This window comes from Neovison vison, chromosome 5, assembly GCF_020171115.1.
Source record: "Neovison vison isolate M4711 chromosome 5, ASM_NN_V1, whole genome shotgun sequence".
Taxonomy (NCBI): domain Eukaryota; kingdom Metazoa; phylum Chordata; class Mammalia; order Carnivora; family Mustelidae; genus Neogale; species Neogale vison.
The window spans coordinates 16,351,057-16,474,572 of record NC_058095.1 but is presented as its reverse complement, the minus strand read 5'-3'; the positions used below and the strand labels follow the sequence as shown (position 1 = coordinate 16,474,572).

General features: G+C 36.9%; 1 protein-coding gene across 2 annotated transcripts; it reads left to right on the top strand.

Moving 5' to 3' along the window:
• Window positions 1–11,875: 11,875 nt before the first annotated feature.
• On the top strand, window positions 11,876–120,310 carry EFCAB13 (EF-hand calcium binding domain 13). 2 transcript variants are annotated; one of them, XM_044250373.1, is made up of 22 exons: window positions 11,876–11,921; window positions 15,954–16,114; window positions 24,335–24,449; window positions 27,699–27,829; window positions 28,622–28,704; window positions 30,549–30,692; window positions 42,103–42,246; window positions 52,952–53,023; window positions 66,464–66,958; window positions 69,294–69,431; window positions 70,901–70,972; window positions 76,755–76,898; window positions 81,201–81,275; window positions 86,328–86,471; window positions 89,094–89,165; window positions 92,754–92,897; window positions 93,420–93,491; window positions 104,908–104,958; window positions 109,036–109,179; window positions 113,605–113,676; window positions 116,477–116,620; window positions 120,138–120,310. In XM_044250373.1, exons 1-22 carry the CDS (start codon window positions 11,892–11,894, stop codon window positions 120,308–120,310), a joined length of 2,820 nt encoding a protein of 939 aa, XP_044106308.1. In that variant the 5' UTR covers window positions 11,876–11,891. The 2 variants fall into 2 exon arrangements, with proteins under 2 accessions (XP_044106308.1, XP_044106309.1); XM_044250374.1 differs by lacking the exons at window positions 30,549–30,692; window positions 42,103–42,246; window positions 120,138–120,310 and having other exon boundaries at window positions 116,477–116,625.
• The last annotated feature ends 3,206 nt before the right edge of the window (window positions 120,311–123,516 follow it).

Genomic DNA, 123,516 nt, shown 5'->3' with positions numbered 1-123,516 from the left:
TAATTGACAGATAATGTATTATCGTTTTCAGAAGTACAGGTCTGTGATTTATCAGTCTTATATAATACCCAGTGCTCATTATATCACATGCCCTCCTTAATGCCCATCATCCAGTTAACCCATCCCCCCATGCCCCTTCCCTCCAACAACCCTCAGTTTATTTCCAATGATTAAGAATGTCTTTTGGTTTGTCTCCCTCTCTGGTTTCATCTTGTTTATTTTTTCCCCTCTCTTCCTCTGTGAGCCTCTGGGGGTTAACTATATTGTTAAATAAAGTCCACTTAATGTGGCTACCCAAGAATGGTTAGTATTTGGAAAAAAAAAAAACTGTCAGGAACATGATTGTGTTCCTTGCAGCTGCTATCATAGTGAGGTCTCCCCAACTACTTGCATAGAGGAAACAATTTCCATCAACTGTGTATTTTCTGACAATGCATCAAAACATGCTCACAGAATGTAAGTATCTAGAAAGCAACATTTAGGAAATTTAAGAGCCTTTAGGCAAAATCTCCACAGTAAAGTATTCCTTATTGGTGTCCCTGAAAAGAACTTTGTAAGAAAGAAAATTTCATCATTCATTGTGGTTTATGTAATATATTAGTTGGGTTTTCCTGTGACTCATACACAATTGGCATGATTCTTTGGAGAGAGCAGAGTGCGGGGTGTGTAAATAGCATTTGGTGACCAATGAAAATACTTTGTTAAGAAAAAGGACATATGCTAAACTTTGCTTTTCCCGACCCTTATAATCACCCATTGTGACAGAGGTTGCTAATTGTGCCCCCCATCAGTTTTCCCCTTCTCAAATAATATTAGAACTCCTAGGGGCAGCTGGGCGGCTCAGTCGTTAAGTGTCTGCCTTCAACTCAGGTCATGATCCCAGGGTCCTGGGGTGGAGCCCCACATCAGCCTCCCTTCTTGGCAGAAAGCCTGCTTCCCTCTCTCCCACTCCCCCTGCTTGTGTTCCCTCTCTCACTGTATCTCTCTCTGTCAAATAAATAAATAAAAATCCTTAAAAAATAATTTAAAAAAAATCCCAATTTTCAGTCAGACACATGGCTGCCAGAATAAATCCTGTTTCTTAGCTTCCCTTGCAGCTAGGTGTGCCACGTCCATCTCAAAGAAGTGAGATGTAAATGAAAGAGGCGCATACAACTTCCAGTAAATGCCACTTAAAGGAGGGAGCATGCTTTTTCTTCTCCCCTTCCTTCTTCAGGGAGGCTGGAATGTAGATAATGGCTAGAATTTAAGCCGACATCATGGATCAGGATGTGACTTAAGGGATTGTAGTAGTTATCCAGTGTCACGTAACAAATTACCCTATAATCTAGCATCTTTGTGGCATGTCATTGGCTTCTCCCTATGTGAGTAATCCAAGAGAGAGCAAAGAGGAAGCTGCAATATTTTTTATGGCTTAGTTTTTTATTTTTATTTTTTAAGATTTATTTATTTGGCAGTGGGGAGAGGGGCAGGGGGAGACGGAGAGGGAAAGAGAGACTTAAGCAGACTTTGTGTGGACCACAGAGCCTGACATGGGGCTTGATCTCATGACACTGATCACAACCTGAGCTGAAACTAAGAGTCAGATATCTAACCAACTCTACCACCCAGACACCCCTTTGACTTAGTTTTTTGTTTTTGAAGATTTATTTATTTATTTGAGGAAAAGAGAGAGAGTGAGCATGAGCAGGGGAGGGGCAGAGGGAGAGAATCTCAAACAAACTCCCCACTGAGCATGGAGCCAGATGAAGGGCTTTGTCTCAAGACCCTGAGATCATGACCTGAGCTGAAATCAAGAGTCAGACACCCAACCAACTGAGCCACCCAGGCAACCCTGTGACTTAGTTTTGTGTCATATTTTCACTTCTGCCTTACTTTATTCATTCTAAGTAATCCACACATCCAGCCCACATTCAAGAAGAGTGGACTAGTGCCATCTTTTGAAGAGAGGAGCATTGTAGCAGATAGAATCATTGTACCTGCCCACCGCCCACCCCCACAAGATATTCATGTTGTAATCTCTAGAACCAGCAAATATTTACCTTGCATGGAATAAAGGATTTTGTTAGTGTAATTAGGGACAGAAATGGAAATCTCATGGATTATCTGGGTACTCTTAATATCACAAAGGTTTTTATAAGAGGAAGGTAGAGAGTCAGAGTGAGAGTAGGAAATGTAATGATGCTAACAGGTCAGAGTGAGATGGTCATGAGCCAAGGAATGTGTATAGCCTCTAGAAGCTGAAAAAGCTAAGGAAGAGATTTTCCTCTAGAGCCTTCAGGAATGCAGCCTTTGATTTGGGCCCTGTAAGACCAATTTTGAACGTCAGACCTCCAAAAATGTAACATAATAAATTGTTGTTTTAAGCCACTAAGCTTGTGGTAATTTGTTACAGTAACAAGAAGAAACTAATATACCAAAGAATTTGTGGATGTGTTTTAAATTGCCACAGTTCACCCTCTGGTCATAAATTATTTATAGTCCTCCCGTATGCAAAATGCACTCACCTATCCCAGGACCCCAGTCTTACCTCATTATAGCATTCATTCGAAGTTCAGAGTCTTGTCCTCTAAACAGGTCATGGGGCCGACAAAGTTTCTTGGATATAGTTCCTTATATTCAGTCACTTGAGTACAGGACCTCTCATTTGAAGTCCTATGGAAAAAAGCTATATGCTTCCTTCCTAAAACAACGAATGTGAAAGATAGGGTAACTGCTATAGTCAATCCTGTTCCAACAGGCAGAAAACAGGAGGTTCACAGAAGTCCCTGATCCATAGCAATTTGGAAATTCACAGGTTTATAGCTCCACATTCAAGACCTGGGAAGAATTCTCCATGGATTTTGGTTCCACCCTCTAGGCTCTTGGATTTATCCCCTAAGTCATCTTTTTTTCCATTAAAGTTAGCATGCATTTACATCTAAGTAGTCTTCTCTGCCTGCTTTCTGCTAATAGAACTAGAGGGCCCAAAGTCCTCTTTTCTTTTTGCACCTGGACTCTTTCAGCCCAAGCTGGCAGTGTGTCTGACAACAGTCTAAAAAACTGTGAATCTCCTATGAATCTTTTTGGGTTTTGGTATGTGAGACAAGAGCCCAATCCATAAATATCTTTGAGCTGCATCTTTTTGTATGTTGGGCTTCTGCAGAAGGACAAAAGCCTTACGCTTCTTGGAAGCCATATTATTTGAATGAGAGGCTCTAAGAAGCACAAACTTAAAACCTTTACAAGGCTTTTGCCTGATTAAAGGGTACTCTGCTGTACCTCCCTGAAGCTGCTACTGGAATGAAAACCAGCGGAGCAATAAAATACAAGATGGCTGTGCCTGCAACTGTGGTAAAGAATTATCTGCCTCCCAAACGATTATCTCTGAATCTCCTGAATGTGAGAAATAAAATTCTATCTTAGGCCACTATTATTTAGGGATTTTCTGTTACTGGGAAAAGAATCTAATACTGACTCATATATTCTTGATGCTATTGCCGGGGTGGGGGTGGCTGGTGGTGGTGGGGAGGGTGTCTATGTAACTGACAAATATAGAAACTAACTGGTCCATAGATTCAGTACTAAAAACTGTAAGTTTTTAGTTGAACACTTGGTAAGTGTTCAACATTTGTGAAGCATCCACAATCTGTTGACCAACATACGACCGAAGCCATTATAATCCTTACACATTAGAAGTTGATACTTTATGAATATGTCAGAAATGGGCTGAGTCCATTAATAGAGGTGACTGTAAACAGTGTGGGAGGGTGGGGAAGTAGGGAATGGAGGGTGGGGTGTTTTTTTTTTTTTTCAAAGATTTTATTTATTTATTTGACAGACAGAGATCACAATTAGGCAGGCAGATAGAGATAGAGGAGGAAGCAGGCTCCCCGCTGAGCAGAGAGCCGGATGTGAAGCTCAATCCCAGGACCCTGGGATCATGACCAGAGCGGAAGGCAGAGGCTTTAACCCACTGAGCCACCCAGGCACCCCGAGGGTGGGGTGTTTAAAAAAAAAAAGGACATGGTCTCAGAACTCAGATTATTTATAGACTATTTAGGGAGATAAACCACATACATGCTAAAAGCACTAAAGAATGCCTACAGATCAGGTTATAGGGTACAAACAGGCACATCGGTTATCTTTGAAGGAATTGTTTTAGCATTTATTGAGCACCACATACACATTTTTGAATTACCACAATCCTGAAAGAATGAGAAAATTGAGGCTTAGAGAGACTGAGAAGTTTGCAAACCTGCATACCACAAATAATTAGGATAACTGGCCGAATAATTAGGATAATTGGCTGAATAATTGAATGTGAATAGATCCACCAACAATGGATCAATTAATGTGAATGAATTTACCTACAGGTAAAGAAAATATGCCTCAAATCGTGGGCTTTTTGGAGAAAATATTTGGAAAACATTTTTTGCTTGACAGAACACTTAAAATCTTAGTATAACAGACCTTAGAAAGATTAATTTCACCGAATTGGATTCCTAAGTTTTAGTGACATAATTATCGGGGAAAGCCATTCAAAATTGCTTTGTGTCTTTTACCAATATCATTTGGTCTGCAGGAGGAACACACACAAAAAGTTGATTTTCGAAAGAAAAACAAAGGAAGTGTTAGTCCTCTGAAAGGCAGCTTCGAACACATTTCAGCAAGATAGTGGAACAAGGGGTCTTTGCGCTGAAGTCCGTTAGAGAGTTGTGGAAACCAAGAAGGATGGAGTATTTCACAAGGGAGGGCGGGAAGTATTCAAATGATGGATAGAAGAGAACACTGAAAAGTGATCTTTTCAGTGGTCAGACTAGGCAGGGACAGCGCACCGGAGAATGGAAAGAGCAGCAGGAAGGTAGGGAGTGCAGGATGGAGGGCGAAATCAAGGTGCCCAGAGGAGAGCCCGCGGGGAGCAGCCCACCACTCGGGTCCACGCCGCCGAGCCCGGCCTGGTGAGGTCACAGGCCCTTGTGAGGTGGGGTAGGGCGTTGGGGCCGCAGTGCTGCCCAGTCGGCGCGGAGGCGGCGGCGAGCTCAGCTGCTCCCCGCGGCCTCCGGAGCCCCTGGGCCGTGGCGGTGGCGGTGGTAGCGGCAGCAGCGGATACCTGGGTCCCGCACTCCACCGGTGCCCCGGGCCTGGTGGGCGGAGCGTCGGCCTCAGTCAGGTGACCTGGGGGCGGGGCTTCGCCGCGTGGGAGCCCGGGAAGGTGGTGGAGCGGGAGCGCGCGCGGCAGCGCGAGGCATTGTGGGGCTTGTGGCGAGGACCTCATGATCCCGGAGGACTGGGGGCCTCACGCTGTGGGGAGGGAAGAGGGAGCCACACCTGGGGCCCCAGGGGGTCCACGGTGGGGCCCTCAGGGAACAGAGGTGGGAGGCAAGACTTACTGAGAGAGAGAAGAGCGTCTGAGGTTAAGGGAAGAGCGTGCAGCACGGCGCGAGGGACACAGTAGAACAGTTACAGAGATGGAGGAAGATTCCAGAAGGGGAAGCGAGGTGACTGGGCCAGACAGTAAAGGGGCAGAGGCAGAGGGATGACGGGGTTGGGTCTGACGGTGCCTCAGAAATGTCGGTGGTTCTAGAAGGAGGTCATCGTAGTGGGAAGATGCCCGGCTCCTTCAGCACACACTTGAACTTGTGTTAGAGCACCTTTTTTGATCTGGTGGGTAGTTTAACTTGTTTACATGTCTGCTTACTTTCTTCCCTGGAAGTCTAAACAAGCAGGGCCTATTGGAATGTTCCATGGTGCAGGTTCTTGCATGAAGTGGAAGTTCACTCAGTATTTGTTAAAGATGGTGATTGGGGTGATGCATGTCGTGTTTGAACTTTAAGGGCTGCAGGTGCGGTGAAGAGATGGATGCAGTTGCTCTAATGGACATTTGCAGTCAGCATAGCAAGGGAGGAGTGAGTGAGTGAGGGGGTGGCTTGTGAGGGAAGCCAGTGGAAGGCAAGAGCAGGAAGCGTTCATTCTAACAAGAAACAATCCCCCTTCACTTTATTTTAAAATATGTTTATTTATGTATTTAAATTCCAATATAGTGAACGTATAATGTTAGTTTCAGGTGTACATTATAATGACTCAACAATTCTGTACGTTACTCCATACTCATTATACTCTTAATCCCCTATGTCACTCATTGCCCCAGCCACCTCTCCTCTGGTAACCATTCGTTCTCTACAGTTAAGAGTCTGTTTTTTGGTTTGTCTTTTTTTTTTTTTTTTTCATTTCCTTTCTTTCTTAAATTCCACAGATGCGTGAAGTCATGTGGTATTTGTCTTTCTCTGACTTACTTCACTTGGCATTATATTCTCCTACTCTGTCCATGTTGTGGCAAGTGGCAAGATGTCATTCTTTTCTTGTGCCTGAGTAATTCTCCTGTGTGTGTGTGGATATATATATATCTATATAGATATAGATATCTTAAGATATATAGATAGATATATGATCTATAGATATATAGATATCTATATCTATATATATCTTCTTTATCCATTTATCTATTGATAGACATTTGGGTCACTTCTGTAATTTGGCTATTGTAAATAATGCTGCAGTAAACCTAAGGCTGCATATATCTTTTTGAAAGTATTTTTGTATTCTTTCGGTAAATATCTAGTAGTGTGATACTGGACCATATGGTACTTCTATTTTTAACTTTTTAACAAACCTCCATCCTGTTTTCCCCAGTGGCTGCACCAGTTTGCATTCCCACCAACAGTGCACAAGGATTCCTTTTTCTCCATTTCCTTGGCAACACTTGTTTCTTGTGTTTTTTAATTTAGGCATTCTGACAGGTGTGAGGTGATAAATTATTGTGGGTTTGATTTTCATTTCTCTTAAGATTAGTGATGTTTAGCATCTTTTCATGTGTCCTTTGGCTATCTGTATGTCTTACTCCTCTAACTGTAACATATATCTATTATAACTTTGCCAAGAATTGGAAAACCCTTTAGTAATAATATGATAGCTTGATCTACATAGGGACTGAATCAATATGATACTTTAAAAAATACTTGTGATGTGTCAGAGGGGTTTGGATTTCCTCACTTCTTTTTGATAGTTTTTGATGAATCAGGTGACAGCCAAGATGTAAGGGAAAATGAAGAAGAGAAGTGTTTAGTTGGGAATGTGGTGGGCAGAACACAGGCATGGCTGGTAGTGGCTGTTTTCTCTCTCACTCTCCTCTAGGACAAGAGGGGAAATAGATGACCACCCCTTCTTGATTCTAATAGGTGCTTCCAGACATTTTTTCATCCCATTCTCGAAATGCTCAGTTTAGCATCTCACATTATCAGATTATACCACCCACTAGCATTTCCTTTTTCTTCAAATTTCAGCTCCTGGCTTTCTCCTGCTCTAACTGTACTCCTGTCATAATTCTTGTGACTTTAGCAATAATACAGATGATCCTTCTAGTATTCTGATCTCTCAGTTCCTGTCCTCCTGCAGTAATTTAATCTTTCCTCAGTCACTTGCTCCCTTTTTCATATTCTCAATCTTGTATTACCAATAATTGCAACTCTGTTCTCTTAATACAGTAGTCCCCCCACCTTATTCTCATTAGTACCTCCTTATTTCAGTTTCCATGGTTTCAGTTACCCGTGGTCAACTGTGGTTTAGCAGATTTTCCTGACCTACCATCAGAAGGTCAGTAGTAGCGTAACGCTATGTCACAATGCCTACATCATTCACTTCACTTCATCTAATCACTTTTTATCTCACATCATCATCAGAAGAAGTGTGAGTACAGTACAAGAAGATATTTTGAGAGCGACAATAGTCACATAACTTTTATTATATTGTTATAATCTATTTTATTATTATGTATTATTCATCTCTTACTGTGCCTTATTTATAAATTAAACTTTATCATAGGGATATGTGTATGGGTAAAACAATATATACTGGGTTTGGTACTCTGTAGTTTCAGACTTCCACTGGGGGTCTTAGATTGGATCCCTCCTGGATAAGAGTGGGAAGAGTACTGTATGTCCCACTCTCCAACTATCACATTCTTATCTTTCAGGCTCACTCTGACTCTAATAATCCTTGGATCCCACCAGGATCTTCAGTCCACTTTTTTTTTTAAATGTCACTCACCCTCTTTTTTTACTTATTTCCCACCTACTTATTCAGTTTGTTTCATGGTCAATAATTAAAACCATTCCCTTGCATTCCCCCCACCCCCACCCCCAGTTCCTTTATTGCATTTTCAGTTCATTTTACTTTTTTGGCTAAATTGTAATCCTAGATTAAATCTAGATCTCTGCCTCACTGCAAGCACTTCTGCATTGAACATAATTAGAGAAAAAACACAGTCATGCTTACTGGTTTCCGTTTAAATTCATGATCACTTCCTCAAGGGGCCCTGATGCTGTCCAGCAACCATATCAAGTATCCCTGGGCTATTAATTCTTCCATTCTCCTAGAGGGCTGTTTTATAACAATACCTCTGTCCTCAAACATCTAGCATCTCTTTTCATGTCCTTATTCTCAGTTGATTATGTTGCTTCCTGTTTCACTAAGAAAACTAAAGCAATCAGGGGCACAGCTTGTTTCAGTTGGTAGAGCATGTGACTCTTGATCTCAGGGTCATGGGTTCAAGCCCCATGTTGGGTATAGAGCCTACTTAAGATTTAAAAAAAAAAAAATATATATATATATATATTCTATTATATATATATAACAGAATATATATATATATATATATATATATAAAAGAAGAAAACTAAAGCAATAAGGTGATTTTCACAAACTTCCACAACTACATCTACTCTTCATGTAATTAAACCAATCACTCTGCCACATCTATTCCTATGAGTATATTTTTAGCTAAGAACAAACCCTGCCCTTGTGCCCTAAATCTCATCTCCTTTATCCTACTTGAGAATATTGTTTCAGTAATTCTGCCCTTCCATGTGATGAATTTTTGCTCCTCTAGTAGATTATTCTTACCCACACATGAACATGCCTTTATTTTCCCCTATTCTAAACCCTCATAACTCTTTTACCCCTCAGCTACTACCTTGTTTCTCTTCCCGTTTATAGCCTAACTCCTTGAGATAATCATCTCTTCTGTTTGCCTATTTATCTCCCTCACTATCTCTTGAACTCACTCCAAGAACATTATCTCCTTACCATGCTACCCAAATAGCTTCTACTGTTGGTGTCCTCCATGTTGGAAAACCTACTCTGTCATTCAGTACTCGTTTACTTGACCTAACGGCAGCATTTGTCACAGTTCATTAGTCATTCTTCTTTTGAATAATTTTTTTTCACTTGGCTTTTAGGAATCTAGACTCACTTGATTTTCCTCCTTGTAGCAACCAGAGTGATTTTTTTCAGAAAGGGCTTTAGATCATGTCCTAGCTCTGCTCAAAACACTCCAGTGATTTCCCACCTCAGAGCACAAGCCAAAGTTCTTAAAATGATCTAGGGGCCCTCTATATCTGCCTCCTTCTCTTGATCCCCCCCTGATCTCTCTCCTCCTTTCACTTTGCTTTCTCTGCTTCAGCTTTGTGTGCCTACCCACTGTTGCTTGAACAGTGAAGCTCCTTCTTACTGTTGAGTCTTTGTACTTGGTTTCATCTGGCTGAAATGCTTTCCCCTAATATATTCATTGGCTTCCTACTTTAATTCTTTCAGGTCTATAATTAAAGTCTCCCTCTCAGTAAAGTCTCCCTTGGCTACCCTGTCTGTTCCTGCATCTTTTTCCAAACACCATATTTCATATTCTTCTCCCCTACTTTACATTTTTTCTTTTAATACTTATAACAGAAGACATACTACATATTTTATTTATTTGTCGATTTTATTGTCTCTCTTTGACAAGAATGTAAGCTCCATGAGGGCAGGATTGATTTCTTCCCATTTTTACTGCTATATCCCCAGATCCAGGAGGACAGCTCTTCCTAGTACATAGTAGGCATACAATATATAAATGTTGAATTCATATGGATTAAATTTATATGAATTTCATGGATGGAGGGGTGAATGGATAGATGATTGGAAAAGGGGGGGTACAGCTCTTCATTTCTCTTGGTTTGTCCTTGCAAGTTCAGATATGTGTCATAGATTGAGAGTTGAGAAACAATTCTCTTGTCAAATTTATGGAGAAGAGACTTCCTGTACTATTTTTTCTCTTAGATTGGAGAAGATTGTGGTATATGGTGTGTGGTATCTGATTCATCCAGCAGATTAAAACATATTAACTTTTTGATAGGTCTATAAATTATGAAACAATTCTTCCTTTCAAGGTAATTTAAATAAAGCTTACTCTGCTGATTTAAGTACTTTGAGGGGTGCCTAGTTGGCTCTGTTGGGTAAGCATCTGCCTTTGACTTAAGGTCATGATCCTGTGGCTGTGGGATTGAGTCCTCCATCAGTCTCCCTGCTTGGGTAGGGAGTTGGCTTCTCCCTCTGCCCCTCACTCTGGCTTGTGTGCTCTCTCTTTCACCCTCTCTCTCAAAAATAAGTAAATAAAATCTTAAAAAATTAAGTACTTTGATACCTTAAGAAGCTCTGTGTAACTTAATACAGAGGAAATGTCTTCCTTCTTTTACTTCTCCCTCTCTTCCTCACTTCTTTCTTTCCTTCATTTATTATATACAGATAGCATTGTGTTTGGTATTGTGAAAATAATCCAAAGAATGAGAAGATATCCATCCATTTCTTTCAGTCCACTCATTAAATTTAGATTATAGTTGATATAAAAGATATATGTGATAAAAGTACAAGGCAAATGGTTAATGTCAGTTGAATAGTGAAGACAGTAACAATGGTGAAGTCGGTGTTATACGAAGTAGTCTAGAGGTAAAGATTGAACTGGCTAGAAAAGATCTAGAAGAGGTTGATTCAATGGATCGCTGGGGAAATCTGCATAGCCATCTAATGTCTTCTGAAATGGATATTTGTCACATGGTTTCATTTTATTTTAATGTGTTTTGAATTCCGGGAATTTTGGACATATCACATTCAATAGTAATTAGGACAACTTTTCAGAAATAAGTGATTTTAAAGTGCTGTCTCTATTAGAATATTAATACTTGCCATTAAATGTCACAGAATGAAAATGACAGGTCATTGCAACTAACAGTGTAACATAACTAGCAATGTAATAAATAGCACATCCAATGTGACTCAGATGGGGGGTATAAAAATGTGAAAATGTAGGGAATTTCTAGATGCTTGTTATGTGATGTGGAAGTCTCTGGTTGAAAACAAGCAAGCTAAGGCATCTTTTGTTTGCAATACCATTTTTTTGATCAGCAATATTACAGGGTGTTAAAGACCATGGGGCTTGAGTTAGGCTGCCTAACATCAAATTCTGACTCCACTATTTGTTGGCTGTAATCTTGTGCGACTTGATTTAAGTCTTTATTTTCCTCATTGTAAAATAAGGGTAATAGTAATTCTTTAAGAGATATTTATGAGGAATAAATGAAATAATTTATGTCAAAGTATTTATCACAGTGTCTAGTATACAGTAAGCATTTAGTAACATTGGTGATTGCTGTCATGTTAGTAGTTCTGCTTCTCTGGGTTTATCTGAATAAATAAATATAACTGGATTTTTCTGCTTTTTATGTCATTCAAATTTGGATTTCTCTATTTCTTCTTATACCACAAAAGGTAAAGTTAAGGGACTGGATGATCTCCTGTGAATTACATTATACTAACTTTTTTCTAGCTTTTGCACACATACCTATTCCATATTATGCTGTGAGTGTTACAATACAAGGATAGCTTCAGGTAGATAAATATAATTAAGTCTCTTAAACGGGCATATGATTTTTTCTTTCTTTCTTTTTTTTTGGACAGGAAATCCTTTTGTGCTATTGGTCATTCATACTTGTTCATCAAGGCCATTGACTCCTCAAGGGCAGAATTTACTGCTAAACCGAAAAATGGAAAGTAAAGTACCTTTATTCTGCCAGGTATTTTTTCGAAATAGTTTCTAAAGACTCCTTCCTCTTCTTTTTTTTTTAATTAGTTTACATTAAAAAATTATTTTACATCATCTCACATCCTTAACCAGTAAGCAGATTCATAGAGCAATATAGTTAGAAGATCTTGCTTAACAACTAAGGTAACTTCTCAGGTCTTTTCATGGGCATATGCTGAAACTTCTCATCCCAGCCATCTATGTAGTGTCAAGAGATCTGAGGTTATGCTGAGTGAAATAAGTCAAGCAGAGAGAGTCAATTATCATATGGTTTCACTTATTTGTGGAGCATAACAAATAGCATGGAGGACAAGGGGCATTAGAGAGGAGTAGGGAATTTGGGTAAATTGGAAGGGGAGGTGAACCATGAGAGACTATGGACTCTGAAAAACAATCTGAGGGGTTTGAAGTGGCGGGGGGGGGGTGGGAGGTTGGGGGTACCAGGTGGTGGGTATTATAGAGGGCACGGATTGCATGGAGCACTGGGTGTGGTGAAAAAATAATGAATAATGTTTTTCTGAAAATAAATAAATTGGAAAAAAAAGAGATCTGAGGTGTATGATGAGAGTATTTTGGGGGTAGGAACTGGGATAATTTTTTCAGGAGAATAAAGGATTTGAATCTACATGAGAGGTTGTAGATGGCATAATTAATGATGTGGGAATCTAGATGGTAATATAAAAGATACCAAGTTTCTCTAGCCTTCTTATCTGTGATTCATGGGGTACTCTTATCCATTTGCCAGTATTGTATCAAACAAAATACAAACCTGAACTTAGTAAGGAGAGACTTTATTCGAAAGGATTATTGTGAGAGGGAAAAGGGACTATTTATTGAAATAGCAGGAGGGGGTACTATTACAGCAGGGATAAGGCTGTGACCAGAAGATCTGCAAACATCTCAAGGGCTAGGCAAAAAGAGCTTTTTTTTTTTTCCTTAATAGACAGGAGTCAACAAGGCTAGGAAGAACTGGGTGTGGGGAAATGGAATGAAAGAATGGCATGATTGGATAAATAGATCAGAGAGTATTTTAGGGGCCAGGAAGAAGAAGAGAAGCTTAACCAATTTTGGCTCATAAGCATTTTGTTCTGATTAGTCAGTGGGATTAAACATTTTGACTCATCATGCATGAAGGAAAGAAAGGGAATTTTGGCTTTGTCATAGGTAAACAAGGTGGTCATCTGTGAGTTTTATCTAAAGTATATGAGGAAGGGTTCTTTGCAGTAAGCCATTTTCCAGAAGACAAAAGTGTGAGGGGATTCCTTTAATTTTCACTTTTCTGGAAGCATAGGACTCAGGTGGAACTCAGTGTTGTCCAGTGAGAGTCTTACCCTTTTAAATTTATGCTTTTAATGGATTTGGTGCCACCAGGTAAGACATGTACCTGTACTATAATCCAAAACAGAACAAAACAAAAAAAAACCAAGGCTTCTTGCTAAGTACCAAGGTTTGTGATATACATATTAACCTGTTCCACCTTTTTATACCTAATTCTTTGTTGATTGGGCCCTCATAACCTGATTTTGAAGATAAATTCTTAAAATTAAAATTATTAACAATATTAACATACCATACCTGTTTGTCTTCCATAGGCTATATAGTTTATACTTCTTACATCTTTAATTAACCATAGAGTTTCAGAAGTTGTTTCATTTTCTCTGTCATCAGAGTTTCTGTTCACTATTTGACCACTTTTGTTCATCTGGTCTTTGATGACAGGTTTTTTGCCTCTCTTTTTAGATCTTCCTCTTTTTAGTTTCCTGGTTTTTGTTTTGAGTTATTTTTCTGAATGCCTCTAGGAAACTTTTTATCATTCCTAATAAACACCTTGTTAAGGCAGCAAATCAGATTGCCTTTTTATGAAGCAAGTTGTTAAAGGTGTGCCTCTGTTGTAAGACAAATATATGCAGACCCTATAAGTCACTGAAGTAGTTCCCTTCATTTCCATTTTATGCAGAAATAGAAGTTCTCTAAACTCCTTTGGTGATCTGCTTTATAAATTGCCTGTGTTAATTTTTCAGGGGTTAAAAACGAATAGACCTTTGATCAACTAGTTGCATTCCAGTTGTTTTAAGCAAACAGCCAGATTTCAAAAGAGTTTATTTCTAACTTCATTCCTCTTTTTCTAAACATGTTAATTGTTTCTAGGCTCTAGTTTCTTTTTTGTTGGGGGGGGCCTATCTATTTAGAAGTAATATAGCTGCTTTTTTTTTTTTTTCTCAATAGACGTTATTTTTTCGAGCTGTTTTAGATTCACAGCAAAATTGAGTGGAGAGCCCCCATATGCCCCCTGCCCCTATGCTTTTCCAGCCTCCTCCAGTATCAATATTCTACACCACAGTGGTACTTTTGTTACGGTGAACCTACCCTGGTATATCATTTTCACCCAAAGTCCATAGTTTACCTTGGGATTGACTCAGTGTTGTGCATTCTATGAATTTGGAAAGATATATAATGACATGTTGCCATTATTATAATATATAGAATAGTTTCACTGCCCTATGTATCTTCTTGTGCTCTGCTTATTCAACTTTCCCCACCCCTCCTCACCACAGGCGACCACTGGTCTTTTTAGTCCACGTAGTTTTGCCTTTTCAGAATGTCATATAGTTTGAATCATACAGCCACGCCACCTTGACAGTTGGGCTTCTTTCACTTAGTGGTATGCATTTAAGGTTCCTCCACATCTTTTCGTGGTTTGACAGCTCATTTCTTTTCAGTGCCAAATAGTGTTCCATTTCCTAGATGTACCACAGTTCATTATTTCCAAGTTTTGGCAATTAGGAATAAGGCTGCTATAAACATCTGTGTGCAGGTTTTTGTGTGCATATAGGTTTTCAACTCCTTTGGGTAAATACCAGTAAGTGCAATTGTTGCAACATATGGTAAGAGTATGTTTAGTTTTGTAAGAGACTGTTTTTCTAAGTGCTTGTACCATTTTGCATTCCCACCAGCAATGGATGAGAGCTCCTCTTGCTGTGGATTTGGGCCATTCTAATAGATATAGTGGTATCTTGATGTTTTAATTTGCAATTCCCTAATGACATGATGCCAAGCATCTCTTCATGTATTTATTTGCTATCTGTACATCTCTTTTGGTAAGGAGTCTGTTAAGATCTTTTGCCCTTTTTTTTATTTTATTATTTATTATTTTTTTTTTTGAGAGAGAGCATGTGCCATTGGGAGCAGGGGCAGAAGGAGATGAAGAGAGAGAATTCCAAGCAGGCTCCATGCCCAGGATGGAGCCTATTGTGGGGTTCAGTCTCATGACCCAAAGATCATGACCTGAGCTGAAACCAAGAGTTGGGTGCATAACCAACTGAACCACCCAGGCGCCTCAATCATTTGCTTATTTTTAATTTGGGTTGTGCTTTTTCTTATTATCGAGTTAAGAGTTCTTTGCAGGGGCACCTGAGTGGCTCAGTGGGTTAAGCCGCTGCCTTCGGCTCGGGTCATGGTCTCAGGGTCCTGGGATCGAGTCCCGCATCGGGCTCTCTGCTCAGCAGGGAGCCTGCTTCCCTTCCTCTCTCTCTGCCTGCCTCTCTGCCTACTTGTGATCTCTCTCTGTCAAATAAATAAATAAAATCTTTAAAAAAAAGAGTTCTTTGCATATTTTTGAATATATAAAAAAATACAGTCCATTATCAGATATATCTTTTGTAAATATTTACTCTCTGTCTGTGCCTTGTCCTGTCATCCTCTTGAGAGTCTTTCATGGAGCAGAAATTTTAATTTAATGAAGTAAGCTTAAAGATGCCTTAAGAACTAGATTCAACAACTGTTAAATACATTCATGAATGCTGGACGTTTTACAGCTGCATAACGCACTGAAGATAGTTGGTGGCATTTAGAATATGTACCTAATCTGGCCTAATTCACTAATAATTAAATCCTTTTTAATAAAATTCTATTTGGTAGCATCATTTTAGAGAAAATGTTGATCTACAATGAACGTCAGAATGTCATATTTAATTTATATGTGGAAAGAGAACATAGTTGACTATGAATCTTGGTTGCTCCCCAGGGAGAAGAAAATATCAGTTTATCAGATCATGGCCGTAATTCATTTGTAACCAACCTGTCATCAAGACGTACTGATAACAAGAAAGACGTCAAATTTTCTAAAGCAACGCAGAAGAGAATTTCACATGAAATTAGGGATTTGAGACTAGAACACAAAAAAATGTAAGTTAAACTTCGAAGTTAGTTGAATTATACTTCTGTCAGCTTGAGAGAATAGGAAATGTAGCTCATAAGTTCTCCTAATGTATTAAAATGTAGAGGATCATGTATATTTGTGGCCATTCTTTCAGAAGTATAGTTTTAATTCCTACACAGCCATTCTCTTGATTTTTTCTCACTTCTCTCACAACTTTGTGGAAACCTATAAGCCATCATAGATTTCCAGTTATAGGAGAGCAATTATCCATATGTCTGTTAATTTGTCTTTAAGTAATATATTTAAATGTACTGTGTGGTAACATATGTTTACATTGGGAAATGATTGACACTTTTTACTCATTTCACATATTTACCTTATTTAGTTATTTATTTTTGGTGAGAACATTTAAGTGCTACTCTCTTAGCAAATTTCAATTATGTAGTATAGTATCATCAACTACAGTCATCATGTTATACATTAGACCCACAGACCTTATTTTTTAGCTGAAGTTTTATAACCTTTTACCAGCCTCTCCCTATTTTTATTTATCATACCCCCAACCCCTGGAAATCACCATTCTACTCTCTGTTTCTGTGAATTCGGCTTTTTAAAAAAAACGATTTGAGAGAGAGAGCATGAGCAAGAGAGCATGAGCAAAGGGGAGGGGCAGCAGGAGAGGGAGAAAGAGGCTCCCTGCTGAGCATCTGGTAGCCCATTGCTGGACTCAATACCAGGACTCCATCCCAGGACCCTGGGATCATGACCTGAGCTGAAGGCAGGGGCTTAGCTGACTGAGCCACCCAGGTGCCCCTGAATTTGGCTTTTAATAGATTCCACATGTAAATGAGATCATCCAGTATTTGCCTTTCTCTGTCTGACTTATTTTACTTTACATAATGCCCTCAGGTCCATCCATGTTGTCACAAATGGCAGGATTTCCTTCTTTCTCATGGCTGGGTAGATTCCAGTTTTTGTGTGTTTGTGTGTGTGTGAGTGAGAGTGATACCACATCTTTAACCATTTATTTGATGATGGACATTTAGATTGTTTCCGTATTTTGGCTATTATGAATAATGCTGCAGTGAACATGGGAGTGTAGTATCTTTTTGAGATCCTGTTTTCATTGCTTTTGGACATATACCCAGAAGTGGAGCTGCTGGATCATATCGTAGTTACATTTTAAATTTTTGAGGAAACTCAACAGTTTTTCATAGTTGCTGCACCAATTTACATTCCTCTCAGCAAATAGGTACTTCCCTTTTTCCACATGCTTGCCAATACTTGTTTTTTCTTGAAAACAGCCATCCTAACAGGTGTGAGGTGAAATCTCATTGTGGTTTTGATTTGCATTTTCTTGATGAGTGATGTTGAGCACCTTTTCATGTACCTGCTGGCCATTTGTGTATCTTTTTTGGAAAAGTGTCTATTCAGGTCCTTTTTAAAGTGGATTATTTGTTTATTTGCTATTGAGTTGCATGAATTCCTTGTGTATTTTGAATATTAATCAATCAGATATGTGGTTTTGCAAATATTTTCATTCATTCCATGGGTTGCCTTTTCATTTTGTCAATGGTTTCCTTTGCTGGGCAGAAACTTTTTAGTTTGATATTGTCCCATTTATTTTTGCTATTGTTGCCTTTGCTTTTAGTATCAAATCCAAAAAATTATTGCCAAGACCAATATCATAGAGCTTACTACCTATGTTCTAGAAGGGTTGCTCTTTCTCAAGATTGCTTTGGTTCTTTGAGGTCTTCTGTGGTTCTATACAAATTTTAGGAATATTTGTTCTATTTCTGTGAAAATTGCCACTGGAATTTGGATAGGAATTGCATTGATTCTATAGATTACTTTGGGTAGTATGGACATTTTAGTAATATTAATTCTTCCAATCCACAAACACAGAATATATTGCCACATAATTTGTGTCTTCTTCATTTTTTTAATTTATATTTTATAGTTTCCAGTGTCCAGATCTTTCACCTTCTTGGTTAAATCTATTTCTAAGTATTTTAGTTTCTGATGATATTGTAAATGGGATTGTTATCTTAATTTCTATTTCTGATGATTTGTTGTTAGTTTATAGAAATTTCTGCAACTGATTTTTATATATTGATTTTGTATCCTTCAACTTTACTGAATTTATTTATTAGCTTTAACAGGTTTTTTTTTTTTAAAGATTTTGTTTATTTATTTGACAGAAAGAGAGACAGTGAGAGAGGGAACACAGGCAGGGGGAGTAAGAGAGGGAGAAGCAGACTTCCTGCTGAGCAAGGGAGCCTGATGCAGGGCTCTATCCCAGGACTACAGGATCGTGACCCATGCCAAAGGCAGATGCTTAACAACTGAGCCACCCAGGAGCCCCATTTCTAACAGTTTTTTGATAGAGTCTTTAAGGTTTTCTGTATAAAAGATCAGATCATTTGGAAATAGAGACAATTTAACGTCTTCCTTTCCATTTGAATGCCTTTATTTCTTTTACTTGCCTAATTGCTCTGGCTAGGATTTCAATACCATGTTGAAGAAAAGTGGTAAGCGTGGGCACCCTTCTTTTGTTCCTGATCTTACAGGGAAAGCTTTAAGTTTTTGACTGTTTAGTATCATATTAGCTCTGGCTTGTCATATATATCCTTTATTGTGTTGAAGTATATTCCTTCTATACCTACTTTGCTGGGATCTCTTATCATGAAAGAAAATTGAACTTTACCAGTGTTTTTTCTGTATCTTTTGAGATGATCATATGATTTTTATCCTTCATTTTGTTAATGTGGTTATTTGGAAAAAGCCTCAGTTCTCCTATGTTTCTCCTTTACTATCATACTACTATCATATTCATAACACTTCTGACACCCAGATGTGTGGCATCCTACACCAGGCTATTCTGTGACACCAGTTGGATGTCCTGCAATTTAACTCAATTCTAACACTATCTACCTAGAGATAGCATCATATCTCACAGGTTAGTTGGCTCAGTCACATGAGACTGCCTACCCCACATGCACTTTATATGCCAATCTCAAGTAGTAAGTTCCCAATTTCCCCACAACTTTTGTTGGATTTAGATACAAATCAGAGGTTCCCATGACCCTTCTTTGAGTTTAATTAATTGCTAGAACATCTCACAGAACTCAGGGAAACACTCATGTTTACCAGTTTAGTAAAGGATAAGACAGAGTATACAGGTGAATAGCCAGATGAAGATATTCACAAAGTGAGATTTGGGAGCGTCCCAAGCACAGGAGCTTCTGTCCTCATGGAGTTGGGGTGTGTCACCCTCCCAGTTTGTGGATGTGTTCACCAACCCAGAATCTCTCCAGAGAGGGGAGAAGAGCTAGAAATGGAATTAATAATTGATCGTGCCTACATGAGGAAGCCTCCGTAAAAATCTCAGCAGTATGGGGTTCAGAGATCTTCCTGGTTGGTGTAAACATCCACATACCAGGAGGGCGATGTACTCTAAGTCCAGAAGAATAGAAGCTCCTATGCTAAGATCCTTCCAGATTTTGTCATATGTGTCTCTTCATCTGACTTTATCTGGATCTTCTATCATATATGAAAAATAAACTCGTTAACATAAGTAACTATTTTTCTGAGTTCTGCGAGCTCTTCTGGAAAAGTAATCAAATCCAAGGAGGGCCTTGTAGTAGGAATCTCTTATTTATAACTTATCAGTCAGAGTTGTGACTCCACAAGTAGGTTGGGGGCAGTCTTGTGGGACTGAGCCCTTAACCTGTGGAATCTGACAGTATATTCAGGTAGACAGTGTCAGAATGGAGTTAATTTGTAGGACACCCAGCTGGTGTGGCAGAGAATTGCTTCACGGGATGGGGGGTACCTCACACATCTAGTGTCAGAAGTGTTGTGAGTATGGTAGTAATGTGAGAGTAAAGGAGAAACAGAGGAATGGGTTTTCCCTATACTGTGCTGTATCACATTTACTAATTAGCCTATGTTGAACCATACTTGAATCCCAGAAATAAATCCCACTAGATCGTTAATGTACTGTTAATTTGGTTTGGCAGTATTTTGTTGAGAATTTTTTTTTAATTTTTAATTTTTTTCAATTTATTTATTTTCAGAAAAACATTATTCATTATTTTTTCACCACACCCAGTGCTCCATGCAAGCCATGCCCTCTATAATACCCACCACCTGGTACTCCAACCTCCCCCCCCCCCTGGCCACTTCAAACCCCTCAGATTGTTTCTCAGAGTCCATAGTCTCTCATGGTTCACCTCCCCTTCCAATTTACCCAAATTCCCTACTCCTCTCTAACGCCCCTTGTCCTCCATGCTATTTGTTATGCTCCACAAATAAGTGAAACCATATGATAATTTTTGCATCTATGTTTATCAGGGATATTGGGCTGTAGTTTTCTTTTCTTGTAGTGTCCTTTTCTGGCTTTGCTATGCTGAGGCTTATGCTGGCTTCATAAAGTTAGTTTGGAAGTGGGGCGCCTGGGTGGCTCAGTGGGTTAAGCCGCTGCCTTCGGCTCAGGTCATGATCTCAGGATCCTGGGATCGAGTCCCGCATCGGGCTCTCTGCTCAGCGGGGAGCCTGCTTCCTCCTCTCTCTCTCTGCCTGCCTCTCTGCCTACTTGTGATCTGTCAAATAAATAGATAAAATCTAAAAAAAAAAATTAGTTTGGAAGTGTTCTTTTCTCTTCAATTTTTGGGAAGAGTTTGAGAAGATTTGGCATTAATTCTTTAAATATTTAGTAGAATTCACCAGTGAAGCCATCTGGACTTTTCTTTGTTAGGAGGTTTTTGATTACTGATTCTATCTCCTTACTAATAATTAGTCTTTTCAGATTTTCTGTTTCTTCATGATTCATTCTTACATGGTTTTAGAAACTTAGAAATTTATATATTTCTTCTGGGTTACCTAATTTGTTGGCATATAATTATTCATAGTAGTTTCTTATGATGTTTAGTATTTCTGTTATCAGTTGAATGTCTCCTCTTTTTTCTGATTTTATTTTGAGTCTTCTCTTTTTTTCTTAGTCTAGTAAGATTTGTTAATTTTGGTTATCTTTTAAAAAAATATGCTCTTAGCTTCTTTGATCTTTTCTACTGTCTTTTTAGTTTCACTTGTTTTGGCTCTAATCTTTGTTATTTCCTTTCTTTTCTTAACTCTGGGCTTAATTTTTTTCTTTCTTCCAGTTCATTGAGGTATAAAATTAGGCTGTTTATTTGAGATCTTTCTTTTTTCCTTATATAGGCATTTATCTCTATAAATGTTTCTCTTAGAACAGCTTTTGCTGCATCCAGTAAGTTTTGGTATGTCATGTTTTCATTTACTTTGTCTCCAGATGTTTTTTATTTCTCTTTTGATTTTCTCTTTGACTCATTGGTTGTTCAGAAACATGTTTAATCTCTACATATGTGTTTTTTCCCAGTCTTTTTCTTATAATTAACTTATTGTTTTATACCTTTGTGGTCAGAAAAGATGCTTGATATGATTTCAGCTTCTTAAGGTTTTAAAGACTTGTTTTGGGGTGCCTGGGTGGCTCAGTGGGTGATCTTGGGGTCCTGGGATTGAGCCCCCCATCAGGCTCTCTGCTCAGTGGGGAGCCTGCTTCCTCCTTCTCTCTCTGCCTGCCTTTCTGCCTATTTATGATCTCTGTATGTCAAATAAATAAAATCTTAAAAAAAATGACTTGTGGCCTAACGAATGATCTAATCCAGAGAATGTTATATATATGCTTGAGAAGAATGTGTATTCTGCTGCTGTTGGATAGAGTGTTCTCTATGTTTGTCCCTATAGGTCCATCTGGTTGATGATGTAGTTGGAATCCAATGTTTCCCTTTGTCTTTCTGTCTTGTTGATCTATCCATTGTTGAAAGTGGGGTATTGAAGTATCTCTAAGTATTGCTGCATTGCTGTCTATTTCTCTCTTCAGATATATTAATCCTAGTTTTATATCTTTCAGTGCTATTATGTTGGATGTATAAATATTACAATTGCTTTATCCTTTTGATTAATTCATCCCTTTATCATAATATAATGACTTTTTTTTGTTACAGTTTTTGACTTAAAAACATATATTGAAATTTATTTTGTCTAAAGTAAATATAGCTACCCCTGCCCTCTTTTGGTTTCCATTTGCATGGAATATATTTTTCTATCTCTTCTCTTTCAGTTTATACTTGTCCTTAAAGCTGAAGTGATCGTCTGGAGGACAGCATATATTTGGGTCTTTTTTTTTCTTTTTCTTTTAATCTATTCAGTCACTCTATGTCTTTTGATTGGAGAATTCAGTCCATTTATATTTAAGGTAACTATTGATAGGTGTGGACTTACTATTGTCATTTTGATTGTTTTCTGGCTGTTTTATAATCTCTTTGTTCCTTTCTCTTGCTCTCTTCCTTTGTGATTTGGTAATTTTTCTCTAGTAATATACTTTAAAAAATTTATTTTTTTAAATTTTAATTGAATTTACAACCCCGAGATCAAAAATCACATGCTTTCTTATAAAGCCAATCTAGTGTAATGAATTCCTTTCACTTTTTTTTGGTCTGTAAAACTCTTTGTCTGTCTTTCCATTCTGAAGGACAACTTGGTGAGGTGGTCTATTCTTGGTTGGCAGGGTTTTTTCCCCCTAGCACTTTGAATATATCATACCACTCTTTTCTGGCCTGCAGGTTTCTGCTGACAAATCTGCTGATAGTCTCATGGGGATTCTCACTATTCCTTTGTGTTAGATGACAAAAGGCAAGGAAGGAATGGGAGGTGGTAGAGTGTTCCTTTACTTTATTTTATTAACTGTGTAAAATAGGTTAACACCTGGAGACACACAGTGCCCTAGAGGAAGTGCATGTCTGGGAAAGGAAATGTACAGATGAGCCTGGAGCATCTGGTGCTAGAGAAATAAGGAAACTAACAAAGACTCCTATCAGAGATGCATCAAAATGTCTCAAGAGCCTACTTGAAAAGATTCCCACCATACATGTGACAATTAGGGTGTCAATAAGGGTAATAATTACAAGGAAGTAAGATAAATTTAATGTATGTAAATCCAAGGGTACAAAATAGTATAAAAATTATTTTGTCACTATTGGAGGATACAAGTGACCCAAGTCATTGTTATGAAAAGTGGTAAATAAAAGAAAAGAATAAAGTAATTATCCCACCTTTCTATATGAACCAAACCACTGAGTAACCAAATAATACCCAAGAGGAAGTTTTTCTTCATAGAAATATCTAATGAGTGAAGAAGGAATGATAGATTTAGGTATAAATATTTTATAGTCCCTGATGATTTGCTGAGTCTAGTTATTATGTATAAGCACAGAAGCTAATACCACAATTAGAGAACCACTTGTACATTATATACCTCCCAGTGGAAAACACCAGCATCTGTATGGTGGTTTTACTGAAAAAAAAAAAACAAAAACAAAAACAAATAAAAACTGTGAATCCTATTAAATCTTTAAAATCCTACCACTGGGGATGCCTGGGTGGCTTCATCAGTTAAAAGTCTGTCTTTGGCTCTGGTCATGATCCCACACGGGGCTCCTTCCTTCATGGGGAGCCTGCTTCTCCCTCCGTCTGCCACTCATCCTATCTGTGCGCTTTCTCTCTTTCTCTCTCTCTCTGTGACAAATAAATAAATAAAATCTTTAAAAAAAATTCCTACAACCATGGTAATACAATCAGCAAAATCCAGACTGGGAAATCTAGAAGACAAATTGCCTGGGAATGATGATCATGATGATGATAAAAGACATGGTAGGAGACCCTATAGATAAATGGAGGTTTAAAAGACACATCAACAAACTGTAATGGGGACCTTATTGAATCCTGATGCAAAGTGTTAAAAATTTTTGATATTTATGAAACAGTTAGAAATTTGAACACTGACTGTGTTCAATATTACCACACCGACTGTGGCAATATTAAGAAATTATTGTTAATTTTTTGGGCATCGTCATTGTGTTCCAAATATATTTAAAAAAACACCTTTTAGAAATTCATACTAAAATTTTTTCACATGAAGTAATATAATGTTGGAGTTTGCTTCAAAATAATAAGAAATAGGAGTAGAAAAGTGGATCTGGATGAAATAGGATTACCCATTATTGAAGCTGGGTGCTGGGTACATGGGAAAATCATCACATTACCCTACTTTTGTATATGTTCGGAAAGTTCTGCAAATAAAAGATGAAAAACAAAAAGTAATAAAAAAAGTAATTCAGGAATTTTTTTATGTGCATTTTTTATGTCCATTTTTATGTGCATTTTAGGAATGCAACATCAGTATTCCTGTGTGGAGAAGAAAAATTCTCTGATTTTTCAGGAGAAGAAAATGTCAAGAGAGAGAAAACTTTACAAGGACAATTGCATACTAAAAGGACTGAGGTAAATTAATGGCCTGGAAATATTTATTTTACTTTTGAGTGTTGCTTTTGGCTTTCAGACATTCCATATCATTTTAGTTCACGTATTGAAATGTCACAATCTGAAATACTTCCACTTCCTCCTCTTCCCCCTTTCAATCCTCCACCTTTTCCTCCTTTTCTTCTTCCTTTTTTTAAAAAGTATAACAAAGAGCCCTTTTCCCTCTTTTCCTCCATTAGACTTTCATTTTTATGAAATAAAGGTGCTCTCTGTTAATATTTCCGCAGTTATAACAATGACCCTAGGCAGTCCTTCACTGTGGCAGCATAAATTCAGTCCTGACCTCCAACTTGCTCTGTGTTTGGTCTTCTCACCTGTGTTTGTATCCTAGGTCTTGTTCTACTTTTATAAACACATCATTGTAGATCTCATTTTGAGATCCTTGACTTTGTTCCATCTACAAAGACCTTTTACCAAATAAAGTCACATATACGTTCCAAGGATTAGGATACGGGCATATCTTTTTGTGGGGCTGCCATTCAATCTACTACATTCACTATATGATGTACTTAGATACACTCTCTTTTGTCTGGATAATTTCTCCCATCTGTTTTCTAGTTTTTCTTTCTCTAGCTGAATCTAATCTGCAGTTTAACCTGTCTATTGAGGTATTAATTTCAGTGCTTATATTTTTTTACTTCTAGAAATTTTATTTATTATTTTTAAAAATCTGCCTTCTGTCATTTTCTTTGTTCATGTTCCATAGTTGTTTCAAGATTGATATCTGATAAACCTAATATAAAGTCCTTGGGGATCTAAATCTGCTGTTTATTGCTTTGTCTAATATCACTCATTAACTTATACCCTTATATCTAAATCTATGGGAATCTCATGATGACTCTGGATTTAGAGTGCTCTCCTCCAGGAGAATTTGAATTCACTCCTGCCCTGCACTTTAGAGGTGTTAAAAACATGGAACCACTTTAAATGAATTTTTTGCTTTCTATTTTCCTAGCCCATGTATTTAGTGTAGATTTGCGTTCTGTACTCATGTGTGGGTAGACTGTAGCTATAACTAATCAAGAAGAGTACTCTCTCTTCTCTCTCTCTCTCTTATTCCAGCCAAGAGCTGAGACAAAGACAGATTTTATTCTGCATACTTCTGTTTGGGATAAATTGTTTGTTTTTGTTTTTGTTTTGCTATTCCCCGCCCCCGCCCCCCAGCCTATTCTTGCTGGTAACATTGCCTTTTGAAAATTTTGGCTCTATGTGGAATCGCATTACCAATTCTTACCAATCTTTTATGTTTTCAGAGTCTTATTTCTACATCCTGCATGGTCTTAGAAAGACAAGGCTCTAGATTCCATGTAAAATTGAAGACACCTACTATTATAGTCCTCATTTTCTAAAATGACGCTTTTCTATCTAGCTAGCTACTTTCCACTTTTGAATCATGTTTATACATACATGTTAAGTGGGTCATTTTCTCAATCATAAGGATAATTTAAAGCATAACTACCAGGTGCCTGGCTGGCTCAGTGGGTTAAACCTCTGCCTTTGGCTCAGGTCATGATCTCAGGGTCCTGGGATTGAGCCCTGCACTGGGGTGAGAGGTGGGGGGGGGTCTCTGCTCAGTGGGGAGCCTGCTTTCCTCCTCTTTCTCTGCCTGCCTCTCTGCCTATTTGTGATGTCTATCTGTCAAATAAATAAAAGTCTTCAGGGACGCCTGGGTGGCTCAGTGGGTTAAGCCGCTGTTTTCGGCTCGGGTCATGATCTTAGGGTCCTGGGATCGAGTCCCGCGTCGGGCTCTCTGCTTGGCGGGGAGCCTGCTTCCTCCTCTCTCTCTCTCTCTGCCTGCCTCTCTGCCTACTTGTGATCTCTCTCTGTCAAATAGATAGATAAAATCTTTAAAGGGGCGCCTGGGTGGCTCAGTGGGTTAAAGCCTCTGCCTTCGGCTCAGGTCATGATCCCAGGGTTCTGGGATCGAGCCCCGCATCGGGCTCTCTGCTCAGCGGGGAGCCTGCTTCCTCCTCTCTCTCTCTGCCTGCCTCTCTGCCTACTTGTGATTTCTGTCAAATAAATGAATAAAGTCTAAAAAAAAAATCTTAAAAAAAAAAAGAAGTAATTATATAAAAAAAAGAAAAGTCTTTAAAAAAAGCATAACCCCAAAGATACAGATGTAGGGAAAAGAAGGGCCATCTGTACCCCAATGTTTATAGCAGCAATGGCCACGGTCGCCAAACTGTGGAAAGAACCAAGATGCCCTTCAGTGGACGAATGGATAAGGAAGATGTGGTCCATATACACTATTGAGTATTATGCCTCCATCAGAAAGGACGAATACCCAACTTTTGTAGCAACAGGGAGGGGACTGGAAGAGATTATGCTGAGTGAAATAAGTCAAGCAGAGAGAATCAATTATCATATGGTTTCACTTATTTGTGGAGCATAACAAATAGCATGGAGGACATGGGGAATTAGAGAGGAGAAGGGAGTTGGGGTAAATTGGAAGGGGAGGTGAACCAGGAGAGACTATGGACTCTGAAAAGCAATCTGAGGGTTTTGAAGGGGCGGGGGGTGGGGTCGGGGTACCAGGTGGTGGGTATTATAGAGGGCATGGATTGCATGGAGCACTGGGTGTGGTGAAAAAATAATGAATACTGTTATGCTGAAAATAAAAAATAAATTAAAAAAGCATAACTACCTATGTTATTTGGTGGTAGTGGATTTTTTTTTATTAAAGATTTTATTTGTGTGTGAGAGAGAGAGCAAAAGCAGGGGGAGCAGCAGGCAGAGGGAGAACTAGGCTCCCTGCTGAGCAAGGAACCTGATGTGGGATTTGATCCCAGGACCCCAGGGGATTATGACCTGAGCCAAAGACAGACGCTTAACCGACTGAGCCACCCAGGCATCCCACTACCTGTATTATTTAAATAACTGTTTTGCTCATATAGTCATAGCCTATATGTATAGTCTAGAATTTGGTGGTCTTGTCTGTACTGTACCATAGATTTGCCATTTTTTGTAAAATCAGTTATTATAAATTGACAGAATATTAATATTAATTAGGAGATGATTTAGTTGCATGCTTAGAAAAATGTGGCTTTGCAAAAGAATATTGTATAGTTTATTTCAAATTTTAGTTTATATAAACTTATTTCCTTATGAAAAGCAATTTTACATCAATGAGGAGCTTAGATATGATATGAGGAGCCTACCTTTTAAGACGTCTGTGATCTCCGGCATCAACATTCTTGTATTTGGCTCTAGATCGCCTCTTCCTCAGTGAAGCTGTCAAAGGAGAAGATGACTAGGAAAGAAAACTCTTTATTCAAGTTGCCGAATCAGTACAGCGTTCAGAAGATTTTACCACCCCTTTGTACATCTTCCTCAATTATTCGGTATTTAAGTCACTGTATTTTTTTACCCTAAATATTGCATTCAGATTTGTTTTTTTTTTCTTTTTTTGGAATCATCCATCCTTTTCACATATTTTGCATACTGCAAAATAGTTTGTGCAATCTAAGACTATGCTGTTAGGAAGGGTGATGTAGAGCTGAGCCCACTGTATATGGAAATGAGAGACTTGGACTTGAGTCCTTACTGACCTCACATGCCAGCTTAGGCTCTTGTACAATTCACTTTGTATCCCTGGGCCTCAGTCTCCACATCTGTGCAAGAGTCTTGTACTGGATGGACTGTTGAGATTTCTTCTAACACGAACATTTTATGATTTCAGTTATTTATGCATTATGGGATTAGATAAATCACTTTTTCAAAATATTTTTACTGACAAGTTGTGGAATCTGGGATTCTTTGCTATTTAAAGATATTCCTGTTTTTCCTTACTATAATAACTCTGAAAATTTGCTGTGACTTGAATTAAGAGTAATAGCCCAATGATTGTGGGTGGTGGGCACTACTTACTGACTAGGGTAAATTTTGCTCCATAGAGCACCTAAAAGAAGCACGGGGGGTATTCTGGGATGAAGAATATATAATTCACTATCACTTGGACAGTTCTTTAAGAAAGGTTTTTATGGGGTAAGACACTGGAGACTCTCAAACCATTGATAGGTTTATTAATATTATTTTAATGGAAAAATGGCATAAATATTGTGTGTGTGCGCGCACGCATGAGCTGTTTTGCTTTGTTTTTGTGCTGCTTTCTAATGTGGCTGTTTCTTTGACAGGAAAAGGGAAATGATTTCTAGCCTCTACAAGACATTATATAATGAAGTACCTCAAAGAAACTTATACTCACAAGAATTAAGTGGTAATAATAGGTTCTAGAATTTCTTGAATTAATTTCCTGATTGTGTGTTTAATAGAAATTCAGTGGTTAGTATCTCTTTCTTTACTCCTAATGGCATATAATATCAATTCATATTACATGATATGGCAAATGCTGTAACCTGTGAGCAAGGCATAAGTATATTAAGTATTCATGAATGTCTTCTGTCATATTGATGACATAGGCAAAATATAACATATGTACTTAATCTTGTTCAAATTATTTGGGAAAAAAGTCTGGATATTACATCCAATGAATATACGTATTAGTGAGCATTGGAGTCACTGATTTTACTGGGATTTAGTCCTTGGTATCTTAATATTAAGAATCATAGTATTCTTTACTTCTTGACACTGAATTCTTCCATATCTTGGGTCTCTCCTCTATATTTATGGAGTCATTTGGCATATTTTCCCTCTTACCTTAACTCTGGTCATCATATTAGGCCTTTTTAAAAAAGTAATCTCTATGCCCAATATGGGGCTCAGACTCACAACCTCAGGATCAAGAGTTGCATGCTCTTATAACTGAGCCAGCCAGGCACCCCTGTATTAGGCATCTTTTATCTCCCATTTTTATTGGGATATAATTAAGATGAAGCACTGTATATGTTTAAGGTGTGCGGCATATTGACCTGACTTACATATATTGTGAAATGATTACCACAATAGTTTAGATAATATCCATCATCTCATATAAACACAGAAAAGAGGAAAACATTTCCCATGTGGGGAGAACTCTTAGGATTGTAAACACCATGGCCTTCCCTATTTTCTCATTGGAGAAAATGGCCTTTAACTTCTTGATTTTCTTTCATTCAATTTTTTTCTACTTCCTCAGGGACTATGTCAATTTTTAAAAAAGATTTATTTATTTATTTGAGAGAGAGAGAGAGAAAGGGGGGGGAGGGACAAAAGCAGAAGGAGAGAGAGAAAGAATCTCAAGTAGACTCCACACTGAGCTTGGAGCTGATTTGGGGCTATGTCTCACAACCCTGAGATCATAACCTGATCAGATCAGATCATAATCGGAAACCAAGTCGATGCTTAAACTTGATATGATCATGATCATAAGCGGAAACCAAGTCGATGCTTAACCAGTTGAGCCACCCACATGCCCCAGGACTATGTCAACTTTATACTCTGTTTTTCCAAGAAGGTTCTTCAAAGAGTTGTTTTCCTTAATTACATATTAACTTCCCATTTTACTTACACCTGGTTTCCATCTCCAATACTCTATTAAAACTATTATTAAAGTCAGTATTAAGAATATTTTAGTCTTTCTCTGGTATTTAGCACTGTTATCTTGCATCTCTTTTTCTGAATACTACATGTTGTATCCACTGAACTAAATTGAATTCTGCAAACATTTTTTGAGGATCTATCCTGAATTAGACACTGGCACTTGAAGAATGAAAAATCTTGCCCCCCTTGAAGTTGACAGTTTAGTGAGGGGTATTAACATGCAAACAGTCACAATACCAAGAGCTTTGACTGAGATCCGTACCAAGTGATACAGGAGCATGGAAGAGGGATTTAACATTCCCAGATAAAGTTCTGGGAGCCTTTATTATGTCAATTTTGCATGACTTTCTTACAGTTTCTGAGGGTTCTTTAGGAAACTTACAGATTTGGAGGCCATTCACCTGAGACAGACCTAAATAAGTCAGAAGATCCATTTTAAAGCAAAGGGTTAGAACACAAAGATTTGCTCCTCTTTCTTCTTTTGGTTATTATTGTTGTTGTTTATCCTTGAGTTAATGTGTCGCAGGGATAAGGATAATTATTCATTTGAAATAATTAACTGTTTTGGGGGTTTGTGTTTAGCACTTCAGAAGGCCTGTAAAATTTTCAGCAAAATTCAGAGTGGTAAGATTTATGTGAATGATCTGCCAACGATCCATCACACGTTGAAGATTTTTATAAGTGACTCAGAAATGCAAAAAGCTCTAAAGACTATAGATATTGATGGTAAGTTTTATGTTTTCATTATTACTTTAGAGTCTGTAAACATAGATATAAATGATATGTTGGTCAGATTAATTGCAAATCATAGGAAAGCTAAGCTTTATAATATGTTGTAAAAACTTCTTTTGCACATTTATGGTAATGAGATTGAAAGTTGAGCCTCAGGTACATAATTGGATTGTTAATTACTGCATTAGATTATGACGTACTTTCATCAATGTTTGTTATTTTTAGACTTTTAATTTTTGCTAATTGCATAGGATAGGGATGGGATAGGGAAAATTTCTTAAGGCAAAATGTTTGAGTATAAGAGAACAGATTAATATATTTATATTAAAATTAAGAACTTTTATTTATCAAAGGACACCTTAAAGTAAAAAGATAAGTTATAAACTTGGGAATAAATGCAATTCACAGAACTGGCAAAGGATTAGTTTATAGAAAGTGTAAAGAACTCATACAAATCAGTTATAGAATAGAAAAATGGGTGAGATACATGGACAAGTATTTCACATAAAAGAAAGTGTATATAGCCAATTGTCATATAAAAATATGTTCTATCAGTAGTAGCCAAGGAAATGCAAATCAAAAACTGAATAATTTCATTTAAAATCACCTAGAAAAGTAATTTTTCTTTTGTAGTTAGTGTCTAGTACTTTAATCAAAGAAGTACATAATAGAGAATTGATTACATTTACAGACCATTCTAAGCTTGTTAGGGAGGAGAGACAAGCTTAGAATAAAAATGGAATAGATAAGCTGAAGGGGTGGCCAGAAATAAAATAAATTCAGTATACATAAATGCAAAATAATACTCTAAGGTTGAAAGCACCGAGCTGTTCAAATATAAGATGTGGATTTATCATTATAAAAGATTTGTGGATGGAAAATCCTATGAGAGGTGTGGACCACCCATAGAATGTTACGAAGCAATCTAGTAGTATTGAATTGACAAGTTGCAATAGTGCGTTATGTATCCAATCTGTCTAGCTATCCAAATCTCTGTCAAATAAATAAATAAATAAATCTTTAAAAAATTTTTAAAAAAGATTTTATTTATTTATTTGACAGAGAGAGATTACAAGTAGGCAGAGAGGCAGGCAGAGAGAGAGAGGAGGAAGCAGGCTCCATGCTGAGCAGAGAGCCCGATGCGGAACTCGATCCCAGGACCCTGAGATCATGACCCGAGTCGAAGGCAGCGGCCCAACCCACTGAGCCACCCAGGCGCCCCAGTGTTACATTTTAATTGGTCTCAGATTGATTAATGGTGAAATTACCTCTAAAATTTTTGTTGTAACAAGTAATGCTACAAAGAATGTTCTTATTCGTAATTCTTGCACATCTGCGTAAATATTTTTATAGGATGGATTCCTAGAAATGAAGAAGCTTGGTCATAGGATATGCATATGTCATAGGAAAATGGCTTATGTCAAATTGTTATTTCATCCAGCTTTTCTTGAGATATAATTGACAAATAAAATTGCATGTATTATATATATTTAAGGTATACAACATGATGATTTGGTATACATACACATTGTGAAATGGTTACCACAGTCAAATAAATAACACATCTGTCACCTCACCTAGCTACTTTACATGTGTGTATGTGATGAGAACACTAAGTTCTCTTAAGATCTACTCTCTTGGGGCGCCTGGGTGGCTCAGTGGGTTAAAGCCTCTGCCTTTGTCTCAGGTCATGATCTCAGGGTCCTGGGGTCGAGCCCCACATTGGACTCTCTGCTTGGTAGGGAGCCTACTTCCTCCTCTCTCTCTGCCTACCTCTCGGCCTACTTGTGATCTCTGTTTGTCAAATAAATAAATAAAATCTTAAAAAAAAAGATGTACTCTCTCAGCAAATTTCAAATTATATAATATAGTATTATTAACTATAGTCACCATGTTGTATATTAGATTCCCAGAACTTTTTCATCTTCTACCTAAAATTTATATCCTTTGACAAACATCTGTCCATTTCCTCCATGCCCCAAAGTCTATCAGATGGGTTTATATATAGTTACATAAATACCACATTTTCTTTGTTCATCTGTTGGTGAGCACTTAGGCTGTTTCCATTTCATGGCTATTGTGAATAATGCTGCAATGAATGCTGAGTGCACATATCTCTTTAAGATCGTGCTTTTATTTCCTTTGAATATATATACACAGAAGTGAGCTTGCTGGATGATATGGTTGTATATCATAATTGTTTATACCAGTGGAGTTTTAAATTATCTGCATATTTTATAGTTTTATTGAGGTATAATCAGAATATTTAAAGTATACAGTTTGAAAATTTTGATATATGTATTGTGAAAACCCAGTACCTCTTTTACCTACCTCTTTGTAAGTCCTCATTCTCTCTCCACAAACCCTGTCACCACTCCCCAAGTAAACACTAATCTGCTTTTGTCACTACAGATTGTTTATATTTTCTAGAATTCTATATCATGCAGTAAGTACTCATTTTTTTAGTCTGATTTCTTTCATTCAGCATAATTATATTGAGATTAATCTATGATTTTATACACTGAAGTTTATTTCTTTTTGCTGCTAAGTAGTATTCACTTTTATGGATATACCAGAATTTGTTTATCTATTCACTGATGGTGGACATTTGGGTTGTTTCCAGTTTTTGGCTATTACTAATGAAGCTGGTATAAATGCTCATTTGTATGTCTTTGTGTGGTGATATGTTTTCATTTATCTTGGGTAAATACTTGGTGGTAGAATGATTGGGTCATATGGTAGATATATATTTAAATTTTTTAGAAACTGCTAAGCTGTGCTTCCAAAGCAGCTAAATTATTTTACATTGCCATGAGCAGTATATGAGAGTCCTAGTTGCTCCTTATCCTTGCCAATCCTGGAATTGGTGAGCCTTTAAAAATTGTAGTCATTCTAATAGATGTATGGTATTATCTCATTGTAGTTTTAACTTATATTTCCTGAATGATCCAATGATTTTAAACATATTTTCATGTGCTTATTTGCTATCTATATATCTTCTGCCCATTAAAAATACGTTTACATTCTTACTGCATTTTGAAAGTATATATTCTGAATATGAGTCCTTCCCTGGATATGTGATTAGTAAATACATTCTTCTAGTGTATGACTTGTCTTTTCATTTTTTGAAGAATGTCTTTCAAAAAATGTAAGTTCATACTTCTGACGAAGTCTAGTCTACAATTATTTATTTTATAGATTGTGTTTTTGATGTTTTATACAAAAGGTTTTTGTTTAACCCTAGATCACATAGAAGTCAGAAAACAAGTCAAAGTAGTTGATTGAAATTTGTGCAGTTGTTTCATTGTTTTTGAAGGAGAAGCCACTCTCAAGTTATTATTCTGAAAAAGAAGTTTTGAGGCAGACAACTTGACAAACTTTCTAATATTAGAGAAAGAGTTTCTGTGGTTTAGAAATGAGAACAACTAAGCCTTGTCAATTTCTCTGATAGTAGAAGCTTGCAGACCACTAGAAGCCCTGAAATGTTCTTTTATAAGTTACTTGGTTCAGATTATATTAAATGGAATTTTGGGTTTATAATCATTTTCTTCTGAAATAGATAAACTCTTTCAAAGTTGGCCACATTTACTAAGAGGGAAATGATTTCAGTTATTTAACTTGCAGAATCTTGAAAAATTCAGATGTTCCTTGACACAGATCTATGCTTGTCTAGAAAATGGGATTTAAGAACCCTGATTATGTGTTTTATCACACTTTGTAAATCTAGGTTTTCAGCTCTAGTTGCTATTAGACATGACCTGTACATTATCATGCAAAAAAGTCGTAATTTCAACTTCTCATGCAAGCCAACCAAAAAATTCTTACTGACATTTTCATTTGTATAATTTAGATATCTTTTTTTTCTTTTAAGAAATAGGCATTAATTTTTGCTTGAGAAATGAGATGACTTTGGGGGGAAAGGATTGGTTTAATATTGTGCAATATTTTGTGCATTTGTTTTAATGTATTTTGTGTGAATGTGTATGTAATGAGAGCAAGAGTGAGAGCAAGAGTGGAAAGGAGGAGAGGAGAGAGGGTGATGGAACAGTGTGAGGCAAAGCTTTCATTAGAATTTCAACTGGATCCACAGTCTTCCCCAAAACCACTGGTATAGAGGGCATTGAAATCAATCCTATTCTTTCACGTTAACACCATTATGTATATAAAATTGACATGTTGCATGATTTTTTGCACCTAATTACAAATATAATAATTAGAGCTTTGAGCAAAGAGCACTGTAGTATGTTTAATTCTAGTCTGTATCATTCTTATTATTGTGGAGCACTACTGTATAATTACAATATGTACTTTTTTGGGTATATTTTCTTTTTACATTCTATATTTAATGTTAATGTTGACTATTGTGTATAGATTATGGTATTCTAATATCAGTTAAATCTATTCACATTTTTAGTTTGCATTTTTATCTCATATTCTTAGTGTGCTAATGCAGTTTTTTTTTCACTCTGTTTTTGAACCATTATTACAGTTAATGGAATGCTGGACTTTTCAGATTTCCTTAAGGCTGTGAACAATGTTTGTTATTTGGTCTCTCAGGATCCAGGTAAAAAATATGATTCTTCAAAATTATAGAAGAGAATGGTTGTGATTGTAACTGATTTTAAGGTGGGGTGGTTATATGAATTTAAATTTTTTTCAGAATTTTTTTTAAAGATTTGATTTATTTGACAGAGAGAGAGACAGCGAGAGCAGGTGTTCATGCAGGGAGAGTGCGAGAGGGAGAAGCAGGCTTCCCACTGAATGGGGATCCTGATGTGGGGCTCCATCCTAGAACCCTGGGATTATGACCTTTGCTGAATGCACATGCCTGAGGACTAAGCCACCCAGGCTCCCCTTTCAGAATGTTTTCAGTATTTTCCCCCAGTAGTCTAGGTTGAAAAAAATTAGACATGAGTTGTTTCATAAAAGGCACTGAAAAATGTGGAACCCTTGCATGGTACCTAATTTTCTTTCTTTAATCTCCATTGGATGCACACAACTGCTAGATTAATTTTCTTTTCAAAGATTTTATTTATTTTGAGAGAGAGAGTGAGACAGCACAAGTAAGGGGAGCAGCAGGCAGAGTGAGAGGAAGAAGCAGGCTCCCTGCTGAGCAAGGAACCCAGTGTGGGACTTGATCCCCAGACCCTGGGATCATGACCTGAGCCAAAGGCAGACGTTTAACTGACTCAGCCACCCCGATGCCCTAGATTAGTTTTCTTTTCTTTTTTTTTTTAAATTAATTATTTTTATTAACATATAATGTATTATTTGCCCCAGGGGTACAGGTCTGTGAATCATCAGTCCTACACACTTCACAACACTCACCATAGCACATATCTTCCTCAATGTCCATAACCCAACCACCCTCCCCCTACCCACCTCCCCCCGGCAACCATCAGTTTGTTTTGTGAGATTAAGATTCTCTTATGGTTTGTCTCCCTTCTGATCCCATCTTGTTTCATTTTTTTCTTCCCTATCCCCCAGACCCCCCACTCTACCTCTCAAATTACTCATATCAGAGAGATCATATGATAATTGTCTTTCTCTGATTGACTTATTTCACTAAGCATAATACCCTCTAGTTGCATCCACATTGTTGCAAATGGCAAGATGTCATTTCTTTTGATGGATGCATAGTATTCCAGTGTGTGTGTGTGTGTGTGTGTGTATCCCATAACTTTATTCATTCATTTGTTGATGGACATCTAGGTTCTTTTCATAGTTTGGCTATTGTGGACATTGCTGCTATAAACACTTGGGTACATATGCCCCTTCAGATCACTACATTTGTATCTTTAGAGTAAATACCCAGTAGTGAGATTGCTGGGTCTTAGGGTAGCTCTATTTTCAACTTTTTGAGGAATCTCCATGCTGTTTTCCAGAGTGGCTGCACTAGCTTGCATTTCAAACAGTGTAGGAGGGTTCCCCTTTCTCCGCATCCTTGTCAACATCTGTCATTTCCTGACTTGTTAATTTTAGCCATTCTGACTGGTGTGAGCTGGTGTCTTATTGTGGTTTTGATTTGTATTTTCCTGATGACAAGTGATGTGGAACATTTTTTCATTAGTGGTGTGTTGGCCATCCGAATGTCTTCTTTGCAGAAATGTCTGTTCATGTCTTCTGCCCATTTCTTGATTGGATTATTTGTTCTTTTGGTGTTGAGTTTGATAAGTTCTTTATTGATTTTGGGTACTAGCCCTTTATCTGATATGTCATTTGCGAATATCTTCTTCCATTCTGTCAGCTGTCTTTTGGTTTTGTTGACTTTTTCCTTTGCTGTGCAAAAGCTTTTGATTTTGATGAAGTCTCAGTAGTTCATTTTTGGCCTTGCTTCCTTTGCCTTTGGTGATGTTTCTAGGAAGAAGTTGCTGCTGCTGAGGTCGAAGAGGTTGCTGCCTGTGTTCTCCTCAAGGATTTTGATGGATTCCAGGAATCCATCAAAATCAAAATGCTCATCCATTTTGAGTCTATTTTTGTATGTGGTGTAAGGAAATGGCTGTTTCATTCTTCTACATGTGGCAGTCTAATTTTCTCAACACCATTTGTTGAAGAGACTTTTTTTCCATTGACATTCTTTCCTGCTTTGTCAGAGATTAGTTGATCATAGAGTTTGAGGGTCCATGTCTGGATTCTGTATTCTGTTCCAGTGATCTGTGTGTCTGATTTTGTCCCAGTACCATACTGTCTTGATGACTACAGCTTTGTAATAGAGCTTGAAGTGATTTCCACCATTTCTAATTGTGATGCCACCAGCTTTGGCTTTCTTTTTCAACATTCCTCTGGCTATTCCTGGTCTTTCTGACTCCATATAAATTTTAGGATTATTTGTTCCATTTCTTTGAAGAAAATTGATGGTATTTTGATAGGAATTGCATTAAATGTGTAGGTTGCTTTAGGTAGTGTAGACATTTTCACAATATTTGTTCTTGCAATCCATGAGCATGGAACATTTTTCCATTTCTTTGTGTCTCCCTCAGTTTCTTTCATGAGTACTTTATAGTTTTCTGAGTACAGATTCGTTGCCTCTTTGGTTAGGTTTCTTCTTAGGTATCTTATGGTTTTGGGTGCAATTGTAAATGGGATTGACTCCTTAATTTCTTTTTCTTCTGTCTTGTTGGTGTATAGAAATGCAACTGATTTCTGTGCATTGATTTTATATCCTGACACTTTACTAAATTCCTGTATGAATTCTAGCAGTTTTGGGGTGCAGTCTTTTGGGTTTTCCACATAAACTATCATATCATCTGCAAAGAGTAAGAGTTTGACGACTTCTTTGCCAATTCAGATGCCTTTAATTTCTTTTTGTTGTCTGATTGCTGAGGCTAGGACTTGTAGTACTATGTCAAATAGCAGTGATGATAGTAGACATCCCTGCCGTGTTCTTTAACCTACTGAGCCACCCAGGACCCCCCCCCCACTTTTTAAAAAAAGATTTTATTTGTTTATTTGACAGACAGAGATCACAAGTAGGCAGAGAGGCAGGAGGAAGTAGGCACCCTGCTGAGCAGAGAGCCCGATGTGGGGCTCAATCCCAGGACCCTGGGATCATGACCTGAGTTGAAGGCAAAGGCTTTGCCGTGTTCTTGACCTTAGGGGAAAAGCTCTCATTTGTTCCCCATTGAGAATGATATTCGCTCTGGGTTTTTCATAGATGGCTTTGATGATATTAAGGAATGTACCCTCTATCCCTACACTCTGAAGAGTTTTGATCAAGAAAGGATGCTGTACTCCTGACAACTTTTAGTTATACTACATATAAATTGCAAAGAAAGTGATAGGAAGAACTATTCATGTTAGTGATAGAAACGTTGCTTCCAATAGTCTGATATCTCTAGTATTCTGACCTAATTTTAACAGTTCCTTGGTTTAAAACGCAACACAACACAACAAAAACCAGTTCCTTGGTTTTTCCATTAGGCAAGATCAAGTTCCTATAATCAGTCCTTGGGATTACATATTTTTGTAGTCAACCTCACTGTATTTTCTTAGAATCAATGATGTATGCATGTGATAGTCTTCATATAACTGGATAAGCAAGCAAAAGGCTAGAAAAACTTTAATGTTTATGTATTCCTTAATGTAATAAATGTTATTAAATGTCAACCATATGCAGCAATTAACAATATAGATATAATGCTTGGCTTGCTTTTCTTTTGTTAATCCTTACTTCCTACTTGGCATTTTGCTTAACTCCTATAGCATTGGGTTTCTCCTGGTTCTCCTATGTCATCTTGAAAACCAAGTTTTTTCTTGACTATAGATTTATATGTATGTTTGGTTTCCTAAGTGCTACCTACTTTTCAAGCCAAAGTTTAGCTCCCATGTATTCCTTTGTTTTTCAAGTCCCAGATTGCTATTTTGACCTTATTTTTGTTTACTGTCAAATGTTTTGAGACTAACAAAGTCCCAGGTTTCTTTTTTTACCTCTTAAAACAATATGCCTAATCCTTGAATATGCTACTTTATAAAATATCCAAGCAAAATATAAAAAGTATGTAAAAGACCCTCTTTAATCCTTCCTAGATTGTTAATTTAATGTTGACTTTAGGATATTTTTATATGCAATTATGAATATATCTTATTTATTTTATAAGACAAAATGAGTTATCAATTACTAGGCAGAGGAGAACAAGAGGACCTAAATCTTACAGAGGCAAGTGAAAAAATCAAGCATACAGTTAGCAATCAAGAGACCCAAGAAAATAGAAGGGAAAAATAGAGTTATCTTCTACTTGAAGACAAAGGGATCATGCCAAGTACTTTATTGTCTAGCATGATTTTTTTTGAACTAAATAATATGTTGGAAGATTTTCCATGCCAGTTGGTGTAGGTCAGCCTATTACTTTTTAATAGCTACATGGTATCTGAAGAATGCAGATATACTATGATTTATTTAACTAGTCCTTTATTATTGAATATTTAATTAGTTCTAATTATCTTAGTGTTATAAATAATTTCACAATGAATATAACTTTTTAATATTTTTATATTATATATATATTTATTTTTGTATTATAGTTTATATTTATATGTGTGCCTGTATCTTTATGATGCCTTTATAAGGCAAAATTAGTTGTCAATTATTAGGTAGAAGAGAACCAGAGGGAATATGTGCATGCACTGGGGCATGCCTTCCACACTCAAATAGTTTTCAACTCTTCCTTAGCCTTCACTTCCTGCTTATGTGTATCCTCAAGGTAAGCTAGAGGTGAGATTTCAGGACCTGTTCAGGTTTTCCTGGGTATGGCCCTATCCATGTGTGGCCATAGATGGATGGCCATCTAGATGCTCAGGAATATGTCGGCACTTTTCAAAAGCCTCTATGGACATCTTATTTCCCAGATTTTCCTTTTAAGCTCTTTGCTAGCCTTTTGTTTGCTCCAGCTGCTTTTATTGACTTAGAAATTTCTGAGTGGAAAGATAGTAGACCATATCTACTGTTTTATTTGGGTGAAATGTTCACAGTCATCGATGTGTGTAAAAAGACATAGAAAGGTATCCAAGTAGGATATTAATCAAAATACATCATTTTTGCATGCCCTGGATGGGAAATTTATGTTGCTTTTATCTTTATTCTTTGTATAGTTATGGGTTTATTTGACTTTTTAAAATTAGTATGCTATTGGAAGAGTAGCAGTAACATTGAAGACCAGGGCTTCAGAATCTGTCTTTGTGTTGTTGTTTCAAGTTTTATTTAAATTCTAGTTAGTTAACATCTAATGTAATATTGGCTTCAGGAGGGAAATTTGGTGATTCATCACTTACATATAACACCTGGTGCTTATTCCAACTACCACTTCAGGCAGTCATAATGTTAACTAATTGCCTCTGATTGTTTTTAGTGAGTACTCCCAGGGAAAATAATCTGCACTGGGCAAGCTTTGAGTCAGGTAAAATAAGGACAGTTTTGTAAGTAGGGTCTTCCACAGAATCACCAAACAGATCTAATAATGACAGTTCTTAGAGAATGGGGCTTTGAAGAAATTTAACCTCATTCTTTCCCATTGGCTGCGAGGCTACTGTTTTTCAGCATAATTATAGGCTCTCAGTTTTAAATATTCCTGGGAAGCTGGGATGATGATATGGGAATATGACAAGTTAAAGTGCCACAAAGTTCACTATTACTGAGATTCAGCCATTTTTCTTGAAAAAACACTCTTTGGATTGCTTTAATCCTTTTATTTATATCCAGAGTTTTGGGAAAAGTTGATTCTGACAACTTTTGCCAGTGTTCTCATTGCTTTTATGGAGGAGAGGATTCTCAGGCATCCTTCCTCTGCCACTTTTGCTCACTTGATCAATAACTACTAGTTGAATAAATGAATAATGCTCAGTTCTTCCTCCTGTGCAAATCTAAAATCTTTTGGATCATTATGCTTGTTATAGCCTGAATTCCAAGAAATTCTGACTATAAAGTGGGTTTGCTCTCTGGAATTGATTATGGGAATTGTGTTTCCTTATCAAATTAAATTGAGGGATGCAGTGGTCTGAGGAGCACTTACATTCAGCATTAGGACCAGGTATCAATCTGTTTTGGTTTTAAGAAAGACATTTGTGTAGGAAAAATTCTCTCTGTGTTCTTTCTAGTACTTTTGATCCTTATGTTAGCATAAGAAAATGAAGTCTCTCTCTCTCTCTCTTTTTTTGAAAATGAAGTTTCTGTGGAGAAATAGAAGTTCTTTCAGTAGTGGTTAAACCACTGCTCAATTCTTTGTAATATGATAAAAAATCTAAAGAGAAATTTTGTGATCTATTCCATTCTCCTCTTTTTTTTCAATTTACTTATTTTCAGAAAAACATTATTCATTATTTTTTCACCACACCCAGTGCTCCATGTAATCCGTGCCCTCTATAATACCCACCACCTGGTACCCCAACCTCCCACCCCCCCACCACTTCCAGCCCCTCAGATTGTTTTTCAGAGTCCATAGTCTCTCCTGGTTCACCTCCCCATTCTCCTCTTATACTATTTTTTCTAAATGACATTTTCAAGCAATTAATGATGCTTTCAAATTTTGACTTAAGCTGTCCTGCTATTATAGATTATACCGCTGGTAAGAAATTATTTCAGTTAAAAGTTTTAACTAAGAGGTGAATATCCTATACTGAGAGAACCCATACCTTTTAGCACAATGCTCAGCATATAAATAGCATTCAGTAAATACCGGCTATTATTGCTAATATTATATCACTAGTGATAATAGCAAAAATTGTATTTTTTACAAAGAATATCAGAACTGAGCAAATGCCTACCTGCAAGTAAAATTTTAGAAAACCCTATGCCTATGTTATTTTCCTCTGGTAGATTATTGACACAAAATTAGCTCCTCCAAGAAAAGCTGTTGGTTCTTATGGTAAAATAATTTCTTTTTTTCTTCTTCTTAATTTCTTCTTTTTGCAGCATTCCAGAATGCCTTGAAGATTTTCTGTAGGATAAAAAGTGGTCGAGTTGCCACTGATGAACTGGCTGCTGTTTTGGATAGCATGGATATCCCTGTAATCCCTGAAACTTTTCAGGAAGTGATAAAACATGCTACTATAGACAGTGAGTTATTTGAATTAATATGTATATATATCTTTCTTGGATATCAATTTTCTGATTTACCCTTTATTTCTCCTTCTTTTTCTTCTTGATTCTTGCCTTTTGCCATCATCACTGCTTACTGATGTCTTATGGTAAGAGATAGCCTAGGACTTATTTCACTCAGCATAATCTCTTCCAGTCCCATCCATGTTGCTACAAAAGTTGGGTATTCATCCTTTCTAATGGAGGCATAATACTACATAGTGTATATGGACCACATCTTCCTTATCCATTTGTCCATTGAAGGGCATCGTGGCTCCTTCCACAGTTTGGCGACCATGGCCATTGCTGCTATAAACATTGGGGTACAGATGGCCCTTCTTTTCACTACATTGGTATCTTTGGGGTAAATACCCAGTAGTGCAATGGCAGGGTCATAGGGGAGCTCTATTTTTAATTTCTTGAGGAATCGCCACATTGTCTTCCAAAGTGGCTGCACCAACTTGCATTCCCACCAACAGTGTAAGAGGGTTCCCCTTTCCCCACATCCCCTCCAACAAATGTTGTTTCCCCTCTTGCTAATTTTGGCCATTCTAAGTGGTGTAAGGTGGTATCTCAATGTGGTTTTAATTTGAATCTCCCTGATGGCTAGTGATGATGAGATTATGCTGAGTGAATTAAGTTAAGCAGAGAGAGTCAATTATCATATGGTTTCACTTATTTGTGAAGCATAACAAATAGCATGGAGGACAAGGGGAGATGGAGAGGAGAAGGGGGTTGAGGGAAATTGGAATGGGAGGTGAACCATGAGAGACTATGGACTCTGAAAAACAATCTGAGGGTTTTGAAGGGGCAGAAGGTGGGAGGTTTGGGGAACCAGGTGGTGGGTATTCGAGAGGGCACGGATTGCATGGAGCACTGGGTGTGGTGCAAAAACAATGAATACTGTTACGCTGAAAATAAATTTAAAAAATTAAAAAAAAAAGAGATAGCCTAGGACAATTAAATGAGAAATTTCTAAAATTGTATTTTGGTATGTTTGGTAAAAATCTAAGAGAAAAATGGATTTATTTTCTTTTCAAATTTAACTCTTTTCCAGTAGTTATTTCTTGTCTGTGTAGAGATAGTTTCTGTAGTGTTAAGGGCATTGGTTTCACAAGTTAGGAGACCTAAATTTCATGAATTAAAAAAATTATTTTTTTTCCAATTTATTTATTTTCAGAAAAACAGTATTCATTATTTTTTCACCACACCCAGTGCTCCATGCAAGCCATGCCCTCTATAATACCCACCACCTGGTACCCCAACCTCCCACCCCTCCACCACTTCACTCCCCTCAGATTGTTTTTCAGAGTCCATAGTCTCTCATGGTTCACCACCCCTTCCAATTTACCCAAAAGCACATACCCTCCCCAATGTCCATATCCCTACACCCCTTCTCCCAATCCCCCTCCCCCCAGCAACCCACAGTTTGTTTCGTGAGATTAAGAGTCACTTATGGTTTGTCTCCCTCCCTATCCCATCTTGTTTCATGGATTCTTCTCCTACCCACTTAAGCCCCCATGTTGCATCACTACTTCCTCATATCAGGGAGATCATATGATAGTTGTCTTTCTCCACTTGACTTATTTCACTAAGCATGATACGCTCTAGTTCCATCCATGTTGTCGCAAATGGCAAGATTTCGTTTCTTTTGATGGCTGCATAGTATTCCATTGTGTATATATACCACATCTTCTTGATCCATTCATCTGTTGATGGACATCTAGGTTCTTTCCATAGTTTGGCTATTGTGGACATTGCTGCTATAAACATTCGGGTGCACGTGCCCCTTTGGATCACTACGTTTGTATCTTTAGAGTAAATACCCACTAGTGCAATTGCTGGGTCATGGGCAGTTCTATTTTCAACATTTTGAGGAACCTCCATGCTGTTTTCCAGAGTGGCTGCACCAGCTTGCATTCCCACCAACAGTGTAGGAGGGTTCCCCTTTCTCCGCATCCTCGCCAGCATCTGTCATTTCCTGACTTGTTGATTTTAGCCATTCTGACTGGTGTGAGGTGATATCTCATTGTGGTTTTGATTTGTATTTCCCTGATGCCGAGTGATATGGAGCACTTTTTCATGTGTCTGTTGGCCATCTGGATGTCTTCTTTGCAGAAACGTCTGTTCATGTCCTCTGCCCATTTCTTGATTGGATTATTTGTTCTTTGGGTGTTGAGTTTGAAAAACCCACCGCAAATATCATTCTCAATGGAGAAAAACTGAAAGCTTTTCCACTAAGGACAGGAACACGGCAGGGATGTCCATATCACCACTGCTATTCAACATAGTATTAGAAGTCCTAGCCTCAGCAATCAGACAACAAAAGGAAATTAAAGGCATCCAAATCGGCAAAGAAGAAGTCAAACTATCACTCTTTGCAGATGATATGATACTCTATGTCGAAAACCCAAAAGACTCCACTCCAAAACTGCTAGAACTTGTACAGGAATTCAGTAAAGTGTCAGGATATAAGATCAATGCACAGAAATCAGTTGCATTTCTCTACACCAACAACAAGACAGAAGAAAGAGAAATTAAGGAGTCAATCCCATTTACAATTGCACCCAAAACCATAAGATACCTAGGAATAAACCTAACCAAAGAGGCTAAGAATCTATACTCAGAAAACTATAAAGTACTCATGAAAGAAATTGAGGAAGACACAAAGAAATGGAAAAATGTTCCATTCTCCTGGATTGGAAGAATAAATATTGTGAAAATGTCTATGCTACCTAAAGCAATCTACACATTTAATGCAATTCCTATCAAAGTACCATCCATCTTTTTCAAAGAAATGGAACAAATAATTTTAAAATTTATATGGAACCAGAAAAGACCTCGAATAGCCAAAGGGATATTGAAAAACAAAGCCAAAGTTGGTGGCATCACAATTCCGGACTTCAAGCTTTATTACAAAGCTGTCATCATCAAGACAGCATGGTACTGGCACAAAAACAGACACATAGACCAATGGAACAGAATAGAGAGCCCAGAAATAGACCCTCAACTCTATGGTCAACTAATCTTTGACAAAGCAGGAAAGAATGTCCAATGGAATAAAGACAGCCTCTTCAATAAATGGTGTTGGAAAAATTGGACAGCCACGTGCAGAAAAATGAAACTGGACCATTTCCTTACACCACACACAAAAATAAACTCAAAATGGATTAAGGACCTCAATGTGAGAAAGGAATCCATCAAAATCCTTGAGGAAAACACAGGCAGCAACCTCTTCGACCTCAGCCGCAGCAACATCTTCCTAGGAACATCGCCAAAAGCAAGGGAAGCAAAGGCAAAAATGAACTGTTGGGATTTCATCAAGATCAAAAGCTTTTGCACAGCAAAGGAAACAGTTAACAAAATCAAAAGACAACTGACAAAATGGGAGAAGATATTTGCAAACGACATATCAGATAAAGGACTAGTGTCCAAAATCTATAAAAATTTTTTTAGATAGCTTTGATTACATAATCTTCCTATGTTATTCAGTTACTCTGCAAAATGTAGATATCTTTTAAACATTACAAATATATTTAGCAGATGTTTTGTATTACATATTTACATGTCATGAGGGGGTGGCTGGTAATAGTGGGCTGACAAATTATTGATTCTTTGATTATCCATTCATTTAGTCATTTAATATCTACTGTGCTTGGAACTGTGCTAGGTGATACACAGATGAATAGAACACACTTCTTATTCCAAAGGACCTCAACGTTCTAGTGTGGAAAGAGTCAAGTAAAATGAGAATTATAATGTTGTATATAAAATACTATTATAGAATGTAGCTAGGCTGCAAATGTATCCTGGAAGCACCAGGGAAAGATTATCAGAGGATGTTATATCTGATCTAAATCTTGAAGGATCAGTAGGGGTTAATTGGTTGAAGGTGGTAATGAAGAATGAGAAAGATATTTTAGACTGAGGGAATAGTTTGTATAAATATAAAAATGGCAGAAAAATAATCAGACATGACATCCTTTCAGTGGACTTCCACTGGTTTATGTCATTTGTTAGTGGTAGCTTTATAGGGGGCCCTTGGTTGCTGAAATGTGGTGTGAATATAGAACCAGGCTGCATGGATTTCTTTTTGTTTTTTTTTTCTTTTCTTTCCTTTCCTTTTCTTTCTTCCTTTCTTTCTTTTTCTTTTTTCTTTTTTTTTTTTCGAGATGGAGAAGAATCAGAGGGGCAGACAGAGAATCTTAAGCAGACTCCACACCCTGCATAGAGCCTGATGTGGGGCCCAGTCTCACAACCCTGAAATCATGACCTGAGTCAAAATCAGTAGTTGGTCGTTTAACTGACTGAGTCACCCAGGCACCCCAGGCTACATGGATTTTACTAGGTAGTCATTTATGGTGGGTTCTGGGTTGGTAGACATAAGTTGAGGGACGTTGTGAGGAATGAAGATATCCACAAAATATGGATTTTAAAGATTAATCTCAAGCCATATTATTAAATAGTCTTTAGGGCACAAGTCCACATGTATCTGGTCTTTCCACCTTTGCATTTTAGTCAGAATAATCTTCTTTTTAAAAAATACACATCTTATCATGTTACCTCCCTACACAAAATCTAAAAATACCTCTTGGGATGAAGAACCCTTTAATGTTGTGGTCAAGGGTTTGCCATATCTGGCCTTTACGGTAGGTCTCCAGCTTTGTCACAGACCACATTCTGCTTAGCTTACTGTGCCTTCACAGAGTTTTGGTTGTATGCCTTGCCTCCTCCTGCCATAGCTTTTGCATGTGTTCTTTTCTTTCCCTGGAACATTCTGCTCCTCCTAGTTAATTCCTACTTCTACTTTAGATTTAAACTCAACTCTATAGAGATGTTTCCATGGCTTCTCTATCGAGCTCAGATTCTCATATCACTCTCAGAGCCCTAACCGCAGTTGCAATTTTTATTTCTTATTGTTTTATTAAGACCTGTATCTCAAATAATAGCACTAGGAAAGCAGATATCATGTCTACTTTTTGCTCACTATTGTATCCTCAGTACCTATTAGTACAGTGCTTATGTTACATATTAACTGCTCAACAAATATATATTGAATGAGTTAATAAGTCTCACCCTTTACTCCATCTCCTCTAACCAGACAGAACAAGAATTCTTCACTATGTCATTTTGATAAGCTGGTTGTGACCCAAGATAAAATTCCTCACAGGGAAGGTCCTTGTCTTTTCACTAGGAAAATCATTTTTATAGGTTTGTTTGATTATGGAAGTTAAAGCCTATTGGGAGACACCTAGTTTGAGCCGAAAGGTAAGGTAAACAACAGGAATTTAGATTACCATAGTGGCTAATTGGAAGCTGGAGGAAGAAGACTGAAGGCAGCTAAGAGTGGATTGGGGGTCCTACAATCAGTAGAGAGTAACTATAGGCCTCGGGACAATAGTTTGATGTTGCTTGTTGTACTATAAAGAACTCCCATACTCCCATTAATTGCAAGTTATCTAGTAAAAGTTGGTTATGTACAATAGCCTTGTGTTAGTAGTGTTGGTGGGATTCAAAGGAGAAATATCTATAGGTTCTGTGTTAGGTAGGCTTGTGGTGGAGAGACTTATAACACCTATAGAATATGATGATGTAAGTGAGATCGAGAGTCCAGGGGAGTAGAAGAAATACAAATCAATTGCAAGAGTATAAAACACTCAGGAATCCTTAAATTTTGGAGGGAGTACTGATTTATGTTCATATCGTGTATGGTCTGGGATCTGAACTATTTAATTTAAATATTAAAGGAAAGAATGCCAAAGACCCCAGAATGCCAGAATTCTTGGATTACCTAGGTAGGAGATATGCATTCTTTTGTAACAGAATTTTGAAGTAAGGAGTGATGTAACTAGTAGAAGGCATAACACCCTGTTATAGGTACTGTTTAACTTCTTGTTTTTGTATTTGCTTTGATTTTTTTGAGTAATAATGGTATGTGGGGAATATGTTCATTTTTTTAAATTTATTTTTTCAATTTATTTATTTTCAGAAAAACATTATTCATTATTTTTTCACCACACCCAGTGCTCCATGCAAGCCGTGCCCTCTATAATACCCACCACCTGGTACCCCAACCTCCCACCCCCCCCCGCCAGGAATATGTTCATTTTATGAGTATTCACAATGAGAGGGAAGAATTACATCATTGGAATTTGCAAGGAAGTCCAACAAGCATTTGCTTCATTAAGATATGGCAAGAGAAATATGGGAAATAACTTGGTGAGAGTTCTGGGAGTGTCAGGTAGTTTTGTTTTTGAAATAGGATATTTTGGTGTAGTAGTTTTTTTCTCTCATGGTGATTAGTAATCTGATAATTTAACTGGGTGAAAAGTAGTGACTAGTATATTTTTTTTGATAGAGGAGGTTTTTTATATTGTGGAGCTGTTGTGAAGATTGTGAAAATATAGTATTAATAGTCACTTAGCACCTTCAAAGTAATGTTGCCCTGAATATGACCTTGATGATTAGGATATTTTTTTTCACACTAGTTATTTATATTTTCTAGGTTGAATTTCCTCCTGAAGTACGTATATGAGAATGGGAGGCTGTTTTGAACTTACCTTATGAAATAAATTGTGTCTATAACTATACTGATTGCCTCAGTCTCAACTAGGAATTATTCATTAAGGTTATGATAAGCCAGATAGGAGCCAAAATAGTAATTTCAGATTCTGTAATGCTTCTTTGGCCACCAGGGACTATTTAAATAGATAATATTTGTTTGGGAGGTTTGTGATAGATCTATTTTTGTATAGAGGCAAGAAATAACTTTTGAGCAAGTTCTAGTGAATCTAGAGTTAGCTACTGCATTCTCACTGGTTGATACTGAACCTCTTTCCAGAGAAGGTAGTTTTTTAAGTGGAGAGCGGATACAGACAATATGCCCTTCTCCTTTGGAGAAGCAGTTGATTTCTTATGCATAGACTGAAGAATAAACCTTGTGTTTTTATAGGTAGGGAAGTCAGCTCCTGCTCTTTTTCACCTTGGATGTCAAGCAAAGTCAAACATTTGGAGGCAAGAACTATTGGGAAAAGCATTTTCTACCTCTGTGTGCAATTGGAATGACATATTTAAGGTCACTGCCTCTGAACCCATTCTCTGTCATACACTGTCTAAGAAGGAAAATGGTCTTAGACAAAGGCAAGGGCAGGAATGATAGGAAACTATACTTATGAGTGCCAGACATATAGAAGATGCTAAATAAAAGGTTTTCTGCTATCCACAATGTGGACATTACATTATTCTTTACAGCCTTCAGTTTATTTTATTCATTCAAAAATAATTTTGGGGGCACCTGGCTGGCTCAGTGGGTTAAGCTGCTGCCTCGGGCTCAGGTCATGATCTCAGGGTTCTGGAATCAAGCCCCGCATCGGGCTGTCTGCTCAGCAGGGAGCCTGCTTCCCCCTCTCTCTCTGCCTGCCTATCTGCCTACTTGTGATCTCTCTCTCTGTCAAATAAATAAATAAAATCTTTTAAAAAATAATAATTTTTTTATTTTCAGCATAATGGTATTCATTACTTTTGCACTACACCCAGTGCTCCATGCAATCCGTGCCCTCTCTAATACCCACCACCTGGTGCCCCCAACCTCCCACCCGCCGCCGCTTCAAACCCCTCACATTGTTTTTCAGAGTCACAGCAAATATCATCCTCAATGGGAAAAATCTTGCAGCCTTCCCGTTGAGATCAGGAACATGACAAGGATGCCCACTCTCACCACTCTTGTTCAACATAGTATTAGAAGTCCTAGCAACAGCAATCAGACAACAAAGAGAAATAAAAGGTATCCAAATTGGCAATGAAGAAGTCAGACTGTCTCTCTTCGCAGATGACACGATTCTTTATATGGAAAACCCAAAAGACTCCACCCCCAAACTACTAGAACTCGTACAGCAATTCAGTAACGTGGCAGGATACAAAGTCAATGTGCAGAAATCAGTGGCTTTCTTATACACTAACAATGAAAATACAGAAAGAGAAATTAGAGAATTGATTCTATTTACTATAGCACCAAGAACCATGATACCTGGGAATAAACCTAACCAAAAAGGTAAAGGATCTGTACTCGAGGAACTATAGAACACTCATGAAAGAAATTGAAGAAGACACAAAAAGATGGAAGACCATTCCATGCTCTTGGATCAGAAGAATAAACATTGTTAAAATGTCTATACTGCCTAGAGCAATCTATACTTTTAATGTCATTCCAATCAAAATTCCACCGGTATTCTTCAAAGAGCTGGAGCAAATAATCCTAAAATTTGTATGGAATCAGAAGAGACCCCGAATTGCTAAGGATATGTTGAAAAACAAAAATACAGCTGGCGGCATCACCTTACCTGATTTCAAGCTTTATTACAAAGCTGTGATCACCAAGACAGCATGGTACTGGCATAAAAACAGACACAGACCAGTGGAACAGAGTAGATAGCCCAGATATGGACCCTCAATTCTATGGTCAATTAATCTTTGACAAAACAGGAAAAAATATACAGTGGAGAAAAGACAGTCTCTTCAATAAATGGTGCTGGGAAAACTGGACAGCTATATGTAGAAGAATGAAACTCGACCATTCTCTTACACCATACACAAAGATCAACTCAAAGTGGATAAAAGACCTCAACGTGAGACAGAAATCCATCAGAATTCTAGAGGAGAGCATAGGCAGTAATCTCTTCGATATCAGCCACAGCAACTTCTTTCAAGATACGTCTCCAAAGGCAAAGGAAACAAAAGTGCAAATAAACTCTTGGGACTTCATCAAAATCAAAAGCTTCTGCACAGCAAAGGAAACAGTCAGAAAAACAAAGAGGCAACCCACGGAATGGGAGAAGATATTTGCAAATGACAGTACAGACAAAAGGTTGATATCCAGGATCTATAATGAACTCCTCAAACTCAACACACACGAAACAGGCAAACATATAAAAAATGGGCAGAAGATATGAACAGACACTTCTCCAATCAAGACATACAAATGGCTATCAGACACATGAAAAAATGTTCATCATCATTAGCCCTCAGGGAGACTCAAATTAAAACCACATTGAGATATCACCTTACACCAGTTAGAATGGCCAAAATTAACAAAACAGGAAACAGCATGTGTTGGAGAGGATGTGGAGAAAGGGGAACCCTCTTACACTGTTGGTGGGAATGCAAGTTGGTGCAGCCTCTTTGGAGAACAGTGTGGAGATTCCTCAAGAAATTAAAAATAGAGCTTCCCTATGACCCTGCAATTGCACTCCTGGGTATTTACCCCAAAGATACAGATGTCGTGAAAAGAAGGGCCATCTGTACCCCAATGTTTATAGCAGCAATGGCCACGGTCGCCAAACTATGGAAAGAACCAAGATGCCCTTCAACGGATGAATGGATAAGGAAGATGTGGTCCATATACACTATGGAGTATTATGCCTCCATCAGAAAGGATGAATACCCAACTTTTGTAGCAACATGGACGGGACTGGAAGAGATTATGCTGAGTGAAATAAGTCAAGCAGAGAGAGTCAATTATCATATGGTTTCACTTATTTGTGGAGCATAACAAATAGCATGGAGGACAAGGGGTGTTAGAGAGGAGAAGGGAGTTGCGATAAATTGGATAGGGAGGTGAACCACAAGAGACTATGGACTCTGAAAAACAATCTGAAGGGTTTGAAGTGGCGGGGGGGGTGGGAGGTTGGGGTACCAGGTGGTGGGTATTATAGAGGGCACGGATTGCATGGAGCACTGGGTGTGGTGAAAAAATAATGAATACTGTTTTTCTAAAAATAAATAAATTGAAAAAAAAAAAGGTTGATATCCAGGATCTATAAAGAACTCCTCAAACTCAACACACAGAAAACAGATAATCATATCAAAAAATGGGCAGAAGATATGAACAGACAGTTCTCCAATCAAGACATACAAATGGCTATCAGACACATGAAAAAATGTTCATCATCACTATCCATCAGGGAGATTCAAATTAAAACCACATTGAGATATCACTTTACAGCAGTTAGAATGGCCAAAATTAGCAAGACAAAAAATAATAATTTTTAAGGGCGCCTGGGTGGCTTGGTTGGTTAAGCATCTGCCTTTGGCTCGGGTCATGATCTCAGGGTCATAGGATTGAGTCCTGCATTTGGCTCCCTGCTCTGCGGGGAGCCTGTTTCTCCCTCTGCCTCTGCCTCTCTCCCACTCTCTCTCTCTGTCTGCCTCTCTGTCACTCATGAATAAATAAAGAAAGTCTTAAAAAATAATTTTTAAGTGTTGCTAAGTAGATACTTTGCCAGGCCTTGGGGAAACAAATGACACCTTCTCTGCTCTTGAAGAGCTCATGATATAGTGAGGAAGAATAGAGTTAAAACTTGAAATTTTGCCCTGGTAAACTCTCAGAAAAAGTGTTTTATTAAAATATTATCCTGATTACCTAGCTTTCAAGCTTAAAAGGTGACGAATTTATTTTGACGGGAAACTCTTAATAAGGAGAAAAGAAAATAATGGTCTTTGTCTTACATTTCAATGTGTACTGAATTATTAATTTGCAATTCCAGTTATTATTTAAAACCTATAATAGCTGGCCATCCAGTCCGCATTCCACACATCTCTTTGTTATTTTCATACTAGAATAGGATGGAAGTGATATTTATGTTCAAAAAAAGAAAGACAATGTTTGAACTTATTCTTTCTATTACAGGTAACCACAGGGTGGATATTAGAGATATTATATTTACTTTGGATGAACTACAGCACCAGTATGAGGGTTTTTGTAAGTGAGCTCTTGTTGCTATGATAAGCTTTGTTTATCATACAAGTTTTAAAGCCTTCTCTGAAACCATTGCTCTCTTAAATTAGGGAGGTAAGGTTTAATATCCTAAATATACCTAATTAAATTTGGTTACATAACTATCTCTTAATTTTCTACTTTTATCTTTCCCTTAGTATTTTTTTTAATACAAAGTAAACTTTAAAACAAAATAGTAACACTGAAAAAAGATATTTAATTTGCAAATCTTGGGTCATTTGAACATCCTGATACTGACAGCTAAACATTTTTAGTATATTCTTCACTATCATTCATGATTTAGTTCAGTTTTTCTTCATTAAGTACTTTTTAAATCTCTTCCTATTATATATCTTGTCATTTCTTATTCTTTCTCTAATTTGTCCAAGTATCTTTTGACCAATATTATCTATGTATATAATTTTAAGGATTATACAGTTGTAATAAGCTTACAGCAAATAAAACAGTCTCTGATCTGTTCATTTCCTCAACTTCTCCAGAGGCAAACATTTTAAATATTTTAGAAGATTACTTGACATTTGTCTTCATGACAATAAAAAACATGTTGTAATTTTACTTGTTGATTTTTAAAATTTGGGGTAGATGTAGTAAACTTCCTAATTATGAAAAATAAGGGTTTAGCTGTTTTATCCTCCTTATCTTCACCATATCCACTTACTCTTCCCATACCTATCCACACTCCCAATATAGTTACATGGAAATTTGATTAAGGTTTAATTCAGAATTTATGCTAGTAGGTTTATGTGAACACTTTTATAGCTGAGCTATATAGTATCTTGTGGTTACTTGTATTTTCCTCAGAAAATTTTTCCCTCTTTGAATTAATAATTGTCTTTTTTATTTATTTGCTTGGTCTTAAATATATTTATTTATTTATTCACTTATTTAATTTAAAAGGGAGATGTGGGGGAGGGCAGAGGAAGAGAGAGAGAATCCTAAGCAGCCTGCATACCCAGCATGGAGCCCAATGTGGGGCTCAGTCTCATGACCTTGAGATCATGACCTGAGGTGAAATCAAGAGTCCAACAAATGCTTAATTGACTGACTCACCCAGGCACCCCTATATGCTTGATTTTTAAAATTAAATTATTTTTATTAACTTATAATGTATTATTTGCCCCAGGGGTACAGGTCTGTGAATCATCAGTCCTACACATTTCACAGCACTGACCATAGAAAACACCCTCCCCAATGTCCATAATCCAGCCACCCTATCCCTACCCCCCACCCTCCAGCAACCCTCAGTTTGTTTTATGAGATTAAGAGTCTCTTATGGTTTGTCTCTCTCCTGATCCCATCTTGTTTCATTTTTTCCCTTGCTACCCCCCATAACCCTCGGCCTGCCTCTCAAATTCCTCATATCAGAGAGATCATATGATAATTGTCTTTCTCTGATTGATCTATTTCACTAAGCGTAATACCCTCTAGTTCCATCCATGTTATTGCAGATGGCAAGATTTCATTTCCTTTGAGGCTGCATAGTATCCCATTGTTTATATATACCACATCTTCTTTGTTCATTCATCTGCTGATGGACATTTAGGTTCTTTCCATAGTTTGGCTATTGTGAACAGTGCTGCTATAAACACTTGGGTGCATGTGCCCCTTCAGAGCACTACATTTGTATCTTTAGGGTAAATACTCAGTAGTGCGATTGCTGGGTCATAGGGTACTTGTATTTTCAACTTTTTGAGGAACCTCCATGCTATTTTTCAGAGTAGCTGCACCAGCTTGCATTCCCACCAACAGTGTAGGAAGGTTCCCCTTTCTCCGCATCCTTGCCAACATCTGTCATTTCCTGATTTGTTAATTTTAGCCATTCTGACTTGTGTGAAGTGGTATCTCACTGTGATTTTGATTTGTATTTCCATGATGCCGAGTGATGTGGAGCACTTTTTCATGTGTCTGTTGGCCATCCAGATGTCATCTTTGCAGAAATGTCTATTCATGTCTTCTGCCCATTTCTTGATTGGATTATTTGTTCTTTGGGTGTTGAGTTTGATAAGTTCTTCATAGATTTTGGATACTAGCCCTTTATCTGGTATGTCATTTGTGAATATCTTCTCCCATTCTGTCAGCTGTCTTTTGGTTTTGTTGACTATTTCCCTTGCTGTGCAAAGGTTTTTGATCATGATGAAGTCCCAGCAGTTCATTTTTACTCTTGCTTCCCTTGCCTTTGAGGTTTCTAGGAAGAAGTTGCTGCTGCTGAGGTCGAAGAGGTTGCTGCCCGTGTTTTCCTCAAGGATTTTGATGGATTCCTATCTCACATTGAGGCCCTTCATCCATTTTGAGTCTATTTTCGTGTGTGGTGTAAGGAAATGGCCCAGTTTCATTCTTCTTCATGTGGCTGTCCAATTTTCCCAGCACCATTTGTTGAAGAGACTGTTTTTTTTTTCCATTGGACATTCTTTCCTGCTTTGTCAAAGATTTGTTGATCATAGAGTTGAGGGTCCATGTCTGGGCTCTTTGTTCTGTCCTTCGATCTATGTGTCTGTTTTTGTGCCAATATCATATGCCTTGATGATTACAGCTTTGTAATAAGAGCTTGAAGTCCAGAATTGTGATGCCACCTGCTTTTCTTTTCTTTTTCAACATTCCTCTGGCTATTCCTGGTCTTTCTGACTCCATATAAATGTTAGGATTATTTTTTCTATTTCTTTGAAGAAAATGGATGGTATTTTGATAGGAATTGCATTAAATGTGTAGATTGCTTTAGGTAGCATAGATATTTTCACAATATTTGTTCTTGCAATCCATGAACATGGAAAATTTTTCCATTTCTTTGTGTCTTCCTCAATTTCTTTCATGAGTACTTTATAGTTTTCTGAATAAAGATTCATTGTCTCTTTGGTTAGGTTTATTCCTAGGTATCTTATGGTTCTGGGTGCAATTGTAAATGGGATTGACTCCTTAATTTCTCTTTCTTCTGTCTTGCTGTCGGTGTATGGAGATGCAACTGATTTCTGTGCACTCATTTTATATTCTGACACTTTACTAAATTCCTGTATGAGTTCTAGCAGTTTTGGAATGCAGTCTTTTGGGTTTTCGACATAAAATAACATTTCATCTACAAAGAGTGAGAGTTTGACTTCTTTGCCAATTAGGATGCTTTTAATTTCTTTTTGTTGTCTGATTGCTGAGGCTAGGACTTCTGGTACTACGTTGAATATCAGTGGTGATAGTGGACATCCCTGCCATGTTCTTGACCTTAGGAGAAAAGCTTTCAGTTTTTCCTCATTTAAAATGATATTCACTGTGGGTTTTTCATAGATGGCTTTGATGATACTGAGGTTTGTACCCTCTATCCCTATACTTTGAGGATTTTTGATCAAGAAAGGATGCTGTACTTTGCCAAATGCCTTTTCAGCATCTATTGAGAGTATCATATGGTTCTTATTTTTTCTTCTGTTAATGTATTGTATCACATTGATTGATTTCCAGATGTTGAACCAAGCTTGCAGCCCAGGAATAAATCCCATTTCATTATTGTGAATAATCGTTTTAATGTAGTGTTGAAATCCATTGGCTAGTATTTTGGTGAGAATTTTTGCATTCGTATTAATCAAGTATATTGGTCTGTAATTCTCCTTTTTGATGGGGTCTTTGGTTTTGGGATCAAGGCAATGCTGGACTAAAAAATGAGTTTGTTAGCTTTCCTTCCATTTCTATTTTTTGGAGCAGTTTCAGGAGAATAGGTATCAATTCTTCTTTAGATGTTTAGTAGAAGTCCCCTGGGAAGCCGTCTGGACCTGGGCTCTTGTTCGCTGGGAGATTTTTGCTGACTGCTTCAATCTCCTTACTGGTTATGGCTGTGTTCAGGTTTTATATTTGTTCCTGGTTCAGTTTTGGTAGTTTATATGTCTCTAGGAATGCATCCATTTCTTCCAGATTGTCAAATTTGCTGGGGTAGAGTTGCCCATAATATGTTCTTATAATTGTTTGTATTTCTTTGGTGTTTGTTGTGATCTCTCCTCTTTGATTCATGATTTTATTTATTTGGGTCTTTTCTCTTCTTTTTGATAAGTCTGGCCAGGGGTTTATCAATCTTATTAATTCTTTCAAAGAACCAGCTCCCAGTTTCGTTGATTTGTTACTGTTCTTTTGGTTTCAATTTCATTGATTTCTGCTCTGATCTTTATGATTTCTTTTCCCCCACTGGGTTTAGGCTTTTCTTTGCTGTTCTTTCTCCAGCTCCTTTAGGTGTAGGGTTAGGTTGTGTACTTGAGACCTTTCTTGTTTCTTTAGAAAGGCTTATTTTGCTATATACTTTCCTCTCAGTACAGCCTTTGCTGTTTCCCAAAGATTTTGAACAGTCGTGTTTTCATTTTCATTTTCATTCATGTTGCCATGAATTTTTTAAAAAATTCTTTAATTTCCTGGTTGACCCATTCATTCTTTAGTAGGATGCTCTTTAGCCGGTATGTATTCGAGTTCTTTCTAAGTTTACTCTTGTGATTGAGTTCTAGTTTGAATATTGTGGTCTGAAAATATGCAGGGAAATATCCCAATCTTTTGATAACAGTTGAGACCTGATTTGTGACCCAGGATGTGATCTTCTGGAAAATGTTTCATGTGCACTAGAGAAGAATGTGTATTCTGTTGCTTTGGGATGGAATGTTCTGAATATATCTGTGATGTCCATCTGGTCCAGTGTGTCATTTAAGGCCTTTATTTCCTTGTTGATTATTTACTTAGATGATCTGTCCATTTTGGTGAGGCAGGTGTTAAAGTCCCCTACTATTATTATATTATTGTCAATCGTGTTTCTTTGATTTTGTTATTAATTGGTTTATATCATTGTATGTTCCCATGTTAGGGATATAGATATTTAAAATTATTAAATCTTCTTGTTGGACAGACCCTTTAGGTATGATATAGTGTCTTTCCTCATCTCTTATTATAGTCTTTGGCTTAAAATCGAATTTATCTGATATAAGGATTGACACCTCAGCTTTCATTTGATGTCCATTAGCATGGTAAATGGTTTTCCATTTTCTCCCTTTAAATCTGGAAGTGTCTTTGGGTCTAAAATGAGTTTCTTGTAGACAGCATATTGATGTTTTTTTTTTTATTTTGTTTGTTTTTTTTTTTTTAATCCGTTCTGTTACCCTGTGTCTGATTGGGGCATTTAGTCCATTTACATTCAGGGTAACTACTGAAAGAAATGAATTTATTGCCATTGTATTGCTTGTAAGGTGACTGTTACTGTATATTGTCCCTGTTCCTTTCTGGTCTGTTACTTTTAGGCTCTCTCTTTGCTTAGAGGACCCCTTTCTGTATTTCCTATAGGGCTGGTTTGGTGTTTGCAAATTCTTTTAGTTTTTGTTTGTTCTGGAAGCTTTTTATCTCTCCATTTTCAGTGACTGTCTAACTGTATATAGTATTATTGGCTGCATATTTTTCTCATTTAGTGCTCTGAATATATCATGCCAGTCCTTTCTGACCTTCCAGGTCTCTGTGGATAGGTCTGTAGACAACCTAATATTTCAGTCATTGTAGGTTACAGACCTCTTGTCCTGAGCTGCTTTCAGGATTTTCTCTTTGTCACTAAGACTTGTAAGTTTTACTATTAAATGACAGGGTGTGGGCCTATTTTTATTGATTTGGAGGTGGGGTCTCTGTGCCTCCTGGATTTTGATGCTTGTTCGCGTTGCCATGTTAGGGAAATTCCCTGCTGTAATTTGCTCCAGTATATCTTCTGCTCTCTTTCTCCTTCTTCTTCTTCTGGCATCCCAGATATTCTAATATTGTTTTGTCTTATGGTATCACTTATCTCTCAGGTTCTTCCCTCGTCCAGTAGTTATTTGTCTCTCTTTTGCTCAGCTTCTTTATTCTCCATCATTTGATCTTCTATATCACTAATTCTCTCTTCTGCCTCATTTATCCTAGCAGTAAGAGCCTCCATTTTTTATCGAACCTCACTTACAGCTTTTTTTTATTTCAACTTGCTTAGATTTTAGTTTTTTTATTTCTTCAGAAATGGATTTTGTTTCTCCAGAAGGGGATTCTCTAATATTTTTCATGGTTTTTTTTGAGCCCAGCTAGCACCTTGATCATTGTCATTCTGAACTCTAGTTCTGACATATTACTCATGCCTGTATTGATTAGGCCCCTAAATGTCAGTACTGCCTCTGGTTCTTTTTTTGGGGTGAGTTTTTTTATTTTTTATTTTTTAACCAATCAGAAGAGACCCAAAACCAGACTATGGACTCTGAAAAACAATCTGAGGGGTTTGAAGTGGTGGGGGTGGTGGGAGGTTGGGGTACCAGGTGGTAGGTATTATAGAGGGCATGGATTGCATGGAGCACTGGGTGTGGTGAAAAAATAATGAATACTGTTATGCTCAAAATAAATTAAAAAAAAGGGGAAAAAATAAAAAAATAAAAAAATTAGAAATAAAAAAATATATATATTAGACTGGTGAATAGAACAGAGCCACCCACTTGATTTTGGGTGTATTCTGGTCTCTTAGAAGAAACTACCTCCCAAAATTTTAAAGAAAAAAAAAACCACATGTATACACAATAATAAGGGTGAACACAATGAAGAGATGGAATATGACTGTAAAGATGAAAATTTTTTTTTCTTTTTCCAATTTATTTATTTTCAGAAAAACAGTATTCATTATTTTTTCACTACACCCAGTGCTCCATGCAAGCCATGCCCTCTATAATACCCACCACCTGGTACCCCAACCTCCCACCCCCCCCTGCCACTTCAAACCCCTCAGATTGTTTTTCAGAGTCCATAGTCTCTCATGGTTCACCTCCCCTTCCAATTTACCCAAAAGCACATACCCTCAACAATGTCCATAACCCTACCCCCCTTCTCCCAACCCCCCTCCCCCCAGCAACCCACAGTTTGTTTCGTGAGATTAAGAATCACTTATGGTTTGTCTCCCTCTCTATCCCATCTTGTTTCATGGATTCTTTTCCTACCCACTTAAGCCCCCATGTTGCATCACCACTTCCTCATATCAGGGAGATCATATGATAGTTGTCTTTCTCCGCTTGACTTATTTCGCTAAACATGATACATTCTAGTTCCATCCATGTTGTCGCAAATGGCAAGATTTCATTTCTTTTGATGGCTGCATAGTATTCCATTGTGTATATATACCACATCTTCTTGTGAAGATGAAAATTTAAAAAGATTCTAAAAATGTAATTGATAAGATAAGTTGGTTAGAAAAAGAAATAAAAAGATAGAATGTGATCAGGCTGGGGACTAGAACAAAGTCATGTGCTAGATTTAGGGTTTATTTTGATCTATTAGAAGAAATTGCATCCCAGAATTTTAAAGAAAAAAAGCCTATATGTATACAAAAAATAAGGTTAAATACAATGAAGGGTTAAAATATGACTATAACAATAAAAACTTAAAAAGATTTTTTTAAAAAGGTACTGATAAGATAAAATAGTTTAAAAATGTTAAAATAGGAAATAAGAAAGGTTAAAAAAATAGAGTGAGAAAAAAATTAAATTAAAAAAATTTAACTTTGAAAGACTAAAGGATCATGAGAAAAAAACCATGAATTTATGTTGCTTCCTCCTAACTCGGGAGTTCTGCAGTTCTCATTGATCGGTGAACTTGGTCTTGGCTGGATATTCTTGCTGATCTTCTGGGGGATGGGCCCGTTGCAGTGTTTCTCAAATGTCTTTGCCCAAGGCAGAATTGCACTGTCCTTACGGGTGGCCAGGCTAAGTAATCTGCTTGGGTTCACTCTCAGTAGCTTTTGTCCCCTGAACACTTTTCTTACAGCTTTGGAGGATGGGAATGAAGATGGCGGCCTCCAAATCTCTGGCCCATAGGAACCAAGAGCTCAGGGCCCCACTCCTCAGTGCACCCTCAGAGAAAAGCAGTCAATCAATCCCATCTTCCTGGTCTCTGGCCTTACTTTGAGCTCACCCAGCCTGTGACTGAGAGTTTCTATCTCTGGTGCATGGCCCTGTTTGGACTCCAAACCCAACAATTTCCTGCTGCATGCTCCCATGCTGCTGCTCCCAGTGGAGGAAGAGGGGCTCTCGCTGGAACCTCCACTTGTGGGGTCCCTGCTTGAAGACCAGTGGTCTAACTGTGCCTTGGATCATGTTTAAGGTAACTTTGAGCTGAGAGCGCACTCCTGGGTTCTGTCTCTGTAGCCAGCTTCCCTGCTCCAATACCCGGGAGCTCTGCCACACTCAGGCACCCCCAGTCTTTCTGTGACCCTGGGGGTCCTGACACCACACTGTCCCCGTGAGGACTCCACCCCACTTTTAGCCTCTGGAACGACATCCCTTAGTGGAGCAGACTTCTAAAAGTTCCTATTTGTGCTCTGCTGCTCTCTCACTTGCTGTGAGCCAGCTCCTCCCCCTGTGGTCTGTCTTCCCACTGCTTCACATTCACTTCTCCACATGTCCTACCTTCTGGAAAGTGGTCAATTTTTTGTTCCTAGAATTGCTACTCTTCTCTTCTATCTCCTGTTGAGTTTGTAGGTGTTCAGAATGATTTGATAACTACCTAGCTGAACTCCTGGGACCTGATGATATTTCAGTCTTCTCTCCTCCACCATCTAACTCCCCCCACCCCCCCGGATCAAGTGTTCTTAGCTGCATATTTTTATTATTTAGCACCCTGAATATATCATGCCAGTTCTTTCTGGCCTGCTATGTCTCTGTGAATATGTCTGCTGCCAACCTAATGTTTTTACCTTTGTAGGTTATGGACCTCTTGTCCTGAGCTGCTTTCAGGATTTTCTCTTTGTCTCTGAGATTTGCAAGCTTCACTATTATATGTCGAGATATTGATCTATTTTTATTGATTTTCGAGAGGTGTTATCTTTGCCTCCTGAATGCCTGCTTCCACCCCCAGATTAGGGAAGTTCCCTGCTATAATTTGCTCCAACATACCTTCTGCCCCCCTCTCTCTTTCCTCCTCTTATGGGAGCTTAAATATTCTAATACTCTTTCACCTGATCGTATCACTTATCTTTTGAATTCTCCCATTGTGATCAAGTAGTTTCTCTCTTTTTCTTGGCTTCTTTATTCTCCAACACTTGGTCTTCTATATCACTAATTCTCTGTTCTGCCTCATTTATTCTAGCAGCTAGAGCCTCCATTTTTTATTGTATCTTATTAACATCTTTTTGATTTTGACTTGATAATATTTTATTTCTCCAGAAAGGGATTCTCTAGTGTCTTCTATGCTTTTTTCAAACCCAGCTAATATTTTATAATCATTATTCTGAACTCTACTTCTGACATCTTACTTACATCCATACTAATTAGGTCCCTGTCAATTGGTACTACCTCTTGTTCTCTTTTTTTGTGGTGAGATTTCTTGTGTTGTCATTCTATCCAGAGAAGAATAGATGAATGAGAGAACAAAATGCTAAAATGACAAAACTTCCCCAGAGAAATATACACTAAACAAACCAGAAGAGACCTGAAACAAACAATGTATATATATGTTGTTTGATAGGAGGAGATATATATATATGTGTGTGTGTGTGTCTCTCTCTCTCTCATATATATATATATATATATGTGCAACAACATATCAACAACATATATATATATGTGAGAGAGAGACATATATATATCTTCTCCTATCTCATATATATATATATATATATATATATATATGAGAGAGAGAGAGAGAGAGAGGGGAAGAAAGAATATATATAGAGAGGTGAGCAGAACAGAGCAATACATTGGATCCTCTGTGTGTGCTTTGGTCTGTTTCTTAGAAGAAACTATATCCCAAAATTGGAAAGAAGGAAAAGGAGGTATGTGTGTATATATATGTGTGTGTGTTTATATTATATTATATGTATTATATATTATATATAATAAATTCATAATATATTTTATCTTATGTATTTATGTTAACTCATAAATATATATTACAAATTATAATATACATCATATAAAATTATATATATTATAGTATGTAATTTTTATATATCTTGATATATAATATACAAAATAGATTCAAAAATAAAATACATTGAAATTATAGAATGTAACTATAAAGATGAAAATTATAAAAGACTTAAAAAAAGAGAATATAATCAGGTAGGTAAAGACAACAAGGCAGTATACTAGATTCTTTATGTATTTTGGTCTGTTTGTTAGAAGAAACTGTATTCCAAAATTGTAAAGAAAGAAAAACTTATGTATATATCATTTCCATTCAGCATGAATAACTTCTTTTAGTAAAATTTTTTAAATAGTAAATCTACTAAAAATGAATTAGCTTAGTTTTTCTTCATATGAGAATATTTTTATTCTCTTTAATGCCTGAAGGATATTATCATTGGATATAGGACTCTAGGTTTACAGCTTTTTCTTTCAGTATTTTTTTTTAAAAAAGATTTTATTTTTGGGGCGCCTGGGTGGCTCAGTGGATTAAAGCCTCTGCCTTTGACTCAGGTCATGATCTCAGGGTCCTGGGATCAAGCCCCATATCAGGTTCTCTGCTCAGCAGGGAGCCTGCTTCCTCCTCTCTCTCTGCCTGCCTCTCCACCTACTTGTAATCTCTGTCAATTAATTAAATAAAATCTTTAAAAAAAAGATTTTACCTTTAAGCAATTTCTATACCTAATGTGAGGCATGAACGTACAATCCTGAGATCAGGAGTCCCATACTCCACTGACTGAGGTAGGCAGATGCCCCTCTTTAAGCACTATAAAATTTTATTTCTTTACTTCTGGATTCCACAATTTCTGATGAGAAATATAATATTATTCAAATCATAAAATGAATTGTTTTTCTTTGGTTGCTTTCAAGGTACTTGTCTTTAGTTTTTGGCAGTTTGATTTGATTTGTTTGGGAGTAGATTTTTTGAGTTTATTCTATTGAGATACATGGTGCTGCTTGAATCTTTTTGCCAAATTTGTAGGTTTTTTGGGCCACTATAACTTCAATTATTTGTTTCCACCACACTTTTTCTTCTGTCCTTCTGAGACTACACTGACACAAATGTCAGCCCTCTTTCATATTGCCCCACAGGTGTTTGAGACTCTGATCATTCTTTTTTTCCTCTGGTTGTTCAGATAATTTCAATTGATTTATCTTCAAATTTATAAACTCTTCCTCTAATGATTCCATTCTACTATTTAGCCTGTCTAGTAAGTTTTTTTCTTTTTTTCTTTGATTATTATATTTTCGAGCATTAAAATTACCATTTGATTCCTCTTTATGTATTTTATGTCATTTTCTATCTTTCTATTAATTTCAAAAATATTTTTATTTGTATGTTGGAGCATTTTTATAATAGTTGCTTTGAAGTCTTTATTAGAAAGTTCCAGCATCTTTGTCATCTTGGTTGTGTTGGCATCTATTGATTGTCTTTTCCAAAGCAGATTGAGATTTTCTTGGTTCTTCATATATGAAGTGATTTGAATTAATATCATGGACATTTTGAATATTAAGTTATGAGACTGTGGATCTTAACTCCTATGGAAAATGTTGACTTGTTTTTGTAGAAATTTGACTCAGTTTGGTTCAGGCTACAAGTTTCAATCAGTTTTCCATGTTTAGTAGTTTCAGTGTCAATTTGTTTTTCACAGCCTTTACAGTACTGTTCAGATATGTGGGATATCTAGCTGGGACCTAGATGGTGGTTTATCCTCAGTTCTCAGAATTTATGGTTTACTGTTTAGTATCAAATCCATGTAGCTCAGGGTGAACCCAGTGTTATGAAGTTACTTTCCTGAGCTCCTCCCCCTTCACAATTTACTTGGTGCTTTATAGTCTCCTAGAGCTCCTTTAAATAATGTTAGATTTGGTTCTGATGCAGTTGAATTACTTGGAATCAGTTGGGTCCTTTTGAAGCTTGCTTTTTAAAGCTTTTTAATGATGATCACTAGCTGCTTTTATGCTAACTTAGCTCTACTACTAAGGCAGCATTCTTCAGATGAGTCTACTGGAGGCCCCATGTATTATATGATCTTTCTTCTCTGGTTGATGGGATCAGAAATCATAGTTCTCAGGGAGCTACAGGAATTGTCCTAACTACAATTTTCGGTAATTCTCTCCTTGTCCTTGGGTAGTATCTTCTCATGTATGTGCAGATTAATACTCAGCCAAAGAGTTAATGCTGATCTCCAGAACTCAGCAGTTCTTTCTTCTTTGGCACTCTACTCCCATATTCTAGATTCTTTAGCCTTCCTCATATCTCTCTTATCTTATCTCAATTTCCTCTACTCTTTCAGACCAGCATGCTCTGTTCAGGTTTTACTCTCTTATGCTATGACATGGAAACTACTTCAAGACAGTAAGCTGGTACAGTTGTAGGGTTTCTAGCTAGTTTGTTTCCCTTCTTTAGAGGATTATTTAGTCCTGTGCTACTTATTGTTCAATGTATGAAAACATTTTCACCCAACATAAATTGTCCAATTTTTTAGTTATTTAAGTTTTGAGGGTAAAGTTGGTCTCTATTGCAGTGTCTTAGCCCAAAGCAGAAGTGTCAAAGACTTTTTTTTTATCCATTCACTAGCCTATTTCTTTTTGATAGAACCTAGAGATCCATGTCACCATCTTTAAAGTTTTCTAAACTTTTTACATCTACAACTAGTACAATGTTATATGTCAATTTAAAAAAAGAATTAATTTCAAAAAAGATTTCTAGACATTGAAAATCCAAATATTTTCATTTTTCATTTTAACACACACTAAAGTTTTAATTTTAATTTTAATTTTTCTAAGAGAAATTTTAATTTTTCTAGGTGAAATGACTTCTTAGTCAAGATTACTGCTACTCTCTTGAAGTTTCTTGTTTTTCTTTGACTTTACTTGATGATCTCATAGAGTTGTTTTGATGACCAAGTAGTATAACATTTGAAATTCTTTAAAATGTGTTATTCAAATGTAACATACTATTCTGAGCCATCAGGTGAACTTTATAAATGAAGCCTAGTGAGATATTATATTAATTTTTTCTAGAAATGTTATTTTATATACAGTTATTCCCCCCCACAAGTACTGAGAATCTTTAGAAGAGTAAATATTTGTATTCTGATTTTATAAATAAAAATTTCCACACTACAACTTCCTTTTAGTTTGGTATGCCAATAACTAAGGGAATTGTAGCTATATTGATATATCAGCCTATTATCTTTCAAACCTGACAAAGAGTGGGAAATGAGAACTATGTACTTTAGGAGGCTGTCACTTTTTGATTTAGTGTAACTTTGAATGGCTTTGGATGGAGAAACTTAAATCTATTAAACCAGAAGATTATATTTAACCTAGTTAATAGTTCAGTCTTTTGGTTATTACCTCTGTAATTTTAAAAACATATTTATTATATATTTAAGCAACTGATAATTTGTTGAAGAGCTTCAATGAGGACTTATTTAAAAAAAAGCTATTTCAAATTTTGCAGGTAAATGAAATAATTAACTATGTTTCTCTTGCTTAGCAATTATGGAATGGTCAGCCTTGGATGAATCTACTTCTAACAGAAAGTTATCAAATATTTCAGAATGCTATCTACAGTATAGGAAGAAAAGTGCTTTATCTTCCAGACTGTTTGAACCATCATTATTCCCAAAGTTAAATGGAAAAAACCTCCAATATCATAAAATTATGGAGGATAATGATTACCTTGAATATAAAAGATCAAAAAATCCTTTGCAAATAAAAAAATTCCCAAGTGGGATTGATAGCAGCAATATAGGATTCCAGGAACTATATTCAAAGGATGGCATAAACTTTAAGAAACATTCAGAGAAGATTGAAATTCATGACTCAAAGTCTATACCACATAACTTGAAGAGGATTACAAGCCTCAAAAAGTCTCTGGATAAAAGTGATATATTTAGGATCCCCAGACTTCAGAAGCCAGATGTGGGAAGGCATTCCAGCCCCCTAAAACAGGTTTCATCAAAGGAAAAAACTGCAATGAATGCTTTGGGTCAGTATCGTATATGTAAGTCAAAATCTAGATCCTTGAGTTCTTGAGTTATCACAGAAATGAGCTGAATTAATCAGTTATTAGATAGTTGTATGCATTTCAGTTGTCAGTACTTTTGAGTAACTGCCACTTCTGGTCTATAGGCCAATGCATATAACACTGTGGTTTTGACTGTTGTGCTTTTCCAGATGCTCCCTTTTTCAGATTCCAAACTTTGACCAAGAAGCTTACTCAGTAATTAATGGGACTGACTCAAGTTCCCTAGAAAATAGAAGGCCTGTTTTCTTTTGGAAATGGTTATTTTATCATTTACTTAACAAAGTAGGTAGGAAGTCTATGTGAAATATTTGCTCAGGTTCCATAATTTAAAGCTATGGTATCCATATCCCATATGATAAGATAATACTTCAGATATTATTTCCTATGGATGTGGGAATATCAAGAGAAAATTAATATTATACATCTCAGCTGCCCTGGGCTTTATAGTTTTCCTCAAAGATAAGTAAGGCTTAAAAAGAAAAAAGATAAGATTTCCCAAATGATACATGTTTACGTACTTCTGTGATACCTCTATCACAGAAATACTGTGTATAGAACTTAATTAAATACTCCTTCCTGTAGTCCTTGACTGAAGTTACTTAAGTTATGTTTATTTTCTTTAAAGAAACATAGTGACCTTTTTATTGCACTTCATATTACGTGTAATTGTTAAAATGAGTGCTTAGTGAAATATTAATGATTCATACACAGTAATGCATGTTTTCAATAACTCAGTTGGAAAGGGAGTGTGCTCTATTAAGGAGGCACAACGATGTTTGTTTGAGTCCTTTACCAATGCCCTACTATTACTCTGTGCCTCATTCTTATTTCTGAGTTCTTTATATTCCAGGAAGAATTAAAAACCTATGAAATGTGTTAGCCTGAGTTAAAGGAATAGCCTAGAGTTAAAGGAATAATGGAATAGTAAGCATTTACCCAGTGAGTAGAAGACTGTGGAAGAAAGTGGTTATTTATCTTCCTGGTGTCACTAAAATCAAATCACCTACCATTGCCATGCTCATGTTCTGTGTATAGAGAAGTGTGAAATATGGTATGACTTCCAAAATAAACTGATGGTAATGGAACGTCTATGAAATGTGACTGTCACTTGATTTACATTTTAAAAAATTTTAACTTTTCATTTAAAAATAATTTTAAAATTATAATAATTACACAAAGGTAAAGACATTTTTATATAGTCTTCATCTAGTTTTCCCAGGTGTTAATGCACTGAACAAGGAAATTAACACTGATATAATATTATTTACTATTCTGAAGACCTTATTTGATTTTTTTCATTTGTTCCATAAATGTTCTTTTTTAAAAATTGACATACAATGTATTATTTGCCCCAGGGGTACAGATCTGTGAATCATCAGGCTAACACATTTCATAGCACTCACCATAGCACATACCCTCCCTAATGTCCATAACCCAGCTGCCTTCTCCCTCTCCCCTCCCCCAGCAACCCTCAGTTTGTTTCATGAGATATCTGGTTCAAGGTTTCATCCAGGATCTCAGATTACATTTAATTGTCATGTATCCTAAGTCTCCTCAGATCTGGGATAATTTCATGACCATGACACTTTTGAAGAGTATTGACTAATTATTTTGTATAATGTCCCTCATTTGGATTTTTCCTTGTATTTATTCATGAATAAGTTCAGGTTATACATTTTTGGCTGGAATATCACTGAAGTGATATTGTGCCCATCTCAGTGCAGGATATCAGGGGGCTCATCATGGCCATGCATATCTGTTTCTAAAATGTTAATGATTTTGAAGATTGTGAACGGAAAGTATGGTAGACCAGTGGAGCACTGAGCATTATACGCAAACAATGAATCACAGAACACTATATCAAAAACTATTGATGTACTATATGGTGACTAATGTAACATAATTAAAAAAAAAACAAGAAGAAAACAATAAAGTGATGGGAAGGGCACAGAATCTCATTTTTTGCTTGGAATCCTAGAATTTGAACACATTAGTGTTATGATCTCTTGAACTCATATATTTTATTTTAATCAGAACCAAGCAGCATTGGCTGAGCAACTTGAACAGGTTGTTCCTCAAGAAAATAGTTCATAAATGCTTACAGAATTTTCAAGATTGCTTTCTGTTTGAACTACAAGGGAAATATTTACAACAGAAATTTGAAGAAAAAGCAGTCCTGTGAAATAAGTAGATAAAACTTGCTTTCTGATTACTAGATAAAGATTTTGGGTGCTAATTGTTGCTTAAGACACATAAATCCTGTAGCTGAATAGTACTTTACATTTTGTACATTTAGAAAACATCTGTGAAGCTATCCATAAACTCCAAGAGAATTACATTGCTGCAGAAGAACTTCAGTCCATTTTGCCTTCGCTAGGAATTACTTTATCAGACAAAGAGCTTAAGAAGATTGTGACAGATACTACTCAGAATGGTGAGACTGATAATGCCAAACTTCTTGAGAAAATTAGGTAGTTTTATGGATAGTATTAAATGATGGAATAAGTTCATTCAACTAAGAATGGAGCAGAATGGGCCATGCTAAAGAAGATTCTAAAAGGACAGATACAAAAATGGAAAATAGTATTTTTAAAAAAGTTGCTGGAAAGTCTGACCTAATGGAATGGTTTGGAGGAGCTAGGCCTTTTATATCTCAATTGTTTATGTGGGACTCCATGACTATCCCTTAGCTATACCTTCTAGTTTGGAACATGTACTGTGGAAGTCTGATCCAGTTGTAGGGAGGTTTAGGCAATAAAACTACAATATCCAAAGGGTACAAAAATCTCTGAGCAAATAGCCCAAGGATCCAAGAAGAAATCATTGGAGATTCCAAAATGGAGGAGGAGTGCTATAGCTAGGAATTTAGGGCTAGTGCTACTTAAACAAAAAGGCAGTCAGTTAGCATCTAGAAGATGTTAAATGGCATATCCCAGTCACCAGCCTAAGTTCAAGGCAGAGTTTAAGTTTCCAGGAAGGGTTGTTGTATTAGAGAAGTTGTTTTATCATTAAGTAAGAACTGCCCATAGCAGAAGTTTAGTTGAGGAGAAGGCAGAGGCAACATTTTGGGAAAAGACTGGCTTGGGAATGTGTTAGAAATGAATTCTTAGAACCTAAGCAAAATTTCCTAGCTAAGGTAAATAGAAAAGAAGATTTGTTTAAAAAAAAAATCTCAGGAATAGGTGCTACTAAAATTATTGAGCCCTTTCTTTTCTTTTCTTTTTTAAGATTTATTTATTGGACAGAGAGAGATCACAAGTAGGCATAGAGGCAGGCAGAGAGAGAGGGGGAAGCAGGCTCCCCACTGAGCAGAGAGCCCAATGCAGGGCTTGATTTCAAGACCCCGAGATCATGACCCAAGCCGAAGGCAGAGGCTTAACCCACTGAGCCACCCAGGCACCCCTATTGAGCCCTTTCTGTTGCTTATCAGGATTGGTATGATCACTGTGGAGGCTTTGTACCTAAAAACAGATAGTTATTTGGATCAGCTGGATGTAGGAGGTAGAGATGGGGACACTTGGGTCTGTAAGGAGTGGTTAGTATTGTCAAGGTGTCTTAATGGGAAGCATATTGAGTGGGTTTTCATGATGGTGTGAAATAGACTCTAATTTCTCATGGTCCATCTGTATGGGCACTTTTCCTTTTTCCTATATCTATCAACAACTGAGTACCTAACTCAGTTCATTGCACTTTATCATAGATATTTAAAAATTGTTAAGTAATTGTTGAAATGAAATGAACTGACCTAATTTAGAGAGACTCATCTAGGGAAACAAAATATGAAGACTCAATAGGATGATGATGAAGTGAAGGAGAAGTAATTCTTTCTTAGTTGTATTAAAAAACAAATTTACCTTTTATGCAAAAACATAATAATACATAATCCAACTCTTTATTTTACAGAAAGTGGAATGGTGAACTTAGATGACTTTATGAATGCTCTCTCCATGGAGCAAAGTCCTCCTGAATATGATGGTAAGTGGGAAGTTTATTTTAAAATGATTTGGAGGAAAGAAACAGGTTGAAAAGAGTTAGGTTCGACTGAACTGAGTTTGCTTTTTGGATAGATACTTAATAGTCCTGAAATCCTCAGGCAAGCCGTTTGCCAGTTTGTTAAAGACTTGCCCTGTCAAGGTAATAATAGCTAACTTGCTTACCTCCCAGAGTTGTTATGTGGATTTTAAAAACTGTAAAGTACTACATAAATGTACAGTAATAGTAAGGAAATGAAGAGATGAAATAGGTAATTAGCTACATTCTTAGCAATTGATGGGTAATTGATTTTTAATTTTTTAACATACTTTTTTCCTTTATTTGTGAGAGAGAGAGAGAAAGAGAAAAAGACAGCACAAGCAAGGGGAGCGACAGACAGAGAGAGAATGAGGCTCCCCACTGAGCAAGGAGCCCAATGATGGGATGGTACGGGACTCTATTCCAGGACCCTGGGATCACAACCTGAGCTGAGTCACCTATGTGTCCCTGATTTTTAATTTTTTGTAAAGGACTTGTTTAAATGAAACACTGGTTTGGTTTGCCTTTGTTTTAGAGCATTTCTAAAAACAATTCTATTGATGTACAATTTACATACATAAAATTCACCTGTGCAATTTTTATGAAATTTACAGACATATAACTATAACTATAATCCAGTTTAAAAAAAATTTTTCCTTGCAGTGATTTTATTTTTTATACAAACAATTAAATGTTTTTCAGCAAGATTAAAAAATAAAAGATAAGGCTTATTGTTTATACTTCCTTTTATTTATTCATATGCTAAAGAAGAAAGATAAGCCTTTTGTTTCTTCCCAAGATTTCTCAGAGAAGGGGAAATTCATCCAAAGGAAAGATTTTCTCTTACACTTAGATAAAAAGTCTCATGTTGGGGCACCTGGGTGGCTCAGTGGGTTAAGCCTCTGCCTTTGGCTTAGGTCATAATCTCGGGGTCCCGGGATCGAGTTCTGCATTGGGCTTTCAGCCTGCTTTCCCCTCTCTCTCTGTCTCTCTGCCTACTTGTGATCTCTTTCTGTCAAATAAATAAATAAAATCTTAAAAAAAAAAGTCTCATGTTAAAAGCTACTTCATCATTTGTCCTTTTTTTAAAATTTATTTTTTATTTATTTTCAGCATAACAGTATTCATTATTTTTGCACCACACCCAGTGCTCCATGCAATCTGTGCCCTCTCTAATACCCACACTTGGTTCCCCCAACCTCCCACCCCCCCACCACTTCAAACCCTTCATATTGTTTTTTAGTGTCCATAGTCTCTCATGGTTCACCTCCCCTTCCAATTTCCCCCAACTCCCTTCTCTTAACTCCCCATGTCCTCCATGCTATTTGTTATGCTCCACAAATAAGTGAAACCATATGATAATTGACTCTCTCTGCTTGACTTATCTCACTCAGCATAATCTCTTCCAGTCCTGTCCATGTTGCTACAAAAGTTGGGTATTCATCCTTTCTGATGGAGGCATAATACTCCATAGTATATATGGATCACATCTTCCTTATCCATTCGTCCGTTGAAGGGCATCTTGGATCTTTCCACAGTTTGGCGACCATGGCCATTGCTGCTATAAACATTGGGGTACTGATGGCCCTTCTTTTCATTACATCTGTATCTTTGGGGTAAATACCCAGTAGTGCAGACACATAGACCAGTGGAACAGAGTAGAGAGCCCAGATATGGACCCTCAACTCTTTGGGCAAATAATCTTCAAGAAAACAGGACAAAATATACAGTGGAGAAAAGACAGTCTCTTCAATAAATGGTGCTGGGAAAACTGGGCAGCTATATGTAGAAGAATAAAACCTGACCATTCTCTTACACCGTACACAAAGATAAACTCAAAATGGATAAAAGACCTCAATGTGAGACAGGAATCCATCAGAATTCTAGAGGAGAACATAGGCAGTAACCTCTTCGATATCAGCCACAGCAACTTCTTTCAAGATATGTCTCCAAAGGCAAAGGAAACAAAAGTGAAAATAAACTTTTGGGACTTCATCAAAATCAAAAGCTTCTGAACAGCAAAGGAAACAGTCAAGAAAACAAAGAGGCAACCCACGGAATGGGAGAAGATATTTGCAAATGACAGTACAGACAAAAGGTTGATATTCAGGATCTATAATGAACTCCTCAAACTCAACACACACAAAACAGATAATCATATCACAAAATGGGCAGAAGATATGAACAGACACTTCTCCAATGAAGACATACAAATGGCTATCAGACACATGAAAAAATGTTCATCATCACTAGCCATCAGGGAGATTCAAATTAAAACCACATTGAGATATCACCTTATACAAGTTAGAATGGCCAAAATTAGCAAGACAGGAAACAGCGTGTATTGGAGGAGATGTGGAGAAAGGGGAACCCTCTTCCACTGTTGGTGGGAATGTAAGTTGGTGCAGCCTCTTTGGAGAACAGTGCGGAGATTCTTCAAGAAATTAAAAATAGAACTTCCCTATGACCCTGCAATTGCACTACTGGGTATTTACCTCATTTGTCCTTTCTGATAAATGTAAGTGCTGAAGTGACTGGATTTCTTGAAGACACTATTAGCAGATCAATTTCTTGAATGCTACACCATGTAAGGTTATTCACCAGCTCAGTTGTTGTTTCATTGCTGTTTTTTGAAATTTGGGAAATGTTCAGGCATTATTTCTTTGAGTATCTTTTCTTTTTTAATTTATTTTTTACTTATTTTCGGCATAACAGTATTCATTATTTTTTCACCACACCCAGTGCTCCATGCAATCCGTGCCCTCAATAATACCCACCACCTGGTACCCCAACCTCTCACCCCCCCACCACTTCAAACCCCTCAGATTGTTTTTTAGAGTCCATATCACCTCCCCTTCCAATTTCCCCCAACTCCCTTCTCCTCTCTACCTCCCCATGTCCTCCATGCTATTTGTTATGCTCCACAAATAAGTGAAACCATATGATAATTGACTCTCTCTGCTTGACTTATTTTACTCAGCATAATCTCTTCCAGTCCTGTCCATGTTGCTACAAAAGTTGGGTATTCATCCTTTCTGATGGAGGCATAGTGTATATGGACCATAGTGTATATGGACCACATCTTCCTTATCCATTCATCCGTTGAAGGGCATCTAGGTTCTTTCCACAGTTTGGCGACTGTGGCCATTACTGCTATAAACATTGGGGTACAGATGGCCCTTCTTTTCACTACATCTGTATCTTTGGGGTAAATACCCAGGAGTGCAATTGCAGGGTCATGGGGAAGTTCTGTTTTTAATTTCTTGAGGAATCTCCACACAGTTCTTCAAATAGGCTGCACCAACTTGCATTCCCACCAACAGTGTAAGAGGGTTCCCCTTTCTCCAAATCCCCTCCAACACACGTTGTTTCCTGTCTTGTTAATTTAGGCCATTCTAACTGGTGTAAGGTGATATCTCAATATGGTTTTAATTTGAATCTCCCTGATGGCTAGTGATGATGAACATTTTTTCATGTGTCTGATAGCCATTTGTATGTCTTCTTTGGAGAAGTCTCTGTTCATATCTTCTGCCCATTTTTTGATATGATTGTCTTTTTAACCATGGTCTCTTTCTCTTCTTCTGGGACACAAGTGTTAGATTTTTTGTTTGTTTGTTTTTTGTTTTTTAGAGAGAGAAAGGGAACAAGTGGGAGCATGACAGGGGGTTGGGGCAGAGGGTAGGGGTAAGCAGACTCCTGGCTGAGCAAGGAGCCTGACAAGCCTGATGTGGGGCTTGATCCCAGAACCCTGAGATCATTACCTGAGCTGAATGAAGTCAGATACTTAACCGAGTGAGCCATCCAGGTGCTCCCTTAGGTTGTTTTTATATTCCTACAGGTCTCTGAAATTATTCCTTTTTTTTTGTTTTGTCAGTTTTCTGTGTTGTTCATGGGGTTATTTCTGTTTCTGTTTCTTAGTTCATTGATACTTTCCTTTCTCTCTTCCCTTCAACTCTTGCGTCCATCTGCTGAGCTTTTTATTTTAGTTATTGTATTTTTTAGTTATGAAATTTCCATTTGGACTTTGTTGGTGTGTGTTGGCTCTCTCAGTCTTCACATACTGGCCCTAAACAGGAAAGAACCTCACTGATCAGTCCAGCAGATATTCTCTGGGCCTCTATGGACTTTTTCCTTACCCAGGCTCCAGGACTGACAAGACACATGCCAGTTCTTAAAAAGCTGAGGTGCTGAATGCATGAATAAACTCTTTTCCTCTTGGGGGGCGAGGGTCGACTAAGAGTTGGTAATTTTTTTTATTAATTTTTAAAATTTATTTTCAGCATAACAGTATTCATTGTTCTTGCTTCACACCCAGTGAAAAGAAGGGCCATCTATACCCCAATGTTTATAGCAGCAATGGCCACGGTTGCCAAACTGTGGAAAGAGTTGGGAATTTTAATTTGCTCTGTGCTCGGCACAAGGGAGGATCACTGGCATCTGCCAGCCCAAGCCACCACCTTTATTCTTTCTAAACAACTAGGCTGTACTAGAATCATCAGAGCTCCAAGATTGGCAAGACAAGAGCCAGTCTTCTGAGAAGGCCTTTTGGAAAAGTTGGACTGGTGAATGTGTGAACCAATGACTCTTTTCCCTTGGGTGAAGCTGGGAGCTCTTCTGGATCATAAGTGCTGCACTGGGGGCAGGCTGTCCAGCTTTTGCAGGAGATTGTCCCAAATCTTACTGCCAACTTCAGTGCATCTGGTTTTGCCTTCTCTTGGGGTGTAAGAACCTTTCAGTTAGTTTCTGATTTCTCACAAAGGGAATTTATTTTTGAATTTCTACTGAAGCAGTGTGTTAGACTTCCTATTGAACCATTATGCTGATGTCCCTCGTCAGCTCTTTACTTTTAAATGAAAATTTCTTTCACTTTCAGGAAATAGGAACATGTATCTTGTACATATTTATATATAAGAATCATTTTTTAAGAGTCATCTAATTCAGACATCATTTTGGTCATTTCTTTGTTTAGCGTAATGATTTCCATTGATTGCCTAAAAATGATTAATTCTAGATAATGGCTTTAATGCCCTCCATTGCCCAGCTTCCTCACTTTACCTATTCTAGTCTATTAGGGAAAGTATTTGAGTTTAATTTGTTCCAAAGTTTACATACCCCCACCCCACATCTGTCAACCCCCTTAATAATACTATATGTTTGCAAGTTATTTTAAGAAAGCTTTCATTGCAGTAAAAATTTATCTGTTTAAATTTAATGAATGGAATACTGCCCAAATTTGTGAGGCATATATTCAGAAGTGTTATAAAAAGGCATGTAGAATAGTTATTTCCAAGTAATAATGTTTATATATACAGAAGATAAACCAAGATAAATTAACCAAAGACTGAGCCATATATTGCAATGAACCTTACCCCATTCATTATTTGGGATTGAGGGTTTTCTACTTCTATTTCTGCTACTGAGAAACATACTATTAGGAAATTTTTAATTATTGGAGAATTAAATGAGGAAATTGTATAATTTTTTTGTTCCTATGTGTTCAAATTGCAATTAAATTGGCACTTCCTTAGATACAGAGACTATAGCAAAGTAGAATATGTTTTTGGCTCTGATTTTGTACCTTGTTGGTTTTCAATACCATTAAAGATTCTGGTACTTCTTTTTATACATAACATTTCTGAAGTTCTTGTTTGTTAACTTAGTGTTAGAACTAAAATTCATCTTTCTATTGGTGTTTTCTTTTTAACTTTTATATTTAATACTTAATAGCATATTGCTTTATTTTCAGAGTTGACTGATGTCATTAAAGCCATTGATAAAATTAAAGATGAAAATATGGATTTGGAGGATCTGAATACTTGTCTTCAGGATTTTGGAGTTTACCTTTCTAAGCCAGAATTTGAGAAGATCACAGAGTTGACTGAAGCTAATCGTAAGTGATATATTTTTAGGAAAACTGGGCTTACACATATGAAAGAGGGTTGCTTTGCTATTTTTTCTCCTCAGAATTATGACTTTATTTTTCTTATTAGAAAGAAAGTTCACAGGGGCGCCTGGGTGGCTCAGTGGGTTAAAGCCGCTGCCTTCGGCTCAGGTCATGGTCCCGGGGTCCTGGGATCAAGCCCCGCATGTGGCTCTCTGCTCAGCAGGGTGCCTGCTTCCCTTCCTCTCTCTCTCTGCCTGCCTCTCTGCCTGCTTGTGATCTCTGGGCAACCCACGGAATGGGAGAAGATATTTGCAAATGACAGTACAGACAAAAGGTTGATATCCAAGATCTATAATGAACTCCTCAAACTCAACCCACACGAAACAGACAAACACATCAAAAAATGGGCAGAAGATATGAACAGACACTTCTCCAATCAAGACATACAAATGGCTATCAGACACATGAAAAAATGCTCATCATCATTGGCCCTCAGGGAGATTCAAATTAAAACCACATTGAGATATCACCTTACACCAGTTAGAATGGCCAAAATTAACAAAACAGGAAACAACATGTGTTGGAGAGGATGTGGAGAAAGGGGAACCCTCTTACACTGTTGGTGGGAATGCAAGTTGGTGCAGCCTCTTCGGAGAACAGTGTGGAGATTCCTCAAGAAATTAAAAACAGAACTTCCCCATGACCCTGCAATTGCACTCCTGGGTATTTACCCCAAAGATACAGATGTCGTGAAAAGAAGGGCCATCTGTACCCCAATGTTTATAGCAGCAATGGCCACAGTCGCCAAACTATGGAAAGAACCAAGATGCCCTTCAACGGATGAATGGATAAGGAAGATGTGGTCCATATACACTATGGAGTATTATGCCTCCATCAGAAAGGATGAATACCCAACTTTTGTAGCAACATGGACGGGACTGGAAGAGATTATGCTGAGTGAAATAAGTCAAGCAGAGAGAGTCAATTATCATATGGTTTCACTTATTTGTGGAGCATAACCAATAGCATGGAGGACAAGGGGTGTTAGAGAGGAGTAGGGAATTTGGGTAAACTGGAAGGGGAGGTGAACCATGAGAGACTATGGACTCTGAAAAACAGTCTGAGGGGTTTGAAGGGGCGGGGGGGGGTGGGAGGTTGGGGTACCAGGTGGTGGGTATTATAGAGGGCATGGCTTGCTTGGAGCACTGGGTGTGGTGAAAAAATAATGAATACTGTTTTTCTGAAAATAAATAAATTGGAAAAAAAATCTTAAAAAAAAGAATTAAATTAAAAAAAAGAAAGAAAGTTCACTAAAATTAAACCAATACAGAAAAATACTCAGAAGTACAACAAAACACAAAAAATCCCATTATCCAGAAATAACCAGTAATAACCATATTTTCAGACATTTTTTTCCTATAGGCAAACATGAAAACAAGAAGTAGGGTTTCTGATTTGATTTCTGACAAGATAGAGGTCAGGACAAAGGGCACTAAATGGGACAAAGGACTCTATTATGTCAAAGCCTGCAAGTCATAATGAAGGTACTAGTTTGACCCTTATAACTAGCTAACTTTGTATAGTTATAAATAGCCAACATTGATGAGTTTTAGCCTTATAACTTAGAAGCTACTTTTCTAAAGGGGATGATTGGTAGCCAAGTAGACAAATGGGTGGGGTTTTTAGGTAAAATGGTAATAGACATGAATTGATAATATTTGCAGCTGGGGGACAATAAATGAGCTTTTATTACAATATATCTTTTTCTTTGTGTATATGTAAAATTTTCCATAATAAAAAGTAAAAAAAAAAAAAAGTGAAAAAGAAATAGGAACAAACCTATGAGAAAAAAATGGTAAGACTTAGTTAAAACATTGTCTAATACCTAAATAAATGGTTATATATATCCCATAATCATGGATTCAGAGACCCTAAACAGTCAGTTCTCCTAAATAATTTATTTATCCAAAGCAATTCTGTTAAAACCGTGACATTTTTTGGTGACTTAATTCTAATATCTGTATGCATGAATGAAAGCCAAGAATAGCTAAAACGCTCTTGAGGGGGGAAAAAACATGTATAGGGGTTTGTGAGTAGTGTTGGAGGGAACTTTCTCTCCTGGATGTCAAAACTCATTATAAAATTATAGTAAATAAAACAGTGTGAGAATGGCACAGAGATTGAGAAATTGACTGATAGGACAGGATAAGAAACTTAAAAATATATCCCCATAGGCATATGAAAACATATATAATGAGGTGGCAGATCACAGGGGGGGAAAACACCATTTAATAAATGGCGCTGGGATAATTAATTATTTGAAAATGAAATCAGATCCCTATCTATGTATCATATTCAGTAATAATTTCCAGATGTGAACAGTAAACGTTTTAGAAAAAGAGAAGAAAATTTTTCTGACTTACAGTTAGGAAAGATTATTTTTAAGGTACAAAATCACTAACTAGAAAAGATTGGTAAGTTTGACTACACTTAAAGACTTTTCTTTATTAAAAGATAATACAAACAGAATGAAAATATAAGCCACAAATCGAGTGAAGATAACTTGCAATACTTAGAACCTCAAAAGATCATTGTGGAGAATATATTGGGACCCCTATAAATTAAGAACCCAATAGAAAAGTGACTAAATTATAAGAACAGCATTGCAAGATGAAGGAACACAAGTTGCTAATAATCATATGAAAAGACTCTCAACATCACTAGTAATCAGGCAAACGCAAAATTTAGGTCACAGTGAAATGCCTTTTTATACCCATTAAATTGGCAAAAATTAAGAAATCTGTTCATTTAATGGTTGGTAAGTAAGACAAAAGTGGTAAAGGAACTTTGAAAAACATTATGTAGTGTTTTGAATGGTTTTCATACTTCATAACTAGGAAAATCAACGTTTAACTATAGATCTCAGAAATCTCCTGCCCTGATGTACAAGGAGACAATTTTAAGAATGTTCATGGCAGCACTGATCTTAATAGCAAACAAACAAAAAAAAGAAACAACATCATCAGTGATAGAATGGTTAAAGTTGTGCCCATGGGTGCATAAAGAAATACTAATAGTCTGTACATTAGTGAAAACAATATACTATATGGGTGATTCTTGGAAATATAGTATTGAATGAAAACAAGTCTCAGATTGCCCTAAGAATCTGATAATTTTTATCAAGTTGTAAAACAAAATTAAGGAATATTTTGTCTATCCTATTTAAACTTATATGTAAAAAACCAAGAGATTGGTAATACTGAAAAATTCAGCAATGCTCTCTCTGTAGAGAGACAGTAGAATTGAAATTGAAAAAGCACAGAAGCGGGTGTAGTGGTATTAATAATGTTCTTCAAATGGATGGTGGGTTCAGTAGTTCAGCTGAAACATATGTGTTATCAAATAGACCTTACCAAAATAAGGGAATCTATTGCTTTAGAAAGTTCTGTGTTCCTGTTAGTGAATATAAATCTTCATTAACTCTAACATTCCCCCAGAATTTTTTGAGGTTGCATTTTTTTTTAAGTCTCTAAATATTTGGCTAAGAACACAAAGTGATTTGGTGCTCTTTAAAGTAAACTTTTCAAAGATATTTATTCTTGGGAATAGGACAATAGGCTGTACCTTATTTATAGATTAGAATTAGAATTTTTTTAAGTGGGATAAGCAAAGGTGTAGAGTTTTCAAAAGTTCATTATATTTATGTAAAACCCTTAAAAGTGGCCTTGGAAAATTCTTAGAAATTTTTTATCCATTCCAGCATTGGGAGATTATATATAATCAAGGAGAGATATTTTCTAAGTATAAAATGACTATTAAAGTGTTTAATAGTTTCAACAGTTTACTGGAATAAAGATAGCCGTGTGAATGGTAGCCTTGATACAGAAGAAAACAGAAGTCAAGAGAGCTCCATTCTAATCTCTGATGTTCTATTTCCTTTTGTGACCTGGGAAAAAAAGTCATGATATCATGTATAAGTGTTTTTTCTAAAACATACCAGTTCTTCACCTACATATCTTAGTGAGTTGTTGCAAGGCCAAGGCAAGGTAATATAAGTTAAAATTAAAAATGTTGTGCACTTGTGACTAGAAAGATTTTGATTAATTTTCCTGGCAATTTTCAGCGTTTACTTTTTTCCTGTAAGTTGAATTGCTTTTCCCTCTTATAACCATATATTTTTAGTGATATTAGCTGATGGCTCTAATTATATTATCTTCCTAAATAGAGAATTTATTTTACATAATTCAATATTTGTCTTAATAATTTAATACTTGAAGATACTGAAAAAAATATTCTTTTCCCTTTTAGAAACAAAAAAGGCGAATTTCAAGGAATTTGTTGATACAATGTTGACCAATACAGAACGCTTCTCTGAAAAATTATGTATGTAAAACCATCATTTTTTTGTGCTTTTAGTGGATCAAATGGTGTGATAGATTTTAGAAGAATATAATTTACAAAAAGACATCCTACGGTTCATCAGGCAAATAAACACCTGGCTTACTGCTGATATGTTTGGCCTTAATCTTCTCCAGTAATGATCCCTAAATCCAGAATGACTTCTGTGTGCAAATTAGTTGAAAATTATCATAATCTCACACTTTTTATAGAGAGTTAGAAATATGTATATAAAATTCATTTTGGGAAGTTAAATGTCTCCCCGATTTGGGGAAGTGATGCCATCTAGTGACTATAGTTGAGTACTAATATGCAGATTTTCTACTTAAAGCTGTATTTTTTTTCATCTTCCAATTTATTCAGTAACTTTTCTTGAGCCACTGTTATGTATCAGACTTTATGTTAAGTTGTGAGTATGGTAAGCTGAGAAAGACATTATTTGCCATTCAGAAGCTCACTTCAAGAAATATAAGGTCATATATGTGTATTTTAAAAATTGGGGTTATGGGCACCTAGATGGCTCAGTCAATTAAGCACGTGACTCTTTTTTTTAAGCACCTGCCTCTTGATCTCAGCTTAGGTCTTGATCTTGGGGTCATGAGTTCAAGGCCTGCATTGGGCTCCATGCTGGGTGTGGAGCCTACTTTTAAAAAATGGGGTTAAAAGTAGCATTATGTTATTTTGTGCTTATTAAATAATACTGCATTTTAAGTAAGTTATTTTACCTTATAATATAAATCCATTTAATTTGTTTTCTATACAAGGAAACAATAGATTAATTGGATGAAGAGATTATTTGCATTGTTAATTAATTTTTCCTAGGAATTTCAGTTTCATGAAGATAAAAATTTTATTAGCACTTATTCATATCTGTAGTTAAATTTCCTTTCTCATTCTTAATATCGCACATTTATGTTTACTGCTTTTCCTCTTTTCTTCATTTGGTTGCTCATATCTTCATCAGACTGCTTATTGGTTTTGTATACTTCATTGAGACCTTCTGTCCATTTCCCCCTCTACTTTCTCGTTTCCCACCAGTCTCTTCCTATTCTCAATTTTCTTTCTTATTCAGCTTAAAAAATCTCCCTGGTCTGTGTGTCTCAAATACCCTAAATTCTCTTGTCCCTTTGTTATACCTAGCTGACAAAACTCCCAACCCTGCTTTCTCCTTGTGGCTGACAGCGTTTCTAGAGAAAATTACACCGCTGAGCAGATCGAATAGAGTTCCACTATAAAGTCTTGATCAACACTGTCTGCTGACCCTTGACATTACCTAGGAATTATGTGATTGTTCCTCCCCAATTAGCTTATATTTTTTTCACTCTCCGAAGTAACTGTTTAAAATCTCCATCTCTCAAACTTCCATTCCTACCCCAGTGTCTATCCTTCTTTGCCTTTATAGGGAAAATAGAAAGCCTGTCTCTATTTTGAGGACATTAAGATATTTCCAAATATATTCTTTTAAACATTTTAAAGTTTTTCTTTTTCATATTTAAGTCTTTGATTTTTAAGTATGGAGTGAAATTGGGATCCAGTTTGGTTTTTTTCCATAAGGATAATTAGCTGTGACAGTTTTATGTTAATTTTCTTTTTCAAATTTATGTATTATACAAATCATTTGATTTGAAACCCAACATAGCCTTGGGATTTAGGTTATTGTTGGATATTTATTCCCCCTATTCATGCCTCAGGCAGAGAACAGCTTTCTTCTTGAATTCCTAAAAAGGTGACCAGAGTGTTTTTAGTTACAATTTTTAGCATGGAAGACTTTCCAGGGTGCTAGTTTTAAGTAGGCATCTCAGTTATAACTCTAGATAGATCACATCTGTACCACATAACAATAATAGTTACTACTAGTACTCATATTTATTGAATGCTTACTATGTGCCAGTACTCTTCTAAATACTTTTTATTTATTAAGTCATTTGGTTTTCATATCAACTCTATTATTATTTGTTATTTTATGGATGTGAAACCATGGCATGGAGGTTAAAAAAGTCATGTAACTAGTCTGTGGTAGAGTTAAGATTAGAACTCAAGTGAAGCTTATGCTTTTAACTTCTGTATTATACCAGCTGACTGGTATAGCATCAGCTTAGGCACACACATAAATCATATTTCTTCCTCGTTTCTGGTATCTGATGATTTCCCTTTCTGTTGAGCTTAGCATTCAATGTTTAGGCCCCGAAGTTAGAAATCATTCTTGATCTTTTTTTCCCTTATGTCCCTAGCTCCACTACCCTCTTCCCTCATTCAGTTCATTACCAAATATTATTTTTATTGATATTTTGACTTAGTATAGAATATGTTTTGTGTTGGAAATTGAAGGGGAATGTGGCTTTTGTTACAATACTATATTGCCAGTTCTCTAAAAATACTCATTCAGGTTTTGACTTTGCCATTCCATACTAGCTTTTTTTTTTTAAAAAAAAAAAGATTAAATCTCATTTTGTTAAATCTAATTGTCAATTTTTTGTTTTCACCTTCTTTACCTCCAGCAGTTTTTTTACTTCAAGTATTATTTATGTACAGTGTTGTATTAGTTTCAGGTGTACAGCATAAGGATTCAACAACTATTCTTGTTTTAATTTAATATGTTTACTCAAAATTTTTCTTGTGTTTTCTGTGACACTGTAATCTTCTAATTTCTCTCCCACCTTATTGGCTCTTCCTTTTTTTTTTTTAAATTGAGATTTCATTGACATGTAACATTGTGTAAATTTAGCCATACAAAGTGCTGATTTGATACACTTATATATTGCAATATGATCACCACCATAGTGTTAACTAACACCTTCATCACATCATGTAATTACAATGATCATTTTCTTTTTTGTGGTGAGAACAGTAAGATTTAGTTAGAAACCTTCAAGTACATAATACAGTATTGTTAACTATAATCACAATGCTGTGCATTACATCCCCAGAACTACTTCATCTTCTAATTGTAAATTAGTACCTTTTAACCACATCTTCCCAAATTCTCCACCTGGTAGCTACCATTCTCTCTTTTTAAAAAATGTAATTAATTAACTAATTAATTAATTAATTTTGAGTTCTTTTTAGATGTGAGACCTTGCAATATTTGTCTCTTTCTGTCTGCTTCATCTTACTAAACATAGTGTCCTTAAAGTTCTTCCATATTGTCACTAATGTCAAGATTTCCTTCTTTCTTTCTTTCTTTTTTTTTTTTTTTAATTTATTTGACAGACAGAGATCACAAGTAGGCAGAGAGGCAGGCAGAGAGAGAGGAGGAAGCAGGCTCCCCACCGAGCAGAGAGCCTGATGTGGGGTTCGATCCCAGGACCCTGAAATCATGACCCGAGCTGAAGGCAGAGGCCTAACCCACTGAGCCACCCAGGCGCCCCAAGATTTCCTTCTTTCTTAATAGCTGAGTGATATTCCATTGTAAAATTGCTCTTCTTTTTTGGTCTTATGTGCTGGCTGCTTCCTTTATGGCTTACTTTTTAAATGTTAGCATGATCCCAGAATCCATTCTGAGTCCCATTCTCTAAGCCTCTTCCCAAATAATCTTACTACTTTAAATATCTCTGTCCTTTTGACTCCCCATTTATCTCATACTTAATATGTGTAAAAAGCAATTCTTGCTCTCCAATAATCTTATTCTTTCCCAAGTCTCTTTCATCTCAGTTTTTGATGCCACTATCCACCCAGTTGCTCAGTTCTCAAACCTAGGAGTTCTTCATGGACCCAGTCTCTGATTCACCACAAAATAATCTCAACTTAGGGGCACCTGGCAGGTTCAGTTGGTAGAGCGTGTGGCACTTCATCTCTGGGTCTTAAGTTTGAGCTCCACATTGGATGTAGAGATTACTTAAAAATAAAATCTTAGGGGTGCCTGGGTTGCTTAGTCATTAAATGTCTGCCTTCAGCTCAGGTCATGATCCCAGGGAAGCCTGCTTCTCCCTTTCCCACTTCCCTTGCTTGTGTTTCCTCTCTCACTGTGTCTCTCTGTCAAATATATAAATAAAATCTTAAAAAATAAAAATAAATAAAATCTTTTTTTTAAAAATATTTAAAAAATTTATTTGTCAGAGAGAGTGAACACAGGCAGACAGAGTGGCTGGCAGAGGCAGAGGGAGAAGCAGGCTCCCCGCTGAGCAAGGAGCCCGATGTGGGACTCGATCCCAGGATGCTGGGATCATGACCTGAGCCGAAGGCAGCAGTGTAGCCAACTGAGCCACCCAAGCGTCCCCAAAATAAATAAAATCTTAAATATTCTCAGCTTCATTCTCAAAACACATCTTTTTATTTGTCTAGTTCTCATTATCTTCATCACTATTACCCTTGTTGAAGCCACTGTCATCTTTTTCTCTGAACTACTACAGTAGCTTCCTAACTGCCTGATCTTCCGGAGAGTCCATTCTCTATACAGCAGCAAAGTGATCTTCTACACATTTGTAATGTGATAATTTCACCACCACCCACATTAAACCTTCCATTAAATTCTATTGGAATTAAAAAACAAAACAAAACAAAACTTCCTCCCATGGTCTGCAATGGTAGATTGAAGAGAAAGTAAGATCCAGGGAAGTACTTTGAGGGGAGATGTAGAGCAAAAACAATTTAGTTCATGTTTTTATCAGCTGGGCTTGTTTATGAACTCAGACTTCTATAAATTTGTATAGTTCAATGCGAACTGCACTTTATAGTGATTACTCAGGGGTGGCATCACTATAAGTTCTTGAAATATTTCAGAATCCTCGAAGATACACTAATTCTGATGTTAAATATTTTATTGTGTTTTAATATTTAAAGATTGGCTGGCTCAGTCGATAGAACATGGGACTCTTGATCTCGGGGTTGTGAGTTCCAGGCCCACACTGGGTATAGAGATTACGTAAAAATAAAATCTTTAAAAAAAAAAAAAGAAAAAAACCTGGCAATCATTTATGCTGTATTTGTTATTACTATTAACCATAAAAGCCTTAATTCCTGACTAGTCCCAATAATAGTTTACTATACTAACTTGTTGGACAAGCATGTTGTAAAGCTTGTGTGTTATCTACCCTTCAGTAGTGCCTGATACTCTTGAAAACCTTCACAATTTAAGCAAAGAGAAGATGAATGTTTCTCACCTGTGGAACACTCTGTCTGGGATGAATAGTAACTTGAAAATAAAAGAATTCCAAAGTGCACTGAAATTAGCAACAGTTGATGGTAAGTACTTCAAATATTAAAATTAAAAGATATCTAAGAATATGGTTCTATCTTCTATCTTTATTTTTACTTTTATCTTGTATTTGGTTGATATGCCAATATACACATTTAGGAAATATAAAGAAAGCTCAGATTGTTTGTCCTACAGAAAAAATGTTAGTATCTAACTTATCATTACTCTGAATTTATCAAATATGCATTGACTAACCTTCAAGTTGTGTAACATGTTACTGGAAAATGGCATATTCCAGTGAACACAGAAGAGATTATTAGGGAATGTTAAAAGATCTTTTCTGGTTTTTTATTAACACTACTTGGGATGTCCATACAATTTGTTGAAATAGGCTTTTAATTTTTAATTTGGTAGAAAAGCACAACACTTAATGGTGGCTACCACTTCTACTTAGCAAATTAAAAAAAAAAGATTAAAGCAAAACAAAAAATAAGTTCGAAAAAGTACTGTAAAACAAAGATCAAAGATTAAAATTTTAAAGATAAGACTATCATTTACTGCTGATATTCTGTAGGCAGGAGAGAGATAGAATGCAACCACAGGCAAACATTTCCACTCCCGCATAAAGTTACAAATGTATTACTGTACTTGTGTACGTGGAATGCTTATGCCAAACTAGCCTAGTAACAGAAGCATGCCTCTGGGGTCTTCGTCAAAGAACTGTCTTTCCCTGTGAGGATTAATTGCCCCCTTTTCTCCATTAAGCTCCTGTTTAAGTGATGCTGGTAATTTTGGACTTTAAGTGTGTTGATTGTTTTGTTTATTGAGATATTTGAGATGAGGAGGGTTAATCAAAAGAGAAGGATACTTATGACTTGATAGTAGGGATTTCCACCCTCTCTTTCACTGCAAAGCTTCAGTTTCCCTTGAAAGAGTGAGTGGAAGTTGAAGGCAACATGTACCAGAGAAAGTATTATATAGCATTTATTTTAATCAAACCAATAATGTATCATTTTATGAGCTATAAAAATAACTCAGCTATCTATGAAATTACTTACTGTGATAATAATAAATATTGTATCCTATTCATTATTATATACTTATAAAGCAAAAATGCAGTGTGTAAAATGTAGAACATTTTACAATCTAAATCCATCTAAATCCAAATACATGCATAATATTGAAAATGTTTTGTGCCCCATCTGTCATACCATTTCTTCTCTTAACATTGGAACTTCAGTACAGAGATTTAATTCTTATTTTAATGCAGTGGTGTGCAAAGTTTTGAACCTTGTATTTTTGGCTTTGTATTTATATTTGTTGCTATTAAAGCAGTAGAATTCTTTTCTTCTAAATGAACTCTTACAGAGTATCTTAGTACATAAATCATAAAAGTTGAGTTTCTCTGATTAAAGTGTGGGAAATGACTAAGTGAACTGCTTAAGTAGCTCAACAGAGACCTAGAAACATGAAGAAGAACTTAAAAATTACTGACCTGGGGCGCCTGGGTGGCTCTATTGTTGGACAGTTTGCCTTCCAGTTGGGTCATGGTCCCAGAGTCCTGGGATTGGGCCTCATCCGGCTTCCTGCTTGGCGGAAGGCCTGTTTCTCCCTCTCCCATTCCCCCTGCTTGTGTTCCTGCTCTCACTGGCGCTCTCTCTGTCAAATAAATAAAATCTTAAAAAAGAAATTACTTACCAAGGATATTCTTTTTTGACCATGGTGTGTTAAAAAGGAAAAAAAAATGGTTTAGATTCCCTCTACTTAGTGAGATTGAATTATTACTTCTTGGTTATTGATGGTATTCTGTATTGACTCATTAATATTTCAAAGTATATTTGAAGTTTTCAAAAAATAATTTTATTTGTCAGAGAAAGAGAGAGACAGACAGACAGACAAGAAGGGGGAGGGGAAGGCAGAGGGAGAAGCAGGCTCCAGCTGAACAAGGAGCCGGATGCAGAGCTGGATCCCCGGACCCTGGGATCATGATCAGAACTGAAGGTGGACACTTTAAGCCACCCAGGTGTCCCTAAAAAATATTTTTACGGTGGTTACAAAAAGGCATTGAAAAATAGAAAAGGCATTTATCGTTTAGCAAATTTAGAAATACTTCTTCAGTATCTCATTTTATAGCACCTGTATTCTATCCTGTGACCATAGACTATAATAATTCTAAATCCTTGTGCTAATTTCCCTGCTCCTGACTGGGAAAGCAAAGCCACCTCTGCCTCCTGTGTTTGTCACTTTTGCTTTCTAGTATCTGTGTGTTCTTTGTAAGAAATGAGTGTAAACATGTGTTAGAAATTATAAAACCATCTGGCATTGGAAAAATCTTTAAAGTTAATCTGGTACAGTATTTTTATCTGTAAACATTTGAAAGGTTAAACTAAAATTGAGGTTTGTCTCTTAGTGTTATCTCTAGGGATATGGATTACACTGTTTCTCTTGATTGATGGATATTGAAAACTTAGCCTTTCTTCTATAATCTTAAGGTTTATTTATTCCATAAAATTGATCTTTTGGATAGTCAACAATATGAAAAGGAAATACGAGTACATCAAATGATTTACATTTTTAGAGATTGCTGCATTGGATCTTGAATTTTGCTTAGTAAGGCTGACCTACTAAAAATGTTTGAACGTAATAATATAAAAATGTTTTTCTTGCAGAAGGTGATGAAGTGCAAATAGAAGAATTTGGAAAAGTGGTAAAGGATATGCGTGATGCCTCCAGGTTAAAAGGTAAGTACTAGCTTATTTGTGACTGTTAAATTTACTTTTATTGAATGGATGTCTTTTTGTTTTGTTTTTTAGTGTTTCTAGTTCTGCTAATTTCTGGTTAACATGTTGGCATTGATCTGTTTTAAAGCAGGTGAAACTTGGTTTTGATTAAAAGTTGACCACTTCCTTGATGAAAGAAAAAAGGCTTTTTCTGGAATCGGGTCTGTGTAATGCTATTTTAAATCCCTTTTTTGGATTAAAAAAAATCCCCTTTTTTTTTTGTATTTGGGCTTTATATAAAGTCAGTTACTGTCTTTAGATTTTTTCAGATATGAATATTTTCTGTGTCATTTTAAGCCTCAGACAGGATTCTACCTACTGTATAGGCTTCTATATTATTTAATAAAATTTCTCAGGAATCTTCTACTGCTTCCTTTAGTAGACATGCCTTATGTTCCTTTTCTTGTTTTTTATTAAAACACAAGAGAGACCATGTACATTTTGGTAGCAAGGGTAATTTCTGCTATTTGATTTCTATTTTTGCTTAAAAATTAAAACAGAACTAAAACCAGTGAAGATTATACTTGTGGAGTTTGTGTACTTTTTTGTTTAGAAAATAAGTTTTAGACTTAATGTCATTTATTTGAATAACCACTTAATGATGATTAATGATTATTAATTAATTATAAAAACTTAATGTAATTTATTTGAATAACCACTCATGATTATTTGGTCAATAAGCATTATCAGGAAAAGAATAAAACACAATATTGGAACACATATGTGTTCCAACACATATAAAACATATGTTGGAACACAGTCTGGATCCCTGCCAATGTGACTGGGGTCCTGTGAGATCCTGTGAGAAAACTCCAAGAGATGGAGGGCAAGAGTCTTCCTCGGCTGACTCATGGTATAAACATGGGAGGATCCTGGGAGTGCTTTCACGTCCTCCTTGAGATGGATCTGATTAAGTGTGGAGAATCCTTAACTTGCTCTTGTTATTTAAAGCTAAGAGATAATCGTTGTTGTCATTGTCATTGTTGTTGTTGGCTTGTGGCACTTGATTGCCTACACGTAGCCCACATCCTGCATGTAGCTCACATCTCACACGCAGTTCACGTCCTGCACGTAAATCTATATCTTGTTTGTAACCGGATCTTGTGAAAAGTATAAAAGAAATGATTGTAAGAAATAAAGTTACCTACTGATCATCCCTCGGTAGTCTCATCATTTTGGCTCCAATCACCAGGATCCCCACCTTGCAAAGGTGACCATATATTTAGGGAAACAGATGCAGAGAAATTTCTGTGTATAAAGAAGTAGACAAATCTCAGATTTTCAATAACCACTCTGACCTGCATAGGAAATTTCTGACATTATTGTTTCTCTTTTAGGTTAAGAAAAGTGTTTAATAAGTCCCTGTTGACATAAATATGTTACCTAGGTTACATAACATAATTAGTGTCAACATAGTACAGTTAGCTGAGCTCTAGGAAACAATGCATAGAGGTAGAAAAGAACACAGGCCGTGGGGTATGATATATGGTGGTTTGTGGTTTTTTGACTTACCAGCTGGGTAATCTTTGTAGGCCATTCTGATTTCCTCATCTTTAAAACAAGGGAGCTAATGAAATCCTGTTTGTCATAGAGTTGTCAGGTTCAAGAGCAAAAACACATGTAAAGCATATATATAACCCAATTATTAGGCATATATTATATACTTGTTAAATGGTAGTTAATTTTGAAATCAGATAGCAGAGCTCAGAAGGAGACTCTTATTCAGGACAGTGAATGAAGAGGAAGGAAAATTTTTTGAAATTAAGCCATTGGAAAAGAACAGATACAGTTTAAGTACCTGAATCTGGGAAATGGTCACAATCGTTAGGGGAATGGCACTGGAATCTGTCAACTAGTGCAGTGTAAGGCCAATAACTACAAGGAAGAGTTAGGAAGCACCCCCTAGAATACAAGGGTTAACGTAGCAGGCCTGAAGCTGCTCTCTTTAGAAAAACCTGCTTGCAAGTTTGACTGGCTGGCCCATGAGAACTTGGCTTTCAGAATGTTCAGTTCATTAATAATGGATAAGGTTAGTTCACTGTGCCTGGACTATTTGTTGGCGAACTTGGAGGGACCTTGAAAATGGGTATATTGTGAATTCTATGCTTTCCTTCAACATACCACATAATTATAAAGGATTATGGTAAGGTGTCTGATCTTTTACCCTAAGATTTTAGTGGTGAGGCAGCCAATTCTAGGTAATGATGAAAATTAAGTATAGCCTTTGGTTTGGATGACTTTGGAAGGGAAGTGAAGACTTTTTGAACTTAAGAGGTCAAGGTCATCCTTATTATCATCAGATGACAACAGGAAATGGGGTTGAGGGAGGATTATGAACAAGGTGCCAAGATCCTCAGAGATGGTGGAAGTGTGCTCAGACAGTAGTAGATGATGGTGTCAGAAGGGTGGTGTAGGTGAATGACAGGCCTGAACCTCAGACGAAGGGCTAAGGTTTGACTGAAGGTGGAACTAAAGTAGCCTGACAGCAGCAGCAGAAATTTAGGGGTGCTTCTCTGCTTCCTGGCCCTATGGGGAGCTTGGGACGATGAGCAGCCCCCACCCAAGATGGTTGTGCAAGGAAACCATATTTTAAAGGAAACCAAGTATTCGTGAAAACGAAGAAACAGAACTGATGCAGGTTTTTAGGTGTCAGCAAAGCTCAGATTGCCGTTTTCAGTCGCCTCCCCATGATGTTAGGACAGAAAGTGAGGCAGGTTCAAAGGTGCTAAGGAGCTGTGATTACTATTTATAGCCAGTTACTGATGGCTTTAGTAATAGTAATAGTAGTAGTAGTAGTAGTAGTTATTTTATTGCTATTAATATGACATTTATTAAGTAATTGCCATATATCTAGAATTGTTTTAAGTGTTTTTCATACATCATCATATTCAATTTCCACATTAACCCTGTGAGGTATATAGTATTACTATCTTATTTTAGATATAAGACTACTGAGTTTTATAGTGGGGTTAAGTAGTAATAATTTGATCAAGGTCACACAGTTCCAGGTGACAGATCCTGGAGCCAGGATATGATTGCAAGTCTATCTGACTTAACACTGCCTCCTTTGAAGGGGTTGGAAATGATACAATTCCGGAAGCCAGGGTACAACTGCATCGTGATAGAATTGGGAGAAAAAAAACCAAACTAATGAGTCCTTGTGATACTTGTGTTTCATATGTTGCATTTCTCATGATTCTGAAATTCATTTCACCTCATTAAGAATGAGTTAATTTTGTTGGCTACCATTACAGCTTCATGGTAAAATAACTACTTTATGCAATTGCAGTGAAATATTCAACTATATGAATCATTTTGGTTGTGCCAATTTTATGTTAGCGCCAAAGAAACATGATGGACCAAATGTATTGTGTTGCTGGACTTAGAATTCCCTGAGGCCTGGGTTCTTCACTGAGATTTCTTATTCTTCAATTCAGGATGTGATAATAAATCTCAGACTGCCATTGACAAAAGTCTTTAGTAATAGCTACCATTGTTTTTTAAATCAGAGGTTAGTTCATTTACCAAATAACTTTTTTCTATTTCTAGAGTTACAGAACATTGTCTTAGCCCTTGAAGCGCTTGAAGGTGACATGATACCTGGGAAGAACTTGGAGAGCTTTCTAGGAAGTATTGGGATTAAGTCACCTGAAGAGGAGGTAGAAAAAATTCTTCAATCAGATTTTGTTTCTGGTAAGCATTTAAATATTACTATCAGTTTTGTTTGTTTGTTTGTTTGTTTTGGATAGGAGACCCTGGAATGAAAGTGTGCAAGGTCTTTGTTTAGATAAATGGCGTCCCTTTGTTGACGCCATTGTATACCTACAGATATTTGCTTGTATTACTGTAAAGGTCTTGAAAGGGAGCCTTTCTTCTTTCACATTCCTTTTTGCAGTTAGGAGAATACTTTTTAACAGCAGGTCAAAAATTTATGGGAAGTGGGCTTGGAAATTCCAGTTCTTTGAAGAGAAAACCTAGCTTTGCCACTTTGCGCCAAGTGAAGTTATTGGACTTATAACTTTCTTGGTATTTTAGTTCCCTTACAGGTAGAATCAGAACTAGTGTATCTACAGCCTTGTAAGGTTAATTGCAAAGCATAATAGGTGAAAATGAATCCAGAGTATCTTGTATGCTGATTTTTATTTTTATATTAGCTTTTTAATATAACCTTGTCCAGGGATTCTTGTTTATCACCTCTCTCTTTCTTTCTTCCAGATGAAAACATGGTGAATGTTAAAGACTGTATGAAAGCTTTGAAGGACAACCAGAAATTTTCCAATTTTATTGGTAAGAGCTTTATGGTAAAACTGCTGAGGGGCCACAACACAGGACTCGTTTAAAGGTTACCTAGTCAAACACTATATTTGGTGCTTTTATCTTCTTTGTAGTAGTATCTGTGCCAAATGTTTGTTTTATTAATATTTGAGCATTTGCACTCATGGCAAACTTTACTACAATTTTTTTCATTTAAGAATTTTTACTTGAGGGGCACCTGGGTGGCTCAGTCTGTTAAGCATCGACTCTTGATTTGGCTCAGGTCATAATCTCAGGGCCCCTGAGATTTCCCCCCCCACATGGGATCAAGCGGTGCAGGCTCTCTTTCTCTGAATAAATAAGTAAAATCTTTTTAAAAAAATTTTTACTTCAGTGGAAAGGATTGGGAAAATCATGAGGTTGTAATGTTTTCCAATAACTGAATAAAAAAACTTTGTTATATAATAATGGCAATTTTAAAACTGTTATAAAAATGGTTTCACTTATTTGTGGAGCATAACAAATAGCATGGAGGACAAGGGGTGTTAGAGAGGAGTAGGGAATTTGGGTAAATTGGAAGGGGAGGTGAACCATGAGAGACTATGGACTCTGAAAAACAATCTGAGGGGTTTGAAGTGGCGGGGGGGGGGGTGGGAGGTTGGGGTACCAGGTGGTGGGTATTATAGAGGGCATGGCTTGCATGGAGCAGTGGGTGTGGTGAAAAAATAATGAATACTGTTTTTCTGAAAATAAATAAATAAATAATAATTAAAAAAATATATATATAGTGACCAGAAAGGTAAGAAGTATAAAGCACTAAGGCTCTTGTAATGGCACCCTCTGAAAATATCCCTGTTGAAGTTTGGTAAGTATTCTTTTAGGCTTTTTTACTTGCATCTGTGGGTATTTGTGTGTTCTTAAATTGTTATTTAAAAATTAAATTACTGGGGACAAGATGGCGGGGTACTAGGAAGAGGCGTCTTTTCAGCTGGTACCCCAAAGTGAGCTGATTACCTACCAAAGAACTCCGATCACCCATGAAATCAGCCTGAGATCAGAATTATACACATCTGGATCTCTACAGGGGCAGAAGACGCCAGTGAGCAGGTAAAGCGGAATGGGAACAGCGGACTGATATCGGAAGATAAACAAAAGGGGGAGGGAGCCACCAGAGGCGACCGGTGCAAAAGTAATACCCCGATACGAGCGAGAGTGCCCTGCATCTGGGGACCAGCATTAACTTGGAGACTGGTTGAAAGCACTCCAAAAGAGCAAAGGATCACGGGGGCAAATTGTGGGAATCGGGGCGGCTAGGGACAGGGGCTTAAGTCCCCGGTCCCAGACGGCCTCCCCGGCGCGGAGGCAGAGAGAGTGCGGCGGAGAAACCGGCTCCTGGTCCCTAAGCCACCAGCGCGCCCCAGAGCGCGGGGGTTCCGGCTCCTGTGAGGGGATGGGAGCCGCGCCGGTCTGCAGAACGCCCACTAGTCCTACCACAAAGCTTGAGATGCGCGCGCACGTCGCTCCAGCTCTCCTGGGTTTCTAAGGCCCGGGGGCGCTTCTTGACCCACGCCATTGTTTCAAAGTCTAAGCCGCGCGCGCGAAACTCTTCCCCGGACAGAGGCGCGCAAAAGCCCAGCCTGCGGCGTATGGACCAGCGCCCCGTTCTCAGTGCCCCAGACGCGCGCCCGACCCACAGCCGCCTCTGAAAAGAGGTGAGCGCAAGCCGGGCACTCCCAGCCCGGGCCGGCTGCAAAATCTCAGTGTGCGATCGCTGCTTGGAACCTCTCTGGCGGTCAGGAGCTCCCAGACAGCCGCCACTGCCTTGGCTTTGGGGACGAGCAAAAGATCCTGCGCCCCCAGCGTCTGCAACTTGGAACCTGCACTGCCAGCGTCCAAGGGGGAATTTATTTAGCTTCTGCACCCAGACTGAGGCTTCTCTCTGAGACGGAGATCAGGAAGTGTTCCAGGGTGCACCTTGACTGCACCAGAGTTGATACATCCAGCTACATCTGTTCAGTCTTCTCCCACCAAAATGACTAGGAGGAATGCCCAACAGAAGAAAAATACAGAGGATGGACCTTCTGCAATAGAGCTAACGGCTATCAACGTAGACAATATGTCGGAAAGAGAATTCAGGCTAACAATTATCCAGGCAATAGCTAGGTTGGAGAAAGCCATGGATGACCAAACAGAATTGATTAGGGCTGAACTGAAAGCGACCAGACAGGATGTTCACAATATTAGGGCGGAGCTCAAAGCTACCAGGGAGGAGGTCCACAATGCTCTCAATGAGTTCCAATCCAATCTAAACTCTCTCAAAGCTAGGGTAACTGAGACAGAAGATAGAATTAGTGATCTGGAAGACAAACAGAGAGAAAGTATCAGGAGGAAGCCTGGAACAAACAGCTTAGATCCCACGAAAGCAGAATTAGGGAAATAAGTGATGCCATGAAACGTTCCAACGTCAGAATTATTGGAATTCCTGAAGGGGAGGAGAAAGAAAGAAGTCTAGAAGATATCGTGGAACAAGTCCTTCATGAAAATTTTCCGAATCTCGCGAATGAAACCAGCGTTCATGTACTAGAGGCTGAACGGTCTCCACCCAAGATTATACACTCCAAAAAAACATCACGACACCTGATAGTCAAATAGAGAAATTATAATTGTAGGTATAATCTCTTGAAAGCTGCCAGGGCAAAGAGGCTCCTTACTTACAGAGGGAAGCCCATCAGAATAACGTCAGACCTGTCCACAGAGACCTGGCAAGCCAGAAGAGGCTGGCAAGATATATTCAGGGCACTAAATGAGAAGAACATGCAGCCAAGAATACTTTATCCAGCAAGACTGACATTCAAAATGGATGGAGAGATAAAGAGTTTCCAAGACCGGCAAGGCTTAAAAGACTATGCAACCACCAAGCCGACACTGCAGGAAGTATTAAGGGGGGTTCTATAAAAGAGGAAAAATCCCGAGAATAGCATTGAACAGAAATATAGAGACATTCTACAGAAAGAAAGACTTCAAAGGTAACTCGATGTCAATAAAAACGTATCTATCAATAATCACTCTCAATGTGAATGGCCTAAATGCACCCATAAAACAGCACAGGGTTGCAGATTGGATAAAACGACAGGACCCATCCATATGCTGTCTACAAGAGACCCATTTTGAACCTAAAGATACACGCAGACTGAAAGTGAAGGGGTGGAGAAGCATCTTTCATGCCAATGGGACTCAAAAGAAGGCTGGGGTAGCGATTCTCATATCAGATAAATTAGACTTCAAACTAAAGACTGTACTCAGAGATACAGAAGGACACTACATAATCCTTAAAGGGACTATCCACCAAGATGATCTAACAATTGTAAATATCTATGGTCCCAATATGGGAGCAGCCAATTACTTAAGAAAACTGTTAATCAAGATAAAGAGTCATATTGATATGAATACACTAATCGTAGGAGATCTTAACACGCCTCTTTCAGAACTAGACAGATCATTGAAGCAGAAAATCAATAAAGAAACAAGAGCATTGAATGACACATTGGACCAGATGGACCTCATAGATATATACAGAATATTCCACCCTAAAACAGCAGAATACTCATTCTTCTCAAGTGCACACGGAACCTTCTCCAGAATAGACCACATACTGGGTCACAAATCAGGACTCAGCCGATACCAAAAGACTGAGATTATTCCCTGCATATTCTCAGATCACAATGCTTTGAAACTGGAGCTCAATCACAAGGAAAAGTTCCGAAGGAACTCAAACACCTGGAAGCTAAAGACCACCTTGCTTAAGAATGCTTGGATCAACCAGGAGATCAAAGAAGAACTGAAACAATTCATGGAAACCAATGAGAATTAAGACACTTCGGTCCAAAACCTATGGGATACAGCAAAGGCGGTCCTAAGGGGAAAATATATAGCCATCCAAGCCTTGCTCAAAAAAATTGAAAAATCTAGAGCACACCAGCTGTCTCTACACCTTAAAGAACTGGAGGATCAACAACAAATCAAACCAACTCCACACATAAGAAGGGAAATCATCAAGATTAGAGCTGAGATCAATGAGGGAGAAACCAGAGATACAGTAGAACGTATCAATGAAACTAGAAGCTGGTTTTTTGAAAGAATCAATAAGATCGATAAGCCACTGGCTACACTAATCCAAAAGAAAAGAGAGAAATCCCAAATTCATAAAATTATGAATGAAAAGGGAGAGGTCACAACTAACACCAAGGAAGTAGAAACAATCATCAGAAGTTATTACGAACAGTTATATGCCAATAAGCTTAGCAACCTAGATGAAATGGATGCATTCCTGGAAAAATATAAGCTACCAAAATTGAACCAGGAAGGAATCGACAACCTGAATAGACCGATATCTAATAACGAGATTGAAGCAGTGATCAAAAATCTCCCAAAAAACAAGAGCCCAGGACCTGACGGATTCCCTGGGGAATTCTACCAAACCTTCCAAGAAGAAATAACACCTATTCTTCTGAAGCTGTTTCAAAAAATTGAAGCAGAAGGAAAACTTCCAGACTCTTTCTATGAAGCCAGCATTACCCTGATCCCCAAACCAGGCAAGGACCATACCAAAAAGGAGAATTTCAGACCAATATCACTGATGAATATGGATGCTAAGATTCTCAATAAGATCCTAGCCAACAGGATCCAACAACACATTAAAAAGATTATCCACCATGATCAGGTGGGATTCATCCCTGGGCTACAAGGATGGTTCAACATTCGTAAATCAATCAATGTGATACAACAAATTAATAGGAGAAGAGAGAAGAACCACATGGTCCTCTCAATTGATGCAGAAAAAGCATTTGACAAAATCCAACATCCGTTCCTGATTAAAACGCTTCAAAGTATAGGGATAGAGGGAACATTCCTGAACCTCATCAAATCTATCTATGAAAGACCCACAGCAAATATCATCCTCAATGGGAAAAAGCTTGCAGCCTTCCCGTTGAGATCAGGAACAAGACAAGGATGCCCACTTTCACCACTCTTGTTCAACATAGTATTAGAAGTCCTAGCAACAGCAATCAGACAACAGAGAGAAATAAAAGGTATCCAAATTGGTAATGAAGAAGTCAAACTCTCTCTCTTCGCAGATGACATGATTCTTTATATGGAAAACCCAAAAGACTCCACCCCCAAACTACTAGAACTCATACAGCAATTCAGCAGCGTGGCAGGATACAAAGTCAATGTGCAGAAATCAGTGGCTTTCTTATACACTAACAATGAAAATACAGAAAGGGAAATTAGAGAATCGATTCCATTTACTATAGCACCAAGAACCATAAGATACCTGGGAATAAACCTAACTAAAGAGGTAAAGGATCTATACTTGAGGAACTATAGAACACTCATGAAAGAAATTGAAGAAGACACAAAAAGATGGAAGACCATTCCATGCTCTTGGATCGGAAGAATAAACATTGTTAAAATGTCTATACTGCCTAGAGCAATCTATACTTTTAATGCCATTCCGATCAAAATTCCACCAGCATTCTTCAAAGAGCTGGAGAAAATAATCCTAAAATTTGTATGGAATCAGAAGAGACCCCGAATCGCTAAGGAAATGTTGAAAAACAAAAATAAAGCTGGCGGCATCACCTTACCTGATTTCAAGCTTTATTACAAAGCTGTGATCACCAAGACAGCATGGTACTGGCATAAAAACAGACACATAGACCAGTGGAACAGAGTAGAGAGCCCTGATATGGACCCTCAACTCAATGGTCAATTAATCTTTGACAAAACAGGAAAAAATATACAGTGGAAAAAAGACAGTCTCTTCAATAAATGGTGCTGGGAAAACTGGACAGCTACATGTAGAAGAATGAAACTCGACCATTCTCTTACACCGTACACAAAGATCAACTCAAAATGGATAAAAGACCTCAACGTGAGACAGGAATCTATCAGAATCTTAGAGGAGAACATAGGCAGTAATCTCTTTGATATCAGCCACAGCAACTTCTTTCAAGATACGTCTCCAAAGGCAAAGGAAACAAAAGCGAAAATAAACTTCTGGGACTTCACCAAAATCAAAAGCTTCTGCACAGCAAAGGAAACAGTCAAAAAAACAAAGAGGCAACCCACGGAATGGGAGAAGATATTTGCAAATGACAGTACAGACAAAAGGTTGATATCCAGGATCTATAATGAACTCCTCAAACTCAACCCACACGAAACAGACAAACACATCAAAAAATGGGCAGAAGATATGAACAGACACTTCTCCAATCAAGACATACAAATGGCTATCAGACACATGAAAAAATGCTCATCATCATTAGCCCTCAGGGAGATTCAAATTAAAACCACATTGAGATATCACCTTACACCAGTTAGAATGGCCAAAATTAACAAAACAGGAAACAACATGTGTTGGAGAGGATGTGGAGAAAGGGAAACCCTCTTACACTGTTGGTGGGAATGCAAGTTGGTGCAGCCTCTTTGGAGAACAGTGTGGAGATTCCTCAAGAAATTAAAAATAGAGCTTCCCTACGACCCTGCAATTGCACTCCTGGGTATTTACCCCAAAGATACAGATGTCGTGAAAAGAAGGGCCATCTGTACTCCAATGTTTATAGCAGCAATGGCCACAGTCGCCAAACTATGGAAAGAACCAAGATGCCCTTCAACGGATGAATGGATAAGGAAGATGTGGTCCATATACACTATGGAGTATTATGCCTCCATCAGAAAGGACGAATATCCAACTTTTGTAGCAACATGGATGGGACTGGAAGAGATTATGCTGAGTGAAATAAGTCAAGCAGAGAGAGTCAATTATCATATGGTTTCACTCATTTGTGGAGCATAACCAATAGCATGGAGGACAAGGGGTGTTAGAGAGGAGTAGGGAATTTGGGTAAATTGGAAGGGGAGGTGAACCATGAGAGACTATGGACTCTGAAAAACAGTCTGAGGGGTTTGAAGTGGCGGGGGGGTGGGAGGTTGGGGTACCAGGTGGTGGGTATTATAGAGGGCACAGCTTGCATGGAGCACTGGGTGTGGTGAAAAAATAATGAATACTGTTTTTCTGAAAATAAATAAATTGGGAAAAAAGTAAAATAAAATAAAAATTAAAATTAAATTACTGTGTTCATAATATTCCACAACTTGCTTTTTAAAAGAAATTAATAGTGTATCTTAGATATTATTCCATGTTCCATTATATCATATACCTCATTCTTTTTAAGGACTGCATAATATTCCATTATGGGGATGTACTATAATTTTATCCACAACACTCTTCTTTTTTTAAAGATTATTTATTTATTTATTTGACAGAGAGAGAGAGATCACAAGTAGGCAGAGAGGTGGGCAGAGGGGGAGGGGGAACCAGGCTCTCTGCTGAGCAGAGAGCCGAGGCGGGGCTGAATCCCGGGACCCTGATATCATGACCTGAGCTGAAGGCAGAGGCTTAACCCACTGAGCCACCCAGACGCCCCATACACTCTTGATGATATTTAGATTATTGCCAACTTTTAGCCATTCAAACATTTTGATGAGCATTTTTGAATGTATATATGTGCACAAAGTGGATAAATTCGTCAGCAGTCACAATGCTAGACTGAAACATATGCAGATGTAAGATGTTAATAGCTATTGCTTAATTATCCTGCCAAAGGGTTGTAAAAATTCACTTTTATCAATAATGGGTATTAGTTATTAAAAATTTTGCCAGTAAAAATTTTTATTATTATTTTAATATACACTTCTTTAATGACTAGTGAGGTAAAACACATTTTTCATGATTGTCAAGTGTGCTTTGATTATATTTTAATTAGATTGTCTTTCTCATATGAATATGAATTTGTAAATAGCTCTTTATGTATTAGGGACATTAATGTTCTGTCCTATCTATTGAAGTTTTTTCCTAGTTTATTATTCATCTTTGATTTTGATGGGTTGCTTTTTGCTATCTTTGGTGTTATTTTGTCGGTGTTGGTAGTTTTTATTCTCCTAGGAAATATATTTTATTTGGGTGTTTTATTGGAATACAGCCCTATGCAGTGATAATTCTTTTGATTTTTTTGAATCTGGTTATTTTCTCATTCTTAAATTTGCATATATATAACCTTAATTTTTTCTATGTTTAGTAACAAAACATTTTAATTAGCTCTCTTTTTAAAGCACTACCTCTTTGATTTATCTTTAGTATTTCTGTTTATAGTTAAAAAATTAATTTCTGCTTTTGTCTTAAGTCCTTTCTGTTGTTCTCTTATGCCCATTTTATAGCTTTTCTAAGTTATTTAAATTATTAATTTACCCTTTTATCTTACTGGACATTAAATGTTTAAGACTATCATTTTCATTTTAGTAAAACTTTGTACCTAACAGTCTTTGTTTATCATTGTTGTTATTGTCTAAGTATTTTCAGTCATGTTTTGATTTTCCCCTTGATGTAAGGGTTAAGAGAAAACTTAATATTTTAAAGCAATTTGAATTTCTTTTTTTTTTTTCGAATTTCATTATTGCCCTATCTTTGTTGTTTATTTTTAGTTTTATTTTATTGTGGTCAGAGAATGCAGTCTGTAGTTAGAGGTCTTGATAGATCATTAGATTTGGAGTTTCTTCAATTATTATATGTTTATTTAAAAACTACATTAATGGCTTCCAGGGACAGGCTAATGGCAACGCACACTCATCCTACTATTTGTCTTGGAAATCCTTATGACCTTTTGAAGCAGCCCATTCCATAATTTTGGACAGCTGTGGAATTAGTCAATTATTCCACATATTTTGTGGAAATCCTGCTTTATAATTCCATTCCCAAACCATATTTAACATTTGGACTCTTCCTCCTATCATTGGCCCTCCAGTGCTATGAAGAGAACTCTTATATTTTCTTTGTTTCATATCGAATCATCTTTTCTCTAGACTCACATTTCCCTTCAGCCCTTGCTCATGTGGCCTATTTTTGAAACGTTTTACCAATAACTAATGACTCAATCATGGAACAACAGAAAGAGTTAAATACTACTTCTACATAAACTGGCTAATTTAAAGTAATTTATTATACATTTCTCTTAATGAATCCCAAGAGATGATTTTTTGGATATATACTTTAGAAATGAAGGGTTTAAAAAAAAAGATTTTATCTATTTGAGAGAGAGAGCCAGTGTGGGGAGGAGCAGAGGGAGAGAGAATCCCAAGCAGACTCCATGCTGAGTTTAAAGCCCAACATGGGGCTCTGTCCCAAGACCTTGAGATCATGACCTGAGCTGAAATGAAAAGTCAGATGCCCAGTTGACTGAGCCACCCAGGTGCCCCTGAAGTTTTGTTTTGCTTTTTAATTAAGGGAGGTCAGGCATGGATTTCCTAATCTAGATGTTTTATGTTAATGTGCTATGCATAATAGGCTTTGCTGATCCTCTAAATTGGGTGAAATGAGGTGACAAGATTAAAAGGTAGAGGGAAGGAAAGTGGAAAAGGAAAGATTGGGGTGTGAGAGCAGTTGTGAAGAATGGAGGGTATTTTTTACTGAAATTGTGAGCTCATTTTTGATAACTAGAGAAACTCTGGTGTACTTTTTTCTTCATACAGGAATAGCCCACCCAGAACCCAGAGTTTTAACAAGAATAAAGATGAGGGGCTATAGAAAACTATAGTGGAGAATGGATTGCTCTATTTATTTAAATGCCACATATGCGTAGTGGCTGCCATTTTGGATAGTGCAAACCTCAGAGAGTCCATCAATTTTATTGTTATGTTCCAAAGACTTGGATCCATGGGCTGAAGTACATGTTGAATGTATATTTTCTGTGTTTGTAGCATTGAATGATATCATCAATACATTGGATTCTATGGAAGAAAGTGATCAATCTGATAAGGACAAATACGCAGATGTACCTGGAAATATCAGTGGAATTTATTTCACTGATAATAGTCTTCAAAAAATACTGGATGAGTCCATTGTTGAGGGTGAGTTGATTGAACAACTTGTAATAAAAATTTTTTCTAAAATTTCATCCAAGGATTTTTAAATATTTTACCAAAATACTAGTTAAATGTTAATAATTAGTTCCTAATGATATTTAGTTAATATTACAATATTTAGTTCCTAAATAATACCATAAATGTATTGAAATGTGATTTACTGCAGACCAAATTTAGGGATATACCTTATATTCTATATCCACAGATATGTCCATTTAGTTATTACAGTATCAAATTCCTGGATGATCTCTTGAACTAGATTGTAAAGTTGGTCTCAAGTATTTATATATGTTGTTGTATGGCTTTGAAATATTTCTTTCTAGAGTAATTTCATTTCAAAGTTAATCCCTTTCCTTCTATGAACTTTAGAGAGGTCTTAATTGTTTTCTAGCTTTTTTTTTTTTTTAAGATGAAAGGCCCTTTGAAAAGTACAAGTTATTGTTGAACAATTAAAACATTTTTCTATGTAACACTCATATGTAAGTGTTGAGCTGCTCTTTGCTCTATTTACAAAGAATTTACCTGACCCATCTATATTCTCAGGTGGGATATATCCAGATGGACTTTATCCATATTTGGAAAGCCATTTCTTGCCTTTAAATTTAGCTTCAGCTAAAAAATAAGGTCAGCTCTGTCTCTCAGGGAATAATTGGTAGTGTGTGAAGACCGTTTAGATTGTCAAAACTGATGGGTGGAGGACTGCTGGCATGTAGTGAGTAGAAGCAAGGGATGCTGCTAGCCATCCTACAGTGTCCAGGACATTACTCCCCCAAATAATTATCAGGACCCATATGCAATTTTCCTGAGGTTGAGAAATCCTGTTTTAGAATTATCTTATAAAATTGCCAAACCTACTATTTTGAAAGTACTTTTTAATAGCTTAGGTTTTTTTTAAATCTTGCTTAGAACAAGTAAACAAATTAAGGTAAATATAATGTGTTTTTATTCTAAACTCCTTTTGTTTTAAGGTAATATCTGGACTAGTTGTGGGTTATTCAGATGGACATATTTTATTTCTATCACTTGTCCCTCAAAGAGATCTCTGTAGCAATTTGCATTTTTGTAGAAAGTGTATAGAATGAAGGGTGTAACAGCAGCTTGTCCTTAGGAGAAGCTCCAGGATTAGATAGATAGGTAAGCAAGCAGAACTAGAGAAGGACAATCCAGACTAATAAACATTTTATTGAATATATGGGCCTGGAGATGAACCTGCCCATTTGGGAGAAAGGAAACATTTATGACATTAGAATCTCAGTCACTTTTAAGGAGCTTGGTGGAGGTTGACAAATCCATGGCCTCAAAGAAGTAAGAGGAGGATGAATAGAAAAAATATTTTGGAAGCCAGTGGATGATTCTGAGAGGAAGGGAATGGTCAATGGGAAATGTTACTGAGAGATGAAGTATTTAGTCTAGGCTTTCTTTCAAACTGCTGTTCCTTATGGCATAATCTCTCTCTGTAAATTTGCAGATTTTAAGAAAGAGGCTTTGTCTTCAAGTCTGAGACTACCAAAAGCAGATGGTAAGAACTTTATATGTGTATAAGAAAACATTCCCTATGAAAGAGTTACTCTTTAGGAATCATTGCCAGGTGCCAATGGATTCCTAGTCCATTTTCCCCACTCCAGCCAGAGTAATATTTTTTTCAAAAAAGTAATCTGATTATGTCAGATTACTAGATCTACTAGATACTACATATCCTAGATCTCCCTATTTATAATTCTTTAAACATTTTCCATTGCTGTTAAAGATCAAAATCCATCCTATATGTTCTAGTCCTTTAACACAATCTTGTACCATTATCCTTGTTTTCTATACTTTCAAATACATTGCCTTTCTTCCATTTTCCTAGATCTCTCTTTTCCTCCCACCACAAAGCTTTTGCATATTTTATTCCCTGGAATATTTTTCCCCAGTCCTCTTTGCCTAGTTCAAGTTTACTCATCTTTCAGATACATGTCAGATTTCTCTAGGGGAGCCAATCGTTATCTGCTAGTCTAGGTCGACTTCCTTTGTTAATATGCTTTCATTAAACCATGTCTCATTCATGGCATTTGTTTCATATTGTAAGTACTCATTCATATTTTTTAAATGATACTAGAAATGCTCAGTATATTTTACCTTATGAAGTAACAAAAATTAAGGGCATCTGTCTGGCTCAGTCAGTAGAGCATATGACTCTTGTTCTCCGGGTTAGGAATTCAAGACCCTTATTGAGTATAGAGCTTACTTAGAAATAAATAAAGTAACAAAAATATTAAATAACTTAAATCATCTTAATTCATTAGGATCAAAATAATACAATTTTTAATGAAAAATTCTGAGTATAGTGAACATACAATGTTAATTTGCTTCACGTGTACAACATGGTAATTCAGCTTCTCTATACATTATGCCATGCTCACCACAAATGTAACTACCACCAGTCACCATACAACGTGGTTACAATATCATTGACTATATTCTCTACACTGTGCCATGACATATTCATTACATAGCTGGAGGCCTGTCTCTCCCACTCCCCTTCACCCATTTTGCCCATCCTCCTACCGACCTTTTCTCTGGGCACCCATCAGTTTGTTCTCTGTATTTATAGGTCGATTCTGCCTTTTTTTTTTTTTTAAAGATTTTATTTATTTATTTGACAGAGAGAGAGAGAGAGCACAAGCAGGGGGAACAGCAGAGGGAGAGGGAGCTCAATCCCAAGACCCTGGGATCATGACCCAGCTGAAAGCAGACACTTAACCAACTGAATCACTCAGCCGCACCCTCTGATTCTACTTTTTGTTTTTTTATTTGTTTTGTTTTTTAGATTCGACAGATGAGTACAATTACATGGTATTTGTTTTTCTCAGTCTGACATATTTCCTTAGCATAATACCTTTAGGTCCATCCATGTTGGCAAAACGGCAAAAAAAAAAAAAAAGTCTCATCCTTTTCCATGGCTGTGTCATATTCCATAAATATACCACATCTTTATTCATTCACCTACTTGAGATACTTTCATATCTTGGCTTTTGTAAGTAATACTGTAATACACATAGGAGTGCATATACCTTTTTGAATTAGTGTTTTTGTCTTCTTTGGGTAAATATCCATGGTGAAATTATTGGGTCATATGGTATTACTATTTTTAATTTTTTGAGGAATCTCCATATTATTTTCCTTAGTGGCTGTACCAATTTACATTCCACCAACAGTACACAAGGGCTCCTTTTTCCCCACATCCCTGCCAACACCTGTTATTTCTTATGTTTTTGATTCTAGCCATTCTGACAGATGTAAGGTGATAGATACCTCATTGTGATTTTGATTTGCATTCCCCTGAGATTAGTGATGTTGAATATTTTTCTTGTGTCTGTTGGCCATTTGTAATACTTTCTTCAGAGTCCTCTGCCCATGTTAAAATCTGATGATTTTCCAGTCATCGTTTTAATTATTTGATTAATTATTCTTTCTCATACATGCCTAGAAGAGTCATTGGACCAAGGACTACATCTCTACTTTGCTCCATATCCTAGTATTGTTTCTCTAGATCCTGGACAACCCTGGCTTTCAGCAGGCTTTTAGGAGTAGCTACTATTAATAATTAATATTATATGGGGCACCTGGGTGGCTCAGTGGGTTAAAGCCTCTGCCTTCGGCTCAGGTCATGATCCCAGGGTCCGGGGATTGAGCCCCACATCGGGCTCTCTGCTCAGTGGGGAGCCTGCTTCCTCCGCTCTCTCTCTAACTACTTGTGATTTCTCTCTCTCTGTTAAATAAATAAATAAAGTCTTAAAAAATAATTAATATTGGGGGCCAGGGTGGCTCAGTGGGTTAAAGCCTCTGCCTTCAGCTCAGGTCATGATCCCAGGGTCCTGGGATCGAGCCCTACATCGGGCTCTCTGCTCAGCAGGGAGCCTGCTTTCTCCTCTCTCTCTGCCTGCTTCTCTGCCTACTTGTGATCTCTGTCTGTCAAATAAATAAATAAAATCTTAAAAAAAAAAAAAAAGAAACCAGGCTGTGAGATGTCCAAGAGCAGAGAATCAATCTGGACACCATACCCAGTTAAAAAAAATTAATATTATACAATATTTACTATGTTAGGTATTTTTCTAAATCTTTTATGTTATCAACTCATATAATTATAAATATTTATGGAATGAATCAATGACAATAAAACTTTATTATCTCATTAGTCTCCTCTCTCATCACTTCTGCATTTGTATTTATTCTGTAGCCATACTACTTATTACAATTTAAACTGGCTCTATTTGCTTTTGGTTCCATATCTTTGTATGTGCTGTTTCCTTTCTATACATTTCCTGTCAGATAAACTCACATTTTTTCCCCTAAACTCATCTCTAATGTCACATAAGACTTTTCAGAGTTGTAGGTTAGGTGAACTGTCTCAGTGCTTTCATAATATCTTGTGAATATTTTTCTCATCATACCAACTGTATCATGTATTACCATTTTATTTATAGACATGACAGATTCAGTCTTTGTTTTCTGGGAATTCATAGGAAACTTTTTTACGGGAAAACTCTTTGATGAAAGGGCTGAAATTTTCATTATTGGTCTTGGTAGCTGCAAAAAAATTATTAGTACAATGAATAAAAGTCTTAAATGGTATTGTGTTAGGGATGTGTAGGGAATTTGGGTAAATTGGAAGGGGAGGTGAACCATGAGAGACTATGGACTCTGAAAAACAGTCTGAGGGGTTTGAAGTGGCGGGGGGGTGGGAGGTTGGGGTACCAGGTGGTGGGTATTATAGAGGGCACAGCTTGCATGGAGCACTGGGTGTGGTGAAAAAATAATGAATACTGTTTTTCTGAAAATAAATAAATTGGGAAAAAAAAATGGTATTGTGTTTTCTTTCCAGGTGAAGTTTAGATCTGTTGGTATAACACAATAATTTTCAGACTGTGGAAACATGCACAATGACTTCATTTTGGGATTAAGAGAGTGGGAAATGGTATTGATGAAAAACTGAAACACCCAATAATGATATGTTTTATATTTTAAATTGGTGTGGTATCAGCAGGACTACTCCATTTGGTTGTATGGGTTTTGCCTTGCACAAAGATGCCTGGATGTAGGGTACAAGCAGACTGAAACGCACTCCATATTTCACTGTGCTCTTCAGACTTGGACCACCAGTGCTAGATTGCAGCTGCCCAGAGGAAGGTGTGCTTCTGTGTAATAGATACATACAAAGGGGACCCTTTCTCAATCACACAAAAGCACAGTAGAGACTGGTGGTGGCCCTGGGAATCAAGAGATTTAATCTCAAATTTTAGCCTTTTTTTGTTTACTTTATCAGTTGATAGAAATCTTTATATCTACATGTAAGGGATTTAACTATTATTTAAGAAAAGCTTACAGCTCATTCAGTATTTAGTGGGTTAATGGATTCAGATAACTCATATTCTCTTTGGCATGTAATTTTTTGGTTTTAAATGCTGCTTGAAATAAGTGGGTTGTTGGAAAATATTTTGCTTTTTTTTTTAGTTAAATATATATGCTTAATTCGAGAATTCACCTATAACGGACTTTGGACAAACTATTTTGCACTTTTTCGAACATATTATCTTACATATATTTATCTTTGTAGAGATTGAAGAAGCTACTCATATCTTGTCAAGTGTTGATAATGGCAAGATTGATATACCTAGCTTGGAGCATGCCCTGGAAAGTTTGAATGTCAGTTTGACTGAGGAGGACATCAGTGAAGCCCTCCAGCGTTGCGACATCAATGGTGAGGATTATTTTGGTGTGAGGTCCTTTTCATTTTTCCCTGTTAATGAGAAACAGTCTTAGAGCATATATATGTGGGTAAAATGCTAAGGACAGTCACACTGGAGACTTGGGTTGATACAAATTAGAGCCAAAATAGTCTGCTAATTTAAATATTTATTGACCATATCTTTCTATTCACACTTATCTAGGTTTATATGCTTATTTAGTAATTACTATTCATTTCTTAAAAGCATGGGTGGGAAAATTCCATTGTAATAAAACAAAGACATGACACCAGCAGCTTCACTTTGATATGCAGTCTTTCTTCAGAGAAGAGCACCTTCATCTGTCCTTCTATAGTACTTGCCTCATTCTGTTTTTTTAACCAAAAGAAATACACCAAATTTCACTACATTTTAGAAGAACAGTTACTGAGTTTTGGTCATTGTTTCTAAGTGAATATATTTTATCTGTGGTTTCCATTTTTAACTTCTTGTAGTATATACTTGATCTCCTTTCCTATATATATTCACTCTTAAGCGTCAAATCATGTGGGAACACTTTAATTTGGAGCTGGTAAGTTAAAATGGTTTTAGGTGGCTTTTTATTTGGGGTTTATCTTAACCAGCTTGTTTTTTCTATGGGAATCTGATGAGTTTGGGTTTAAGAGTACTCCTGAGCATCGTTTGGTTATTGCCTTTGCCAGGTACTCTAGATTTTTATTGACCTCAATCAATTTATATGTTTTGACCTGGGGTTTCTCATACCATGAGAGCAGTATCAGTTTAGACTCCACACCCACATGAGATGCAGGAGATCCTTCACAGGAGATTTTTTCCCCACTGCCTTTCAGAATTAGAAGATTTAGGTCTCCTTGTTGTTTACTTGGGCCAGTGAATACAGTGTTTTAATCTCCCTTTCACTGGATTGAGCTTCTTTAAGCATCCAAGGTTTTTTTTTTAAATTTTCTATATTTTTAAAATAAACATATAATGTATTATTAGCCTCAGGGGTACAGGTCTGTGAATTGCCAGGTTTACACACTTCACAGCACTCACCATAGCATATACTCTCCCCAATGTCCATAACCCCACCACCCTCTCCCTACCCCCCTCCCCCTGGCCCCCCTCAGTTTGTTTTGTGAGATTAAGAGTCTCTTATAGTTTGTCTCCCTCCCAATCCCATCTTGTTTCATTTATTCTTTTCCTACTCTTCAACCCCCCCACATTGCATCTCCACTTCTTATATCAGGGAGATCATATGATAGTTATCTTTCTCTGTCTAGTTCTATCCATGTCGTCACAAATGGCAAGATTTCATTTCTTTTGATGGCTGCATAGTTTTCCATTGTATATATATATACACCACATGTTCTTTATTCATTAATCTATTGATAGACATCTAAATTTTTTCATAGTTTAGCTATTGTGGACATTGCTGCTATAAACATTCAGGTGAATGTGCCCCTTTGGATCACTATGTTTGTATCTTTAGAGTAAATACCCAGTAGTGCAATTGCTGGGTCATAGGGTAGCTCTATTTTTAACTTTTTGAGGAACCCCCATGCTGTTTTCCAGAGTGGTTGCACCAGCTTGCATTTCCACCAACAGTGTAGGAGGGTTCCCCTTTCTCCGCATCCTTGTCAACATCTGTCATTTCCTGACTTGTTAATTTTAGCCATTCTGAGTGGTGTGAGCTGGTGTCTTTTTTTTTTTTTTTTTAAAGATTTTGTTTATTTATTTGACAGAGTTCATAAGTAGGCAGAGAGAGAGAGAGGGAAGCAGACTGCAGACTTCCTGCTGAGCAGAGAGCCCGATGCGGGGCTCGATTCCAGGACTCTGGAATCATGACCTGAGCCGAAGGCAGAGGCTTAACCCACTGAGCCACCCAGGCGCCCCAAGCTGGTGTCTTATTGTGGTTTTGATTTGTATTTTCCTGATGCCAAGTGATGTGGAACACTTTTTCATGAGTGGTGTATTGGCCATCCGAATGTCTTCTTTGCAGAAATGTCTGTTCATGTCTTCTGCCCATTTCTTGATTGGATTATTTGTTCTTTGGGTGTTGAGTTTGCTAAGTTCTTTATAGATTTTGGACACTAGGCCCTAATCTGATATGTCGTTTGCAAATACCTTCTCTGAGTCTGTCAGTTGTCTTTTGGTTTTGTTAACTGTTTCCTTTGCTGTGCAAAAGCTTTTGATCTTGATGAAGTCCCAATAGTTCATTTTGCCCTTGCTTCCCTTGCCTTTGGCAATGTTCCTAGGAAGAAGTTGCTGTGGCTGAGGTGGAAGAGGTTGCTGCCTGTGTTCTCCTCAAGGATTTTGATGGATTCCTTCCTCACATTGAGGTCCTTAATCCATTTTTTTTTCCAATTTATTTATTTTCAGAAAAACAGTATTCATTATTTTTTCACCACACCCAGTGCTCCATGCAAGCCATGCCCTCTATAATACCCACCACCTGGTACCCCAACCTCCCACCCCCCCTGCCACTTCAAACCCCTCGGATTGTTTTTCAGAGTCCATAGTCTCTCATGGTTCACCTCCCCTTCCAATTTACCCAAAAGCACATACCCTCAACAATGTCCATAACCCTACCCTCCTTCTTCCAACCCCCCTCCCCCCAGCAACCCACAGTTTGTTTCATGAGATTAAGAGTCACTTATGGTTTGTCTCCCTCCCTATCCCATCTTGTTTCATGGATTTTGAGTCTATTTTCATGTGCGGTGTAAGGAAATGGTCCAACTTCATTTTTCTGCATGTGGCTGTCCAATTTTCCCAACACCATTTTTTTAAGTATAATTTTTTTTTAATTTTCAGCATAACAGTATTCATTATTTTTGCACCACACCCAGTGCTCCATGCAATCTATGCCTTCTCTAATACCCACCACCTGGTTCCCCCAACCTCCCACCCCCCGCCGCTTCAAACCCCTCAGATTGTTTTTCAGAGTCCATAGTCTCTCATGGTTCACCTCCCCTTCTAACTTCCCCCAACTCCCTTCCAACACCATTTATTGAAGAGGCTGTCTTTTTTCCATTGGACATTCTTTCCTGCTTTGTCGAAGATTAGTTGACCATAGAGTTGAGGATCTATTTCTGGGCTCTCTCTTCTGTTCCATTGATCTATGTGTCTGTTTTTGTGCCAGTACCATGCTGTCTTGATGATGACAGCTTTGTAATAGAGCTTGAAGTCCGGAATTGTGTTGCCACCAACTTTGGCTTTCTTTTTCAATATTCCTTTGGCTATTCGAGGTCTTTTCTGGTTCCATATAAATTTTAGGATTATTTGTTCCATTTCTTTGAAAAAAATGGATGGGATTTTTATAGGGATTTAAGCATCCAAGTTTTATTTGGTATCTAAATTCAAACTCTCCAAGTAGCATGGACCCAAATTTTCTTTTATGAATATGCATGAATATTTAAATCAAGCACCTTGTCACTTTGGGATCTGATACGTATCCCCAAATAGTTATAGCCTCAGTACTCACTGTTTTCTACTCTTTTTTTAAAAAAATTTTTAATTTTTAATTTTTTATGAACATACAATATATTTTTATCCCCAGGGATACAGGTCTGTGAATCGCCAGGTTTACACACTTCACAGCACTCACCAAAGCACATACCCTCCCCAGTGTCCATAACCACACCACCTTCTCCCAACCCCCCTCCCCCCAGCATGTTTTCTACTCTTGATCTGTGTGTCCACTTAACTTATTATTTCCTGTTCATATATCTTAGTAATGCATTTATAGAATATTGTATTTCATACAGCATCCTAGGGATTTGTGGTGTGATGGTTTCTGTGTTACCCAGCTAGCCATTTTGTTATGTTAAAGTCTCCTTAATGTAGTTGATAACTCTATATTTTCTGTTATGATAGCATTATTGCATCTTTCTTCAAGTGTGTGTGTGTGTGTGCGCGCGCGCGCGCGTGCACGCATGTGTGTGTGTCCTAATAGTTAACTTTGTGACCTCTGGCCTGAGACTACCTTAGTTCAAATACCACATCCTCTAGCACTTTCTGGCTTTTGTGACCTAGACAGCTTATTTAATTTCTCTTGGCTTTCATCTTTTAAAGATAGTCATATCAAGTATACCCATGTTATAGAATTATTGTGAAGATTTTGGTTAATAAATGTAAAGCATCATAAAAGGATCCTTAGTCTGTATAAGGAACTGAACATTATGTAAGTTCTTTTTTCTCTCTTTTTTTAAAATTATGTTTAATTAGCCAACATATAGAACTCAAGAAAATAAACTGTTAAGATTATTAACTGTTCAATAGATGATTCCTAAAAGTATGAAAAGTTATTTTGCAATAGTTTCAGTCCTTTGAGGTAGAAAATAAGGTAGAATGGAATTTTAAGTATTGTAAATAGGAACCTTTATGTAGAAATTCACAGTATCAGGTTTTTAATGTCAGCATGCTTGATTTTGACTTTACAGATAATAATGAAGTGAATTTAAAAGATTTCTTTGAAAGAATTAAAGAAAGTTCGTCTTTCAAAGAGTCCATAGGTAAGTGAATACTACTAGTTCAAAGCCAAATGACTGTAAAATAAAGATATGAAATGATATTAAAAAATCAATATCCAGACTTCATGTTTTTACTCTATAATCTCTATAGTTTTAAAAAGGATTTAAGGCACTTATATAAATAAAATAAGAATGTAAAAGACAAGTGAGGAAAATGGGAAAAAGTTATAATGGAGGGAAAAGAAATCAGCGTTGAAGAAGATACATAGGAAACACCTTTGCTGTTCTTACAAAGTCCTTCCTCAAGAGGAGATAAGTTTTTCTTCATTCAAGGGGTACTAGATCTATGAAGGAAATCCGGTCTGGAAATCAGGTGAGGCATCACTACTCTCTGTTGTGTCATCTCAGATTAGGCCTCTGCAGTTTTCAGGTCTCCTCAGCTGGATTGCCCATCTATTTTATTTATGGAAATCTTCAACTAATCAGTTTCTCTAAATCTTCATGGCATTGATCCCCATATCATTCTTATTGCCATATCATCTCTGTTGCCTAACTACATCACTTTGCCCCTGCTTTGTAGACTATTGCTTGGTCTTTGTCCCTGAAGTTCCTTTCATCCTTCTTGAAATTAGGGAGGTATTGAAATTTCAATACTGGCATCATTTCCTAACCCCACATCTACAGGGAACACCTACCAAAGAAATCTCCACAGATGCAGACACCCCTGTCAACAATGTATTCCTAAATGCTTTGGTGAAACAAATGTCCTTTTTTTTAAAAAAAAAATATTTTATTTATTTATTTGACAGACAGAGATTACAAGTAGGCAGAGAGGCAGGCAGAGAGAGACGAGAGACAAGGAAGCAGGCTCCCTGCTGAGCAGAGATGCGGGGCTCGATCCCAGGACCCTGGGATCATGACCTGAGCCGAAGGCAGAAGCTTTAACCCTGAGCCACCCAGGCACCCACAAATGTCCTTTCTTTTTCACATTTTAATATCTCTAAAATTGGAACACCTTTATAATTGATGGCATTATTTATCACATGCACATTTTTATTGAGATATAATTCACATACCATCAAATCCATCCTTTTAAAGTGTACAGTTCAGTAGGTTTTAGTGTATTCACAAAGTTGTGCAACCATCACATTCTAACTCTGGGACATTTTCATTGCATCACATTCAAAAAGAAACCCCGTACCCTTTAATAGTTATTCACATCTTTACATGTGTTTATTGGCCATTTATATATCTTCTTTGGAGATGTGTATCCTTTGCTTATTTTAAATTGGGTTATTTGTCACGTTATAAGAGTTCATATATTCTGGACTATACAACTTTATCAGATACATGATTTGCAAATCTTTTCTCCCATTTCATGGGTCTTTTTCCTTTCTTGTTGGTGTCCTTTGAAGCACAGAGGTTTTTATTTTCTTTTGTCACTTCTTTTGATGTCACATCTAAAGATAATCCAAGATCATAAAGATTTATACTGATATTTTCTTTTAAGAGTTTTCTAGTTTTAGCCTTTTAATTTGAATCTTTGATTTGAGTTAATGTTTGCATGTGGAGGGAGATGGGAGTCCACGTTAATTCTTTTGCATGCAGATATCCAGCTATCCCAGCATTGTTTGTTGACAAAGTTATTCTTTCCCCATTAAGGGGTTTTGGCATTCTTCACAAAAATCAATTGATCATAAGTGTATGGATTTATTTCTCAACTCTCAATTCCATTCCATTGATTTTTATTTATTCTTATGCCAGAGCCACATGGTCTTGATTACTATAGCTTTGTGGTAAAGAGATAACCTAGGCAGGAATCTTTCACCAGAGCCGGGCATCAGAGTTACAGGTAAGTTTGATCCACCTGGTTCTAGTTATGGGCTATGATGGAGTAGCTTATATCAAACCAACCTTCCTGCCAATAATAACTAGTAAAATCTGGACTAAATTAAACTGCATCAACGACCACAACCATTTGAAGGCATTGGAAAGCAACCAAAGCTGTCAGGATTTGTGGGGCTGTAAGATAAATACAAAGAGCGTGACTTGTAGCAGCAATAGCAGCTGTTGCTGCTGCTTGTCTGTTTTGTCTTTGTAACATGACTTAAATGAAATAATGCAAATTTTGATGTAAACTTCTTTGTACTTTGTAATGCTTCATAGTTATTTCAGGGGCCACATATGAAGTATTATGTAGCCAAAGGCATAAAGGTTGACCACTTAACATGTCAACTTGAAAGGTACATTAGTTAAGGGCATGGGTTTTGGAACTGCAGTGCCTGGACTTGAATCCTGGTCCTGCCACTTACTACCAATCTATTCCTTAGTAAATCACTTAGTCTCACTAACCTCAATTTCTTCATCTTAAAAATAGGGATAGTAATGCCCATGTTGGAATTATTATAAGGTTTAAGTAGGTAAAATAGAAGTACTTAGAACAGTCTCTAGCACTTAGTAAGTTTTCAGTAACTTCTAACTATTATAATATATAATGGTTTTTAAAACTATACTAGTAGTTTCATGTAAAATTCTTTTATTCTGGGGCATCTGGGAGGCTCAGTCAGTTGGGCATCTGCCTTCAGCTCGGGTCATGATCCTGTTGTCCCAGGATGGAGCCTGTGTAGTGCTCCCTGCTCAGCTGGGAGCTTTCTTCTCACTCTTCCTCCCCCCACCTCCACTCATGCTCTCTGGTACGCACACACACACTGTCTGTCTCTCTCTTCCAAATAAATAAAATCTTTAACAAATAATAAAATTCTTTTATGCAATCCAAGCTTAAGTGAAGGTAGATAATACACTCTTATTTCTGCTGTTGAAATATTTGTTTTCTTTTTTGCAGCTACACAGCTACTCTTAGCTACTACCCAGATTCTCCAGAATGATCTAATTGATGCCTCTGACCTTGAAGAATTTTTGATAAGCAATGACTTTCATGCAGCTAATGTTTTACTTAATGACGTATTAAGACATGAACCTGAACATGGTTAGTAGTTTGAATGCATCTGTGTTATAAAGGCCATCATCTACTAGAGGGGGTGGGAGATGTATGGATGGGATACACAACAATGGAAGGCATGCTGTGGGAGCTGCAGTGGGATGACTGAGGAGCACCAGTGCTACCCTGGTGTGCCAAGCCTGAGCCCTGTGAAACCAAATGGAGGGGTAAAATCAGGGCCTACTTTGTCTCTGTAGGTGGTGGTACTTGGGAGATGAAGTTACTTTGGCTGGCATGGGCAGTACTTAATCAGAATGCCATGCACAGAGTAAAACAGAGTCCTTGAGGCCCTTTGCCAGGTATCAACCTGTTGGAAGGTGAACTGCTGATATCCAGAAATACCTCTGGTGGTATTGCACATGGTTTTGGGGCTCAGGGAAGCATATATTTATAAACATACAAAATAATTTCATTATTTTAATGATTGGTGTTGTTAAATGTTATCTTTGCCTCATTTTCAAAAGAGAGGAGCAGTAGTCTTTATTTTTCTCTTCTCTGTAAGGGATTCCTCAGATGTTAAGTAGAACTCAAAGGTGTACCCTAATGAGCCAAGAGTTTTATTTATGGGAAAGTTATGGATTATTGATTTAGTTTCTTAAATTATATGGAATTACAAAGAAAATATCATATTTTCTTGTTAATATTGGCAGTCTGTATTTTTATAGGAATTCATCCATTTCATGTGACTTTTCAAATTTTTTGGATGAAGTTGCCCTTGACCTCTACTTTTTATCTTTTTTGATGTCTGCCTGATCAGTAATAATAATATCTTCATTTTCATTCTCAATATAAGTGATTTGGAGCTTTTTTTTTTTCACCCAGTCTCCACAGAATTTTTCTTTACCTTTTTGTAAAATTGAGATATAATGGACATAGAACATTGTGTAAGTTTAGGATATACAGTGTGTTGATTTGATACATACATATTGCAAATGGTTATCACTATGGTGTTAGCTAATACTTCTGTCACATCACATGACTGTAATTTCTTTTTTTGTGGTGAGAACATTTAAGGTCTAGTCTCTTAGTAACTTTCAAGTATATAATTCAGTTTTAGGTCTGCACAGCATTAAATTTCCAGAACTTACTCATCTTCTAACTGCAGATTTGCACCTTTCAATAATATTTCCCCAACTCACTGCACCCCCCGAGTTGCTGCTAACTGCAGTTCTACTCTGTTTCTATGAAACTGGCTTTTTTAGATTCCACATATTAGTGATATATACAGTATTTGTGTTTGTCTGACTTATCTCTTCTAAGCATAAAGCCTTGAAGATCCATCCATTTTATTGCAAATGGCAGAATTTCCTTCTTTCTCGTGCTGAAATAATATTACACTGTATATACATACCACATCTCTTTATTCATCTGTTGATGGACACTTAGGTTATTTCCATATCTTGGCTTTTGTGAACAATTCTGCAAAATATGTGGAAGTGTAGTTATCTCTTAAAGATCCTGTTTTCATTTCCATTGAATGTATACCCATAAGGGGAATTGATGGATCATATGTTAGATCTATTTTTAATTTTGGGACAGTCCTCCATACTGTTGTCCATTGTGGCTGTATCAATTTCCATCACCACAAATAGTGAATAAGGGTTCCCTTTCTCCACATCCATGCAAACCTTGATCTCTTCTTGATGATAGCCATTCTAACAAGTGTGAATGATATCTCATTGTGGTTTTGATTTCCATTTCCCTGATGATTAGTGATGTTGAACAACTTTTCATGTATCTGTTGACCATTTGGATGTCTTCTTTGGAAAAAATTTCTATTCAGTTACTCTGCCCATTTTTTTCATCATTTTGTTTGCTTGTTTGTTTGTTATTGAGCTGTGTGAATTATATATTGTGGATATTAACCCTTTACCAGATATATGGTTTGCAAATATTTTCTCTCATTCTGTAGGTTGCCTTTTCATTTTGCTGATTTTTTTTCTGTACACAAGCCTTTAAATTGGATGTAGTCCCACTTGTTGGTTTTTGCTTTTGTGTTTGTATTTGAGGTCATGTGAAAAAATTATTGCCAAGACCAGTGTCTGAAAGCTGCTTCCTTATGTTTTCTTCCAGGAATTTTATAATATCAGATCTTACATTTAAGTCTTTAATCCATTTTGAGGTAACTTTTTTGTGAGTGGTATAAGATGGAGGAGTGATTTCATTTTTCTGGATGTAGTTATCCAGTTTCTCAACACCAGTTATTGAAGAAACTATCCTTTTTCCATTGAATGTTCTTGGCTCCATTGTTCAGTATTAGTTGAGTATATGTAGGGGTTTATTTCTGGACTCTGGACATTTTTGTTCTTTTTCCTCACCCCACAGCCTATGAACATTTAACGTCACGGATAAATATTTACTGATGTACTGTGACCACAAACCATTGTAATAGCTAAGGTTTTTTTTTTTCTCCTCTAAGAACTGGTTTTCCTTCTTGAAAACCTATTGCTCTACATGAGGATGTATGTCTTAAACATATCTAGAACTTTAATTTCTGGATATACTGCTATGTCCTACTTTCCAGTATTTTACTTGAACTTTAACACATTTGTAAGGAATATTGTTCTATAGCCTCTTACCCTACTCACAATGTGGTTGTTTTTTGTTTTGTTTTGTTTTGTTTTGGGTTTTTGTTTTTGTTTTCATATAGTTTTAGGTCAAGTAGGAGCTACTGAAGGTTTTTCTTCAGAAGAGTAACCAGATTTTTTAAAGAGAAAGACCTCTTTTGCTGCATTGCAGAAAATAAATGTAGAGAAATGAGACTAATGGCATAGGGGTTTTTTATTAACATATAATGTATTATTTGCTTCAGGGGTACAGGTCTGTGAATCATCAGGCTTACACATTTCACAGCACTCAACATAGCACATACCCTTCCCAATATCCACAACCCAGCCACCCTATCCCTACCCCCTCACCTCTCTAGTAACCTTCAGTTTGTTTTGTGAGATTAAGAGTCTCTTATGGTTTGTTTCCCTCCCAATCCCATCTTGTTTCATTTTTACCCTCCCTACCTCCCATGACCCCCTCATCTGCCCCTCAGATTCCTCATATCAGAGAGATCATATGATAATTCTCTTACTCTGATTGACTTATTTTGCTTAGCATAATACCCTCTAGTTCCATCCACGTTGTTGCAAATGGCAAGATTTTGTTTCTCCTTATGGCTGCATAGTATTCCAGTGTATATATATACACCACATCTTCTTTATCCATTCATCTGTTGATGGACATCTAGGTTCTTTCCATAGTTTGGTTATTGTGGCTAGTTTTAATGATGCTGTTGTAATAGTGCAGACATTAACTAGCATAGTGATAGATTCAAGAAGTATCTGGAAATAATTAAATAGAAATTGGTAATCATATGTTTGCAGAAGTTAAGGAGGAAGGAATAGTATAGGCTGATTCCCAGGCTTTTCACTTTGATTATAATTTGACTCTTAGCTTCTGGTATATTAATTCAGAAGCAATAGATCTTTCAACCAAATTTTACTTCGCATTACAGAAAATGGCAAGATTACCATTCAAGAATTTTTAACTAAGTTCTGCAACACATTAAGAGTTCCTAAAGACACAGGTGAGTTTTACTTCATATGTATCTACTGCCTATATCTGGAAGGGCAAGCAGTGGTTTTCATGTTAAAACAACATAGGATTAGAGAGAGCCTATATAAGTAAGAAACAATATGAAGATAAAACAATACAATATTGGGTAATATAATTTTTGTCCAAATTATTTGGCAAAGACTGCTAAGCTTTCCCTAAACTCAGAGCTGTAGGTATACCCTAATCATGCTAGAAAATTACTGGATTATATAATATTCTCTGAGATTATTTGCTAGGTGTACCTGACCTAAATTTATTGGAAAATTATAAATGATTGGAAAATAATTTTCAAAACTTTGACAAACCTAGCAAAGGGGATTTTATGCTTACCTTCTTTGTTTTTAATGTATCCTCAGCCACTTTCTTGACTACACAATTTTAGGACAAGTTTATGTTTATTACAGTGTGATTTACATATAGTAAAACCACCTATTTTAGGTGTACAGTTCTTTGAATTCTTGATAATAATGTCATGTAACCATTACTAAATAGCACACAGAATATATCACCACAGACATTCCTTTGTGTCCTTGCATAGTCCATCCCCTCTCTGAACCTTCATCCCTGGTAACCACAGATGTATTCTTTGACACTAAAGTTTTGTCTTTTCTAGAATGTCACATAAATGAAATCATAACATATGAAGCTCATTTGAGTCTGGCTCCTTTCATTTAGCATATTATACTTTATATTCATCAACATTTTGCATGTGGTTTGTTTCATTTTATTGGTGAATATTATTCCATTGTATGAATGTACAGTTTACCCATTTAGCAATTGATAGACTATTGAATTATTTCTGGGTTTTGGTGATTATGAATGAAGCTTCTATAAACATTTATATACAGTTTTTTTGTGGGTACATATATTTTCATTTCTCTTAGCTGAATAACAAGAAGTAGGGTTGCTGGGTATATGGTAAGTGTGTATTTAAATTGATAGAAACTGACAAATATGAATTTATGATAGATAACATTCATTTATGATAAGAACTCTCAACAAAGTGGGTATAGAGAGAACATACATCTACATAATGAAGGCGACAACTAACATCATACTTAATGGTGAAAAACTGAAAGCTTTTCTTATAAGATCAGGAACAAAATAAGATTGCCCATTCTTGTCACTTTTTGTTTTGTTTTGTTTTGTTTAGTGAAGTGCATTTGACATGCAAAATTGTATTAGTTTCAAGCGTACATCATAGTGATTCAACAATTCTGTGTATTACTCAGTTCTCCCCATGGTAAGGGTATTTACCATCTGTCACCACAAAATGGTATTACAGTATTAATGACTATATTCCCCATGCTGTAATTTTTCTCACCACTTTTATTCAGCTTTTATTCACATTATTAGAAGTCCTACTGAGGACAATTACATAAGAAAAAGAAATAAAAGGCATCCAAATTGTAAAAAAAAGAAGTAAAACTGTTCCTGTTTGCAGATAACATATTATATACAGAAAACCCTATAAAGGTCCTATCAAAAAAAAAACTGTTAGAACTAATAAATTTTGTAAAGTTGTAGAATATGAAATCAATATAGAAAAACCAGTTGCATTTCTATTCACTAATAAGCCATCCGAAAAAATATTAAGAAAACTATCCCATTATAATTACATCAAAAAGAATAAAATATTTAACAAAGGAGGTGAAAGACCTGTACACTGAAAATTATAAGATACTGACAAAAGAAATTGAAGATGACACAAACAAATGGAAAGATATTTCATGCTCAGGTATTGGAAAGTCAAATATGTTAAAATGACCATACTACCCAAAGAAACCTACACACTTAGTGTAATCCTTATCAAAATTCCAATGGTATTTTTCACAGACCTAGAACACGTAATCCTAAAACTTGTGTGGAACCACAGAAGACCCTGAAGCTCCAAAACAATCTTAAGAAAGAGCAAAGCTAGAGCCGTCCTACTTTCTGATTTCAAACTTTATTACAAAGCTGTAGTAATAAAAACTGTATGTTATTGGCATAAAAACAGACATGTAGATCAATGAAACAGAACAGAGAGTGCAGATATAAGCCCTTGCATATTTGGTCAATTAGTTCATGACAAAGCAGCCAAGAATAAACAGTGGGAAAAGACAGACTCTTTGGTAACTGGTGCTGGGAATACTGGGCAGCTGTATGCAAAAGAATGAAACTGGACTGCTATCTTAGACTGTGCACAAAAATTAGGTCAAAATGGACTAAAGACTTGCACATAAGACCTGAAGCCACAAAACTCCTAGAAGAAAACATAGGCAGTAAGCTTTTTGACATCGGTCTTTGAAAACATTTTAAAAACCCCAAATTTTGTCTATTAATACAATACCATAGGTAAAGTCAAAGAACAGATAACAAAATGGGAGAAACTGTTTGCAATGTATATCACAGAAGAAATATAGAAAAATGGCCAAAAGTCATGGATATAGAAATAATAAAAAATTTATAAAATGGCCCAAGAACATATTGAGATGTTTGGTTTTACTCATAATAAGAAATATGCAAACTAGGGGCACGGGGGTGGCTCAGTGAGTTAAAGCCTCTGCCTTCAGCTCAGGTCATGATCTCAGGGTCCTGGGATCGAGCCCCGCATTGGGCTCTCTGCTTGGCAGGGAGCCTGCTTCCCCCTCTCTCTCTGCCTGCCTCTCTGCCTACTTGTGATCTCTTTCTGTCAAATAAATAAATAAAATCTTAAAAAAAAATACGCAAACTAAAATGGAGATTCAATTTCTCACCCATTAGACTGACAGAAATTGAAAACCTTGACAACATATTCTGTTTGTTTGTTTGTTTGTTTGTAGAGAAAAAGGCATTTATCTGTAGCTCATGAGCATGTAAAATACTACCATTCTTTTAGAGGGAATTTGGTAATGTCTAACCAAACTGCATATGCATTTACCTTTTGACTCAGCAAATTTTCCCTGAAGATATCCTGCACCAATGTGAAAATACAGATGCATAAAGTTATTCATTACAGACTTATTTGAAATTGCAAAATAATGGAAAATACTTAAAGTGTAAACCTTGGAGATTAGTTAAATAAACTATAGCTTCTATACTGTACAACTATAAAAAAGAATTTAAAAAAAAGAATTTCATAACAGTACTTTTTAATACCACTGCTTTTCTGCCTTTCTAATATTTAAAGCTACAGATTTCCCACTGAGCAATTTCACTGCATCTTAAAAAATTTTGTGTTATGTTTTGATAATTACGTATTTAAAATATTTTCTAATTTACCTTGTGATAGCTTTTTGAAATATGCGTTGTTTAGA

Excerpts from the sequence above, each read along its gene's own strand:
- EFCAB13 (XM_044250373.1), top strand. The coding sequence starts at position 11,892 with ATGGAAAGTAAAGTACCTTTATTCTGCCAG. Across the intron at positions 89,166-92,753 it reads TGATGCCTCCAGGTTAAAAG|AGTTACAGAACATTGTCTTA; the intron begins GTAAGTACTAGC and ends TTCTATTTCTAG. Across the intron at positions 92,898-93,419 it reads TCAATCAGATTTTGTTTCTG|ATGAAAACATGGTGAATGTT; the intron begins GTAAGCATTTAA and ends TCTTTCTTCCAG.